Source organism: Paramisgurnus dabryanus, chromosome 22 (genome assembly GCF_030506205.2).
Source record: "Paramisgurnus dabryanus chromosome 22, PD_genome_1.1, whole genome shotgun sequence".
NCBI classification, from domain to species: Eukaryota; Metazoa; Chordata; class Actinopteri; order Cypriniformes; family Cobitidae; genus Paramisgurnus; species Paramisgurnus dabryanus.
The window spans coordinates 27,013,121-27,157,299 of NC_133358.1; the positions used below are offsets into that span (position 1 = coordinate 27,013,121).

General features: G+C 38.1%; 4 protein-coding genes across 13 annotated transcripts; 2 read left to right on the forward strand and 2 right to left on the reverse strand.

Moving 5' to 3' along the window:
• The first annotated feature begins 1,082 nt into the window (after nt 1-1,082).
• On the forward strand, nt 1,083-86,023 carry pde1ca (phosphodiesterase 1C, calmodulin-dependent a). 4 transcript variants are annotated; one of them, XM_065258547.2, is made up of 18 exons: nt 1,083-1,388; nt 7,173-7,223; nt 7,594-7,759; nt 56,388-56,501; nt 56,851-57,033; nt 58,933-58,999; nt 63,447-63,563; nt 64,498-64,638; nt 66,051-66,151; nt 66,236-66,364; nt 66,654-66,755; nt 66,921-67,041; nt 68,103-68,184; nt 68,259-68,379; nt 68,801-68,973; nt 72,116-72,493; nt 80,075-80,128; nt 82,038-84,549. In XM_065258547.2, exons 1-18 carry the CDS (start codon nt 1,304-1,306, stop codon nt 82,130-82,132), a joined length of 2,280 nt encoding a protein of 759 aa, XP_065114619.1. In that variant the 5' UTR covers nt 1,083-1,303; the 3' UTR covers nt 82,133-84,549. The 4 variants fall into 4 exon arrangements, with proteins under 4 accessions (XP_065114619.1, XP_065114618.1, XP_065114620.1 ...); XM_065258546.2 differs by lacking the exons at nt 80,075-80,128; nt 82,038-84,549 and adding an exon at nt 84,986-86,023; XM_065258548.2 differs by lacking the exon at nt 80,075-80,128.
• Nucleotides 86,024-87,692: 1,669 nt separating this feature from the next.
• On the reverse strand, nt 87,693-89,256 carry ppp1r17 (protein phosphatase 1 regulatory subunit 17). 4 transcript variants are annotated; one of them, XM_065259049.1, is made up of 4 exons: nt 89,210-89,256; nt 88,361-88,433; nt 87,936-88,058; nt 87,693-87,853 (listed from the first exon to the last, which is right to left on the reverse strand). In XM_065259049.1, the coding sequence occupies exons 2-4, from the start codon at nt 88,428-88,430 to the stop codon at nt 87,783-87,785; spliced, it is 264 nt and encodes an 87-aa protein (XP_065115121.1). In that variant the 5' UTR covers nt 88,431-88,433; nt 89,210-89,256; the 3' UTR covers nt 87,693-87,782. The 4 variants fall into 4 exon arrangements, with proteins under 4 accessions (XP_065115121.1, XP_065115119.1, XP_065115120.1 ...); XM_065259047.1 differs by having other exon boundaries at nt 87,936-88,091; nt 89,210-89,250; XM_065259048.1 differs by having other exon boundaries at nt 88,361-88,467; nt 89,210-89,250.
• A 2,103-nt stretch (nt 89,257-91,359) lies between these two features.
• itprid1 (ITPR interacting domain containing 1) lies at nt 91,360-111,595 on the reverse strand. The gene is made up of 17 exons (XM_065258572.1): nt 111,385-111,595; nt 110,028-110,200; nt 109,639-109,687; nt 109,486-109,523; nt 108,403-108,447; nt 105,811-105,859; nt 105,127-105,201; nt 103,105-103,307; nt 102,522-102,970; nt 102,393-102,444; nt 99,465-99,579; nt 98,393-99,371; nt 95,900-96,027; nt 95,690-95,801; nt 95,334-95,612; nt 95,198-95,249; nt 91,360-91,866 (listed from the first exon to the last, which is right to left on the reverse strand). Exons 2-16 carry the CDS (start codon nt 110,122-110,124, stop codon nt 95,199-95,201), a joined length of 2,721 nt encoding a protein of 906 aa, XP_065114644.1. The 5' UTR covers nt 110,125-110,200; nt 111,385-111,595; the 3' UTR covers nt 91,360-91,866; nt 95,198.
• Nucleotides 111,596-124,650: 13,055 nt separating this feature from the next.
• Nucleotides 124,651-127,534, forward strand: neurod6a (neuronal differentiation 6a). Of its 4 annotated transcripts, none has more exons than XM_065258551.1 (2): nt 124,651-124,805; nt 125,188-127,534. In XM_065258551.1, exon 2 carries the CDS (start codon nt 125,227-125,229, stop codon nt 126,220-126,222), a length of 996 nt encoding a protein of 331 aa, XP_065114623.1. In that variant the 5' UTR covers nt 124,651-124,805; nt 125,188-125,226; the 3' UTR covers nt 126,223-127,534. The 4 variants fall into 4 exon arrangements, with proteins under 4 accessions (XP_065114623.1, XP_065114626.1, XP_065114625.1 ...); XM_065258554.2 differs by having other exon boundaries at nt 124,653-124,828; nt 125,222-127,534; XM_065258553.2 differs by having other exon boundaries at nt 124,654-124,805; nt 125,191-127,534.
• Nucleotides 127,535-144,179: the final 16,645 nt, after the last annotated feature.

The window sequence follows — 144,179 nt, forward strand, 5'->3', positions numbered from 1 at the left end:
AGTACACATGTAGTTATGTCCAGTTCTCTTATTTCAGATGACATCAGTAATATTCAAACAGGAGTTTAAAATGCCTCAACAGCGATATGAGAGCTGTATCACCAAAAACAACTTGGCTATTGCTGGATCTCCAGATATCAGAGATGTATAATTGAGAATATAATCCAAAACAACTATAGTAACTATATTGGACTATAGTAGTATTGGACTGACAGCATAGCTCTGTAAAAGATCGAAACGGCAGATGCATCAGTTTGCGTACGTGTGGCTTTCAAGGTGCTTTTCAGCAAGCAAATTGAAGTGCCACAGGGTTGTAACATAATACCAGTGAATGGTCCACCATTACAGCGAATACTGTGTTTGAGAAAGACCTGCCGTACATGAGGCATAAATCATAAACACCTGCAAGATGCTTCACCACAATTCTAGTGTGTTGGATGGATGCACTTTTTGGGGCTTGAAAGTCGTGCACCCTTTTTTCTACCGTAACTTGGAAGAGCAAGAACATTTACTAAAATAACTCAATTTGTGTTAGTAGGCTTGAGGGTGAGTAAATCATGGGGTAATTTTCATTTATTTCATCATCTCTTTAAGGTTATAAAAAGGTTGGAAAAATGGTTCTTTGGGGAACTCGAAATAGTTCTTCTGTGGCAATAATGAACGAAGCATGTTTCATATGAAGTACAAACGGAAACAATAAACAAATAAAATGTAACCTTCTTCAAGCTTTTGTCCATGCAATATTTTTGTTTGAGCATTTATTTGGTGCCGTGGTATCACATGCCAACATCACGATTCCCTATGGTGCTTGTAAACACACACCCACATGTACAGTAACCACACACAAATCTAAAGAGCCAGAAACTAATAAACATCACCGTTTCACTGACTCCGATCAGTTAATACATACATGTTTGCTCACTCCTTAAATAAATGAGTGAATGAGAGCGAGAGTGTAATCAAACACAATGTAGCAGTGGGAAGGGTCACAGTGTGAATGGGAGGGGTAGAGCGAGGCAGAGAGAGAACAAGAGAGAGAGACATCTCCCATCTGTGTTTATTCTCCATACAGTTTATGACAGGCAACCAAGATAGAAAGAGCTAAAATAAAGTGCCTGTGTAAAGACCCCACGAGAGATTTTTACACATGGGATGTGGTCCCCACCGGAGATGCCAAGCCTTTCACTTTTATCGCTAATGATCCCCTCTGATCTTTGACGTGTTGACTCAGAAGACCTGAGTAGTCTGCTTTTAAAGTCCGTCCCTTCACGAACAGAAGAGTTGTCCTTCAAGAAGCTTCGAGATGTCAGAGCTGAGCTCGAAAAAACAAGGATTTAAAAAATGCCGGAGTGCCACATTCAGCATCGACGGTTACAGCTTCACCATTGGTAAGAACAGCTGGTCAGGTGTGCGTGGGTGCGTTTCTGTGGCCAGCACTGGTTTAGTTTTTTGTGAGATTGTGCTGTTGCTGTGCATGGTTTTGTATGGATATTGTTTGAAACTTTATTTTAAACAGATGTTTAGCTTGTTAGATTTCTTAGTTTGTGCATGTGTGAAGGTTTGTGAACTTCACAAGCCATAAATGTTTTGGTAAATTGGTTCAAGAGCACCATTCTCGCATATAAACGCTCTCTCTCTCTCTCTCTGGGTGTGTCATAGTAACATGAAAGCAACAATTAGACTCAGTTTTAGTCAAGTCTCTCCGGGTTTCTTTCAGCCAGTCGCCTGAGTACAATTAGATTGCGTAAGAAACAACTTTTTTTGGTGAAGTGACTCACGGTGCTCTGTGTTCTCCAAAAGCCACAATTCTTTTATTGCACTGTCAGATAGCGAGGGATACGACATCTGCCCGTGAAAAAGTCTGGCAGGCTTTGGGGTTGGCGGGGTAGACTCGAGTAGATGCAAAACAATACCAGTGACGTGACATGACAGTTGTCGTGGATGTGAATTGTCGACAATTATTTCTGAAAGGTCAAGGCTTATATAACAGACACAATCAGTGCTAAATGGTGACGTGCTTTGCAAAAGGTCCCTTTTGAAAATTAAGCATGGTTTTAGTGTGGTAAAAGTGTAGTAACCATGTTTTTTTTTCAATGGGTTGATTACTATCAGCAAAACCATGGTTATTTTGTGGTTACCTTTTTTTTCAACTGTAGTAAAACCATGGTGTGTCCGTTGTCGCACGAATCCTTTTGTGACTACCAACCTGTCCGTTTAATTCCTCCTGATGAGATCAATTCTCACAGGAACCGGTGTTTATCGTAAAAGCGTGTACATACTGTAACGCAAGCCCACACAAACAGTCACGCAGGGGCCGAAAGGGTTTTCTCCCGTGCATCTCCCATGCTGCCTGCGCGATTACCGTCTCCATGGTCACCGGCAGAGGCAGGATGTGATGTCACGACCTAGTAGTGAATAAACCGAACAAACAAACCCCAACCCATATCTTCCCTATAGTGCCTCTGTGTATATGTATATATGTGTGGGTAGGACGCCCAGAGGGATCTCATTAAAGCACCTGTTGACACGTCACCAAAGCTCCTGGGTCAGGTGCACAGTGTATGTGGATGGAAACTGAGGGGGTCTTTTCTAGTTACCTGGCAGAGGAGGCGTGGGTGACAGTGTGTTTCCCCCCGCTGAGGCAGATTCTGTCATCAGCACATTAGAGGAGTCGTGTGAGCTGCCCAGCGGGAGTCATTATCGCTAATGAAGAGTCTTTTCTCCTCTCCTGAGCACTGACACTCGTTGGACATTCGGCCGCCTGATGAACTCGCTGTGCTAAAGGTTCTCTAAATTTCCCTCTCATTACCTCAGCAACACCCGCAGACAACCTCACTTAACCCTTCAAACGGCCTCCACTTAACCATCTCACATCTTCCTCCCGCTCTCTCGCTCGCTACTTTATGTTGTTGTTCTTTTTTGCTTTTTAACCCTTTTTATTCAGCATTGTCCGGATTAAGGCCGTAACCACACCTTGAATATTGGGGGGTTGGGACCAAAACATTTAATGAAAAAATTTAATTATTTGAGTTGGGCAATTTGGCCATTACGGTACGTTCACACGGCGCGTAAGCGTTAACGCTTCCCATTCACTTTTAATGGGTGACGTTAAGCATTGCCGAACGGAATTGTGGATCCGTGGGTGCCGCGTCACTGCCGTTGCTTGCGGCAGAAGTTGAACATCAACTTTTTAAGCAGCAACGCCTGCGTCAGCCAATCAGATCGCCTTATGCAAATAACCTAGGCAAAGCCAGCCAATTACATTTATAGAAGATAAGAACCTGTGAAGCAGCCATTGTGATTGGCTGTTGGCCACGCTTCAGACAAGCCTTCTGTCAAGCGTTAACAGTACATTCACATGGGGCGAAAGCGTTTACGCTTGACGGAAGGCTTGTCTGAAGCGTGGCCAACAGCCAATCACAGTGGCCGCAACACATGCTCCGGTCTTCCATAAACGTAATTGACTGGCTCTGCCTAGATCTGATTGGCTGATGCACGCGTTGCCGCTTGAAAAGTTGAGAAATGTTCAACTTTTGCTGTGACACAGTGCAGACGGATCCACAATTCAGTTTGGCAATGCATGACGTCACCCATTGAAAGTGATATGAAGCGTCAATGCTTACGTCCCGTGTGAATGCACCGTTATTGTCTAGCTATTGTGGTTATGGCCCTGGTTCTTATTAAACAAATGATTTCAGTTTTCTTGTTTTTTCAAATTAAAATTTTTCGTACTTTTCAGATGCCCTTTTTGCATTTATTTTGCATATTTTATACATTTATATTATATTTATATTATATTTTATACACTATTTTATCGCTTTGAATTATTGAGACTACCTGAGCTAAATGAATTTCATAATGCCTGTCTTATGTTTCAAGTTGTAAGCCCCCAGCATACATACCAAACGAGAATCAAACCACTTATATTTGGAAAATATCACCGTCATGTGCGTGCTAGTATGAGTGTTGTTTGTAGGGGGCCGCAGATCTTGAACGGGACTGATGATAGCCTTAAGGTGTTGTCTTCTATCTCCAACTTCAAAAAACAACTAAAAAATAACTATATATCAACCTATGTTTAGTGTGAAATTTGTTTTTCGTGGATTGATGGGATGTATGTGCATGACTGTATGTGTATATATTTTTTATAATTTTTTATGTATGTCCTGATATGCCTCTGTGTACTTTTACCCACCATCTGGTTGCAGGTGGTACAGGATTTGTGTATATTGTCTGTATCACTACCTTTATATAAACCATGGGTCCCAATTTATAAGCTTCTTTAGCTTTTCTGGGAGACCCTTTTTACTATACCGAAACTGTATTGTACCTTTAACTGTATTATTGTTAGGTATTGAAGTGGTATGTTGTGTGTGAATATTTTGTGTGCATGCAGTGTTACAATTTTTTTGATGTGTTTTATTTAGACAACACTTTTCTATAGTCTGCATGTTCCGTAAAGTGATATGTTATCTGAAAGCAATGTTTTTTTTTTAAAGTTTTATTCTAGCTGTTTCAGATAGCACAGCTTATCACTGTAGATTACATTTGTTAGGGATTATGTAATCAGATGGATGGTATTGCAAAACCTATAAGTGCAATATTTATTAGGGAAATCAGGAAGATGGTCGGTACAAATTAACCTTTTTTTGTCTGTTTTTTTGTTTGGTTTTGTAAATTCGTCTATTGTAGAATAAGAATTAAACTGTGAGTGTTAGATTATGAGATTAGTTAGACAATTAATAAAATAATACAATAAAACAAAAAAAAATGTCATCAGCAAGCATCTCTATTTTTCGCTTTGACCAATAGGTCAAATTACGATTACAATTATTACAATAACGATGCTGAATCCTTCTGAAGAAAAAGAGTTATTAGTTTTAGTCCTGCTTCTAACACACGTGTTTGTAATTTTTATGTATTTTATTGACATTGGTTAAGTTCAGGTGTGTTTGATTAGGATCACACCCAAACTCTGCATTACCAGAGTCCTCTAGAAACCGTGTGTGACACCCCTAAGCTGCTGTTTATCAACCAGAATCCCAGACAGGGATTCTTTTTTGTTGACAGGGCCAATTTACATTAATGTACAGTAAATGCACCAGAATTAGACAGGCTATTTTTCATCCGTTGTCCCTGGACAGATCTTAAAATAGTCTACCTAAAACACAATATAAAGATTACAACTAGATTAGACTAGTCCTAGAGTAAAATAAATGTAAGAGCTGTTCAAACTAAAAACAATCTGTTGTTGGTGAGTTGTGTACTTTCGTCAGGTGGCCGACAGGGGGCGCTGTTTATTCAGTTATTTATAGCATAGCAATGCACTTTCTCGATATTAGCCTACTTTCAGCAGTTTTCTGTAGAAATTAGTAAGAAAAAATTAAAAGTAGAAAGAGAATCGCTTCTAAAGCTCAGCTTTATACTTTTTGATTTGTAGACAGGAAAAATACAAGGTTACAGACCCAGAGATTAAGAGTATGACAAAGAAAATACCTGCCGATTCAGTAAATGCAACTTTTGACCCAGTGTTGCCAGATCTTAAGAAAAAATAAAAACCAGCCCCAAACGAACAGAAATAAGTTAAAATCCTGTGTTTTGTGTATAAGACTATAAGTATAATGCTTACTATAACCTCCACCTTCCTACTTTTTAACTTAAAGTGTCTTATTAGGTGGTTAAAATCAAGCTTGATGTTTACAATGCCTTCCGTTTATAAACCAGACCTGGCAACACTCCTAGATTTTGTCAGGTTCTGAGGAAACATCGGATTTGCCCTTTTCTGCTTTCTGTGGTAAAAGTTTCTGTTGACAAATGCGTCTTATTAAAAACCTTTCGTAGCTTTTATGATCCTTAGCCATAAAACAGCCTGGAGATAAACTCGGCTAGCGTTTAAAAGACAAACCGCGCTGGTGTGTAGGCGGGGGACCGGGGCTAGTTGTCACAAATTGTTTTGCATGTCCATAAGTAATTGCTTTGCTGTTTACATTTAATACCTTTACTATAACAGGTATATGTTCTGTATGTGATTTATGTTTGGTGGAGGATGAATTTCATTTTATGTTTTAAGAATTTAAGAATTGATTTGTATACTATGATGCAACAGAAAAACCCGGATTTGTTTTGGATGCCTGAAGGTGAAATTATGTCTTGGTTATTAGGGCCCGAGCACACCGGGGTGTGAGGACCCTATTGTTCTTCAAGGAGTTATTATTTTTTTTTCTTTTTCTTCTCCGACTTCAGCGGGACTTTAGAGTGCCTAAACATACTCGAAAACTCATGAAATTTTGCACAGATGTCAAGAGTGGTGAAAATTTAAGTGTGGTGTGGGCTTTGGAATTAGGCGTGGGAAAATGGTTCTATAGCGCCACTTACAAATTTTAACTACCTCGCTGTAATTTGTAATTGGCAACAGGAAATGTGGCACATTATACTACACTTTTAATTAGTTCACCTATGTTTACATGCTTAAATGCCTATTTACTACTGTTCCCTTTAATTCTTATGCCACGGCGTGGCGGTGTCATGTGTGCGAGGGCCCTTGAATCACTGCTTGCAGTTTTAATTTGAAAATGAAATTTTTTTGTGTGGCAACCTTTGTTGAGAAGGCATGGACAATGAGACAAAAAACTTTGTATCCTGGGATAAGGTGATTTAGTTGTGAGTATGTCAGGATGGTGTGGTGTGTTATATTGTCTGTTTTTCTTGTTTGATGGTCATCTTTCCTAATAACTGGATAGTGTCTTATAAGCCCATGTGGGCTGGGCACCTATGAGTGCATGACACTTAAATAAAATAAAATCTAATCTAATCTATAACCAATTTTCCAAAATATGCAATGATATTCTGATGAGACACATGCACAAAATGGTGCAACTGTTATCCTTAATCTTCCTATTAGCCTAGTGTATCTTTAACATATTTGTATGTTACATGTAAATAACATCACTTAGAGTGAGTTTTGATATATTTATTGAAGGCTTTTGAATGCATCTTCGTACAAACAACATTTCAGATGAAATGGAAATTACATTTACAGATTTTTGTGTTTGTGACTAAACTTGACATTTGGTGGAAAGAAATCATTTAGTGAGTCATCACTGTTGTTTCAGAAAGGCCCTCATCCTTATGTGTCCTCACATCTGTGTATTTCTTGTAACTTTTTTCTGCAGTGGCGAATGAAGCTGGAGAGAGCAGTTCGAGACCTCTGGCACGCTTTGCACGTGAGTATTTAAATAACAGACACGTGTGCTGAGCTGTTGACTTTATAAAATATGTTTTTTTACTGATGAAACAAGTTTGGGTCTGATACAATGAAATTTACAGTTGTCATTGATCAGACATACTGACCTGTTATACTTAAGCTTGTGGCAGGTGTTAAAATTCCAGGAGGAGAGAGAGATAGTTGCACTGTTTTTATATATTTATACAATACTGTAGCAACCCCCTAAATTATTGAATGAGAGGCGTTCCAGATATTTAAAACAGCACCAGGATGCTTTTCTGTAAGGTTAAATGTTGCATGTCTGTCTTCTTGCCTTGACCTGACATTCTGGTGTCCTCTGAGCTTTTGATCTCTGATTGTTGCATCAGGTTCCAAGTCCCAGAATGCTTTGTGGAATGCCATCACAGCAGGCATCGGGATCAAGGATAAGGATAAGCGCGGGATCGTGATTGACCCGAGAAGTCCCGAGGAGATTCTGGCAGATGACCTGCCCGCTATCGACACTCCTGATGCCATGGAGAAGACCGCCATCAGGTTTGGCATTACATATCTCACCTTCAACGTACTGTGAACATGCCAAATAAAGGATTGATTGGCCAAGATCGAATTAGTGATGGTGTTGGTAGCCAATCACTATTGTGTCAGACCAGAGCAGGTGTTTGAATGTTAAAAGTCTACAATTTTAAGCGTTTTGAACCATGATGCAATAGCAGATCCTGTTTTAGGAAGTCCGGTTTAAACTTCTTTGGAAATCCTCCTCTGTGCTGTGCTTTAAATATAACCATGAGACTGATCTGACCAACATAGGTTGCTAACACTTTTTTTTTTTTTTTAAGAAACAACTCTTAAATGTATCTCAAGAATCTCATATAGCAAGAAAAAAAATGTTTTGTGATAGAACTTTTGGATGAACTTTCATTTTTAAGAAAGAATATTGACTCTATCCGTCACCAAAATGTCTTGCTGAACTTAAGCTGTTTACAGGTCACCACAAAACCTGTAGTATTATACATAAATAATAAATCACAATAATAACATCCCAATCGTGTTTAGGATTGATGGTTATGGCACCCTCCACAGGTGCCGTGTTGTAGTATATTTCTCTTTATGGTTGTGTGCAGTGACAAAGGGACTAATCCATCTGTTTTTGGTCAGATTTTAAAATTGGGTGTAATCAGGAGTGTGTGTTTTTGTAATACACTACCAGATACTTAAAAAGACAGCTCAGACTATATTGGTTTCTTATGTCAATGAAACTCGATTGGTAAAGCATGGCACTAACAACACCAAGATCAATGGTTTGAAAGAATGTATGACCGCAAATGTTTTTAGGGTTGTAAAACGATTAATCGCAAATACATTATAAATATATAAAAATACACAAATACATGTATAAATTTAAGAAGAAATTGTAATATATACATTTACATGTTTAAACTTATAACATAATATTACATATACACATGTTTCTTAAATATATACACATGAATGTTTGTGTATTTATATTTAAATAATTACACACAGTACACACACATGTATTATTCATATAATATTAAAACCGCAATCTCAGTATAACCCAGTCAAATTTGACAAGGATGACAGTGACCCTTGTGTCCATCCACCCAGTTGTTCCAGTCATCTGAAAGAAAACGACATGAAAATAGATGATGAAACAGTCATATTTTGGACTCGGCTGTCTGCTGGTGTGACTGGCTCTGTTAAACAGGGAGACTCCAGCGGTCTTGTGTTTTGTGTAGCGAGCAGCTCCTCATTAATCACCCCATGTGAGGATGGGAGGGTGGGGGACCGTATGACGTCAGCACCAGGCACCTTCTGCTATAAATATCCATCGTAAACTGTGCTCCAGTGAATCCCTAATGTTCTATTAGTGTGCTATTGTGCACTTGGGGGTGACTCGATACGGCACATTTGGTGATGGGTTGCAGGTGAGAGAGTTTCGCCAAATAAATCTGTGTGTAGCGTGTTGATGTTGTGTGCTAAAGCCTTGCCCCGGTCTCTTTCGAGAGAAGGAATATAACCAGTCGCTAGATATAAAGAAGAAGTGTTAGAATGGTAGAAAACCTTCAAATTAGAAATGCACCGATATATCGGCCAATAATCGGTATCGGTTGATAAAAGCAATTTTTAGCAAAGCAATCGGCCGCTCTGGTCTGATTTAGGACAAACATATATGATTTATACATTATTTAAAATGTTAAATTGTCTAGATATTTTAAGTCCACTCCAAATAAAAACAAAATGATGTGCTTTTCGCAAAATGAAGAAAATTAACATGATGTACGTTCTGTTCTCTGTCCCTCAGCTGATAGTCTATGGAGCGATATATGCGTCTTTATTACATGCGATGAATTAAATGATCTGAGAGAAATAAAACTATTTGAAAGAAAAAGTTATCACACTGACAGCAAAGAAGCATTTCATGAGAAAAAAAAAGAATATTTCAGAGAAAAAGTTTTTATACCAATAGCAAAAAATAATAATATTTGAGACTAAAAAAAAGTTTTGAGAGAAAGTATTTTCTCATGATAGAACATAAAAAATATAAATTTGAAATTTTTAAAATTATTTCTGAGAAAAAAAATCTCTCAAGTATATGTTTTTTGCTATTAGTGTGAAAACATTTTCTCTAAAAAAAAGTGTTTCTAGCAAAACGCTTTTCTTTGCTCTCGATGCAATTTCTTGCTCTCGTGTCAGGATTTTGCTTTCTCTGTGAAAATTGTGTCATGGGCGGGGCCACGTTGACGTTCCTATTGGCCAGTCGGGTAAGCATCGTCGTGTCTTGGGAATCGAACTGAATCATTATTCATGAATGAATGTGTATTATATTATTAGCTTGCTATAGGTAAACTTGCAAATGCCAAATGAATGTTTTGATTCACTCCTTATTTAGTGAGTAGTGATCTAGTTTCTACCTTTGCACTTGCTAGCGTCAAAGCACCTGAAGAGAAAAAGTAAGTTTTCATGAAAGTTAGTTTCATGAAATGACCATTTAAAACTACACACACATAATTATTATAAACCGTACACACAAATATATGGTGTAAACACAAACTTTTATGCTGCAAACGATAAGTCGTAATTAATCATTTTGCAGCCCTACTACACACACCGCAATTTCATACCTTCACTACGGCTATCGTAGCTTCACTATGCTTCTTTGAGCTATGGACTAAGCCGTTTGTTGCAAATCATGTCTCACCGCTAGATGCCACGAAAAGTCTCACACTGTACCTTTAAAGCCCCTCAAACTCTTCAATTCACAAGATTTTGAGGTATTGTTTGCGATGCACAACAAAGTTTTTTCAGAAAGAAGAATAGCACTAGTAACCAGTAATGAGACAATGAAAATGTTTTGGAAGTTTAAAGCGTAACTAAACCCCTGGTCAAAGCCTGACTCCACCCACTGGCAATATTTGAAAAATGCAAGAAAAGTGGGCAGATCCCAACAGAGATAGAGGGGACGAACTAAGCTCGTACCAAGTGTGTGGTGAGATCGTAACAAGGGCGTGGTGATCTTGAACCTGCTTACGTCACGAGTCATTTTTTGGTCCCAACATCCAATAGGAAAATTCAACTGCAGTAGCCACCGTTCAACCTGAAGAGGGCAGCACTCACTCGTTTTTACACCATATATTGTAGTTTTGAAACACTTTATATCCAAATGTTAAAAAACCTACTAAAATCAATGAACAGCACTAATAAACCATCATTCTTACAGATCATTAACTAAAAAAAGTTGGATTAGGGTTTAGTTACTCTTTAAGTGAGTTTTCTCTGTGTGTGCGTGAGTGAGGAGATACAAAAGGATGATGGCAAGGTGTGTTTATGTGTGTGTGTGTGTGTGTGTGCGAGAGAGAGAGAGAGAGAGCTTAATTAAAATGGTAAAGAAGTGTGTGTGTCTACCACTGAGGCCTGGTTAAGTGAGTGATTGAAGAGGAGCTGCCTCATCTTCTGTCTAGTTTTGGTCTATGTTGTTTTTCTAGGTAGGACATTAAGATTGACAGGTCTGCTCTTCCATTAGTCTTATCTGAAGATTGCGTGACTAAAGAGTTAAACTGATCCAGCGTGACCCTCATAGATTGGAATGTCGGATGCACTTATTATCTCAATTTACCAAGAGGTGACTTACTCAGATTCGGATTCTTACTATGAAAGTGAATTGGGCTCATGATTGGTTTGGTTACAAACATTCCTCAAAATATCTTCCTTAGTGTTCATGAGAAAAAGGAAGTTTGTAACAACATCAGAGTAAGAAAATGATGAAAGAATTGTAATTTTTGGGTGAACTATCCCTTTAAGGCATAAGTATGATCAATATGCTTTCGCCTTTTTAAAATGTGATCAGTTACTCTTATCAAAATAGTTGGTTGTAACTCTTCCTTGTTAATCTTTGAATGCTCTCCAGGTTAGTAAGACGTTATGCAGTCATGCCCACATGCATCTTAATTTCCTCCTTACGAAAGATGATTGTTGAATGAGACTTATTTCTCACTTCATTTCTCTCTTTTTCACCACCTCTCTCTCTCTCTCTGAGGTAAATTGTGTAACGCTGCGGGCTCAGGTTCATCTCCTCTGAATGAACTCATTATGTCTGAGGTGAGAGACACAGCGGGATTGTTTCAGAAGAGCGAATGTCTCTCTTCACATCAGCTGTCCCCGATGCTTCTCCTGACTTATGAATGATTTGACCTTTGCGCGCATCCCGATCTTTAGCTGGGGAGCGTGGGAGCACGCACAGGCGGGCGCCCCATTCTCATCTCGTCCAAACAACCCGGCACCTTGGGTTTCCTTTTGATTATTGCTTCTCTTTTAGCCGAACTCTTTTCCGGCTATCCGATAGGTCTAAAGCAAGCAGAGCTCATTTTAGTGGAAAAACCTAATTTTCCAGGTGAGCGCAGCCCTACCTTGTTGAATGGAGAGAGTGAATGAAAGCGAGATTGAGGGGATCGTGAAGGCTACCGGTGAAAACGCAGTGCTGATAAACACCATTCAGATTCAGTACAAATGTTTGCCGAGCAACGCTGCGCCTGGCTGTGTTTGGAAAAGAGTCTTAAAGCTTTAGACGTACATTATTTTTAAAATATCATTTATTTGTATATTTAGTAGTGCTTTATGTTTTTTTTATGTAAAGGATAAAAGTAAAGGATTGTTCATAAAAAAGAGAATTGTAAAAAATTACAAATTGATGTAGTCTATGATTAAATCATCAAGTAGAAATGATGCTAGAGAATAACATTCATTCAGGGTTCCCACGGGTCCTTGAAATCTTTAAAAGTTTGTGAATCTGGTGGAAATAATTCAAGGCCCTGGGAAGTTTTTGAAAATATACATACATAGATACAGGTCATTGAAAGTGCTTGAATCTATTTTATGCAAGAAGTTTTCCGGGAAAAAAATTCATATTATTCCCTGTGTAGTGTAGGATAATATCATAAAATTTCTAGCCTTTTAAGCACACATGCTAAACTGTTTGCTTTAAATGCTTATATCTTCTGTATGTGAATGTTGATTCATACCAAAATGTTTTTTTGCATAGTTGTGTTTGACGCATGAAAACGTCTCGGGTTACGTATGTAACTGTTGTTCCCAGAGAAGGGAACGAGACGCTGCGTCTCCCTTGCCATATTTCCTGCGTCCCTGTAATGCCATCTTTGGCAATATTTCAGATAGCGATATACTTCCTGGCTCCTGCGTCACTCTGTCTTTGTTGTTAAGCCTCACCATTGGTTGAATTTGATATACACATTTAGACCCCTGGAGGCGTCCCCAAAGTGTCACTGCAGTGACGCAGCGCGAGTTCCCTTGAAAGGGAACTGTAACAATGTATCTTAAAAGGTAACACGATGTAACCTTGCTCTCACTTGAAATGTGTCCCCACATTTAATCCTTAAATTTGAAGGTATTGGACGTGGAAAGTCCTTGAAATGTCCTTGAATTTGACGTTAACTAAGGGGTGGGAACCCTGTTCATTGCATTTCAAGCTTTTTTAATCCTTTCATTCTTGCACAAAGGAAGCCCAGAAGAGAAGGGATTTGTTTTCTATGACCTATTCGGACCTATATAAGTCTAAAGGACCAGTAGCTGCCATGTTTAAGGGGCGTGTTACTCAATATGACTTTCTCTTCCATCGTTAGTCACCTGACCTGCCCGGTGCGGACCCGACTGTGAGCGGGCGGGATTAAAAACTCAATAATTCATGTTGCCGGTTGGATGTTAATTAGCGTGTCCAGTCCGGCTTTGTATTTGTGCCGTGAGAATAACTCCTGTGACTAGTCATTAATGTTGTGTTTATGTGTAAGGGATGTGAGCGTATTACCACCCAAACTTTATTTCTTTTAGCTTAATTAATATCATTTTGTTTTGAACATTGTTTATGATGCATGACTTGCAGTAAACTAATTTTGGCATGTTAATTTTGGTTAGCCAGAGGAGAACCCAAAAACGTTATGGCTTTTGAGATATTGCCTTTGACAACTAGCACCTTTCTCCCCTGAATACTGAGACTGGTGAATATATTTCACCCTTCCTCCCCACTCGACAGATTTATATGGATGCTCACTATAAAATTCGATACTTGGTTTTAGTTATTGAACAATCTGAATAATTTTTTAATGAACGGGGAATATTCCGGTAGGTCATCAGTATACGCAGGCAGACCAATGACTAGATGATTAGATATGCCAGCAATGTTAATTAATAATGCAAATGTACATTTCTTTGCCTCAATTTCTTTCTCTGTCTGTCTCTCTTTTTCTCATCCTTATTTTACCTTGTATATTCTTAAAAGAAAGTCTAAATCGAATGACGAAATTGATTAAATTTCTAGGACAGAATTCCTAATTTCAAGCAATATATATTTTTTATTTCTTGGTTAATGGTTAATTTCCTGGACTGATGGCTCTAGTTATGTACAGACTAATTTTTTTCTCTCTTTATGGTTATGGACAGACTGGTTTCTCTCTGGTTATAGACAGCCTGATCATTCTTTCTGGTTATGGACGGCTGATTTCTCTCTTATGGGCAGACTGACCTCTCTTTATGGTTATGGACAGACTTATGTCTTTCTTAGCGTATAGGCAGACTGATGTCTTTCTGGTAATGAACAAACTAATCTATCTCTTTGGTTATGGACAGGCTGATCTGTCTCTCTTTGGTTGTGGACAAACTGATCTCTCTTTGGTAACGGACAGACTGATGTCTTTCTCTGGTTATGCGGAGACTGAGCTCTCTTTATGGTTATGGACAGACTGATTAATCCTTCTGGTAATGGACTGACGGATGTTTCCTCCTGGTTATGGACAGACTGATCTCTCTCTCTGGTTATGGACAGGCTGATGTCTCTGTCTGGTTATGGGCAAACTCTTGGGTAGCCAGCCGCGTAACCTTCAATACTAAAGGTCTGGTGTTTTTCGCTGCTTTTCTGGACAAAGCCCCGCCCACAAGCTGTTTGACTGACATGTCAAACAACCAATCACAGTTTGTTTCATCTAACGTCACGTTTCGGACTCCCCATAATAACGAGTCGGCTGGTATTATTGAAATAACCAGCCAACCGAATAGCATATAAATAAACAACATTACTCACAATAGAACAACGTTGTGCACTTCATCAACAGCCACACCAATGAGACGCTCCCATCTTTTTAACACCTACAAGCAATTCAGAAGAACCAAACTTTTTGACTCCACTAACTGCCTCAAGCAAAACTCTTGGACGTCTTTTAGAGAGTCTAGGCCGCGAACTTTGCATATTTTTGAGTATCCAATGTTTAGCTGATTATGATAACTGGTCATTATTATCCACGTGAACACGACTGATTCTCTTCAATGGATCGTCAGAGCTTTGTTTTCCAGGGACTGAAACTAATCGTGACTAATCCTGGAAATCCAGTTTATTTCAACTAACTGAAGACAACTTCAACATTCTCATAGGGTTTCCAGAAAAGTGTACAAAAAACATCAGACTGTAGGTGTTGGTTATTTTTCTGTAAAATTCCCACAAGCCTATCAAATATCTTAAATAACCATCAGAGCAATGTTTGTGGGAACCGTGGTATAGGTGAAATAATCGACTGGTGAATTAGTATAAAATAAAATATGTAAAAAAATATTTTTGAATAATTCAAAGGCCCATCATCAATTATTCCATGCAAAACACATTGCATCTCCCTTCAGAGGTTTTCATTTTTGTTATCTTAAATATTCATGTGCTTTTTGCTTTTACCTGTTTGTTTAGGGAAGGTCAAATTTGAATAATTCCATGATTTTTTTTGGGGTGTTTTGCCAATTTAGAAACCTAAGCTCTTGCAGAATTTTTTGTCTACACATTGGTGAGTCATTTTTAGGAGAGCTTCTGCCGAAATAAACTTCCCAAGTTGAGTTTTAGTGATGAACCGTTTTAATATAGTTTTACCATTCAGGTTCATTGCTCCGTCTAGAACATTGTGCGTAAATTTTTCACAGGGACATTTGCAATTATCTGGTTCTTTTCCTCATTTTTATGGTCTGAGGAAAGGCAGTATTTTCTGTTGGTTTATGATTATGAACTGGTTCTTGTTTTGCAGTGAAATAATTCTGCTATAATTGGATTCGGACTATAACTAAACCAAACTAAGCATAGTTTAAAATGATTATTTCATTTTTCATACAATTATTTTATTATTTTTTGTAAATTATTATTTAACTAGGGCCCTATAAAATCTTTGTATCTTTGCGCTCACCGTGAACAGAGTGTTGACAAAACTTACAAAATAACAGTTCTCCGGTCACATAAAAGTCATGTGAGACCTGCTCGGAACTAAGTGCTTAGCGTCGAATTTCTTTATTTTTTCGCTGACGAAAGCAGAGTCGTGGAGAGCCGCTTCGCCATGGTTTCAGTGTTTTGGAGGGGGTCTGAAAACACGGGAGGGGGCGTGTCGCCCAGATTTACTTCCCCTGGTCTGCATTTCCCACAGACATACGTTCGTCTCCCACACAAAAACATAATTTTATTCAAAATATGTAAAATTCCGCGAAATTCCGCGTTAATACTAGATTCCGTGTTAATTAGCCAATTCCGCGATTCCGTCCGCGATTCCGTGATCGCGGAAATTATAGGGCCCTATTTAACTATTATTTCAAATGAATAAAGAAATTTAATGTATTTATGTTGCGCCTGTTTACAATGTAACATTGTCTCAAAGTAACTTTACATATTAACTCTTTCCCCGCCAGCATTTTTTTAAAAAGTTGCCAGCCAGCGCCAACATTTTTCATGATTTTCACAAAAGTTTAATGCCTTCCAGAAAATGTTCTTCTTTAAATATATAAACAAACAATATATCATATGAAAGAACAAACCCTCTGCTTTCAAACAAAAAAAAACGTTTCATCCTACCTTCATTAGTTCTCTTGTAATCACCTCTCAAACATGGGTAGGTTTCTTCAAAAACACCCAATTTTGAGCAAAAAGCTGAGATAATTCAATTTTTGCGAATGACTTTTGATAGAGATCAGATGCAGAGCGATCTTTAAAACATACATGGAGTTCTTTCTCTTTCATGTGAGGCGCTACTTCCGGGTTGTATAAGTTGCGGAAGTGCGCCACCTGGTGGATAATAGCGGTATTGCGGAAAGACGTTTTCTCTTAATTGACGAGATATCTCGTCAATGGCGGAGAAAGAGTTAAGATGTATTAGGGCTGGGCAATAATTTCGATTTTTCGATTAATCAGGGGGGTTTTACGTGGTCGATTAAAAATCGATTCTCAAAGGCCACGGATCAATTTTTTTTTTAAATAACCTGATCCTATTTAATCAAGGAATGTGACTGTTTTGACTTTTTTTCAGCATGCATTTGAAAATTAGAGATGGGTTCTGTTTTAATGTACCCAAGTGTACCTAAAATAAAAAAGTGTAATATACAGGTTGGTGGCTTTTAATTTCTTTTTATTAATTACCCACTTGTAAACTTATGTTCACTGTTTTTTTTAAAATAAAGTATTCGTTTTAAATCTATATTCATAGAGTTTAATTGAGAATCGAGTATAAAAATCGCCTGAGAATCGGAATCGAACCGAGAATCGAAACCGAATCGATCCGATAGCTTATAAATCAAAATCGGATCAATCCGGAACATCTGAATCGACACCCAGCCCTAATATGTATATAGCAGTGAATTTTTCTTATCACATTAAACCTGTAATAAAGTTTATGACATTCCTCACAAATAGCAGGTTGATGATCTTAGCACATTGGTTAGATAGTTACAGTAATTCTGAGTCTTACTGTAGGAAACTTCGTTAATCTAAATGTAAACCAGTTGTGTTTTAGTCAGGCATTAAAGTAGGTGTGCATGGGGCAAAAACTAAAGCGGTGTTAGTTGTAACGTGGACTGTTTAGATTGTTGCACAGGGTTGAGCGATTTGTTTTGTCTATATTGTTTTCACGCTGCCAAAAGACGGCCTCCAGGTAATTTATGGAAATATATAATGTTTTGCCATGGAGTTATTGATAAAAGAGTGTTTTGTTGGCATGTAAGTAAATTTTTTCATCATATGTTTTTTCGGTTTTTGAGTTGGGTGTGTAAGGATACCAAATGCAATGCTATGTCATATTAATCAGTGTCTTGTTGACTAAAACATAGCATCATTTTGAAATATGTCTGCAGCTCTTAGCAACTTTTTGGTAGACTTGAAAATATTTTCACCAAGCGGGGTTAATTGTAACGCTGTTACAACTAACCCCTCAGCACTAATGATAGGAAAACAGCTAACGGTAGCGTAATTCTTGTCGTTGTATAGGCTACACACAAATGATTGCTGGCTGCCAACAAAAAATGTTGCTCTCTTATCAAAATAAATTTTTGTAGGGATATACCGATACTGGTATCGGGTATCGGCCTCGATACCACATTTTCTAAAGTACTCATACTCGTTAAAAGTCCCCCGATACCTGGAATCGATACCAAGGACTGAGAAATGTCTATGTTTGAGCGGCGTGTAAGGGGTTAATGCCTCTTGTGTTGTCCAAAGAGGCAGAGTTTACAACAAACTGGAAAACTAGTCCTTTGTTTTTTTGTTAAATTATATGACTAAAGCTGTTACCTGTCAATTTAAATCATGTTTTTTTTATTAAGTACTCAGTATCGGTATCGGCAAGTACTGAAATGCAAGTACTCGTAATCGTACCCGTATTCCAAAAAAGTGGTATCGGTGCATCCCTAAATTTTTGTTTATTTCTTTAATATTGATTGAATAAGGTCATGTCAAATATTAAAATTATAATGAAATTAATGGCTAAAATCAGACTTTGATGCTCATTATCTCAGAATTAAATTTTGAGACTTTAGTATGGTTTTTACAGACTCTTTGCAAATGTATTCGATTGTGGTAGATCTAATCCTGTTAGACACAAACAAATAATTACAAACTGTGCGCTTTGTGTTTTGGATCAAATATTTACTGTTTGTTTGCAGTTCCTGTTTGGTTTGTTAGATGTATTGTGTAGTAGAATTGATTTATTATGATTTGACAGCTTTGGGATTAAATCTTTCTCCAGTTAATATTTTTTTCTTGCAATCATGAAATGCCACATTAATATAGATTTTTTGAGTTTTATGCATTTGGCAAATGCTTTTCTTCAAATCAACTTGCGTTGCATTTAAGCTATACGTTTTATCAGTATGTACTCCCTCTGGATAAAACCAATGACCTTTCCGTTGCTAGCACAGTTCTCTTCCAATTGAGCTCTTTCTCTTTTTATCCCTTCACCCACACGTTATCTTCTTGGTCACACTTTTCAACAGCTCTTCCCCCAGCACCTTTCCTCTCTCACCACCCGTTATTTCTCATCCAGTGAATTTTTGCAGACAAGAAACTTGTTCAGTCTTATCCGCACGGATTCATTCCAGCCAGTGTCACATTCTGCAAAAGCACCAAAAAAATAAATCCAGAACCTTGAATGAAATGATTCAACTTAATTATTCATTATCCACATCAACCTCAAAGAGACCCTTAACAGCGAAGGTTTGCTGTCGACTTGTGGATGCTAACAGAGTCCGGTCAGTTATTTATCAGCAGCCTTCATCCAAACGACTCAATCTAATTTCGCTTAATTGTAAATCGCTGTCGGATATCGGTGTTGCCTTGATTTAACTACGTAGGTTTTTTTGTGATTGTTTTGTTGTTCATTCAAGCTTTTCTTCAGTCAGAGATATGATCTCTGTGCCTACCACCACCTGCTGTTTTGCTGCGTGTTTTAAATGCAATGACGATTACAGTCCGGTCCTCTTTGTGCTTATGTTTAATGTAGTGGATTTTTTTGTATTTTCTAAATGTCACTTCACTGAATAAGATTGAGCGATACTGTCAAAACAGAACATGCTGTGGTTTCATTGTCCTCTGTGTATGACAGGTGGTTGAAAGGTTGAAAAATAACAGAGCTTGGTGATGTCGGCTGAAAAGTAATTTTAGAGGTGGAGCAAGTACATTTTGACAAAACTTACAAAAGCTTTTTCCTTTAGAATAATTTGCAATGATTATTCATTTACAATTAAAGGAAAACACCACTGTTTTTCAATATTTTACTATGTTTTTACCTCAGCTTAGACGAATTAATACATACCTATCTTTATTCAATGCGTGCACTTAATCTTTGTACAGCGTGTTGTGAATGTGTTAGCATTTAGCCTAGCCACATTCATTCCTTAGGATCCAAACAGGGATGAATTAAGAGGCCACCAAACACTTCCATGTTTTCCCTATTTAAAGATGAGTAGTTACACGAGTAAGTTTGGTGGCACAAAATAAAACATGGTGATTTTTTTTAAGCAGATAAAAAATAAGAACTATATTGTATGGCGGAAGAGCACTTAGTTTGCAGCACTTTGACCTCGGTGCGCAGTAATATGCATTATTTTCTTTACAGATAATATAACCTTGAACTATTAGTTTTATGCAGTTCAAGTTAAAATATACATTTTATTACATGCTTTTAAATAAATGTGTGACATTGGCATTAATAGTGGAATATTGTGTAATTAAAAAAAATACCTTTAAAAAAACTTAGCTTCTCTCTCCCTCTCTCCCCCCTCTTTCATTCACTCACTCACTCTCCTTCTCCAAATCCTTTTGTTTTTCCATCTGGTGTTAATCTCTCTCACCGTTCCTTGCTCTTGCACTGGTGTTATACTTTACGTCTGTGCATGACAGCAGAGACTCGAATACAGAGATCAGCAGCAGTGGTTTAATCCCCTCCTCTCCTCAGCCCACCTCCCGCCCCCCTCCATATATTCATGAGGGGAGCGTGAGAGACCCCATGCAGTCCTGCCATACGCGCTTCTCTCTCTACACCTGACCAGAGCTGCTGACACAAACCCACTACCACAGACAGACACACAGGGAGAGAGAGAGAGAGGTTCAGAATGAGGGACGAGCTACAGCTGTCTCTGTGACAGATTAAACGTCCGCAGCTATCGCAGAGCGTCCTAATCCGATATCGTCCGTGTCCCCGCACTGGCCGGAGAAAAACCTGTTCATGTCGTTTTGTCTGGTCGACTTTTTTGACATGGATTCACCAACCAAAGAGATTGAGGATTTCGAGAACAACTCACTGAAGTATCTGCAACCGGAGCAGATAGAGAAGATCTGGATCAGACTGAGAGGACTGTGAGTAAAGTTTTACACTTTCTGTATTTGTGCATGGATTTTTATATTCGTTTATCTTAAAAGAAAGTTCAAATATGAAAAAATGTAAGTATAAAAAGTAAATGTATTAATGATGTTTATAAAGATAATAATGAATAATAATAAAAGTTACAATAACATTGTGGATGTTATGAGTCATAATAAAAATGGTTATAAAAATAAAATATTATTTTTATAAATAATATAAAATAAGTATTACATAAAAAAGGTGGTAACACTTTACAATAAAGTTGTATTTGTTAACATCATAAATGCATTAACTAACAATAAGCAATATAGTGTTTCATCATATTAATCTTATAATGTCTTAATCTTATACAGTTATTCATTTTAGTTTATCGTGCATTTTAACAATAACAAAATTTAAATGTATTATTTGAGTCTGAATTTCAGTAGTTGGTTTTGTAATCTGACGCAAGCATATTTCTGACAGTGAGATTCAGGTCAGGGTCAACAGGTCACTTTCAGTACAAACATCCTCTTCATGTGTGGCTCAGTTCCCAGACACGAACGACGCCTCATCTTCTATTAAATGTGTTTATTGTTTATCACTGCTTGAAGTGTATTTGTTTAAAAATTGGCTCACAAAAGGAAGCAAAGTGGAAGTATTTGTGGAGGAATTAAGAAGCAGAAAATGAATGTTTATACAGATCGTGTAAATTAATGTCTTGTAAAAAACGCAGAAAGAAAATGTGTCGCTGCATCCCAATTTTTCGTTCACTTGGGAATTATTTGTTTGTTTTTAATTTTTTTATCGTAACACAAGTACAGACCAGAAACGCTATAATGAAACCACAATAGTATACCAAGATAATGAGATGTGATATGTATAAAAAAAACTTTACATCGTTGGAACAAGATTAAATGTCCTCGCAAAATGTCATTATTTTTATACAAATTTAAATTAAAATTTAAAACGTTTTCTCCCAATTAAAAAGTGCCATTGAATCCATGCACGAACTAGTATATTCAGTTATTTGGAAAGTCATGAGCTTGTATGTTATCACATGCTGGATTTTATAGTGTGTTACTGAAGGGATTGATCTAATCCCTCGCTATGTCATTCCACATTAAGCCCCTGTATACTAATCCCAGTTATAAACCCAAATATCCTTCAGGTCTCATGTTAGATTTATGACTGCATTCGTCCCGGCAGTGCAGTACTGTAGCTGTCAGCCTAGAGACCGTGGACCCAGGTGTGGAAACATTTCGCCTGCTGCTTGTCCTGAAACCATTTTTAAGGCTCATCAACGTTGTCATATCGGCAGTGGTCGAGTAAGGAACTGACCTGAAGGAAATTGAAGTTGTATCGTTTCAGCTCTATTTCCCTTTTAAGCCAGTTTTATTGAGCTTATTAGGAATTTAATTGTGCCCCCGGTACCTTTAGAGGAAATGAGAACGGTGTTGACAATGCTGGACGTAGTGAAAAACACATCTATAAAATTATACTTTCGTTATGCAAGATGTTGCTCGCAGTAAGAGCTAGTAGATGGGTAGAGAGAAAGAGAAAAATGTATATAACATTTAGGTTTATGATTTTGAAGTGATGATAAGAATATATGAAGAGTTCAGATGCAAAAGCCGCTAAACGCCATCTTTGTCAAAAATGAGATTATGATTGTAACCGAATACTCTCGACACGTACTACAGTATACGTTCATCAAATACTTTCCCATCAAATTCACTTAATCCCCCCTTACTGTGGGTTCACACCAAACGCGAGTTCAAGGATTTGCATGCGTAGATTACATACAAAGTCAATGCAAAAATGCAATCAGACACGTCCTCGCGTGGAGCGATGCAAATGACGCGATATGGGCGGCGCGTTTGCCACAAAAACACGCGCTATTCGCCTCAAACGCGTTGAAAATATTCAACTTGAGCGAAAAATTCGCATGATACGAAGTTAAATCCCGCAAGTAATCTAGAACGATTAACGCGATGCCCCGCATTTGGTGTGTTAAAACTATTTTTTAGGCAGAATCCATTTAGAGTCTATGCTAATTAAGTCTATGCTAAATGCTAATTAATGCCAGACAGACTTAGCGATTTTTGCATCTGAACTCTTTATATGATCTTGAAACATTGAAAGGTTAGAGCAGAGGTTACTTAATACACATACCGGTCACTGATGTACATGATTTTTGATAAACATTCATTTTCAAGCAAAATATAATTTCGTTAAATTTAATTTGTGGCTTTATAAAAAGATCATCCAATCTTTAAATGTATATTACAGTTATCTTTATCTTGATGTAAACTTGCAAACAAATAACAGTCCCTCCCGAAACTGCGATTATGCGATCGCAAGAGTAATGCATCAGCCAAAGTTCGCATATTTATGCGGGGGTCGCATTTTTTAAATACGCCACACTTTCGCTGCATAAATTGCAGGTTTCTGCTTGCAAAATATGCAGGGCTTTCATAATTTCATAATCTTCGCATTGCACATTTTCATAGCAAAGAGTCATATATATCTTAGCAGAAAGTTGAAAAATTTTACATTTACTTCACTCATGCAAGGCCATGTCCCCTGTTTTTATGGGAATGTTAGGAAGTGACGTAATTACGCGACGTGAATTTTTTTGCATAAAATTGCATAAATATCCCGCAAATTTCATCACATTTTTTATGAAAACATGCCGCAAGATCAAGGATTTTTGCCTCCAATAATCACGAAAAAATCTTTTTTTCTGAAAGGACTGAAATTATGGCTAGGCAATTTTGACTGCAATTCATATCTCCATAATTTTGGTATGAGGCAACATTTATACATAAATATCTCGACATTTTCTACGAAGTGGAAGTCAAAGCCTGATGTGAGATGTCACAGTCACCTATATTAAAACATAGCATGATGAAAATCAGATTTAAAGACAAGGTTTTCCTCCCTGTTGGAAAAAATATAGCTGCACAACATACAATCTGTGTGGAAAGCTTACGTCTGACCTCAGTGTACATTTCTATCAGAGCATCTGTTGCAAAGAAGGAGGGTCATATATTAGACCATACCGATATAGTCGATATTTTCTCGTTCCATACCCTGCAGTTAAAAATATCGATATATTACTAAAACTAGCTATATCGCCCATCCCTAAAACAAATGCTAGCATTAAACATTTTAGTTTGTACCTTACTGAACATAGAAAGGCAGAGCTATCAAATATCCATATGATTTTTAAGTGAAATGCAAAATAATGTTTTATAATAAAAAAAGGAAAAGAGCAATGCTAAATTATCCGGTCTGTCTGGTCTTAATTAAGACTGAGATGCCCTAATCAAAATAGTGTCCATTTTAAATCAGATAGTTTTTACCCCTCCCATCACATAAATAGCACGATCACATGCAGTTAACATATTTTGCTAATAGCCGTTTCAAAGGAAATGGCGCTTCCTCTTTATGTGCTAGATGAGCATTCATGGAGTAACTGGATTTAGATGAGCAAATGTCCAGATGTCCATCATGAGAAGGTCATTGTTTTCCTTATGTGTAGAATTTTTTTATCATAGGCACCTTAATGCAATGAATGAAACATTCCTTTTTTATATTTTAGCCACCATCTTGGATTTTTGTAATGAGATTGCTCATCAAGCTTGATTCAGTACATGCAATGTTTGCTAATGGGCAGCTTATGCCCCGTTCAGACTGCCAGCAACTAGCAGTAGCGACTTGATCTCATTCATTTCAATGGATGCTTGGCGACTTCCAGCAAGTCGAGTGACAGTGACCATCGGCAACAAGATGTAGGCATGTCCAGTGTGATGCGACACTGTTATGAAAAGTTTACCTTTAGCGACTTTTTGGAGCCACAACCAATGAGAGCGAAGCAGTTGAGTTCACGTCATCCCTATCTCGTCGGTTAGTGCTTTGGGTGGTACTCGTTTGTTTATGACAACCTGAATTAGAAATGCCTCTGTATGACCTCATTGAAAGAGATGGGCAACTGGTGGTCTGAATGGGGCATTAACATTAACATGATCGTAAATGCTAAGTTTATTATCTACTGTATATAGGGAGATTGATAGATTTTATTTAGCATATATTGAAAAATCTAATTAATAATTGACCTGTAAACAAACTAAAACATCTGTATTTTGCATTTTGCAGACGGAAATATAAGAAGACTTCACAGAGGTAAGATATTCACCCTGATGTGATTACAACAAATCTTGTCATCTAAATAGAAATTGGAAAATTGAATTCCAGCGAATAAAAGTTTTGCAAAAGAATTGTGCACACAGAGTTGTTTTCTCTTAGGATGTCTCTGAAATCACAAACCAGATGAATGTAGTTCAGAAAATTTACATCTGTTTTATGCAGGTCGGCTTGCTCGAGTTTTGCCATCAGTGTTTAATTGCTGATTGAAAGAAAAAAAAAAACAGCTTTCGTAGCCACGAGTGAAGTGATTCGCAGTTGTGTATTAGCATATGAGAACCATTAGAAGAAGGACTCTGGTGGTAACGTGTTACTGTGATGGGATCAGGTGTTTATGCCATGGTACATTTAAAATGTACAATGTATACCATATTCCAGCTTCAAAAAATATTTTGGTAGTACATTTTCAAGAACATGGTGGTGACTATTACATTACTGTGTACATTGGTAAGAAAAAAATGCTCAAAATATGTGCCCCAGCAGTTACTGGGGCTGTACAGCTGGGGTACATATTTGAGCATTTTAGTGTACTACATACTAATGGCACTTTTCCATTGCATAGATCTACCATGGCCTGGAAAGGCAATAATAAATTACAATGGTAAATTACTTATTTACAAGATTAAAAACTAATTTACAAGTTTTTTTTTTTTTTTTACAAATTTACACATTTTTAAACAAATTTAAAATGAGTGAATAAATGTACAAGTTTTTTTTAACAATTTACAAGTGTTTAAACAAATTTACAACGAGTGAACAATTTTATAAGTTTTGTAACAAATTTACAAGTGTTTAAACAAATTTACAATGAGCGAACAAAATTACAAGTTTTAAAACAAATTTACGTTTTTTACGGAAATGGTAGGTACCATACGCTGACGTCACGCATCTGAGCCTCCGGTGGGAAAAAAACCCGAAAGTATCGCCGTGGATCACATGAGAAATGTGAATGCGATGTTGTGTATTTTTTACTCAGGACTGCATTGTTCGTTCCCTCCTGGGGTTACATAAACTGAAACGGGGAAGCGTGACGAGTTGGTTTACATGGTGCTGTAAACTCCAACCCAGGAGGACTTGTAAATGTAAATGAGGATTTAAAAACTTGTAAATGTGTTCATTCATTGTAAATTAGTTAAAAAACTTGTCAATTTGTTCACTCATTGTAAATTTGTAAAAAAAAAAAAAATAGTAAATTTGTTAAAAAAAAAAAAAACTTGTACATTTGTTCACTTATTGTACATTTGTTAAAAAAACTAGTAAATTTGTTAAAAAACTTGTACATTTGTTTTTTTTCTTGTAAATAAGTAATTTACCATTGTAATTTATTTTCGCACCTTGAGGCCACTGTATAGATCCCTAAGGGTCAGGTCGTGTCAGCTCACCTTAATTTGGCTTGGTTGGCTTTTTCACTGAGTTTAGTACCACTTAAAGTGTGAGGGATTATAGGTGTGTCGTTATATTTGCGCTGCCAACTGCTGTGACATCATACAAGTGAGAGCGTCGTTGGAATGCAGTGTTTCTCATACATTCTTTTATTTGTCAGTCCACCACAAAATCAAAATTGACCACCACAAATAGATGTTTGCACATCGCGTTTATTGTTACCTCTGTCTCACAGGACAGTTTCTGTACAAACACCCGTTGCGGCAGTCGATACGCGATGCTAAGTTGCAAAAATGGTGTGCATACTGTACGATGTGCGTTGCGGGTGTGCCGCCACAAATTGCAAGAAAACACTGGGATTGTGTTCCTAGAAACCAATGCATAAAATTACATCCTAACACAAACCCCCAATCTAACCCTAACCCTAAGTGACAATGATTTAAAAATAGGAAAGAACGATGAGAAAAAATATATAAAATGACACGATAAAGAAAGTCGTGCCACAGAAGAAAAATACATTTGTCTCTAGAGACACGAGAACCACTGGACATTCGTGTCAAACAACACAAATAAATTAATCAAAATTTTCATTACTATAACACGACTTGCCGTGAGACTGGGTTGGTTAAAAACAACCAAGCATTTCTGTAAATACCATGGTACATGAATATGCTTATTGTTACGATAGTAACATTATATATACAGTACTAAGATTTAACTGTCTGAACCAAAACCAAAAGGAGCAATAACCGGTCAATATCGATGGTGGTGGTCCCACCCAAATTTAAGCCCACAGTGGTCGTTCCTGGTTTTCCCATTGTGTGTGTTTGTATATCAAGCATGTTAATTTGATGGTGACAAAATAATGTAAATGACTGCATCCAGGGTTTGTGTCTGTGTATAAATAGGGCTTGGGGAGTTTTTTTTATGGGTGCATTAAGGTTAAAGGTCATGAGTCATTCAGACACTAGCCAGCGTACATCACTGTAAATCTCAGCATGAGACGTTTGTATGATATTTTTTCTCGGTAAAGCCCGATCGTGACATTTTTATGTTTTGTGCCTAGAGGATTTAAAAAAGTTGTGCAAGATTCGATGTGAACCAGTCTTTATTCTGTTTTGCCTCATATGTTTTGTATTTCTTTCTGTAAATATATCTTTCTTTTCATACACAAGGGTCTGTCATGGAGAAACTAAGATTATCAGGAGAAACAGATTGTGTGAAGAAATTGAGCTTTAGTGATAATTACAGCAAATTAAACAACCGCAGCCCAGACAGTGCCCTGTTTTGCCCGAGAAAACGTCATTCTTACGTCATTATCCCCTTAGAAAATGTCACATGATGCCTGTACATATACTATACATACTGTTTTATGCTTCAAGTTGTCCTTGCCAGACTTCTTTCAGTGTGATCGTTCTGTACCATAACCGGGTGCTGTTTGGTTAATAATGACATAAAACGAGAGCAAAAGAGTGCGATTTACGGTCACAGGACTCCCACATAAGCCCTCAAACTGACCGCAAGGTTACGGGCCCCATACACAATGGTTTTTAAGTGACAATCATGTGTCTTACCCATCTGGTATATATCAAGCAACGCTTATTGTTTTGTCCTCCTCTGGGTTTGATTGCAGTCTCGCGGCTCTTCCCATTGATGTTTTGTCCATCGCTTGCATCTCGACTCAAACTAATATCCCAGGCATTGAGCAAGAGCTTAAAGAGGGTGTAACAGCCATCATTGTGGCCTATTCTGACGATCTTATTAGGGCTGGCGGCTCAGGCAGAGGCAGAACACGGCCATTACGGTCTGTAGCGGCCCGGTGGCACTTCAATCTGTTTCTCACACATCGTGTAATAAACACTGGGGCATTCAAAACGACCTAAGCACCGTGCAGATGGGTTTTGTTTACACATTCTTGTGGTCTCACTTCTTCATACTTTGTGGTGTAGAAACTTGAATACTTGAAATAGTTTGATCTCAGAGGTCTGTCTGTGTTCGTATCTCCTTTGGTCCCGGTTCAGTTCAGGTGTTGTTTTAGAGCACTTCAGATAAGCTATGATTGGAATGAAACCACTGACAGATGAAATAAAAATTGCTTTTTGCATTGTACCGTGTAGTCTTTGACATACCCTTAAAGGGATAGTTCAGCCAAAAATGATATTAAACCCATGATTTACTCACCCCCAAGCTGTCCGAGTTGCATATGTCCATCGTTTTTGTCAGACAAACACATTTTCGGATATTTTAGAAAATGTTTTAGATCTTTCAGTTGATTCAATGTAATGTTACGGGGTCCACCCATAGTCCACGACCTTCAAGTCCAAAAAAGAGCGTCCATCCTTCACAAATTAAATCCAAACGGCTCCATGATGATAAACAAAGGTCTTCTGAGGGTAATCAGCGCGTGTTGTTGTAGAAATATCCATATTTAAAACTTTATTAACGAAAATAAATACCTTCCGGTAGCGCCGCCATCTTAGACTCCTCTGTATTCAGGAGAGAATATAAGCGTAGTGTACGCACTTTTCTTAGTGACATATGACAAATTCGGAGGGCGGGGGCACAGAGCAGCAGCAGAGTAGCCTCCGTAGGCTGCGTAAGCTCTCATCCTGAATGCGGACGCGACTAAAGCTGGGCGTACACGGTGCGAATTCTGACGGTCGGAACGTCGTGAGCTCTCGCACACGACACGAGTGAGTTTATACGAAAATAATTCGGACGCAGTCACACACGACAAGATTTTACTGTACGACTTGACGAATTCTGACGTAAGCATTTTCACACCTGTGAGGATGAAGTAGGCTACCTTTCGTTGTGGCAGAATGTACAAAACATAAAACAAAAAGAATAGGGTAAAGATATTGGCTTAGTATATAAAACAGCCTGGAATTTCTGTTCTTTTGTATTTCTATTTATGCATTCCGAAATTGGAATATAGGTCTAGTTCTGTGGGGGTGAAGGAATTTCTCTGGCAGTGATTGTTCGTGCTAGCGCATATGCGGTTTTACCGTCTTAATATATCATGTTTGTAGTGCCAAGTAAATATCTATATTGCTATTATTAATGTTACATATATTGTTGCTTTTTTATAAATATGACCGTTCAAAAAACACATTCAGTGGGCCTATTTATTTATTTGTAAATGCAGAATGAGGAGCAATGAGGTAAAACGCAAGCTAACGTTACACGCCTTTTCCTTTATAATTAAATTATTAAGACAACACATCTATAGCCAAATATTTATTTGTAAAACGAAAATAATTTAATTTAATATAAAGCACATTGTCTAGGCTTGTTATGTGCAAATGTTCGGTCAATGCGGTGTCTTGAAGTAAAAGTGAGACCGCAGCATTTATGCTCCTGTAACTGCACACAATAAATGCCATACAGAAGGCATTGCTTATTAATATAGTGCATTTTCACAGTAGGCCTATATGTAAATTAATACATAGCAATACAAATATAGTATGAAAACAAATTAATCATTATTTAAATAAAGTTTCAGAGATAGCCTACATTTTTAGTCATTTAAATGTTCTCATCATTTCAAAAAAAGGTACGGCTACCATATAACTTACACTGGGCTATATCTTTTGTTCCTTTGGTCGAAAATATGTAAAAGAATATATATGTGGGTAAAAATACCGAACAAGCTCAGTTGTTGAAGCAGAAGCTCCATAATAAGATGGGAAACATCGTCTCCGCATATTATCATCATGTTTATGTACTCTCTCTCAATAAATGCATATCTTAGCCTATTAAACATGGACATTCCGTTGCTTTTTTCTGTCGCGACAGCCCTTTTAATATCCAATCATTTATGAAACTACAGCAACTTTGGCACAGCTTGGATTACACAAAAATTGCGACATTCTTTGTACATCCTGTACTATTTAAACCAGTGGTCTCTGCACGGAGTCTAATAATTTTTAAATGTATTTATTACATAATTTAGTTGGCTTATTTTATGTTTACATTGTAAATAATGATAAAACATATTAACAAGTAAAGAAAAATCAACAAGTAAAACAAAAAAGTTTTAATATCAGCCTCGTTTAATGCATTGTAGCACTTATCAGAACAGCGGTATAGCCTAAAACAACAACTACACTCTCTCCTGTTTCCACACACATCCAAAGCTGTGACCCGACATCACAAAAACACGTATGACAGGTTTTTTTCAAGCAAATAAGCTGATCAAGAGGTCGTCACTGAAAGGACCTGTACATATTTGTCATGATGTCCGGTCACCGGAGTGTGTATGTGCGCGAAACATAGCCAGCTATAGAGTAGTCATCAATATTTGAGGTAGCAGTGCTACATTTGTCTTTCTTCTTCTGCGTATTGTACATTCTGATTGGTCAACTTCAAGTGCTTTGCCAGATCGTCTCGTACACCCGCACCAACACTACGAATTTATACCGACAGCTCCCGAACTTTTTTGACATGTTTAAAAATTATCGGGAGGTCGTAAGGTGCTCGTAACCTGCTCGGCTCGGCTCGTAATTCCTCTCACACGGTGCGAGCCGCGACCATACGAGCATGAACGATTTGCTCCCGAGGAAAAAAAATCGCATGCGAGCCCCTACGACAGCAAAAATCGCACCGTGTACGCCCGCCTTAAGATGGCGGCGCTACCGGAAGGTAGTTATTTTAGTTAATAAAGTTTTAAATATGGATATTTCTACAACAACACCGCGCTGATTACCCTCAGAAGACCTTTGTTTATCATCCTGGAGTCATTTTGGATTTAATTTGTGAAGGATGGATGCACTTTTTTTGGACTTGAAGGTCGTGGACTATGGGTGGACCCCGTAACATTACATTAAATCAACTGAAAGATCTAAAACATTTTCTAAAATATCCGAAAATGTGTTTGTCTGAAAAACAATGGACATATGCAACTCGGACAGCTTGGGGGTGAGTAAATCATGGGTTTAATATCACTTTTGGCCGAACTATCTCTTTAAAGGGATAGTTCACTAAAAAATAAAAATTACCCCATGATTTACTCAACCTCAAGCCATCCTCGATGTATATAATTATCTTTTCAGAGGAAGACTATCGGAATTATATTAGAAAATGTCCTGGCTGTTCCAAGCTTTATAATGGTAGTAAATGGTGCTTCTGATTTGAAGCTCAAAAAGTCCATTCATCCTTTACAGAAGTAATCCACAAGGCACCAGGGGGTTAAAAAAGGCTCTCTGAGGGCAATCGATGCGATTTTGTAAGAAAAAAAGAGGAATATATTTAGAAACCACTAGGGCTGTTCCGAATACCATTTTTTGAGCTTCGAAGCTCTAGTAGAAATAAAATCGAATATTCGAAGCTTCGGAAGGAGGGGCTGAACATATTTTTCTCTTTAATAAAGGCAGGAATGTGTGTGTGTGTGTGTGTGTGTGTCTGTTTATCTACAGTTTTATTATGTGGCGGATGTGTTGCTGCGGACTCAAGGGAGTGTAGTGCCTTTTTTTCGTGCAATATGGACATGTGACACGTTTAGAATAAACTTTAAGAAATATACTTTAAAAATACTACAGAACAGCGCAAGCTGGAAGCGGCGTGCCTGTCACGCGTCCTGCGAGAACAGCATTTGTGAAACAAAACACAAGAGCAATACTTTTAATAAGGTAGCCTAACATTTTTCTAACAAATAAACATTCCCGTATCAGAAATTAGCAGCACAGTAATTACTGACAACGTAGGGTAGGCTATTTAAATAAAACAACGAAAATAAATGAACGAAGTTCAGCAAACTGTAATAAAACGGTAGCATACTTTCAAAATCAAGTTTATTTATAACACTTACACCATCAATATGTTTTTTTCATCAGCAGAACAATAAAGAAGATATTTTGCAGAAACCCCAGTGCTCCGTCATGCAAGTCAACCGATCCGCACACTTTAAGAGTTAAAGCATATATATCCAATACAAAAGTAATCCCCCATAACTCTGTGTGACATATTGACGTCTTGTGAAGCAAATCAATCAGTTTTTGCAAGAAACTGAACGTTATTTACAACACTATTAGCGTGAATGCCAAAGCAGGAAGCGCGCTTTCCGTTCGAGGCGATCTCTTCCACTGGTGCTGTTTGATGGCTGTTGACTATGGATGTTGGTCTCTCTGCGCCACCTATAGAGCGGGAGCGTGAAGCGCACTTACTGCTTGGCAAAAGCTCTGCATTAACGCTGAAAAATATTTATATATATATATTCGAATCTCAAAACTGAAAATCGAATGTCAACCCACGGAACGAATATTCGAATTTTCTGGTCCAGCCCTAGAAACCACTGACAGATGAAATAAGAATTGCTTTTTGCATTGTGCTGTGTGGTCTTTGACAAACTTTTATAAGAATGGTTCATCTAAAAATGAAAGTTACCCCATGATTTACTCATCCTCAAGCCATCCTTGATGTATATGATTATCTTTTTCAGACGAACACTATCGGAGTTATATTAGAAAATGTCTTGGCTGTTCCAAGCTTTATAATGGTAGTAAATGGTGCTTCTGATTTGAAGCCCAAAAACTCCATTCATCCTTTACAGAAGTAATCCACAAGGCACCAGGGAGTTAAAAAAGGCTCTCTGAGGGCAATCGATTTTGTTAAAAAAATATTAATATTTAAAACTTAAAACTAAAATAACTAGCTCCCGGTAACAACTAAAATGCTTTCACAAGAGAGTACGCTTCAAGCGTATGATGAAGGATATAGCGTACGAGACGTAGTGGGGTAGTGACGAATGTGGTAGGGCAGAGAGGAAAACACCAGTCAGGAAAACTGTGAAAAATTTGTTTTTTCCTACATCATATACACTGAAAATGCACTCTTAAAAATGCTTAAAAAGGGCTCTGACTATTAAATGGTTAGAAAGAAATGGTTATTAAAAAAAACCTTTGACTAAAGGTTCTTTGGGAACCAAAAATGGTTGCTTAACACTCTTAAAAATAAATGTGCCAAAAAGGGTTCTTCACAGCAATGCCATAGAAAAAGCATTTTTGGTTCCCCAAGAACCATTCAGTCCATTTTCTGACCTTTTAATAGTCTAAAGAACCTTTATTCACTACAAAGAACCTTTTGTAAAACAAAAGGGTTTGTGGAAGTTAAAAGTTCTTGGAAAAATGGTTCTTCTATGGTATCATTTATCACCTTTATTTTTTTAAGGGATGTATAAACATCTCAAAAGATTAATTTAGTCAGTGATCCAGCACTGTTTTGGCAGTCCCACTGTGGCTTTCATGTGCTAACTGGATGGTTTTGTCTTTGCATGCCTGCGCTCGATGATTTCGCCTTGTTAATTGATCGCTTCACAGCCATCGAACCCCAGCCCTTGCACCTGATAATAAACAAGATAATTACTCCAGTTAAAAACTGACATATTTACCAAGCGATTTCACCTTACAACACCAATCCTCCTCCCCTGGGAGCTTCTGTCACTGATGTGTTTTGTCATTTGAATACCAAATAGGGAGACAAAATGAACACCATTGTCATTTGGCGCCATCAGTTCAGTTTGTTTTTGCGTGGCCGCCTCATGTCTTTATAGACCTTGAGTGGGCTCTCGTCATCAGTCTATTCCATATTCCAGAAGAGGCTCATGCCCACGGGGGTTCAGAAGGATTAAATGTGCCATTCTGTTGAAGAAAGTGGTGCTGATTGTGGGTACGCTCCTCTCTGATCTGTCCTTCGGTTCGCCGGCAGTTAGTCGGAGAGCTGAAATGAGTCTGGGTTTATCTCACAGACCAGGGAGCAGCCCTGTGGCCCTCGACGACCCCTTATTCTTCAATTCTTCCACTCAAAAACAGGATGCTGACTAGCATTAATTTGTGACGACTTTCATGCACATCACAACGTATCACCTGGACAGATACAATAACCGTTTGGGCATTTCAACTACTAGAATTTTAACTCTATTTCAGTAGACTGACAGAAAAATGGTTCATTTTTCTCCCTACCTGTCACTGGGGTGATATCCTTTCAAAACGTACAGTACACCTTTGCATCCTAGGGCGCACTAACACTGTCCAACACCAAACCAATGATTGTCCCCTCTCCCTACTCCCCCAGAAGCACGTACTCACACTGTACTTTTATCAGTCCAAGCCCGGGCCCGCTTTCGTTATTGGAATTGTTTTAACAAAGCAGGAAGTAAAGCGCTCTCTTAATGCAGGGTTCACAGCAGACGCTGTAGAGGCGGCAAGCGCGAACGATTTACATGTTAAGTCAATGCAAAGACGCGATTAGGCATCATGCGGCGCAAATAAGTGTTGCCGCGAGAAACGCGCAAGTTGAAAAATCTGAACTTCCAATCAGGACCTTGCTGTAGTAGTGACGTGATTACAGAAAGCGAGAGTCCCATGACGTGAATTTCCGCGTGAATGTCTCGAATGACTAAAATTTCACGTGCGAATGAAGTGAGTAAACGAATATAGCGCTTTTTTACCGCCTCTACCGTGGCTGGTGTGAATGCACCATAACACTGGAGTGTGGTGCGCAATGACTTAAGGGGTGGGCGATATGACCAAAATTTTACTTCACAATAGGATTTATTTTATATCATGATAACAATATGTATCACTGTTAAATATTTTATCTTTTAATAAGGTTTTTATGTTATTAAAATATTTAATGCCACAGAATTTTCATAATTCTCACAAAAACTTATACGAGCATAAAAAAGAAGATAAAAAACAAACAAAATTCAAGCTCACTGAAGATAAAAAGTCTGTGATGAAAGAATGAAAATAAATAATAATGTATATTATATAACTTATTAAAGGTAGAAAAGTTATTTAGTCAGGAGCAGTGAGAGATTTTCACAAAAACAGTGACAGACAGGAGCAAAATTAGGGAACTTCTCCTTTAAGACCAAAGTCCGGATCCAACCTACTGTTACAAATGTGTCTTTTCTTTCAGCTGTTTACTTTCTCTTTAGCCCTAAATGGTCGTGTTTATGATGATACTTGTAAAGGGAATTTTGACATATATGTGTATTTAAGGCAAATAAAGCGACAAAAATGCTCACGAGCTTAATGAGCAGCACGTGCGCAACTTGCGCGCTCCTCTCACACAAAAACAGCACGCACATATAGCACTGTTGTTTGTGTTTCAATGGCTTAAAATCACTTGTTTTAAAACTGCGGTGCTTTAATACAGTACAAACGTTAAGTTTTCGTGACCACGCACACAGCAACATGATGTAAATTCGATAGAGATCTCTATCGGTTGACAAATTTCCACCCCTAGGGATGACACACAGCCCTCTCACATGCCTATTTTTGCTTAGTTGGTTTGTCGCGTGTGCAGCTCAGACATTCACGTAACCCTGCTGCACGCATCAGAAGGTTTTTACGAAAGCAGATGAAGGTGAGTGGTCGCGCAATTGACGTCTCTCCTTTTGAATCGCGCGATTTGTGATCACATTGCGCATTCCGTGCCGGAGCCCAAGTGAACTGCGCTTGAGCCCACTTCTGCAAGCTGGCCAGGGCGCGATTAACCAAACCGATTTGGATAGTGTGAGTGTGCCCTGAAGAGTTCATATTGGTACCTCAGAGGTACATATTGGTACCAAAGAGTTCATATTATTTATTTATTTATTTATAGTGAGACCATGCACAATTTTTTACATACAATTATTTCCATTTCATGAATTGCACTTGATTTTGCCAAGGGCTAAGTTTCGTCCGTAGTCCCCCAGGCAGGTCAACGCTAACATAACATTACCTATGTACACATACAATACATACATACATACACACATACTGTCAGGGCCTTAAAAAGTACCTCAAAACTGTATACTTGCACCAAAGGTATACATATCTGTACCCTATACTTTCCTCTTTTTTTACGCGTTTTAGGTTTTGCTGGTTTAGATGACTTGCAGAAAAATTATTTGTGTGGATAGGGACCATAGAACCGTGATGGAACGTTGTGACCTTGGGACAGCTGTGTATTTATCACACAGATTTATAGAAGTGTTGGAAATAATGATGCACAGAAAATCAGCAGTTTGGACTTTTCTGGAATTTCATTTTACACAGCAGTACGGAGTGATCATGAAACCCTCCAACGGCAAATACATTGTTGGGGATAAATGCTCTTTTCTCCTGAAAGAGGCCGATTTGGCCATGGCTCAAGCTCACACAGTATCTCAGCATAAAAATCAGCACAGCTGTTGGCTGCAGAAGAGCTGTCGTGCACCATGGGGTCCTCAAGGACCTAGGTCGTGGGAGCAGAACGCGGCTGAAGTAAAAATTATATTTATAATTTACAACACCGCACTGACAGCTGTGGAAACTGTGGACAATCTTTTGTTACCAAGCACATAGCAAACAGTTTGCAGACTGTGTGTGATACTGTACATGTACGTATGATTTATATAATAATTGTGAGGCTGTTTACAGGTTTACAGAGTCAGTTCTCAGACCCATCAAAGCTTATTCAGGGTGAATTGAACTGAATCGTTGTGCCCCTTTTATCAAGGCTATAAGAGTATCTGTCTATCTGTCACAGAGGGGAACGGCATCTTTATTATCGCTCTCTTTTTGGCAGAGACCTTTAGTTGGAAATGTCACTCAGTCATAAGGAGATCCGAGGCGTTTAGCTGTAATGTTGAAGGAGCTTTACTCTAAAGCTGATCTTCTATGTTCTGGTTGATGAGGCACAAGCAGGGAGGATTTGATGGGCTTTACAGCTGTGAATTGTGAATACTGTGGTATAAAGTATATACTCAATCCTTTCCATCCCATATGTAATCCCACATGTTTTACAAATACTGTGGCAGGCATCACTATTACTGTGGCTTATACTTAGGGTTAGACATGTGAACAGATTGTTTTTTATTGGTATAATAATACTTTGTGAAATGTTACAACTTATTCTGATTATAGACTGTAAAAAAGGGACGACGCATCTTCATTGACTTCCAATGGAATTGGGAGTCAATGCCGATGATGTCATTCGCAGCCAGAGTCTGCGCAGTACTGCTCGTGAGGTGGAGCCACGTTATCAAAGCCCCACCCATCTTCCAGTTTAACTCAAGCACAAACAAATGCATTAAGTTATCACACCCTTTTTAACTCTTTCCCTGCCAGCGGTTTTTTTTTTAAGTTGTCAGCCAGCGCCAGCATTTTTCAGGATCTTCACAAAAGTTTAATGCCTTCCAGAAATTGTCCTTTAAATATATAAACATACAACATGAAAAAACAGACTCTGCTTTAAAAAAAAAAAAACGTTTCATCCTACCTTCATTTGATTTCTTTTTATCACCTCTAAAATATGGGTAGGTTTCTTTAAAAAAAAAAACAATTTGGAGCACAAAGCTAAGATAATAAAATTTTTGTGAAGGACTTTTGATATAGATCAGATGCAAAGCGATCCTCAAAACTTACACGGACATACGGTTGTTTGCCCTATAGGCGATACTTCCGGGTTTTACCGACCTGGTGGATAACACTTAAAGGTACAACAACATGATAAGAAATAACTAAAATAAGAGAAACCATTGTTGGAAAAAATGTAAGGTGTATTTAAATGGTGTGTTTATTTAAATTTTAACCACATCCTATGTGTTTACATGGAAAGGGCAGCCAGCCACCAGGGAAAGATCATTTCTTTTAGCTTCCCTTTTCAGGACTTGTGTGGCATCCCTGACCATAGGCTGTATAAAACATGGACGTGGTGTCCATAGACATTATATACGTAGACGCCTCATGACGTGCTGGAACGTAATCCAGTGTCGCCACCATATTGGTTGGGTCTCCCCACTCTATGCTAGAGTCAATCGGAGTCAAGCACAAGTTATTTTACCATTTATAATATGTCATTGTAACTAACGTTACTTACTTGTAACCAAACCATGTGAAAATCCGGTAAAAATTCAGGGAGTAATGATTATTGTAGTTGGGGATACACCTTTCTCAGTAAAAATAAATGCAGGGAAGGCGCATTGGGGACCCATCCAAGATGGCGGTCGCGCTGATACGTCAGCTCCAATAGGCAGTGTCTGAACTCTGGAACAAATACCTATAGAACAAATAACAAATGTTTTGGTTTCCTAAAAACAAGGGGAGACTGCGACCATGGATAACCACTACGTGAAGGGAGGTTTGGCATAAAATACATTTTATACAGCAACGTTAGCTCTGTGTCGTTTTTTATTTCATAGCTTTTGCTTTAACTAAGGTAATCTACTTGTTGTTTATTTTGCTTGTTATCAGAAATAAACTTCTCCAACTCTCTACTCTACTTTCTTTCCTTACAGAAAAATGCTGAGTTTTTTTGTGATTGTTTTGGGGAAAAATCCTTGATCTTGCAGCACGTTTTCTAAAACAATGTGATGGAATATGCGGGATATTTATGCAGTTTTATGCGATGAAATTGTGGGAACTTAAAAAAACTGTTTGCAGCTTTTCAAAGATGTTCACGACGCGTATTTACGTAACATGGCTGCGCTTGTGTGAAGTGAAACATTTTGCAACTTTCTGCTAAGATATATGTGACTTATTGCTATGAAAATAAAATGGGGGATTATGAAATCATGCAAATCCAACATATTTTGCAAGCGGAAATCTGCAATTTATGCGGCAAAAATGCGGAGTATTGGAAAATAATGCGGCCTCCACATAAATATGCAGACTTTGCTGATTATGCATTGAATCATGCGATTGCATTATCATGTTCTTCTGGAGGGACTGTAAAGAGCATTTCTGAAACCCACGGTGGGCGGAGCCAGTCAGCGACATCTTGGTAGCTGTCACTCCGGGATAACCAGAAATGGGCAACTGTGGACTGTGGGTGGAGCTGATTTCTGGTCTTAGCTTAACGTAGTAACAGCAGTAGCAATCCATCTGTCAATCAAGTGGCCACGCTATTAATTATGGAGAACTTTAAGGCTAATTGTAATTCAAAAGGATGAGTTACAAAAAAATTTGTAGTTGTCATAAAGTGCAAGATTAGCTATATAGATCAAAACCACTTTTTGTATTGACTCCCTATTGGAGCATGTCTCTATAGCGGCCAGTCAGTGATTCGAAATTTAAGTCATTCATGATTTTCTGACACCCAAGCAATATGTTGGAGATGATGGAGAAATGGACAGCCATCTATTCTGTTATTATGCTACTATTGGTCAATCTGTATTCGTTTTTGAGACCTGTTTAATATTCATAGTTCCGCAGTGGAGATCTGATGCCCTCGGTGTGAAATAAAGTAAGATGTCTCAATACATGCAAATCGCTGGCTACATGACATACTGTGAAAACTGACTCTACAGCGTGGAAAATGGCCAATCAATGGCGTAATGAACTATCAAAATCATAATCGCAAAAAGCTCTTGACCTCAAACCCAGACGTTTAGCCTTTTTTATGACGTAGGAGGAGTCGGGTCTGCATTTTATTCGCATTATGTATTATATCATATCCTGCAAGATATGCAGTGAGATTATAAGTTGGGTCAAACAGGGAATTGGTTCTGTCCCCTGTGAACATTTCTGGAGGTCTGGACCTTCGTGAAAGACTCCAGATGGGCCTGTGTCAACACAATGGCCCTCAACCTCTCGCTGCCAGCGCAACAGAGCTCTGGCAACCGAGACCTGTGACCTAGAAAGGGCGAGAGTGACCACAACGGAGTCGACTATATGAGCCCCTCCAGCTGCTCGGCAGACGACAGAGGTTGTATTCAGAGTTTCTTCACCCTGGCCAATTCCACACCATCCTCTCTGGTCCTAATTAGATATGACGGGCAGTAAATGGTGTGTTGTTATGCCCATTAAACTTTTCATCCATTGTTAGAGTCATTTGCTCTGCTCTCTATGTGCCACCTTGCTTCTGTCTTTACAGTTACAGATGAACAAATCTTTTCTTTCCTGGACAGATTCACTGGTTGGACCTAATGGTAGTCTAGCAATAAAAAATACAAGTTTAGTATTAGGAGTTTGGTGCTCCTGAAGCTCAGTAGGCATTGCATTAGCAGTGCAAAGGTCATGGATTTGAATCCCAGTGAACACACATACTAATAAAATAATGACACTGTAAGTGTTTTTGGATGAAAATGCATCCACAGTATCTGTCTGTTTGTCCCATCTATCCATCCGTCCATCGATCTATCCATGGAACTATCTATGGTCTGTCTGTCTATCCATCTTTATATGCATCTATCTGTCTATCTATCTGTCCGTCTATCCATCTGTTTGTCCGTCCGTTTATCTATCTATCTGTCCGTCAGCCTATTCAGCTATCTATCTGTTTGTCCGTCCATATGTATCCATCTATCTATCTGTCCTTCCGTCCATCTATCTATTCATCCATCTCTGTGTTTGTCCATCTATTTATTATCTATCTACAGTATCTGTTCATTTATCTATCCATCTATCTATCACTCCATCTATCCATCTATCTATACTTCTGTCTGTCTTTCTATCCATCTCTCTGTCCGTCTATCCATCTATCTATTTGTTCTTCCATCCATCTATCTATCCATCTATCTATACGTCCGTCCGTTTATCTATCTGTCTTTCGTTCATCTATCCATCTATCTCTCGTCCGTCTGCATTTCTATCCATCTCTCTGTCCGTCTGCGTCTATCCATCTATCTGTTTGTCCTTCCCTCCATCTATCTATCTATCTATCTATCTATCTATCTATCTATTTATACGTCCATCCGTTTATCTATCTGTCCATCTGTCCATCTTTCTATTCTTCTGTCTATTTATCAATCTGTCCATCTGTCCATTTATCTATCTATCTGTCTATCATCGATTTAACAATCTTATCTGTCCGCCCATCTATCGTTCATCTATCCATCTGTCTGTCTTTCTATCCATATATCTATTTATTCTTTCATCCATTTATCTATACATCTGTCCTTTTATCTATCTGTCCATCTGTCTGCATTTTTATCCATCTCTGTGTCCGTCTATCCATCTATCTGTTTGTCCTTCCATCTATCTATCTATCTATCTATCTATCTATCTATCTATCTATCTATCTATCTATCTATCTATCTATCTATCTATCTATCTATCTATCTATCTATCTATCTATCTATATTTCCATCCGTTTATCTATCTATCCATATGTCCGTCTATCTATACTTCCGTCTGTTTATAAATATGTCAGTCTGTCCATCTATCTATCTGTCTGTCGTTTATTTAACAATCTATCTGTCCACCCATCTATCTTTCATATATCCGTCCGTCCGACTGCATTTCTATCCATCTCTCTGTCCGTCTATCCATCTATCTGTTTTCCTTGCGTCAATCTATCTGTCTGTCTGTCTGTCTGTCTGTCTGTCTGTCTATCTATCTATCTTTCCGTCCGTCCGTCCGTCCGTCCGTCCTTCTATCTCTTCATCTTTCTCTCTGTCCACCCATCTATCTTTCATCTATCCGTCCGTCCGACTGCATTTCTATCCATCTCTCTGTCCGTCTATCCATCTATCTGTTTTCCTTGCGTCAATCTATCTGTCTGTCTGTCTGTCTGTCTGTCTGTCTGTCTGTCTATCTATCTATCTATCTTTCCGTCCGTCCGTCCGTCCTTCTATCTCTTCATCTTTCTCTCTGTCCACCCATCTATCTTTCATCTATCCGTCCGTCCGACTGCATTTCTATCCATCTCTCTGTCCGTCTATCCATCTATCTGTTTTCCTTGCGTCAATCTATCTGTCTGTCTGTCTGTCTATCTATCTTTCCGTCCGTCCGTCCGTCCGTCCGTCCTTCTATCTCTTCATCTTTCTCTCTGTCCACCCATCTATCTTTCATCTATCCGTCCGTCCGACTGCATTTCTATCCATCTCTCTGTCCGTCTATCCATCTATCTGTTTTCCTTGCGTCAATCTATCTGTCTGTCTGTCTGTCTGTCTGTCTGTCTATCTATCTATCTATCTTTCCGTCCGTCCGTCCGTCCTTCTATCTCTTCATCTTTCTCTCTGTCCACCCATCTATCTTTCATCTATCCGTCCGTCCGACTGCATTTCTATCCATCTCTCTGTCCGTCTATCCATCTATCTGTTTTCCTTGCGTCAATCTATCTGTCTGTCTGTCTGTCTATCTATCTTTCCGTCCGTCCGTCCGTCTGTCCTTCTATCTCTTCATCTTTCTCTCTGTCCATCGTCTATCTAACCATCTATCTGTCCGCTTATCTATCTTTCATCTATCCGTCCATCCATATGTTTTTCTATCCATCTCTCTGTCCATCTATTTTTCAGCTATCTATCCGTCTAGCCATCTTCCTGTCCGTCTGTCTATCCATTTATCTATATGTGAGTATATTAATCTATCTATTTGTCCTTCCGTCCATCTATCTATCCATCTATTTATCTTTCTGTCATCTATCTAACAATTATCTGTTCGCCCATCTATCTTTCATCTATCCGTCCGTCCGTCTTTCTGTCCATCTCATCTTTCTGTCCGTCTGTCTATTCATCCATCTATCTATATGTCCGTCCATCTATCTATCCATCTATCTGTCCATCCATGTACCAATTATCTATCTGTTTGTTTATTTATCCATCTATCTATTTGTCCTTCCGTCCAACTATCTATCCATCTATCTATCTAAACGTTCATACTTTTATCTATTTATCTATCCATCCATTTATCTATCCATCTATCTAACATCTATCTGTCCCCCAATCTAACTTTCATCTATCCATCGTGTTTGTCTGTCCTTCTATCCATCTATCCATATGTCTGTCCATCTATCTATATATCCGTCTGTTTTGTATTCGTCTATCTTATCTGTCCGTCTGTCCATCCATCCATCTATCTATATGTCTGTCTATCTATCTATCTATCTGTTTGTCTTTTCATCCATCTCTCTGTTGTCCATCTATCTATCCATCTAACTAATGCATTTGAAAGAAGACACATAAAACAAATTTTTATAAAATACACAAGCGCCTTAAACCTTGAATGTTACGTTTAATATTCAGACGCAAGCGTTTGCTGTGCTCACCATCAACAGAGTTGGACTGGATTTTAGGGTGGTCAAGGTTATGGATCGATATTCATATGGAATCCTGTTCGTTCTGTCCCACACGTCACTTGGCTATATATAACACAAAGTACAGTCAAGCCATGAATGCCCAGGTCATATTTCAAAGGTTGTGTTAGTAGAGCTGAATAGTTGTCGAGTTAGTTGCATGTGGAATGTTGAATTGATGACGTCAGTTTTATGCATGATTGTGCAACAAAATTCCCAGATACCCTCAAGTGTATCCCTATAATGTCATTCAGAGGACTTGTGGAGCGTGCATGTGTACTCACAAACATAAGTGATTGCATACTTGTATACCAGTTGACCTTCATGTCGTCACTTGAGAGCAGGGGCGGGGGGGTTAAGGATAAATGGGATTGTTCGGCTTGAGTGACAGTACAATGTCTGTTAAATCCTTATCAATTATCAATGCAACGGCTGCACGGCTCCACTCAAGTGTTACCAAATAAAATAGAAGGTTGAATATTTAATGAATGCCTCTCTCTCTCTCTCTCTTTGTTTATCTATATCTCTTTATATCTCTCCCTCTGCCCTTCCTAGCTGTTGAGTATCGAAACAAAATTAAAATCGTCATGTCACCTGTAACCCAAAGCTTTTTGTGACCTTCACATTACTATTACATTTGTGAGATATCGTTTCCCAGATTGATGCTTAGTAATTGCTCGGTAAACAGGGTGCACCAGAGCTCCCAGCATTGCATTGTGCCACCCGGGCAGCATAGATAAATGCTTTTCCTGAAGAGACTTGAAGTCGCAAACATGATTTTCATTATGGCACAGATGGTCACTTCAAGTTGTGGCTCTTTTTAAATGCCAGCTAAAAAATCCCTCGGTGTTGTGCTATTGCCAACACAGCTGCCCGCAAATTCCATCACTGTTTTAAATTCACACATAGTCCCCAAATAAATTTGATAGGATGTGCTGTAAGCTATAGGCTATTAAAAAAAGAGAAACAAGCTGTCAATAATGTTTCTTCCATAATACATTTTATTTGATTCTGACGGGTCACACAGTTTTAATGGTGTGTAATGGTGCTGTATGACACTGGATCGTGTCTGATGCTTTCAGATGGTATAAGATACATAATCTCTATAACATTCATCTCATTAATGCTTTGTGAATTTACTGAAGCAAAAGCTACTTTATTTTAATAACATGAGTCACTCAAATTTCTTTTTTGCCATCAAAACTGTATATTGGCTATTTCGTTCTCCCTTTTTCATCTTTTTATGCAAATTTTTTCTTATGTTTATCATTTTCCGACATAACCATAATTCAAACCTCAGTATTTGGTTTATCTTTCTTAGCATTTTGTTCATCTTGTCTCTGTAAAAATGTAGTCTATAAACAATATTTGATATGTGAAGCTGTCATTCCACCCCACTGTTTTCAAACAGATGAACAGATTGCAGATAAAGCATTCAAGAATCTTTATGGCCTTTGTAGTTTTATGCATTCGGAACATCTACCCATGATTGAATGAATCTGTTTTACCGCTTCAGAGGAACAGACAGTGTGTGAATATATATTACATTTGAAAATTATTTCTGACAGATGGTATGAACCGCTCTGAATTAAATAAGCTAAATTCTGTCATATTTCGCAACCCGTTGTCGATCATTCCCGGATTGTCTGTTTCGTGAGAGGACGATTTGTTTGTTGTTTTTAAAACCATTGAGATTTACCTGTCTCTTAATTAGGGATGCTCCGAAATGAAAATTCTTGGGAGAAACAGAAAAAGAGGAAACCAAGGCCGAAACACTGAAAGAAATTATGCCAATTATTGGTACCATTGCATTTATGGCTATGACTGTGTACTAACTTTACTAGGGGTGTGACGGATCACAAAACTCAAGGTTCAGATCACATTACATTTTTCGAGGAACGGATCGGATTATTTTTCATTTAAATTACTTAAATTACAAACATTTATAAAAAGAACAAAGTTGCGCATTAAGTAAGGTCTGAAATTATTATTAGGTACAGAAATCGAATTAAATTAATCATAATACTGTCTTTATTGTATAAATTAAATATAATTATTATTTTTTAAGAGTTACAGAAGTGATTTTATCTTTGTCTTGGGTTGTTTGACTAACATTAATGACACAGACTTAAGTGGGTTAATTGAGGTTACTGTCTCTTTAAGACTAAAATAGGCACAGACTGGTTTCTGACTCTAATCTATATATACACACGTAGGACATAAACAGATGGTTTTTTTTAGACAAAGAATACTGTGGAGATCGTTTTGTTTTGTAGAAAGATTTTATGTTTGCTTGCTTTTTGAAACGCGTCTCTCCGTGTATGCACTACTGAGTGCACTTAAACTCGCACGCACACACAGACGGAGGGCGATTTCCAAACGGCGCAGCATAAACAAACAGTCATTCCACATAAAAACATTGCGTTGTTTTTCATTGCTCTATTCGCCAAATGTATTTTAATGTACTACAGTTTGAGACACAGTGGCGCAACTATTGCTATAGTTTACACATCAAGAGTTCTGATCTTTGAAGGGCATAGGATTGATCCGGTCTGACTGGAGCTGGACCGGACACATTCAACCGCATGTGCGTCTGTGCGTACAGAAAATTGCTCACTTTAGCACCTTTTTGCGGTTAAATTGTTTAAAATCAATTGAATTTTAACATTTGCAAGCCTTTGAAACACGTGCAACTGATAAACTTTCCCTACTTAATTTTGCGTATTAATCCGTGAATCGCATGCAAGCCGATCTGTGATCCGTACTGATTCACGACCTCGGAAGCTAGGAAACACCGCAGACATGTTGCTTCAGACATTTCGGCCGTATTGTTTCGATGATAAAAGTCTTTCGGCCGAAAACCGAAAAATGCTCTTTTGGGCCATTTTCAAACAAACATTTTCGGGGGCCGAATATTTGTTGCGACCCTCTTTCTGATCTTTCTTGTCTGTTCTCCTTTGTCTTCATTGATTTGTTTCTGATTCGTTTTAATGATGGAGGATAGTCTTACCCTACTGCTTTTGGTTAAAAGATCGCCAACCTACTGACTTTATCAGTTCAACACTCTTTGTACCTTAGCCTGAGGCAGTATCCTACAATTCTTTTATAATAAATAACTGATGTTTGTTGTAGTTAGTAGACAACTAAATGAAATATTCAGCCTTTGACATTTCCCACTGTATATGGCTCAGCATGATATTGTGAGGTTGTATTGGATGTGACCGGAATATATCCTAATCCAAAACCATCAGTACCTTCATGTTTTGGTCACTGGTTTACAAATCTGTCTGTTAGCAGTGGATGAAGGAGCCACAGACATCATTTCCATTCAGTGCACGAGTAATTTTGCCAGAATCCAATTAGAGAGTCGTTAAAGGAGATTACGCTGCACTTAGCCCTGTTCTCTCCAACCTGATTAAAGGGTTTATAGAGATTTTACTGTGTTGTGCTTCACAGACAGGTTTAAACCCTGTGAGCTTGAGAAGATCGGTCCAGCAGTGGTTTATATGCTTCATCCCATGCTATGCTTTGGTTCTGGAATGGCTTAACACACTTGTTGACAGGTTTTGAATCATCTCTGGTCTGGTGGATTATCTATTAAAGAGGTGAGATTAAAGAGGTGTGTGAAGCTTTTAAGTGCTGTTGCGGGGCAGGTAAATCTTCAAAAACGATATTTATACCAAATGGCTGATGAATGCTTTATTGTGACTGGTTGAGAAATGTTCCACAGGTATGCATTATTTTTTTTATATATGCACACACCTGATCTGTCAAATGTCTTAAAGCAGTCTTAGCAATCTTAGCTTCTTAGCAATGTCTGTACTGTAGTAACCGTAGTAAAAGCGGAAAAATTGACTCAGGTTCTTGGAATTATGTGGTGTAACTCCGCTTTGCGTCGTGCCACATTACCACTTTGGGTGTGCATTATTTTCGATTAATTCAATGGCCCGTCATAAATAATTCCTTAGGGTATTCATTAACATATTAGGTATCATGTTCCGTGAAGATATTTTGTAAATTTCTTACTTTAAATGTATACAAAAAATTATTTATCATTTATAATATGTGTTGTTAAAGTGCACCTATTTCATTGCTAAAAAAGTTATTTTGTGTATTTGATATAATACAATGTATTTGTGTGGTTTATGGTTAAAAACATATTTTTTCCACAAACCGTATATACAAAGCTCATCAAGCGCTGTGTCCCTGATTGGCCAGCTAATCTGTTCGTTGTGATTGGCCTGAATATATATATATAATAATTCTGACGTCAGCCAGAAATGTGGCGCTTCTTACCATGTTTGAAAGATTTGGTCACAATGCAATGCTGACAGGAGTTAACTTATAGTCCAAGCGGAAAAAATTATGACAATGTCTGTCATGTCCACGTCAACAGGCCCAGGAAGTAAACTGTTGCCTACAATCCATGTGTTTGTTGTAGTTTAAGAAAAGAGATATACGTTGGAAATGATAACTTGCGTCATTGTTTACTTTGGGGTTTGTACCTTTTGCATATTGTATTTACATTGGGGTTTGTACCTTTTGCACATCTTACACACCCAAGGAAACATACAATCATGGATCGGACCATTGGTGCTCTTTAAAGTCTTAATTTTTTCAATATTGATTTTTTTTGCACCCTCAGATTCCAGATTTTCAAATAGTTGTATCTTGGCCAAATATTGTCTTATACTAACAAACCATACACCAAAGGAAAGCATATTTATTCAACTTGATTTAAAAAAATTACCCTTATGACTATTTTTGTGGTCCAGGGTCTTAATACTGTATAATTTACTGACAGATCCTAAAAGATTGTACATTTTTTATTTATTTTCTGTGAACTTAAAATTATAGATAATATTTATTAGGGCTGTAACGGTTTAAATTATTCACGGTTCGGTGCGTGTCACGGTTTTATGGTCATGGTTTCAGTACGTTTTGGTACACTTTGGTCACAACAGGCTGCTATACAAAAATAAAAACCTAAGCCATTTTTAAACCTCTCCCAAAATCAACATTTTCACTTAAGAGCACTTGTATTATTATATTACATGTACCAACTTTACTGTGCACATAAAAAACAACATAAAATATCTAGTGCACTGGGTTACTTTTTATATTCTATGCCACTATATTCAATTTTTTCACAAGAAGATCAGTTTGTTAACATTTAAACACAGAAGGCAATGTGTGCTGTTTCTGTCTGACCTGTGATCGCGTGCTATCAACAACACCCTGGTGATGACGGCGCAAGCGACTCGTCATATTGCCTTAAAGGAATAGTCTACTCATTTTCAATATTAAAATATGTTATTACCTTAACTAAGAACTGTTGAATCATCCCTCTATCATCTGTGTGTGTGCACGTAAGCGCTGGAGCGCGCTGCGACGCTACGATAGCATTTAGCTTAGCCCCATTCATTCAATGGTACCATTTAGAGATAAAGTTAGAAGTGACCAAACACATCAACGTTTTTCCTATTTAAGACGAGTAGTTATACGAGCAAGTTTGGTGGTACAAAATAAAACATAGCGCTTTTCTAAGCGGATTTAAAAGAGTAACTATATTTTATGGCGTAATAGCACTTTTGGGAGTACTTCGACTTGGCGCAGTAACACCCTCCCTCTCCCATTATGAGAGTGAGAAGGGGAGCGGACTTTTCAGGCGAGTCGAAGTACTCCCAAAAGTGCTATTACGCCATAAAATATAGTTCCTCTTTTAAATCCGCTTAGAAAAGCGCTACGTTTTATTTTGTACCACCAAACTTGCTTGTATAACTACTCGTCTTAAATAGGAAAAACGTTGATGTGTTTGGTCACTTCTAACTTTATCTCTAAATGGCAGCATTGAATGAATGGGGCTAAGCTAAATGCTATCGTAGCGTCGCAGCGCGCTCCAGCGCTTACGTGCACACACACAGATGATAGAGGGATGATTCAACAGTTCTCAGTTAAGGTAATAACATATTTTAATATTGAAAATGAGTAGACTATTCCTTTAAGCATACGGCCCCCGCAAATTTTACAGTGTTGTCCACGTTTTCTTAAGCATCGCTGCTGCAGTAGACTTAGATGAAGCTGGCTGTGCCTCGTGTAGCGTCTTTTCTCTTTCGCTTGCCACGCTAAATGGTCCGACTCCGCACCACACACGCACACACACACACACATTTGCATACTTTGAGTTGATTAGACAGGTACTCTTACCTAAACACACGCAGAGCTTATTCAGAACCATACATTAGCGGTTTTATGCGTTGTTTTTTCACCAAACTATATTAGAAATGCATGGTCGAATCAAACACGGTGCACTGTGGTGCACGTGCGTCCCGAACCGTGGAAGGATAACGGGACGATTCGATTCTTTACCAAGAACCATTACACCTCTAATATTTATGTAATTTGGGGTACAAAATTGTCTACATTTTAATGAAAAGGATGCAAATTTGCAAAAAAAAAAAACTTTAATTGCTAAATAGGCTTAACATGTTGAATGTTAGTAACATTTCTTTTGATTATATATTTTTTGATAATTTGGATATACGGATGAATATGACCTTACCGTTTCTGTATACGCCATTGTGTTAATTTAATTTAGGGATGTTTAAATCTGGTTTTTAACATTTACTAATCCCATTCCTTACTTCTTCCCATAATTTATTGCTCTTTCTTATTTACACATAAATTTACGTGACCAAATGAACTTTTCATTGTTTATGTCTAATTTGAACTTTGGAGGTTCAAGAAAAGTCGCTGGAGAATATAACGTCACTGTTTTCAATCCAAAATTTTTCATGTTCCTTTGGCCCCGTTAGTGTGCTTCCCCGTGGCCCTACGGTAGTGAGTCAGAAATGGAGAACTAATGAGAAATCAGGGTCCTGACCCGTCTTCCCTTCTAAAACCACATCCGCTGGGAAATTTAAGCCCTGATTGTTTGGGACCTGATTCTCAGCATGTCCTTGTGGTCCAGTCCCCCACTATGCAGCAGGAAGGCATTTGGGGCCCCCCGTGGAAGCCACATATGTTTCAGGCTACATGTGCCAGTCGCCTGACGCATCACACATCACCATGGCAACCTTAGCGGTACAAGAGCTCGGGTGAACAGAATCACAAAGTATAGCTCACCAGCTTTGTCAAGGTCAAATAAATAGTCCACTCAGCACAAACATGTCAAACCTGCTTAGATACTGTATATAATAATGTGGTTGATGCTAAATATAATTGCATATTTTGAATAATATGTATTAATGCACAGCTGCCATTTCAATTTGGATGCTACCTGCATAGGGACGTGGAAGTCCTACCCAGAATCTCGGGACGTCTTGTGCTCGTAGACATCCTACAGCTTTTATGCATTTTCACGGTCAGAAAGTGTGATAAAGCCTCAGATTTTCAATGACTGACCTTAAAACAGACAGTCCTTCTGATGGAGATCGCTCAGTTTGGGGGAGGGTTGAAAGAAGAGGGCTTGTAGCTGGATAAGCATTTATCAAAAGCTGATTCACTTGTGTGTGCATGTTTGCGTGTGTAATACGTTGAAAAAAAGGTAAAAGGTAAGAGAGGAGATTAAAGGAAGGATTAAAAGTGACCTTGCACAAAGCTAAAAGACAACAGAATTGAAGTCCAGATATCCTGTCTCTCCCGGGAACTCTGCTTTAATAGCATTTCTCTGTACCTGCGTTGAGGGAACCGTTTCTAGATGACCTTTAGGAGACCAAGATGTGGACCTCAGCATTAATAGTATGTGTAATTTTACAGCATTCTTCTCCAAATCTGTAAAAATATACTGGTTGTGACCTTAGGCTCCAGTTGGTCTGCTTTGTAAACACAGAACAGGCATGATGAATCATCAGCTTCTTGTTTTTAGGAGCTCAAGACTAGCTGAAGGATATATCGGACAACATCACAAAATTTAAGCTAAACTGCATAGTCTTTATTGCATTTTGGTGCTTTGTTCGTGGGTTGATGCTGTTGAGGTCTGACTTGTTGTAGTAACAGGTAGTGTTGTAGTCAAAACCACCTAAACTGAGACCAAGTCATGACCAAGACAGGCCAAGACTTTAAAGGGTCGAGACCAAGTCAAGACCAAGACATGCCGAGACCAAGACAAGACCAAGTTTTTGTCTTTGTCTATATGCAAATAAAAGTGAACAAACACTAAAAAGCTGAAATCAACTTAACCATTTATTCTGAACTGTCTTTCCATGGCTTGCCATCCACTTAACACAATGCAGGTGTTTTTAGTAATAAAATTAGAAAAATTGTCATTGGGAGAAATGTAAAAAATGCCAACATCATATGCCAAACCTGAATAAACTGCATAAAATGAATAATAAAAAAATAAATTTGTGATGTGCCATCAGTTGTGGTCTCAAGCGGTCTTGAAATAAAATTCAGAGTCCTATTTGTCTGAGACCGAGACAAGACAGAGTAAAAAAGCAGTCGATTCCAAGACGAGACCAAGACCTTTAAAAAGTGGTCTTGAGACCGGTCTCGAGAACTACAACATTAGTAACAGGTCTGTCATTAAAAAGTAATGTTTTTGTATACTGACCTCACTTTATGTCCAGTTGTTCATAATATTGGCTTTGGGTTTGAAAAAAAAATGGCCTCCAACTCCATGAGAAAAGACCTCCAGTTCTCTGGAGACATCAGCGGTTCCTAAAACACATCAACCACAGATTGATTTAAGCACTGACAGATTAATCTTTTGGGCATTTTCACAATTCAAATTCATAATTTATGATGTTTTCTGTTTTTTTATGTAAAAAAGAAAAAATTCATGTCATTACAGTCGAAGTTACCCATCACTGTTAGAAAAGAAATTGTCCTATGTGGATATGTACCATTTAGGTACAGACATGTATACATTTCATACCAATATGTACTTCACAGGTACGTTTATGAACTATTTGCATGCAAAGGTGTACTTTTTAACTGGTGACCATTTTATAGGAACCATTTTGCGTGACATTTAAAAATTTTGTATGATGTGGTATGATTTTGTGCTGTACATTTTCAACACAAGCGTGCCCAAAGCATGATGACATTTTAATCTATAAATTCAGTTCCCCATTGACATACGTCTTTCACATATTCTTCTCCCAGTAGAGATTACATCAAGGAAACCAAAACATCAATAGCTACGTTTCCATCCAAAGTTGGGAATTAAACGTATGCACATAATTGGAATATCGCATTAAACATTTACTATAAACATGCGTTTCCATCCAGTGATCTGGGGAGAGCAAAATTGTCACTTCCTGATAAACTAGCGCTGAATATCAGTAAGAAAGCCATGTATTTAACCATTTTCATGGCACGCAGCCGGAGACGATAAACTATAGACTACATGGGTAACATGCTTTCGGATGTGGATTCCTGCTGTTTGAGTTGGCAGTCAAGAAAGACAGTCCTGTAAAGCAATATTAACGAACCAATAAGATCAAAATCTTTACCTGTTAATTTCAGAACTTTCAAAACCGCATTTTAGATGCTGGGCAATGAGTTCTGTAAGATGGTTAGTCCAGTTATGCCATCCAATGCGCAAAGTTACACTTTTGATGCGCATCTAGGGATTTATTCGGTTAAAGGGCCCCTATTTCATAAATAAAAAAACTTTATTTTGTGTATTTTGTATAATAAAATGTGTTTGCGTGGTTTATGGTTCAAAAACACATTATTTTCCACATACTGTACATTTTTGTAGCTCCAGATTTCACTGTCTTTCTGAAACGCATGGATTGGAAAGCTCTGTGTCCCTGATTGGCCAGCTAATCTGTACGTTGTGATTTGCCTGAATTCCTCTGACGTCAGCCTGAAATGTGACGCTCCTTACCATGTTTGAAAGATTCGGTCACAATGCAATGCTAACAGGAGTTAACTTACAAGCTGTGAGTCTGAAGCGGGAGGAATTATGATAATGACGGTCTTGTCTACATCACCAATCACAGGAAGTAAACTGTTGCCTACTATTCGTGTGTTTGTTGTAGTTCAAGAAAAGAGATTTACGTTGGAGACGATAACTCGCGTCATTGTTTACTTTGGGTTTGTACCTTTTGCATTTCATTAACATGTACTAATACACACTTACACACCAAAGGAAAAGTAAAAATGTGAATTGGACCATAGGTGCCGTTAAAAGTGTTTCCATTGCAGTTCATGCGCATGTTTTAGGAATTTATCGGACTCAATTATGCTCATACATTTTTATGCAAATTTTGGCGTTTTCATCCAGCATTTTTATGCACATCACCAAAATGTGCTTAAAAATAGGTGGATGGAAACAGTCTGCAGCTACTGTATGTAGACGCATTTCATCCTTTATCGTTTCCTGTTCGTTGACGTCACCTCAGCAATTAAAATTAAAGCATGTTTATGTTCCTTACGTTTTAACTCACGATCCCGCTCGCAACCCTTCATGTGTAACATGCTTATGATGAACCAGGCTTTAAGACGGAAGGCGTGGTCTAACGGTCTAATCGGATTGTGCATCTAATTGTGCTTTTTCTCTGTATTAGAAAGGTCACGCATTGTGTAGCGGTGGTCGAGTGGCATGTCTAAAGAATTTTTGCTCTTATCATTTCTGCTCCGGACAGATTCTAGGAAGTACTAATCCTCTAATGGGATGGCATTGACTTGCGGCATCGATTTTGCATGTTTGTCTGAAGGAAGGGATTCCTCGGGGACACCAATGTGGAATGTGTTTCTGTTCTGCTTCACTGGTTTTGATAACATTGTTCAAACAGCGTGTCCTCGACCCCGTTTTCAACGTCACGCTTTTCAGTCGAACGAGAGCACTTCATTCAAATTACACAGATGTCGACTACTAGAGTAGTCACGAGAGGTTGCAATTTTGGGTAGAAATTGATTAAAATAAACTACTAAACGACAGACTACTGCTGTCAAATGGATCAACTCAATTATTCATTGTGTACTAATTTTGTTTATTTTTATGTGAACATATGTGAGTTTGAAATTAACAAATTTTGTCCAGATTGGTCACGACTCATTTTTTAATTGGTCACATGGATGAAGAAAGGATGGTGCATACTGTCTACATATGAAGAGTTTGGTTCCAAATCCATTTTGACTAATTTGGGTAAAAACGTGTTTTCTATAGCAAGAAAGTGACAAGATGAAAACCACTATTTTCTGTTACAAACTTAGCATCTTTAGGTTATAATAACATTAAACATTCAAATCCATAATTTGATTTTCAAAGATTTATTATAAAAACTGATTATTTTTTAAAATGCTATAAATCTTTTGAACTGATATATAAATGTGCATTCAACTTTGCCATGTTATATTCATTTAGTTGACTAGTGGTATACACTGATTAAAAAAAATAAACATTAATGGCATTAATCAAAACACTCACTTTGTCATATTAAGAACACTGTCATTGATGCTGTCATCCTTGGGATGTTGTCGCTGAACTTTTTTGACAGCGATCAGCTGTAAAATGTTTTGGTCCTGCTCGATTTTTGTTGACTTCAAGTAAAATAATGTAAAGTTTTTCATAAAATTGGGGTCAACGTGTTAGCATGACAGAAGCTTGATGCTGTTATGTGAGAACAAGCAACAGACGCCATTTTTCTTTGCCCGAGTGTATCTGGCGTGAATTCTTTGATTTTGATGGCTTACGTTTTTTTTCCGCCACAGAAAACCATCACAGGTTTATCAATGCCATTTAAAAGTATTATTTTGTTTTTGTTTGTTGATCACAAAGTAAAAAGTAAATGAGGAAAACTAGGATTCTGTGTGTATCAACGCGCCGCCCTTATTGTTTTCAATGCATGGAATGGTGCGCTGTGATTGGTTGAGCGGATTTATTCCATTCTGTAGAGAAGCAGGAGTGCCGTTTATCTCGTTTTGGGAAAAAAGGGAGAAAAGATGACAATACACAATACACGGTGGATATCGGATTTTGCATAAAATGAAGAATTTACTTTTTAATACTGACCAGATACATACTGATTTGGGTGGTAACAAACACCTTTTTTTTTATTAATCACGTTTTGGAACCAAACTCTTCATACATTATTTATAAGAAAAACATGTTTTTCATGTAAATATGTGTATAATTAAATTTTTTACATTAGAAACTGTGATTGAAAATAATTGTAATGCAATGTACGTTAAAATCTCATCATGTTGTTTTAGCAGCTGAACACAGTGAACAGTTAAATTGAGTTGTCGGCATTGAAAAGGATCCTTGAAAAAATTCACTTTATTATCTTTAGTAATAAATGTGATGAATAAATATTTTCTCGTTAAAAGCTTTAGGCAACCACAAACCACAGCTGACTGTCACCTCACAGCTTCAGCTCAACTTTTTACTCAAAGTTTTTAACAATACTAATATATCAGATGTAAAGATTTGGTTTAAATACCCATGCAAAGTCTCTATTAACGTTTTAAAGCATTTTTTGTTTTATGTTTCATAGATACGTAAGTGCAAATTATAGAAACATTAAAAAATAAAATAAAAAATATTAGCCTTACTTCTCCATTTATTGGATATTATTCCTTCTGGTTTCTGCATTTGAATTCACAGAATTCCTGAAAAAATATGTTGTCTCCAAAAACTTGTCCTTTTTTGTCACGTCCATAACGCATGCATGTTTCCATCACCTAAACTAGAAAACATGAGTTTAGACTGATCTTTTTCTGGTGTCTTTATCATCAGGAGTTTATTCAAATATAAACAGATAATTACATTTAATTATATATTGAAAATAAATGAATTTTCTGAGAAATTATATTACAAGTTTTGACTGCAAATGTCACATCAACAATGCTGAAGTTGTCCCCATATATTAAAGCAAATTTACCTTCAGATGATATAAATAATATTTCATAAATGCATCAAAATTGCTACATTTCCAATGTAATAATCAGATTTTATGTTTTTTATTGTCTGATCGCAGGTTGAGATGTTTGGTAAAACAGCTGGAAAGAGGCGAGGCTTCTGTCGTCGACCTGAAGAAAAATTTAGAATATGCCGCTTCTGTTTTAGAGTCTGTCTACATAGAAGAGACGAGGTAATGAAGACACACACACAATTAACACAAATTAAACCTATCCTAAATAAACCAACACATTTGAAGTCAGGGTTAAATTATTGGAGAAGAAATGAATGAGGGATTGACTCAAAAACTTAAGACAGCATCTAAGAGAGACATTGTGGCGTCCATCAAATTGAATATAGTTTAGATTATAACAGACCTCTGTAAAATCATATTTAGGTGATTACATTGTTTGTATGCACTTCATCTTTCATGTTTCCTCTTGTGATTTGTTGCTTAGAGGCTTTTCATCTGACGTGATCAGGAGTGACACAAGTTACCCATTTACGTTCCTCAGATGGCATTTGTGTGTGTGTTTCTGCAGGCGGTTGGTGGACACAGAAGATGAGCTGAGTGACATTCAGTCTGACTCCGTTCCCTCAGAGGTACGCGACTGGCTGGCGTCGACTTTCACGCGTCAGATGGGGCTGATGCTGAGACGGTCAGAGGAGAAACCTAGATTTCGAAGCATCGTGCACGCGGTGCAGGCTGGGATATTTGTGGAAAGGTGGGTTTGGGGGGTTTCTCCAAGGTCATTGAAATTAACTCTTTCCCTGCCAAAGACAAGGTTTTACGCCAATCCATATAGCTTATAAAACACCACATCATACACAGATTCAAAAGCGGTAAATACTTGTTTTGATATTCGTTCTGAATCAGGACTTTAACAAAAGTCCTTTACAAAAATGCCATTATTTTAGCCTTTTTTCAAAACTTTTTGAACAGGTAGGGGTGTGGGGTTAGTTGTAACACGGACTGTTAACATTGTTGCACAGGGTTGAGCCTGATCTCCCGCAAATTATTGGAAATGTATAATGTCTTTCCAGAGAGTTATTGATGAAAGAATGTTTTGGTGGCATGTAAGTAAATTTTTTCATCATGTTTTTTTTTCAGTTTCTATGTTGGGTGTGTAAGATACCAAATCCAATGCTATGTCTTATTAATCAGTGTCTTGTTGACTAAAACATAGCATCGTTTTGAAATATGTCTGCAGCTCTTAGGAACTTTTTTGGTGGGCTTGAAAATATTTTGACCCAGCGGGGTTAATTGTAACGCTGTGTTACAACTAACCCATCAGCACTTACGATATGAAAACCGCTAACGTTAGCGTAATTCTTGTCGTTGTTTTAAATAGGCTACACAGGAATGATTGCTGGCTGCCATCAAAATAAATGTGCCTGTCTTATCAAAAATTGTGTGTTAAATTAATTTTCGTTCATATCTTTAATATTGAATGAATAAGGTCATGTCAAAGATTGAAATCATAATGAAATGAATGGCTAAAATCTGATTTTGATGCTCATTATCTCAGAATTTGATTTTTGAAACTGTAGTATGGGTATTACAGACTGGATCACATATTTAGATATTTGTATCCAATTATAATTGAACTATTGTTAGAAAAGGGCTGGATGAATGAATACAGTGTGGAAACCTGTCTATTATAGACAGATATATAAACAATATCCACTTCAAGTATATAGACAAAATAGTATTGAAATATTTGCCTGCAAACTTAATTTTTAGCAAGTGTTACAACTAACCCCACCTATGGGGTAAGTTGTAACGTTTGCACTTCTGTCACGTTTGGTGTAATTGTCCAAGAATGTTAATAAGTACTAGAAACAAACTTCAACTCCTCATTTTTAGCAGAGATGTGTGTGTTGCTTGTGTAAAAATATAATTCATCAAACTCAAATATTTTTTGAATGATTCAGCCAAAACCAAAAAGTGTTACAGTAGGTTGTGCCTACTGAAATAATTTTTTTTCAAAGGCTTTAAACTTTTGTAAAAAATCATAAAAAATGGCTGGAAACTTTTAAAAAAAAGAAATGCTGGTGGGGAAAGAGTTAAGCAATTTTAAAATCATCTTGTAAATCTGTTAAAGTGTGATTCATGCATTGCAGACAAGAAGTTTCTGAAGGATAAGGATAAAACAACAACCCCGCAGCAAACACATTGGTCATTTTGCATGCAAATGAGGGCATTTCTTAAAGACTCAGTAGACAAAAGTTCCTCTTAGTCATTGTTAAGGCCTGCAAGAAGGGGTGAAAAATGGTCAAAGTTTTTGCTGCAAAAAACTGACTAACTTTATAAATCAATCTCAAGAAAAAAATATAAAACAATAAAGCATGACCCCTTTAAACTCTCAGTATCCCACTGACAGTAGATAATAACCTTCAAAGTATTGATTTTGGGCTGATACTGTACATCTCAACCATGGACACTGATGGATTGCACACTGCAATGATAAATTGATCAGGATTGACCTGATGTCCCCTGCTGCATTCCTATCATGTGCCATCTCAGTGCTGCATGGCCTTTAAACGTTAATCTGGACCAATAGCAAGGGATTCCTCACCTGTTTTTCTCTTGCATAACGGTTGTTGTTATCTGTTTCCGACAGGATGTACAGACGGACCTCCAACATGGTGGGTTTGAGCTATCCGCCCAGCGTGATCACAGCCTTGAAGGTAAAAATACTTGTTGGCACGTATGCATAAAGACACATACTGTAACCTGGTGACATCATTATGGTCGTCGCAATGAGCATTGACGTATTTTGAATGCATACACACAAAGTTACAAAAGCTTGGGGAGTACCCTTTCAGAAAGTACACCTTTGTACCAATCTGTACCTACATGGTATTAAGACTTTTTTAAAGGTGACCATCCCAACTTTAGTACCTTTTATCTGACAGTGTAGTAGCTTGTTTGAAGAACAACACAAGGATGTTGGCAAATCAAACCGGATCTGAGGCGAACAAATGGCTCTGTTTAATCAACCAATGTGCAAAATTGATCTTTCCCTTAGCCAGCTGGGTTACCTGGCAGACACGTACATGCAAACACATAGGCGAACATGTGATTGACTGAACGTAGGGAGAGTTTAGCTTGTGGTTAGGTAAGTCTCCGTTTTTGCATGAAATTATAGTTCAAATTATCACTCCAGCAATCCGCTGTGATTTGACAGAGAGTGGCCATTCATAGCTGATATCAGCTGTGTTGCTCACCATCTCCCATCAGCCTCTCATTCATTTTTGATTTTAGCAATTTGTGGCGGCACGACTTTGAGTTTTATATCTTTCACTTTTCTCACCACTTCGTTTTCTCATAAGTCAGACATCCCGCTGTGATTCTAAAACTGCCGACTACACAAAAGGTGACTGTACGATGTTTCTGTGTCTAAAGTTGTAGTCAGTATACGTCTATAATGCACATGATTTATGAGACAGTAAGCTGTAAGTTTTTTTTTCGACTGAACTTTATGGCAAAAAAGCTATTTTATGGACCATTTAAAGAGTCACAAATGTATTCAATAAATGCACTGTAAGTTGCTTTGGATAATGGAATATATATATATATATATATATATATATATATATATATATATATATATATATATATATATATATATATATATATATATATATATATATATATATATATATATATATATATATTAGTGTTTGAAAAACATTGAAACCCATTAAATTGCAGGGAATTTCTCAGTTTTTTTTTTATTTTCTGTCATAGTGGTTTAAACATCTAGGCTGCTATCAGAAAAGGCAGAGATTTAAACTTCTGAGGAGAGACCAAACAGAGTAGAGATCTCCTGCAGGCCTTAGTGACTCCTATATGTCCTAAAGAAAAGCAATTTTCCTCTCATTGCTTTATCTACAATTGAATAAAGCTTTGGATAAAAGTGTCTGCCAAATGCATAAAACATAAATAAACTTCCAATGTAACATATAAATATATAATGCGTTAAGAATACATGAATATATCAAGCGACAAGAATAACAACAGCATACTAATACTTTTTTGTCCAATTCAAACACCAGTTATTTGCTTAATCGGAAATAATCTTAATTGAATCTTCCAGTTTTAATAATGAGAATTTGTTCTGTTAGTTTTCTTTGTTAGCTTTATCCACAATTATTTAAGACCTTTTAATAGTGCAGATGCACCTAGAGGGTTTTGCATCTGAGCTCTTCATGTGTTATTCACTTGACATACGGGACAATTTACACATGCACATCTGCCTCACATTTAGGAATAAATCAATTCAATTTAGATAAAACCCGATCAGATTGTGTGTGTGTTTTAGAAACAAGGCCCCAGGTTTCCGCCATATGCCCAGTTACTGTCTGTCTGGCCTTGCAACAGGATTTTGGCCTTCTCTCACTGATCTCAGAACAGTCAATGATCTGAATATTTTTCTCAGAGCATGGAGCTATATAAAGCTCTCAGCACTGACTGTGATTGAGCACCGGGCAAACCTTCCAATCTGAGGATCTGAATATTTAATGTAGCATTTTCCAAATCTTCATTGCAACCAACTAATCAAACCCACATAGATATTTGTTTTTAAACAACAAGAAAATAAAAACTAAGAATGAGTGAGATAACAATGAAAATAGAAAAATGGAGAATGCAGTTTTTTTAATCTTCTAGTTAAAGTCTTTTCCTTTAAAGATCTGGAAAGGGTTATACATGCTATCGCTTTATCCTGCCTGGACTAATTCTCAATGCTGGAATATCTCGGTTTTCTTTTACAAAAAAGGTAGTTAGTTAGTCTCAGATCCTGTAGTTTGGTCTCAGAAGAATGTTTTAGATATTTATAAGAGACACAGTTGAGATTAGGGACCTACCGTTATCATACAATTATACCAGAAGTGACAGGAGTGCAAACGTTACAACTTAACCCATACATTTTTTAACAGAAATAATTCAATACAATTCTGTCTATATACTAATGGATATTGTTTATATATCTGCCTATAATAGATAGATATTCACAGATTCATCCATCCATGATCCTTCATCTAACCATTCTTGTACACAAAAAAATTATTCATTCAATTTACTCAATTTTTTAAGGTAAGGGTTGCAATCAATTTATTTATACTACATTTAAACAAAAGTTTTTATTTTATTTTCCTAATTTTTTTTAATGTAGCTTAAATAATGATTGCAACCACTTACCTAAAAAAATTGAGTCAATTAAATGAATAATTTTTTTCAGCGTATACATTAATGCATATAAATAGATTTGGAAAGGGCTGCACAATTAAGGCAAAAAAAAAAAAATCATAATTGTGAGTTATTTCCCCTGATATTGTATTAACAGTTATCATTTTGATGAATAGTATTTGCATTGTTTACATTTCATTATCATTGTATACCTGAGGCTTAATTGTAACACTGTGTGACAACTAACCCCGCTGTTTAAAAATGTTTTAGCTATCAGTACTAGGAGTTGCTGACATGTTTCAAAATAGTGTTATGTTTGAGGTAACAATACAGTGATTAAAATAATATAAGGTTGGATTTGGTGACACACCACACAAAAACATAAGATGTAGAAGTTTCCTTTTTATGCCTCCAAAACATTTTCTGTTCAATATCTTAATCAAAACACATCAAAACTTGGAAATTCACAGGAGATCATCGAAGTAGCGAAGTAGTTGTGTTACAATTGACCCCGCGTTCATTTGTGCCCCGCTCACATCTATACTTAAAATAACACAGTATTAAAATAAAGCAATAAACCCCAAGAAGCAGTGGGTTACCAGTGCATTTTATAACAGCTAAGGGGCGTTGTTAGGCACGACGCAAAGTGGAAAAACCCCCTTAGCTGTTATAAAATGCACTGTAACCACACTGATTTGCGGGGCTTATTGCTTTTATAAAACGGTTACTTGATATGCATAGCAGGATTTCATAAAATTAAACACAAATAAGTTGTAATTATATTAGTACAAATATTACTCTTCCGCCAAACGTAGTTCCTCAGAATCAAGTGTGGCTGAAACAGAGCACTGTTCCCAACCAACACAGACACAGCAAAGACACAATGAAAATATGATTTAAGACTGTGGTGTTTATTGTAATAAATCAACATTCATCTAAAATATACATTAACATTTATATTGTGCAACTGTTGAAGTGATGATCAAATATGCTTGGAAGCATGCATAACTCTTTCCCCATCAGCGTTTTTTTTTTTAAGTTGCCACCCAGTTTTAGATTAATGCCTTACAGAAAAATGATCTTCTTTAAATAAACATAAAATATAAAATGAAAGAACAGACGCTCTGCTATCTCTGCGGAGATAATTCCATTTTTGTGAATAACTTTTGTAAGAGATCAGATTCAGAGCCACGACCAAAACTTACAAAACTTGTTTTTAGTGTTGAGTGAATGCGTCAGTGTTTATGTTGGGTAAGATCGCCACCCAGTGGATAGCGGAAATATGAATTTGAGGTATAAACTCCTCAGGGACCGTTTTCTCTTTATTGACGAGATGACTCAACAATATTTATTGACATTTATCTGGATATTGCCATTAATTGTGCAATTGTAGACAAATAAAAAATATGATTAAAGACTGTGGTGTTTATTTTCATAAATCAGTACGCAGCAACAGTGGCGCAGTGATAATTACTGTATGTAATGCGGTCTGAACCGTTGGGTTACCGGGGTATTTTATCACAGCTTAGAACGCGTTTCAACCAATCAGAATGAAGAACAAGAACTGCCTGTTTTATAACATAGAATAACACATCATAATTGTATTAAAAATCAGTAATATTTGTAAAATAAAAAAAGTTCAATTAAAAGCCAAGGAAATGAGAAAATTTTAAAGCCGTTTTTAAATTCAGATAAAGTGGGGGCTATTTTAATGACAGGAGGTAATTTATTCCAGAAGGTAGGGCCAGCCACTGCAAAGGGTCATTTTCCTCTTGTCTTTAATCGAGTTTGGGGGATCTGGATCTATCCATTTAGTCTTGTTGTATCATAGAAGCAATGAAGACTTCAGAGATTTAAAGAGAACTGAGCTGATATTTACTGTATATCAGATGAGTGTATATATGCAAAAATGCTAATAACTGATGTTTGTTGCTGTTGTTCCAGCATGTAGATACATGGTCATTTGATGTCTTCACACTGAATGATGCCAGCGGAGAACATGCACTGAAATTTATTTTTTACGAACTTCTCACCAGATACGACTTAATCAATCGCTTTAAGGTACATTTCTCTATTTCTTTTCTTCTTAGGATTTTAAGTCTTAAATGCTTTTAGCTCTTTCTCTGATGAAAAGAGCAGATTTAGGTAAACTAATGTAATTGTATGTTTACATAAAAAAAATGAAATCTAAGGTATCGTGTTTAGACTCAACCAGCCATCGTGTATATGTTGATCAAGCAAGGATACTAATCAAACCACAAATGTGACCCTGGACCACAAAACCAGTCATAAATAGCACTGGTATATTTGTAGCAATAGCCAAGAAAAAAATTGTATGGGTCAGAATTATCGATTTTTCTTTTATGCCAAAAATAAGTAAAGATCATGTTCCATGAAGATATTTTGTAAATTTCTTAGTGTAAATATATCAATACTTTATTTTAAAGAGTAAATGCAGTTGCTAAGGACTTCATTTGGACAAAGGTGATCTTCTTAATATTTTGCACACTAATGGTGCGTTCACACCAGACACAGAAGAGGCGGCAAGTGCGAGTGATTCACATGTTAAGTCAATGCAAAGATTCAAATAGGCAATTTGAGCTATATAAGCCGTTCCCATGACGCGAATTTACACTTGAATGTCTCGAATGAAGCGAGTAAACTCAAAATGTTCAAGCGTCCAACTACGCGCAAATAGCGCATTTTTGCCGCCTCTTCCGCGTCTGGTGTGAACGCACAGCTAGATTCCAATTAGATTTAAATAGTTGTATTTTGGTCAAATATTGTCATATCCTAACAAACCATACATCGATGGAAAGGGTATTCATTTAGCTTTCAGATTATGTATACTGTACATGTATACATGATGTATACAATTTCATAAAATTGACCCTTATGACTGGTTTTGTAGTCTAGGGTTACAAAGATTATAAAGTGCTATCACAATATTCAATGTTAATCTCATATCATATATCTGTACTCTCTGTTCCATCAGATACCCGTTTCTGCTCTGGTGTCTTTTGTGGAGGCTTTGGAGGTGGGATACACCAAATTTAAGAACCCTTACCACAACCTTATCCACGCCGCAGATGTCACCCAGACGGTTCATTATCTTCTGCTCAAGACTGGCATGGTGGTAAGTCCAGATCGGTGCAATTGATGGATGGATTGGTTCACAATGCATTCATGTGGAATAATGCCAAGAAACTTTTTCCTGCAAAAAGTATTTTGATATTGTTAAAGAGTATATAAAACATATCTAAGATACATTAAATAGTTTTTGCTTCCTGTCTAAACAAAATTATTAGTTATAATTTGCACAGTTTGGAAGGAAGTCATGAAGAAAGCAATTTTGTCCCAAGCCTCGTGAATTTAAGTGATGGCTCTGCTCCCAGAGATCTCTGTATGTTTATATGTGCTTAGAAATAAACAATCTTGCACGTCTAGTCCGCTGGGTTGTTTATTATTATTATTACTACTGAAGCGGGATGCTGAAGCATGTTTTATTAAGCCTGAGATCACGCTCGTGGTATTTATGGAGGTTCGGGGTCCTCCGAATGCGAGTATGTGCAGCGGCCTGTCTCATGCCAATCAATAGAAAGTTAATCTCCCTCGACGTCTCCAAACACGCTTGTGTCACTCCCGCCGTGGGCTCATTAACCTCTCACTGATGTGTAGACATCACACTGCACTTCTGACAAATTATTTGCCCCCCAGCATTTACACCACTGATTATTTATTTTTGTCATACTGGCGCTACAGTGATTTAGTGCTAATATAAAAAAACGTCACAAGCATTAATTCAGAAAATGATGAACGAATAGAATTTCATTTCCTTCACGCTTATCTTCAGTTCAGCAGTACAGCAATATTATTGATTGAAGCATGCGTAATGAATCTGCATTGTTTATGTTTTACGTGGTGCTTACACATGCAAAACCTTTCTGACCATGTATGCGCTACATAGGCTGTTTCTCAATATGCGTTCTTCAGCTAACTTGCATCCTTGTGTTCTCGCTCTATGTCATCATTAACCTTCGAAGTTCAACTCCAATTCTCATGAACGCAAGTACAGAGGATGCCTGAAAATACTTGGATGTGTTCTTGATATCAAGGATGCATCGAGTGCAGACTTGCGCGCTGAAATCGCTTTACGCCCCAGAAGTCAATGCGGCAACACAATGGCAGAGTTCGTTCTTTCGAGGTCGCCTAGCAGGACCGATCTCCACGAGAACGCAAGTCCGTTCTTTCCGTTCTTGGAATTGAGAAACAGCCATAGGTTTGGGACAATAAATCTTGTGTGCTTCTTCTGTGGTGCATATTGAGTTTCTGCATGAGAGCGCCCTCTGGCTTTTGGATGTAGAGGCATTTCCCCGTAATTCATTGAGAACCATAGCAAGAATAATCACACAAATAATCGTCCCAACTCTAACACGTCACTTTTCAATGGGAGTCGAAACCATAATCTTTGCGCTACTAACACAATGCAGTACCTACTGAGTTACAAGAATACTAATGCTGAGCTTCTGTTTTGATCTGTTGTTTCAGCACTGGTTGACCGAATTAGAAATCTTCGCCATGCTGTTTGCCGCAGCTGTGCACGATTATGAACACACCGGTACCACCAACAACTTCCACATTCAGACCAGGTGCGTCCATTAGAACGAAACAGTGAATTTTTTGTCATGCAGACATTATTCTTATTCGTCTCTAACATATGGCACGCTTCACAGGTCAGACTCCGCCATACTGTACAACGACCGTGCCGTTCAGGAGAATCACCATGTGAGTGCCGCATATCGCCTCCTGCAGGACGATGACGAAATGAACATCCTCTACAACTTGTCCAAAGACGACTGGAGGTTAGAAACATGCAGGCAAACTCAATATTGTCTGATGTGAATGTACACTAAATCAGCACTACCATCTTTCACAAATAGATTTATGTATTTGGCAGACACTTTTATCCAAAGGGATTTACAGTGTTTTCAAGCTATACATTTTATTAAGATGTGCCTTACCTGATAACGAGCCTACAACCTTTTAAAAGGTTTAATAAAAAAATGTAATAAAATTACAGTACCCTTATATAAAAACGTTTAATGAGATGACGATTCATATTGAATGCAAATATAAAACTTTGTTTCCCAGGGATTTTCGTACCTTGGTGGTTGAAATGGTCCTGGCCACGGACATGTCCTGCCACTTCCAACAGATCAAAGCCATGAAAAACTTCCTCCAGCAGCCAGAAGCGTAAGTTGTGCACATCAGGGTACCGAGAAGGAGGGGCTTTAGCTAAACAAACAATGTTCATGCAAGTACATTTCTGCATCTACAGAACTTCATATCCACATAATGAGAGGTTGGACAGAGTGTTTGTAACAGCTCTGAGGGGCTGAACATCTCTGTCCTCTACAGGATCGATAAACCTAAGGCCTTATCTCTGTTACTGCACACGGCTGACATAAGCCACCCGGCCAAAAACTGGAACATGCATCACCGCTGGACCACGTCGCTGCTGGAGGAGTTCTTCAGACAGGTCAGTTTACTGTTAGTCACTTAACGGCAAATATTTTACAGTATTATTTTTATCATTTGTTTTGATCTCTCTCTCTCTCTCTCTCTCTCTCTCTCTCTCTCTCTCTCTCTCTCTCTCTCTCTCTCTCTCTCTCTCTCTCTCTCGCGCGCTTATTCCGTCTCTCTCAATTCTTTTGCTGTATTCCCATTATATGGTCATTGCCACTCTGATCTAATCTCAAATTGAGTCTTAATCTTATTTAGCATTCCAAGCCTGTAACGTCCACTTTAAAAATCATTCATCTCCTCTATACACTCATTTCCATGATCCTACCCTCAACATTTGAATCTTGGCTGGCTGACGCGGTGCTAACAGCATTCGCATCTTTTAGTCATATACTGTATAGTCATTCAAAATATCTATCAACCAAGATTCCCTTCTCGTATGATTGAACAAATCATCCAGTACAAATCAATTTCTTTTCTTAATAAAAATGGTTTTATATCTCATACTAACACAGTGAGCTTTTAAAAGACGCCTATATGATGTCAAACCAATTAATAGCTCATAATAGTCAAGTATGGTATCACATTGGTCCCTTCTTGGAGTTTCAAAAAGAGTGAAATTGAAAATGTGATTTATTGATGTATTAAAATAATATCCCATCAGTTCATTACCAGGTAAAGTGTCTTCAGATATTACATTTGTAACATCAGGTCATGATTGCATGCATGGGGGCGATCAGTAACAAGATTGAAGTCATTGGTTTCTTTAGAGGTCATAGCGTTATTACTCGTCCGAAAGACAATCATGAAAAGATAATTGCAGCGATTGTTGTTTCTTAGGATTAACTGTGATATTTGGATAAAGTGTTATATAATGAGTGATCACGATATGCATGGACGAATTTCAGATAATATAAATGGGCGAGCAATCAAATCTTTTTGATGTCAACCTGGCAAACCAATTACCACACAACACCCCAAACATAATAAATTACTCCTAAAATATTTAAAGGTGCACAATTGTGGCAAGCTGATTGGCTATTAATAGTGTGAGGGGTCATTTGCTGTGTCTTACAGGGCGATAAAGAAGCAGAACTCGGACTTTCCTTCTCCCCCCTGTGTGACCGCAAGTCCACCATGGTTGCTCAGTCTCAGATCGGTAAGCCATCATGCATGTGTTTGGTAGGTAGCAGAAATCAGTGTTGTGACACTTTGTTCATGTCATCCACACAGGCTTCATTGATTTTATCGTCGAGCCGACGTTCACCGTTCTCACAGACATGATAGAGAAAATCGTAGCCCCGCTGGTTGAGGAATCTTCACACACCGGTCTCGCTGGATTCAGACGCTCCAGGTCAGAATGACCAAATGGGTGGCAACAGCGCCAGCCTATTAAATTATTACTGGTCAAAGTGCCAAAAAGCTTATGAGCAAAGAATTTTAAAGGGACTTTTGGGAGCTCTTTTGCTTGAGATATGATCTTCATTATGTTTTATCACGTTCTGTGGTTTGAACAGAAAGAGTATTGGCGTTGTATGTGTATAATATTAAAGTGAATACTGGTGTGCTCTTTCTATGGTAATGTCACCATGAACGTTGATTCACAAATTTTAGCACAGATACAGTTCCCTTGTTCCTATCGTGTGTCTCTTACAGATCCCCCATCGACTTGAAAATAAAATCCATTACTGTTAAAAGTTATATACAACCACATTAACTGCAGTCAAACTTGATCTGAAAGCTAAATAACTCTCTCTTTCTCTCTCTCTCTGTAGTCTGAATAACATCCCATCAGACAGCAAACGGTCTGGTATTAGATGCACGGGTTCGGAGGGCGGCACTTCCCCCAACTGTTCGGTAAACACTTTCGACTTCAAGTCATTCAGGAGCACTTGGAATGAGGAGGTGCACAAAAACCGAGAAACATGGAAAGCACAAGCTGCTAAAGGTACACTTTACTACGTGTCATTTGCTTGGCAATATTACTATTGATTTACCCTTAATGCTAAGGATTAAACTTTGGTACATCATTTGTCTTGCACTGTTTGTGCTACAGACATGAATGATGCCTTAAGTCGTGTGGCCGCTTAAGGAGAGGAGTGTTTAAATAAACAGAAACATCCCGTACTTAAGAGAGAGACTAGGGACAGATGTTACAAACTAGATTAAACGCTTGTTAGATGATATACTTTTTTAACTGGGCCACTTAGCAACACCCTAGAAAAGATGTAAAAAAATAATGTAACAACACGGCAACCCACAACATTTTAGCATTGTGGTGGCAACTTGTGCAAAGGACAACAGTCAATAAAGCCCTTTCAACATCCTTGCATCACCATAGCAACAGCTGGGCCAACAGTAAACAAAGCCCTAGCAACACCTTAGCAACGACAAAGATTACATTGTTAGATCTCAGATAGCAGTGCCATTGCAACCCCCCACAACACGCTAGTATTAAACAAAGTCCTAGCAACACCTTAGCAACAACTAAGAATGCATTGATAACACCACATAGCAGTGCCATGGCAACCACCCACAACACCTTAGTATTAAACAAAGCCCTAGCAACACTTTAGCAATAACTAGGAATTAATTGATAAAACCACATAGTAGTGCCATGGCAATCACCCACAACACCTTAGTATTGTGGTGGCAACTTATGCAAAGGACAACAGTCAATAAAGCCATTTCAACACCCTAGCTTTACCATAGCAACAGCTGAGCCAATAGTAAACAAAGCCCTAGCAACACCTTAGCAACGACTAAGATTGCATTGTTAGAACTCGCATAGCAGTGCTATGGCAACCACCCACAACACCTTAGTATTAAACAAAGCCCTAGCAACACCTTAGTAACAACTAGGAATGCATTAATAGAACCACATAGCAGTGCCAGGGCGACCACCCACAACACCTTAGTATTGTGGTGGCAGCTTATGCAAAGGCAAACGGTAAACAAAGCCCTAGCAATGGCTAGGAATGCCCTGGTAATTACAATGTAGTGCCATGGGAACCACCCATAACACATTAGCATTATGGTGGCAACTTATGCAATGAAAAACAAAGCCCTAGCAACACCCTACTAACAACTAGGAATGCCTTGGTAAAACCACATAGAAGTGCTATGGCAACCACCCACAAAATTTTGCATTGTGGCAACTTATGCAAAGGACAGCAGTCAATAAAGCCCTTTCAACATCCTAGCGTCACCATAGCAACAACTTGGCCAACAGTAAACAAAGCTCTAGCAACACCCTAGCAACGACAAAGATTGCATTGTTAGAACTCGCATAGCAGTGCCATGGCAACCACCCACAACACCTTGGTATTAAACAAAGCCCTAGCAACACCTTAGCAACAACTAGGAATGCATTGATAGAACTACATAGCAGTGACATGCAACCACCCACATTCCTTAGTATTGTGGTGGCAACTTATGCAAAGGCAAATAGTAAACAAAGCCCTAGCAATGGGTAGGAATGCATTGGTAGAATTACATTGTAGTGCCATGGCAACCACCCATAACATGTTAGCATTATGTTGGCAACTTGTGCAAGGGAAAGCAAAGCCCTAGCAACACCCTACAAACAATCAGGAATGCCTTGGTAAAACCACATAGAAGTGCTATGGCAACCACCCACAACAATTTATGCAAAGGACATCAATCAATAAAGCCCTTTTGATATCCTAGCGTTACCAAAGCAACAGCTGGGTCAACAGTAAACAAAGCCCTAGCAACACCTTAGCAACGACTAAGATTGAATTGTTAGAACTTGCAAAGCAGTGCCATGGCAACCACCTACAACACCTTTGCATGAAACAAAACCCTAGCAACACCTTAGCAACAACTAGGAATGCATAACTAAAACCACATAGCAGTGTCATGGCAACCACCCACAACATTTTAGCATTGTGCTGGCAACTTATGCAAAGGAAAAGAGTCAATAAAGCCCTTTCAAAATCCTAGCGTTACCATAGCAACAGCTGTGCCAACAGTAAACAAAGCCCTAGCAACACCTTAGCAACGACTGAGATTGCATTGTTAGAACGTGCATTGCAATGCCATGGCAACAATTCACAACACCTTAGTATTAAACAAAGCCCTAGCAACAACTAGGAATGCACTGATAGTACCAAATAGCAGTGCCATGGCAACCACCCACAATGTCTTAGTATTGTGGTGGCAACTTGTGCAAAGGCAAACAGTAAACAAAGCCCTATCAATGACTTGCAATGCCTTGGTAGAATAACATTGTAGTGTCATGGCAACCACTCATAACACATAAGTAATATTATGACAACTTTTGCGAGGGAAAACAGAGCCCTAGCAACACCCTACTAACAACAAGGACTGCTTTGGTAAAACCCACATAGAAGTGCTATGGCAACCAACCACAACATTTTAGCATTTTGGTGACAACTTATGCAAAGGACAACAGTCAATAAAGCCTTTTCAAAATCCTAGTGTCACCATAGCAACAGCTGGGCAACAGTAAACAAAGCCCTAGCAACACCTTAGCAATGACTAAGATTGCATTGTTAGAACACGCATAGCAGTGCCATGGCAACCATCCACAGCACCTTAGTATTAAACAAAGCCCTAGCAACACCTTAGCAACGACTAAGATTGCATTGTTAGAACTCGCATAGCAGTGCCATGGCAACCACCCACAACACCTTTGCATAAAACAAAGCCCTAGCAACACCTTAGCAACGACTAAGATTGCATTGTTAGAACTCACATAGCAGTGCCATGGCAACCATCCACAACACCTTAGTATTAAACAAAGCCCTAGCAACACCTTAGCAACAACTAGGAATGCCTTGAGAAAACCACATAGAAGTGCCATTCTAATTGTGGTTTGCAGTAAAAAAAAATGGTTTGTAAATGAATGCAAATAATATAAATAAAAGCATAAATAAACATGCATAAAGACTTGAACTCATCATCATTAGGCACAGATTTCATGTTGTAATTGTGGTAAAAATATTTATCTATGCAAATGTGCAGTGGTTTGACGGCAAATGTCTTTATTATAAATACTGTAGCATCTTGCATTGTTACTTCTGAACTGTCATTTTGTTCGGTAGATCTAGAAGAGAAGGCCAAACAGGATGAAATCGAGGAGAAACAGAAGAAAAACAATCCGGCAGAGAGCAGTGACACTTCCGAAAAAGGCAATAATACCAAAACACAAGACAAAAACAACACAGACCCATCTGAGAAATTACAGGACAAGAGCAAGAAAGACACAAGGCAAGACAAAGTCACCAATGAAAATGATTCAAAGACTCGAGATGAGTCAGGCAAAGCTACCGTAGATGACACAAAACCCACAGAGCTGCAGCCCAGAGACCAAGAGGGCAATAAAGATCCAGGAGGGGGAACAGAGGCCCAAACATCAGGATCTGATGCCAAAGAGCCCGGGACCAGCAGCGACACAGACATCAGCCAGCGAGCACAGATCGGTGAGTGTCAGATTGTAGTATAACTTTTGCTTCTCTATGGCCATCTCTGTTTGAAACATAAAATTGCAGGTTACTTCACGTACTTGCGTATCTTTGGTCCGACTGGAAAATTTGACCTTAAGTCCTCAAATTACAAATCAATATTAAGTGTACAAAGTGTTTGACTTATGGTAAGGTAAGAAAACAGTTTTGTACATTGGTTATGTACTTAATAACTTTTTTACTTATTTTTAACAACAACAACAACAAAAATAATGGTAGCTTTTTGTAATTTGGTTTTTAAATTGGCCTTCTATAATTTCAATAACTTAATGTAGTTGTGTGCATATTTAACCACAACCAGTTTGTTAATGTATATTTTGTAACAATCAAGATTTATTTGATTTATAATGTATAAATAATGTTGATGTGGTTAGTTGATAGTTTTTGCTCGAAAACAACGAAATTTACCCAAGACACTTATCCACATGATAAAAGTGGTCTTGAATTTCCAAAAAATATCAATATCTAATTTTACTGCCTTTAACCAAGTTACGACCATTTGCCTTTGTAGGGCAGTATACTATATTTTGTTTTCTTTGCCTACTTATGTATTTTTGTAACACAAAATGTTAATGTCAACTTGACTTTGTTCTTCATAGTTGGTAGTAGACGTATCCGTTTGGTGTGTTCCGTAATTTGTAGTGTGGTCTGTGTAGTGGGCTACATAGTGAATACTATGCTGTGCAATCACAATGTGTTTTATGGTTAATAGAGAGCATTGTAGTATGTAGTGTACAATGTCTAAAAACGTCTCGGTTACGTATGTAACCCTCGTTCCCTGAAGGAAGGGAACGGAGACGTCACGTCGTGACCGACGAATTGGGAACCGCTTCGCGGGTGACCTATCTACTTCGAGAACTATAAGAAACGCCAATGAACTTGGCATGCAGGTATTTGCATAATGCCGGCGCCGCCCCGCCAGGTGCGTATATAAGGCGCAGGTGCACAATACCAAATTAGCTATATTATTGCTGAGAAGCCGAGCAGCAGTGCCCGGCCTGAAAACAGCAATGGAACAGCAAACTGTGGCGACGGGACGTGACGTCTCCGTTCCCTTCCTTCAGGGAACGAGGGTTACATACGTAACCGAGACGTTCCCTTTCAGTCGGTCACTACGACGTCACGTCGTGACCGACGAATTGGGAATCCCTACCAAAACGCCACTGCAGCTGAACCCTTCCAGTGTCTGTAAAAGCCCTCCGCCCTCCACATAGGGGGCGGAACCTAAGGCGAAATGCAGAAGGCCGGTCACTACCTGTTCCTTAACCCACGATAGTGAAGCAGCGAACTGGGGAAGCGTCTAAACTGAGCGGAGCTAGAACACTGCGGAAGCCATCCCCTAAGAAGGTTGAAAGGATGACATAAAATATGAAACAACCGATAGGTTGCTCATAAAAAGTCTCTGAACAAAACATAGTATGCAGAGAGATGCAGAGCAGGCTCTGCTAAGGAAAACGTGGAGGATTAGTACCCCACGGAGTATACACACAAATGAACCCCACGTAGGGGACAAATGTGGACGCCTAGCCTACACAGGTTTACAGAGAATACATCAGTGATAGGTTGACAGCGGATGGAGGAGAGGCAAAAACAGTTTTTTAGACGTTTTTTCCCCGATGGCCTTCCATATTGGTGCAGATGTGCAGCACCAAAATAGAGGCTCCAAGCCGACACACGAGCCGACCCTCGGCATTCTTAACTAGTTAGTAGAAAGAACCCGAGTGGAAACCGGTTCGACACGAACACTATAGAATCTTGTGAACGTATTAGGTGTCGCCCAGCCTGCAGCTCTACAAATATCTGTTAGCGAGGAACCGCGAGCCAGTGCCCAAGATGATGCCACACTGCGTGTAGAGTGGGCACGTAAATTAAACGGACAAGGCACATTCTGCTTTTGATATGCAAGGGCTATAGTATCCACAATCCAATGGGACATCCTCTGCTTGGTGACAGCTTTCCCTTTCTGCTGACCACCGTAACAAACAAAGAGCTGATCTGAGGTCCTAAAGCTTTGCGTCCTGTCTATATACACACGTAGTGCACGAACAGGGCATAACAAAGCCGTGGCTGGGTCTGCCTCCTCCAAAGGCAGCGCTTGGAGGTTCACCACTTGATCTCTGAAAGGAGTGGTGGGAACTTTGGGCACAAAGCTGGGCCGGGGTCTCAGTGTTACGCTGGATGCAGCCGGCCCGAACTGAAGGCACGATTCGTCGACCGAAAATGCATGAATATCCCCTATCCTCTTAACAGAAGCCAAAGCAAGGAGAGTTAATGTTTTCATAGTAAGAAATTTAACACTCACACTATGCAGAGGCTCAAATGGGGCTTCCTGGAGTGATTTCAGCAACCTGATCTCACGAATTTCCGTGGCATAGTCACGGAATTTTGTGCTCATTTTTCCGTGGCATTCTCACGGATCTCCGCATTTTTCCGTGGCCCTGCTACGGACTGTCTTTTTCCGTGACATTCTCACGGATTGGTTACTCAACTGTTTTGTCCTATTTTCTTACCATTTTCGCTTCGGTTTAGGGTTAGATTTACATGAAATGACATCCCTACCCAAACCCAACTCTAACCCCAACGCCAGGCGACAATTGTTTAAAGTTTAGAAAATATAAAAGAATAAATCAGAAAAAATTATATAAACCAATAGTTAAAGTGACATACTAATGCAAACACCAAATCTAACCCTAAACCGAAGCGAAAATGGTTTGAAAATAGGAAAAAGCAGTTGAGTAACCAATCCGTGAGAATGCCACGGAAAAAGACAGTCCGTAGCAGGGCCACGGAAAAATGCGGAGATCCGTGAGAATGCCACGGAAAAATGAGCACAAAATTCCGTGACTATCCCATGGAACTTTGTGAGATCATGTTGGATTTCAGCACCAAGGACAGGTCCCAAGGAGGAATAGAGGGAGGACGCGAAGGATTCAGTCTTCGAGCGCCTCTGAGAAATCTAATGACCAGGTCGTGCTGACCCACTGTTCTACCGTTTACGGGTGAATGGTGAGCTGATATCGCAGCGATATCGACTTTAATAGTGGATGGTGACAGCCTATTCTCCAAACGACGCTGGAGATATAAAAGCACAACACTAATCGGGCATTCTCGGGGGTTTTCACTTTGGGAAGAACACCAGTCGACAAACAGGTTCCATTTAAGCGCGTAAGCCTGTCTCGTAGACGGCGCTCGCGCTGCAGCAATAGTGTTAGATACCTCTTGCGGTAAATCACTCAAATCCTCCGTGCCCCGTCCAGAGACCACACATGGAGGTTCCACAGGTCGGGGCGCGGGTGCCATAATGTGCCCTCTTGTTGAGAAAGAAGGTCCTTCCTCAGGGGAATCTTCCACGGAGGGGCTGTCGCGAGGAGAGAGAGTTCTGGAAACCAACTCCTGGTTGTCCAATACGGTGCCACCAACTGCACGCTCTCCTCGTCCTCCCGGATTTTGCATAGGGTTTGCGCAATGAGGCTCACCGGAGGGAACGCGTATTTGCGCATGTTTCGCGGCCAGCTGTGTGCCAATGCATCCACGCCGAGCGAGTCGTCGGCTAGTGAATAGAACAGGCGACAATGGGTCGTCTCTGGGGAAGCAAACAGATCTATCTGCGCTTTGCCGAAACGTCTCCAAATCTGCTGAACCGCAATGGGGTGGAGTCGCCATTCGCCGGGACGCGCAGCCCGAGAGAGCGCATCCGCCTCTACATTGAGCGTGCCCGGGATGTAAATGGCACGAAGAGACCTCAAATTCTTCTGACTCCAAGTGAGGAGATGACGGGCGAGATGCGACAGGTGACGCGAGCGTAAACCGCCTTGACGATTGATGTACGCCACGGTCGCAGTGTTGTCTGTGCGAACTAATACATCTTTGCCCTGTAACTCGTTGCTGAAACGGACGAGCGCAAGATATACAGCCCACATTTCTCGGCAATTTATGTGCCAATGCAGCTGGGGTGCCGTCCAGACCCCCGAAGCCGCAAGCCCATCGTACGTGGCCCCCCACCCCGTGTCCGAGGCATCTGTGCATACTATTGCATGCCTGGAGACCTGTCTCAGAGGCACACCGGCTCGGAGAAACGCACGGTCTGACCACGGAGTGAAAGTGCGACGACACGCAGGTGTAATGATAACACGGTGAATGCCGCGCAGCCACGCTCTCCTCGGGACTCGATCGTGAAGCCAATGCTGAAGCGGTCGCATATGGAGCAGTCCGAGCGGAGTTACAGCTGCGGCTGCTGCCATATGCCCCAAAAGCTTCTGAAATTGTTTCAGTGGGACGCAAGTTGGTGAGCGCGGAGGGGTTATGAGCCCGTGCGCCGCTCTCGTTCTCCTCTGATGAGTCGGAGAACGAGGGGGGGTTATGAGCCCGCTCGTCTCTCCGGCGCTCATCTGAAGACCTAGAGATGGAAGTGGAATTCGCTCTTTTTGTGAATTTGTGGGTGCCGACTGAAAAGTCGGCGGAACAGAAAAATGAAACAAAAGATTCCCCAACCGGCCCTCCTCCGGTGGGGGGAGTGGTGCCTTCACCATCTCCCGAAGAGCGATCCCCTCCATCTCTAGGTCGCCCGTCTCAGGGCCGCTTAGATCTTCTTTTACCACCCTTTGAAGCGGGCTGAGCGGGCGGGGCGGGCTGCTGACGACCGGTTCCTCGCTTCTTAGAAGAGCCCCGGGGAGGAACGGAGGCGGCCGCCGCAGGACGCCCTCGGCGAGGAGCAGGCTGAGGCGCCGACGTGGATGGGGCAGGCGCAGGACGCTTCCGACGTGGCATGATCTGAGCGATGGCCTCAGTCTGCTTCTTGGCCGCGGAGAATTGCTGCGCAAACTCCTCGACCGTCTCGCCGAACAGGCCGGTCTGGGAAACCGGAGCATTCAGGAGCCGGGTTTTATCGGCGTCCTTCATGTCCGCCAGACACAGCCAGAGATGGCGTTCCTGGACTACCAGGGTAGACATCGCACGCCCGACGGCGCGTGCGGTGACCTTGGTCGCACGAAGCGCCAGATCCGTAGCCGCACGTAGTTCAGAGAACTCCGCCGAGTCGTGACCTCCCGCGTGCAGGTCCCTCAGAGCCTTAGCCTGGTGGACCTGCAGCAATGCCATGGCATGCAGGGCAGAGGCTGCCTCCCCACAAGCCTTGTAAGCAGCACCGGACAGCGCCGAAGACTGCCTACAGGCCCGTGAGGGGAGAGTAGGCTGGTCCCGCCAGGAGGAAGCGACACCGGCCGGACACAACTGCATCGCGACCGGCCGCTCCACTGACGGGATACCAGTGTACCCCTTGGCATCTCCACCCTCGAGAGAGGTGAGGGGTGAAGGCTGAAACGGTCGGTTCCGGGCGGAAAACGGGGTTTTCCACGACCGCGTCAGCTCTTCATGCACCTCGGGGAAGAAAGGCACCGGGGGCGAGGACTGAGAAGCCCTGGCACCGCCGAAGAACCAGTCATCGAGGCGGGACGGTTCAGGTGGGGGAGGTTTAGTCCACTCCAAGCCGACCGCCTCCGCCACCCGAGCGAGCATGGCTGCCATCTCGGGGTCGAACACAGAAGCCGCAACCTGGCCCGAAGGTGGGAGCGGATCCGGATCGACGTCCGAGGCTGACAACCCCCCTTCCGATGTTACGGTGGACATCGCGTCGGGTGGAGGCTCGACAGAGCGCGAGGACACCGTAGAACACGGGCCGCTCGTCTCCATCGGGACCTCCGCTGGCAACGGATCAGGGCGCTGGGAGCTGCTGGACGAACCAGCAGACCGACCCAGCACCGTTATACGGAGGTCATCCTTCGCAAGTCTGGTAGCTGCGCTCTTAGCAGCACCAGACTTGGAAGGCGGGCGCCGTTCCCGGAGAAACGACACCCGTCTCCGCAAATCCGCCATAGTCATGCCCTCACAGATGGAGCATGAACTATCACGCAACGCTGCCTCTGCGTGCTGGAGCCCCAGACACGAAAGACAACGCTGGTGGCCATCCCGGGGGGCGATGAACACACCGCATCCAGAAACCGAACACGGACGGAAATCCATCTTTAAAAAGACGACCCCGACCGTGACACGAATGAGTGGCTGTCTTTAAAAAGACACAAAGCTCAGACGTGCTGCTCTTTTAGGGAAATCACTCTTTTGTGCAAGCTGGTGAAACACACAGGGAGAGGCAACGCACTCACTCGAACTCAAGTCCTAAATTAAGAGACAGAGAGAGAGAGAAAGGGTGGAGAGAAAAACACTGCGAGCCTCCGCTGAGGTGTCTTCGCCCAACCAACTTTGGCAAGCTGAGATCTTTTTTCTTCCCACAGAACAGGATCTACGAAGATCAGTTTTTCAGAATAGCTTCTCGTGAGCAGATGTCTGCCGGCTTCGAAGCAATAAAGCTAATTTGGTATTGTGCACCTGCGCCTTATATACGCACCTGGCGGGGCCGCGCCGGCATTATGCAAATACCTGCATGCCAAGTTCATTGGCGTTTCTTATAGTTCTCGAAGTAGATAGGTCACCCGCGAAGCGGTTCCCAATTCGTCGGTCACACCGTGACATCGTAGTGACCGACTGAAAGGGAACTAGTGTACTACCTACTGTATACTACTTACTAGTACTGTACTCTGTAATGTGGTTATGAAGTGTAATTTAATATGCTAATCCCTGTGGTGTGCATACATACATTTTCTCGTCAGACAAATCCGTGTAAAGTCCGATATTATTAAATGTGTTCACCACAGAAAAAAATGTTAATAACGGCCCACCCAAATTTGAGTGATGGAAAAATCAGCAAATAAAATAAGTCATCCGTGTTATACTCACAGAAAATTTGATCACTTTATCCATGTCACGGAATTCAGCTTTTATTCCGTGACCGGAGCATGGATGTCTTTTTCGTGTCACTCCCACGGATTTCTTGTCATTTTATGTATTGTTTTCTCATTGTTTTTTCCTATTTTTAAATCATTGTCGCTTAGGGTTAGATTTGGGGTTTGCCTTATGATGTACTTTTATGTTAGGATGTACTTTTATGTATTGGTTTCTACATGTTTTTTTTCCGCTTTTAAAACTATTCTCACCTGGAGTTGGGGTTTGGGTTAGGATGTCAAAAAATTTAACAAAAAAGTGATTCTAATCCCAACCCCAAGCGACAATGGTAAGAAAATAGGAAAAAACAACAAGTAAATAAAAATAAAAAAAACAAGAGAAATCCGTAGGAGTGACACGGAAAAAACATCCGTGCTCCTGTTACAGAAAAAAGCTGAATTCCGTGACATGGACACGGGTAAAGTGATAAAATTTTCTGTGACTATAATATGCAATTTCATGAAATCAGGTTGTTTACAGTCTTTGTAACATTTATGTACTTTCTGAATTGACACAACCTTTAAGTCTTAGAGACGTACTGTATATTGTATTGTGTTCATAATGACTATTGCAGTGTGCTAACAGTTTGAGTACTAAAAAAAACTGCGTAAAATGGGAACATAGTAGTTTTCGGAAAAGGGTTTGTCATTTGTTTTTGTGCACTGTTTCTTTAAGTTAGTGATCCGTGTCTTATTTGAATGTCAGGGAACGAAGACCTGAACTCACCTGACAGTGACGACAGTGAAAGCAAGAAATCGGGTAAAATCATCATCTGCTTTTTAGCATCATTTAAAAGAATAGTTCACCCTAAAATGAAAATTAGCTGTTTTACTCGCATTCTAGGTGCATTTTTCACCTCAACTCTCCAACATGCGTATTGCCATTGCCGTAAGCCAGTGATTATAGTTTATAAAGTTTGAAATGTAAATATGTGACCCGTGCTGGCAAATGAGTCAAAATTGAGCAAATACAGTGTTATGCCCTACAGATGACTTGACAAAAATAAATAAATTGACTATAGACGGTGTCATCAGACGCACGTGCGGTGACACAAAAGCGTCTGGTCCGAACTTTACTTCCGGTTTCAGTTTTTTAATGGTCTGACTTTTTGCTAAACTGAAAATAACAAATGTTTTGGTTTCCTAGGCAATCTATGTGTTGTTTATTTTGCTTGTTATATAAATAGACTACGTTTAACTCTTTCACTGCCAGCATTTTTCATGATTTTCACAAAAGATTAATGCCTTCCAGAAAATGCTCCTTTTTAAATATATAAACATATTATATATGAAATAAAAGAACAGACCCTCTGTTTTCAAACAGAAAAATCCGTTTCATCCTACCTTCATGTGTTCTGTTTTTATCACCTCTCAAATATGTGTAGGTTTCATCAAAAACACAAAATTTTGAGCAAAAAGCTGAGATAATTCCATTTTTGTGAAGGACTTTTGATAGACATCAGATGCAGAGTGATCTTTAAAACATACACGGACATACAGCTGTTTGCCCTAGGGCAATACTTCCGTTTTTTATAAGTTGCGGAAGAGCGCATATAAGAGCGGATAATAGCGGTATTGCAGATTGACGAGATATCTCGTCAATGGCGGGGAAAGAGTTAAAGTACTTCGTTGTTATTTATTCTTAGCAGAGTTTACTGGAAGTTACGTGTTTACCACGAAAGCAGCTTGTTTGTGTTGTTACGGCTGAAACCGTCTATATACTATTGACTTAGTTTATTAACTTAAACCAAGCCAGTCTTTTATAAAAAAAATATGTATTTTCTTCTATAAATATATAAACATACAAATATGTCAAATGAAAGAAATGACCATCTGCTTTCAAACAAACAAAACGGGAAAAAACTTTCCATCCTATCTTCATTTGTTCTCTTTTTACAACCTCTTAAATATGTGTAGGTTTCTTCAGAAATACAAAAGTTTGAGCAAGAATCTTAAATAATTGCATTTTTGTAAAGGAATTTTGTTAGAGATTAGATTCAGAACGAAATTCAAAACATACACAGAGTTTAAAATGTTGTTGGATTTGTTTTTGCTTCAGTTTTTTTTATAAATTGCGTAAGAGCGGAATTACAGATTACACTAAAAACTGGTCAGGAAAGCATAATTGGCAGGGAAAGAGTTAAAAATTAGGAGGACGTATTGTGAGGAGAATATATTAAAGTTGTTGTAAGTTGATAGTGAAACTTAGTTTTAAGACTTAGATTTAGTGTTACTGTCTGTGATATCCAGATTAAAGTCTCATAATCTAATTTTGAGATTAGGAACATCAAAGTTTAATTTCAATCATTGATTTCAGTTTCACATTGATTCTATAGACATGAATCCTGATCTCAAATGTGCGAATTGGGACTCGTGACTCGTGATTTCAAATTAAATTCCTCTCATCAGAGCACATAGAGCAGAAATCCACAAATTTATTCATTTGTCACTTTTTGGTTTATTTGTCACCTTCATTTGCAACTTCAACGTTTGTTTTGTAGAGTTTTTTCATTTCAATGCAAAGAATCTACGCATGCACGTCACTTTATCTAAAATAAGTGTTCTCATCTAGCATTTTTTCCATTATTCTCCGACACGTCCCATCATTCCCCTGTCAGAGCCGTTAAACAAGAGCTCTAAATGTGGCCAATCTTTGCTTTCGTCTGCAGACTCAGAAGAGGAGCGCAGTAACAGCAGGAACTCACCAGCTACACTGGCAAACATTGCAGCCGCAGCGTCTGCGTCTGCGCCCGATGCAGACTAGCAACTCCAAACCCTGATCTGTGCTGTCCCCTGGTGGCTACTTTGGTTTATTACTCATCTGTTTTATTTTTCCTCTTGTGTCTTTCTCCAACGGTCCTGTTTTTCTTACATTCATTTGCGTATGGACATATGACTTGGATCAGTCACTTTAGCTTTCACGCAAATGGACATCATGCACTCTATGACAATGTATGTGGCCACGTGGAGATGAAATCTTCTCCCCAAGGACAGCACAACATCTGCCGACCGCTTAAGTTCCAAACCTCCCCAAATGGCAGACGGAGATACAAAAGAAACTCAGTTCCTTTAGAATACAATGGGCTGTCAATACAGCATCCAAAGAATGTTGGTTTGTTTACCTCTTATTTTTATCATTTATATTCTTGTTTATTTACAGTTTAACACTATTGGTTTCATTGTTTTTGTCACATGTATGATACTGTACAGGTTTCATTGTGTGTCTGTGTGCATTCTGTACATACGCCAATACGGAGCTTCTCAAAAAGCGAACGAGGGTTCGAATTATAGTCCATCATTTTTTGCCAATATACTTTGCCAATGTCACTTTGACCACTGATAACTCAACCAATTCACATAGTTTTTGCAGTCCAGAAATGATTCATTAGTTTCGGTAAGTGATTTGCACAACATATTTTAGCTGACTATTGTACTATTATAAGGATCGAAGAAAAATGCATATACATCGGGGAAACTAAGTTTTTGACACATCAGTAAGGGGATTTGTGTGGAAAAATGGGCCAGAATCACTACTGAGCAATGCAGACGACCAGTCTCTCCATACAAGAGGTGTCTAGAAGCTGTAATCACCAACAAAGACTTTTCTTCAAAGTATTAAATAAAGTGTGTTTAATACTTGTTCCCTGTGTCATTTCACTTATTATGACTCAACTTGTATACTTAAATGTTCTGATTTCTTTGTATGAATTCAATATTTGGCTTGATGGCTGGAAATTTTATGTCAATAGCCCACTTAGAAATATCCTTACTGATAAAAATGCTGATGTGTCAAATACTTATTTTCCCCGCTGTATATAAATATTTGAAATGTCATAGTTATGAGCCAAACTTGATAGGCCAACTCGGCTTTGTCTCAAGCCTGACATTGTTGGCATGTTAAAATGTAGTACATGTACTTATTTTGACACTAGGTCGTATGTTGAATTTTCTTCTATTTTTGTATTTAATGTATATAAAAGATTACATTATTTATGAAGTGTCGTTTATAAAGATTGTGATTTTTTTTAATATTTGGTATGAACAATGAACAATATAGGCTACTTTTAGGGAGACGTATTATGATACAGGTTGATTTTTTGCTTTTCAATTTGGTGAATTACAAAAAAGGCCAGTTTTAGCATAGACAATTTTTTTCTGTGATTTGTTTTTGTTAATTGTGTAAAGTAAGATTTACTCTTAGGGACCCATGTCCTACCGAGGTATTAGTGTCTCAAACTGCTTGACTGAATATGAGATTGTATCTGCCTTAATGAGCTTTAGACTCTGTGGCGTTTATGTGTGTACACATTTGTTATTATAGGAGACACTAAGTTTGATACAGGAATTGTAAATTGTAGTAAACAAAAATGTCAAAGGCCTCCTCCTTGTAAATAGGCTGTTAGAAATAACCAACACGGTCCTTGTGTAAATGTGTCTGTTGCCTCAACCAAAGATGATTATAATGTTTGTTCATCATTTTAGTGGAGGTCACAAATGTTGTTTTTATGATAAGAAGAAAGAATGAAAAAATGCATTGTTGCCTTAAAACTATTATTCATTTATGATCATTGTGAATTAGTCACCTATAGAATATTATTGATTTGTTTTATTGTCCTTTCCTTACTGTAATGGGTCAAACATTTAGCTAATAATTTTTTTATTTTAAGTCAAAAGTTTTCTCCAAATGTTCAAATCTCAATTTGTTTTACTGGAAATGCTCAAGTTTCTACTTGTGTGTCTCTGCAGGTGGTTTTGCTCATTTGTGCATGTGATTTTTTTTTTATAAATTGATAATTTTCCACCAGCAGAAGAGAAAGTTGGCGACTGTGAATTTCCTCTGTACATTCAAAGTATACTGTGGTATTATTATTATTTTGGTTGTGTGTGTGTGTGTGTGTTTTTAAGATTGCCTCCGATACCTTTGACGGTTTAGCTAGTCCTCTTTCAAAGGCATGTTTGGACCCAGAATGTGAGATCCTGTAGATGTAATGCTGTACATTTATAGAGAATCGAAGCTGAGAAGCGTAAATATGGCACAGTGGGATACTGCCTTAATGTGTCTGTTTATAGTCCTGCTTTGTAGTAACTTGTTATGTGTTCAACTCAGTCCAGTACATGTACGTGTTTGTCAGACAACCTTCATGTTTTTGTCAAAAAAAAAAAAAATGTGTTTGTTTAAAATCAAATGTCATATCTCTGGCACAAAAACAAGCAAAAGGCTCCATAACAAAGTGTTAGGACATAAGTAACATATATTCTTGATGCCGTGCTGCCATCTGTTGTATGTTTGATGTATTGCGTAACTGCAATCAAACATGAGAAACATTTGAAGTTGCCAGATTTTTTTAATACTTTAATTTTTATTTCCCAATGCCTTTGCAACGATATTATTTTAGTTTTTTGTTTTAAATTTTTTAAAGGAAAATTCATATCATAAAGCAGGTGTGGTCATGTGATCATGCTTGTTTGCTCCGTAATTGCACTTTTGTGACAATAAATCTTTACTCAAAGGGCTCAGACGACGAGTTTGAGTGTTTATTTGGGAGCTCTATTGTTCTTGCGTTTAAAAAAATCAAAGCCAAGCAATGAAAATTTTCTTGTGCTGTTTTTATTGCAGGCCTCAATCGACGCAAATACCACTTGGTCCGGTACAGTAAGAAACCCAGTTACTGTGCAAACTCCTACTTACCTCCCCGTACGCAGAAAATGGACAACAGACCCACAGATCCCCGGAGTAGAGCCAGACATCTGCAGAGCATCTCTCTTAGACGAGGAAGGTGAACTTACTACACAAATACATGACCAGTTCAATATCAGGACACACACATTACTCGCAGTAAATTCAGATATTTATAAATGATATATTTGTAACACTTAACTGGATTAGCTAGTATGAACAAAAATGTGCAACATATTTATACAGCATTTGTATTATTGTTATATCCATCATAATATTGTTACTGTTAACTAATGTAAATCAAAACAATGTTGATTTTTTAAATATATGAGTGATAATGCAGGCACTTTAGTGTCCAAAGTCATACATACAAAGCCTGTTTAGTCAGTATCAATTCTGCTTCATCTAAACCCTGTCCGGGAAACCAGCCTGATCTCGTAAGAAGCCATACATATTTTACGAATTGGCTAATAAATACGAATTCATACGAAGTAAATAGTGCAAAAACGTATGATTCTCATGAAAAAAACAACCCAACCCCTAACCCCGCACCTACCCCCAACGTCATAGGGGTCACAGCATATACAAAAATCTAAGAATGTGGTCGTATGAATTAATACAAATTAGCCAACTCGTAAAATATGTACAAATTCTTGTGAGCTAGCGTTGGGGAAACTGGCCCTCTTTTGATCTATGACAATGAGTATTAAATTCTTACAATAATTTTTAATATGACAATTTGAAAAGGGCAGAAAAAATAATGACTTTGGACATCAAATGTACCTGCAATTATATAATATAATCCCCCATATTTATTGATAAATGTTCAAATGGACATGAACTAAAATCATATATGCTGTTGAAGTGTTGTTTTTTAGTTCATGTCAACAAGTGAAACCTTATTGTAAAGACTTACTGACTTATTTATTCATATATTCCAGTTTATTGTATTGCAGTATTGTTTACTTTAATAGTTATTACTTTTTAATAAAGATTTTACGTTAGAGTGGTGATACAGTAAAGTGATTTTTATTTGTGATTTGTAATTTGTTGCTCTATTTACATACAGCGGGGAAAATAATTATTTGACAAATCAGCATTTTTATCAGTAAGAGGATTTCTAAGTGGGCTATTGACACAAAATTTCCACCAGATGTAGCCATCAAGCCAAATATTGAATTGATACAAAGAAATCAGAAGGCTTTTCTACAAAGTATTAAATAAAGTGTGTTCAATACTTATTCCCTGTGTCATTACACTTTATTTATTATGACTCAACTTGTATACTTAAATGTTCTGATTTCTTTGTATGAATTTAAAATTGAACAAAAATGCTGATGTGTCAAATACTTATTTTCCCTGCTATATATATATATATATATATATATAGATATAGATATAGATATAGATATAGATATAGATATAGATATAGATAGATACTGTAGATAGATAGATAGATAGATAGATAGATAGATAGATAGATAGATAGATAGATAGATAGATAGATAGATATAGATATAGATAGATATAGTTGCAGTATTGAGAATTTTTGCATTACAGTTATGGGAATTATCTATTTATAATATGCTTAATATAAAAAAATATACAGTTAAAAGTACTTAAATAGGCATAGCTGTACAAAACATATTCATGTTTTGGGGTGAATCAAGACCTGGACATGATCTGTGAAATGCACCCAGTTAATTTAACAGCTGTAAATTTTATTGCTGTACTGATACACCTGCATAGCATCTTCAACATACAAAAACACAGCTTCCAGAATTCTTCTTAAAGGATTACTCCAATATCATTAAAAAATCCTGATAATTTCCAAGAAGAAATTAAGTTTTTTTTAAGGAAAACATTTGGATTTTTCTCCATATAGTGGACTTTAGTGGACCTCAACAGTTTACAGTTTACTTTGCAGCTTCAAAGCTCTCTAAGCGATTCCAACCGAGGCATACAGGTCTTATCTAGTGAACGATCGTCATATTCACCAAATAAAAATATATGAATATGCACAACTTCTCATGCACTAGCCGTGATGCGCCAACGTGACCTTATATATTACGTAATTACTTTGAAAGGTCATGATGTATGCGAAACTACCGCTCCAGTGTTTACAAGTGTGGAGAAAGTTTTTTGTTGAATGATATTAATTAATGTCTTTGTGTCAGTTTATTGTTCAAAATGGTCGGCAAGTGTACAGTTTACATATGTAACGCCTGACTTTCAAAGTGAAGAGAAGTTATGGTTTAAAAGCACATATTATTTATTAATTTTTAGGAATTTATTAATCGTTTCTCTAGATAAGACCCTTATGCCTTGGTTGAGAGCCCTTTAAAGCTGCATTGAAACTGCAATTTAAACTGCAAACCCACTAGTGAGGTCCACTATAGAAGTCCATATGGAGAAAAATCCTGGAATGTTTTCCTTAAAAAAACTTATTTTTTTTCGACTGAACAAAGAAAGGCCTAAACATCTTGGATGACATGGGGGTGATAGTTTCACCAGTTGATACCCTAACCTTGACCTAATTTGCAAATTAATTTTGCATTCCCATGTTAATGTTAAAATTAAAAGGAAGTTGCTGCTACTGTATGTTTTTACATTGTTGCACTTAAATGATGACAAAAGTACAATAATACACCTGCAACACATTTAATGAAGGCTCAAGCAACACACATTACTACAAAAAGGAAAAAACAAATCCGGAGCGTTTAGGACCTAAACGTATCTACTTCTTCATCTCCTTCTCTTCCTCCTCCTGATGAATCATCCGAGCTTCTGTTTTCATCAATCTCACACCTGTGAAAGACAAATGCAAAGAGCTGAGACACCTGAGATATGGGCTGAGATATAGAAATAGTATGAGAAATCAAAATCTTGCCTGGTATGAGTGGTGGACAGTTGAGGACAGGCGTGTCTTTCCTACGAGGTTTCTTTTGTGTCAGTTTATCCTGCGGATCCTCCTCTGAGCTGAGCTTCGGGTTTTCCATGTCTGCATTCCCATCTGCGGAAGAACCCCAGGCGGACTTAGTAGAGCCTTGCGTTAGCGACAAAAAGATCACGGGTTCGATTCTCAAAGAACACACATACTCACATAAGTCACATAAGTAAAAATGCAATGTACAGTAAAATGAAACGGGTTCATGAATACGTGGATCGGTCAAACCGTCGCCTTTGTTACTCCCAGTGGACAGAGATTTTCTATAATCTGACCCTTTCATTGTCATTTCTCATTATTTGTTTCCTCAAAAAAGTCTTGCACATGCACACAAACAGAGATTTAGTAGAAAACACTTCAGTACTTACAAAGATGATCGTGCATGGTGATCGTGTGTTCGGCTTTGTTTGAGAGTGACCTCACACAGCCTGTGGACATGCTCTGTTCAGATATCAGATAACAGCTTGTGTTCAGTCTACACACACACACACACACACACACACACACACACACACACACACACACACACACACACATGACAAAGGCTCATGTCACATTTACGGGAAAGCATATTGACTGAACCTGACACTAAAAATAAACAAATTCCTACTTACAAGGATTTTGTGCTAAACTAATTACTAAATATTAATATCACATTTACAAATTTAAATAAAAATCCTGGGTTTTTACAACCTATAATTGGAAAAAATATAACCGCTGGTTTGCATTAAACAAATAAATGTCCATGTTTGACCAAACATTTTGGGTTGAAATAAACCAGCAGTATGCTTATGAATGAATGGGTTCACTTTAAAATACTTAAAAGTAAATATTTATTGTGGTGCTGAAAATAAACCTTCAAGAGATATTTATTTATTTATTATATCTAAATAATATTTGAATCAGTAAATCATTTATAACAATACAACTATTTACAGTATACACAATGTCCCCTATTTATAATGTGCATAATAAATACAAATATGTTTAACATGTTTATATAATAATAAAAAATTAAGTAATAATTTGAATAACCAGGCAAATTTATTTTGTTTGTGTTTCTTAAACGATGCCTAATAAATAAATACACCGTAAAGGCAATTAACTAAAAGTTTGGTATTAACTTAATGTCTATAATGAAGCAAACGTTTGCTAAAGTACTCTAATGTTGAAGTTGTTGTAAATGTGAATTAAAAGCTTAAGAGAAAAGGTCTTACCTCAGTGCATCAGAAAGCAAGAAATAGGGAGAAAGAGAGAGAGAGAGGTTATGTAGTGCAGGAGGAGGAGGAGTCTCCAATAGAGCCGGTTGTCACGGTGATAGAAGCTCTTGTGATGTGTCAATCATTCCAGCTTTCACAAACACACGTCATAGAGGTTATCAAACAATATTCAACTATTTTAGGGTTCGGTGTTTGCATAGAAATGAGGTGGAGGTGTTTAGAAGATCATCTTAAAGCATTAAATTCATTCTGATTGCCTTACATACCACATTATGTGAAGAATAATTGACAACGGGCCATTGAATTATAAAAAAATAATGCAGACCTGTTACACGGCGGGTGTGCATTTTTTTTTTTCAAATAATTCAAAGGAATGGAGTCAATTATTCTGCTTATACCACGGTTACCAAAAACATTGCTCTGGTGCCTATTTTTAAAACATTTGACAGGTTAGGCGTGAGGTTTACAGAAAAATAATCAATACCCATGGAACATTCTCAGCCAATCAGAATAAAGGATTCAACAGGCCCGTGGTATAAAAAATTATATTTGATGTCTGTGATTTACAACACGTATACAAAACTCATTAAGCGCACATTTTAATAAATGAACACATTGTTGGCTGAGGTGCTTTGATGTCTTTCTATTCGCCTCTGATGTGAATTTTGTTTCCTCCACCCATGTGAAGTGCGTATGGAGTGCGGTTGAAGTGTTTTTCTGACCGTGTTTTAACAGGATTTAAACTGCATATACATACCCAATGATTGATACATAAGTGTGTGCCAAACATAACATCCTGGTTTGACATGATGGTGATGATCTGCACTTGCCCCCTAAACACCGACTGAGGGATTCAATGCATGTACATGGCTGATTCTCAGAAAATGGTTCAGTTTACTTCCTCATGACGTACTGTAGGCTTTATACTGATATAATCATCAGATCAGATAGTAAATTTAGTCACACTTTTAATGAAAGTTTTTGTACACACGGTTCCCATGGGTCCATGAAATCCTTGAAAGTTTGTAAATCTGGGGAGAAAGTTCAAGGCCCTGGGAAGTTTTAGAAAATATACATACATAGATACAGGTCATTGAAAGTGCTTGAATCTATTTTATGCAAGAAAAAAATCCATATTATTCCCTGTGTAGTGTAGGATAATAGCATAAAAATTCTAGACTTTTTAAGCACATATGCTAAACTGTTCGCTTTAAATGCTTATATCTTCTGTTTGTGAATGTTGATTCATACCAAAATGCTTTTTTGCGGGTTACGTATGTTACTGTTGTTTCCTGAGAAGGGAACGAGACGCTGCGTCTCCCTTGCCATACTTCCTGCGTCCCTGTAATGCCATCTTTGGCAATATTTCAAATAGCGATATACTTCCTGGCTCCCGCCTCACCCTGTCTTTGCCACTAAGCCTCACCATTGGTTGAATTTGATATACACATTCAGACGCACTTACCCCTGGAGGCGTCCCCAAAGTGTCACCGCAGTGACGCAGCTAAGTTCCCTCAAAAGGAAACTGTAACAATGTATCTTAAAAGGTAACACGATGTAACCTTGCTCTAACTTGAAATGTGTCCCCACATTTAGTCCTTGAATTTGAGGGTATTGGATCTGGAAAGTCCTTGAAAGGTCCTAGAATTTGAAGTTAGCTACATTTTCTGACAGCATATTTGGGAAAAGGGGCTGTCTTGGCACAAAGTACAGCATGCTGATCAATAATGATGCAATGATGCAATGATATTTAATAGTTAAAGACTATTATTAGCAATTTGTTCTGTTTCCAAAAGGGCTGAATGAACATCTGTTTATAACAAGACAAACCAAAATAGGGATATAACTGTTTACAGTTACAACTTTGATTGAAATGTATTAATGAACGCTAAAATTAACATGAACTATTAAGATTAATAAATGCTGTAGATGTGTTATTTAGTTTTAGTTCATGTAAGCTAATGCATAAAATAATGTTAACAAATGCAACCTTATTGTTAGGTCTTACCATCAGAACTTACTTTAATGTGGTTTAAACAACATAACACGTTAGGGTTAAACTAAATAGCAATATAACTATTGGCTGTAACAACATACTGTATTTACTCTAGGAGTAGTGTAACAATCAACCAATGAAAAACTCACACTGTAAATTACTAATTCATTTATTGCAAATGGTGCCTTTTACTATGGTGGTTCCACAACAGTAAAAATGTTTGACATATTGATTGAGCCACACATGAACCACAAGGTGAAACGTCTCAGAAACACTGGAAGGGCCATCAGACCAAAGTCCGACATAAAGCAGCAGGAATGGGTCTGACTGTCATGACGTATAAGGGAGGGAAACATTCTGGTCTGGTCTGTCGAGAAGCTGTGTCCTTATACGGTCAACATAACAGCGTGACGGTGAAATGGTTCATTAGAGACAAAGAGAAACAAAGATAAAGAGGAAGAGATTGAGGCTACTGGGTGGGCAGAAGGGGATGGATCTGAATATACGTCTCCAGATATACAGTAAACTCATCTGGATGTGTTGAGATTACAGTTTAAACGTCTTTATACATTCTTTATTAGTCCTGAACTTGGGAGTCAGCACTTAGTAACACTTCAAAGATCAACAGGAATCAGCAGGTCTTCACACTGCATGGCTGCTGAAATGATAAACAGAGACAATAATGATTTATTATATTTGTTTGCAATTATGCTAAAGTATCCCAATGAAATAACAATGTAAGTTTTTGTCTATTAAAGTGCACCCATTTCATTGCTAAAAAAACCCGTTATTTTGTGTATTTGGTATAACCCTGTTGAAAAAAACTGCATAGACCAGCATAATTCCCATGCTAGTCCATGCTGGTTTGTTGCTGGTTTAGCTGGTGGTCACCACCATACCAGCACCAAAACACAACATATGCTGGTCTTGCTGGTATGACCAGCATGGGATGCTGGTGCTGGTTCGGTGCTGGTTTAGCTGGTGCGAGTGCTGGTTTAGCTGGTGGCCAGCAAATCTGTATGTTGTGATTTGCCTCAATACCTCTGACATCAGCCGAAAATGTGACACTCGCGTCATCGTTTACTTTGGGATTTGTAGCTTTTGCATATCGTTAACATGTACTAGTACACACTTACATACCAAAGGAAATGTAAAATCGTGAATCAGACCATAGGTGCCCTTAAACTCTATGCTGTAGTTGACAGAGACTAGATGGATAGACAGACGCATAGACAGATGGATGGATAGACAGACATACAGACAGATAGATGGATAGACAAATAGATGCATGGATAGACAGACAGACAGATAGATAAAAGGATGGAAGTATAGACGGACTGATGGACAGATAGATGGATAGACAGACAGACAGACAGACAGACAGACAGAGATACTGTGGATGGATGGACGGATGGACAGACAGACACTATAGATGGATGGATGGACAGCAAGATAAATAGACAGACAGACAGAGAAATGTGGATGGGCAGATGGATGAACAGGCAAACACAAGACAGACAGACAGACAGATGGATGGATGGATCGACAGATAGATAGATAGACAGACAGACAGAGATATTGTGGATGTACGGATGGATGGACAGACAGACAGACACTATAGATGGATGGATGGATGGATGGATGGATGGATGGATGAACAGAGAGACAAAGACAGACAGATAGAAAGAGATACTGTGGATGGACGGACAGACAGATGGACACTATAGACAGGTGGACGGACAGACAGAGATACGGTGGGCTTAGAGAAGGATGGACAGAGAGACACTATAAATAGATGGATGGATGGATGGATGGATGGATGGATGGACGGATGGATGGACAGATAGACAAAGACAGACAGATAGAAAGAGATACTGTGGATGGACGGACAGTCACATAGACACTATAGACAGGTGGACGGACAGACAGAGATACGGTGGGCGTAGAGAAGGATGGACAGAGAGACACTATAAATAGATAGATGGATGGATGGATGGACGAATGGAAAGATAAGTAGACAGACAGACAGAGAAACTGTAGTTGGGCAGACGGATGGACAGGCAGACACAATAGATAGACAGACAGAAGGAGATACTGTGGATGGATGGACAGACAGATAGGGAACTATAGACAGACAGATAGATGGATGGATGGATAGACGGACAGACAGACAGAGATACTGTGTACTGACGGATGGACAGACAGACACTATAGATAGATGGATGGATGGATCGATGGACGGATGGACGCACAGACGGTCAGACAGAGATACTGTGGATGTACGGACGGATGGACAGACAGACACTATAGATGGATAGATGGATGGACAGACAGACAGACAGACAGACGGACAGACAGATTGTGTGACTGGACAGACGGATGGACAGGCAGACACAATAGATAGATAGATAGATCGATAGACAGACAGAGATACTGTGGATGTACGGACGGATGGACAGACAGACACTATAGATAGTTCAATGGATGGATGGATGGATGGATCGATGGACGGATGGATGGACAGACGGTCAGACAGAGATACTGTGGATGTACGGACGGATGGACAGGCAGACACTATAGATGGATGGATGGATAGATGGACAGACAGACAGACAGACGGACAGACAGATTGTGTGACTGGACAGACGGATGGACAGGCAGACACAGTAGATAGATAGATAGATCGATAGACAGACAGAGATACTGTGGATGTACGGACGGATGGACAGACAGACACTATAGATAGTTCAATGGATGGATGGATGGACGGACAGACAGACAGACAGAGATACTGTGGATGTACGGACGGATGGACAGACAGACACTATGGATGGATGGATGGATGGATGGATGGACGGACAGACGGACGGACAGACAGACAGAGATACTGTGGATGTACGGACGGACGGATGACAGACAGACACTAAAGATGGATGGATGGATAGATGGACAGACAGACAGACAGACAGATATTGTGACTGGACAGACGGATGGACAGGCAGACACAATAGATAGATAGATCAATAGACAGACAGAGATATTGTGGATGGATGGACAGACAGATGGGCACTATAGACAGACAGACAGACAGACAGACAAACAGATGGATGGATAGACGGACAGACAGACAGAGATACTGTGGATGTACGGACGGATGGACAGACAGACACTATAGATAGTTCAATGGATGGATGGATGGACGGACAGACAGACAGACAGAGATACTGTGGATGTACGGACGGATGGACAGACAGACACTATGGATGGATGGATGGATGGACAGACGGACGGACAGACAGACAGAGATACTGTGGATGTACGGACGGACGGATGGACAGACAGACACTATAGATGGATGGATGGATAGCTGGACAGACAGACAGACAGACAGACAGACAGACAGATATTGTGACTGGACAGACGGATGGACAGGCAGACACAATAGATAGATAGATCAATAGACAGACAGAGATATTGTGGATGGATGGACAGACAGATGGGCACTATAGACAGACAGACAGACAAACAGATGGATGGATAGACGGACAGACAGACAGAGATACTGTGGATGTACGGACGGATGGACAGACAGACACTATAGATAGATCGATGGCTGGATGGATGTATGGACGGACGGACGGACAGAGATATTGTGACTGGACAGACGGATGGACAGGCAGACACAATAGATAGATAGATGGATAGACAGACAGAGAGACAGAAAGAGATACTGTGGACGGACAGACAGACAGTTGGACACTATAGGCAGACACAGACAGGCAGACAGAGATACTGTGGATGGACAGACAGACAGACAGACAGACAGACAGACAGACAGACAAAGAGAGAGACACTGTAGATGGATGAATGGATGGAAAGAAGGACAGACAGACACTGTAGATAGATATACAGATGGAAGGTTAAATGGCTGGACAGATGTACAGATACTGTGGAGAGATGGACAGACAGACAGATAAAATACCACACACCTCACTGTTCCAACGAGGTACTTTTCAGAGAAAGTTGTAATGAATTTTTTAGCTGAAAGAAAAAAGGGACACTTTTAGAAATGTAAGTCATCATCAGAACAAATGATTGTCAATGAGGGCACAAGATGTTTCTTACACTTTTCATAAACGCTATAAAGTCCAGCCGATCCGGCTTGTAGTAAGAATCCCACTGGGTTTGATAGGGTGACCTGTAAGGGTCTTGGCATGTTTTGTGATATGTGTTACAGGTGCAGTGATGATGGCAACATCTCTGTGAGCCGGACGTCACAGGAAGAAGACAGCACTGGACGGCGACGCTCCTAGTCACCTTGGGTTCTGTACAGGACGTATCGGCGGGGACGATCCGTAACTGAGAGCACAGCTGAGACTGTTCATCCAAGAGTCGATTAAGCTTCTGAGACACAAAAGCAAGAGGATGAAACAAATTCAATTTTCAATATACTGTATGGTGTACAAAAGTATATTCATTACCATTTTTATACTATCATCATAGTTGTCAACTATATCAGAAAGCTGCTGTTCAAGCACGCCGGCCTCCTGTTTGACAGCCGCCCGTAGCCTCAAAACATCTTCCAGCTCCTCCCTAAAAAACAAACTCATATTCAAAAACTCTGGTTTCAGTAGACCAGCATACCAAAATCCATGATGTGTTGTGCAGTTTATGAGATATCCAACATTTACCTGTGGGATTCTGTAAGAGATCCAAGCACAGGCGCCTGCTCTTCCTCCACTCTCACTTCGATTTCTGTCAGAACATTTCGGAACTTTCTCATGGACCTCATCGTGTTTTCCAGCTCATCCAGAGAGTACTGAAAAGATGAGTAAATATATATAAATAATATTGCATCTTAACCAAAACCTTCAATGACCAACACAGTCTACTCTGATCTGATTATTGATTTAAGCCCTAACCCTAATCTTGAACCTACAATACACCATCTGAAGCCGGTTTTCCATCAGCATTATATAACTCCGGGATCTTTAGTTAAGTGTTATTGGGGAAGGATTTGAGCTGCAGGGTTTTAGTTGTGCGTGTCTGGTTGTGAAGATACTGAAGTGGTCAACGCTAGTATTTTTCCATTGCACATGCAAATAAAGTATTCAAATTCAAATAAGCCTCATTGAGGATACTGTAGGTGTGCTTTTAATCTCAGAGGCTGAAGAGGACGAGGCACAAGAGTTTCTCCCAGAATAGAAAATGTTTAATCTTAGGTTGTTCTTATCAGTAAAAAGATAGATGTAAACAGGCAGCTGCGTTTCCATTAAAGATTTGAGCAAAAAGGATAGCGTTATTTTCTAAATGTCGATCAAAAATTTATTGCGAAATGATGGCGTTTCCATTAACCCAGTGGTTCTTAAACTGGGGGGCACAATATGGTGCCAGGGGGTCCTTAGTTTAATAAAAATGTGAGTAATTAAACCTCAGAAAAATAAGGGGGTGTGCACACCGAAGTGCACGCCAGTGGCAGGCGTACGTTTTCATTGTTTCCAATGTAAGCGCTTTGTTTTTCATACTGAAAGCCGACTCTTTTTCCGCGCTCGGCACCGAGAGTAGAAAAATATTCAACTTTGGGTGAAAAGTCGTACAACGCAGATAAACAAAGCAGAAGTATCACAGCAACCAAAGCGCTCAGCTGGCAGTCAGTGTCTGCCTGGCATTTTCAGCCTCGTTTAAAAGCTTTGGTGTGTGCACTCCCTAAGGCAGGAGTGGGGAACCCTGGGTCCTGGAGGGCAACTGTCCTGCACAGTTTACTTCCAATCCTAATTAAACACACCTGAATTTCATTTCCAAGTAATCTTGAAGACTTTAATTTGATTTTTCAGGTGTGTTTAATTAAGGTTGGAACTAAACTCTGCGGGACAATGGCACTCCAGGACCAGGGTTCCCCACCCCTGCCCTAAGGCTGCTAACGAACAGCGATGTATTATGTAATGTTTTGTTTAATTCAAAATTTGAGATTGTTTAATGTCATTAATTTTCTTGGGGGGGCACTAAGGGATGCACACAAGGGGACCTCAAAAAACTTGAGAACCACCGCATTAACCGATATAAAACGTAATTTTGTTGTCTTGCATTTATAAAACCATGCACTGTAAAAAATACTTTGCTGCCTTAAATTTTTTGTTAAATCAACTCAGATTTACAAGTCATGTCAACAGAGATGAGTTGTCACAACTTATAAAATATAGTTATATCAACTCACCTGTAGTTATACTGTAACAACTCATCTCTAGTCAAGATAAATAATAGTAAGTTGAAATGACTTGTAAATCCTAGTTGATTCAACAAAAAATTGTAAGGCAGCAAAGTATTTTTTACAGTGTGGTGACAGGGGTGTTCGACTTCTTTCGGTCCTGGTGCGAATGAAGTCAACATGCAGATGACGAAAAATAGACAAAAATTAAACCCGAGTCCGACCAGATCAAGTGGCGCTTTTTTTACCCGACTGGACCCGAAAGTAAATGAGACTGCCGTGCATGCAGTCACCAGTAAGACAGAAAGAAACCCCAGTGGCCCTGCAACCAATTTTGTCCCGCTGCTCCATTTATTTTCATTTGTTATCTGACGACGACACCAAAGGTAACTGCTAAAATGTGCATTCAAAATTGATTTACAGGTCTGGCTCCACGAATTAACATGCCAGCCACATGATGATGCAAGCCTTCTTGTCGAGCAGGAGGGGGGATATGATGGTTGGAAAAGAACTCGATGGACACACGCAGGACAGTTCAGGCAAATATTATATGCAACCCGTGACCAAGGCACACGCAAAACTTTTAGACGGGAGCTTGCTTGGGTCTCGAGTCAGACCTCAGATTTTCGGATCTTAGTGGACTCGTGAAGACCACTACTTGCAACACAAAGGTCATGGTCTTGATTCCAGACCTCATACACAAGATATACTTGGTTATGCAATGTGTACTTTGGGTAAAAGCATACCGAAAGCGTAAATTTAAATATTTAAGCATACATGGTACAAAACATACTGTGTACTATACATACAAACAATATAAAAATATCTTAAAGTGCTCCTGTGAAAAAAAATCATATTTTGTTTATATGTCTTTTAATACGTTTAAAGAAAAACTATGTGCAAATTCATTATTCAATACCATTGCTGCAGGATTTTTTTTTCTATAATAGCAGTTTACGAAAGATAGTAAATTACTTACAGGCAAATCAGAAGACAGCCCACGTTGAATTTTCGCCCATCTGTTGTCATTAATAAGAGACCCACAGTAAAAGCATCGCTGCGCTCCGGCCAACAGTGCACACTCCCACCTCTGGTCTTCTTCCTCATGAGACAATCCTGTGTCCAGAGACATCGACCGCGTACGGAAATATCCGAGATCTCTAGAACGTTCCATAGAGTTCCACATGTGTGGTGACGAAGTCTCCACAGACGTAAAAGGTGAATGCATTCCAGAGTCATTGTTCATGCCACCGTCAGACCGGGATCTCCTGGAAAAAGATTCCCTTCTGAGTTTGAGCGAGGTTGGAGAACTGCGCTCAACAGCAGTGGTGACATTTTGGTCCTCGGTGGCGGTCTGAGATTCCTCTATCTGGTCACAGACTGAGGTTTCTGTGTACTGAATTTGTTCACCGTCCTCATGAGGAAATGTAGTGGTGGACACCTTTTTTTCTAATTCACCTGTTTCAGGTTCGGTTGGAGAGAAGCATGAGATCGTCTCAGCAGATTGGAGCTCCTCAAAGAGGGAGATACTATGCTTATAAACACGTTCGGTGCTTTGAAATCTATCACGGAGTTCAGTCGGAAAAACCACGGGATCCATTTGAACGTAGTATGCTAGCGTAACACCATTGCTTATTTTTCTATCATCTGGTAGTGATGACTCTGAATTTCCATTTTTAGTCAGCATTTTTTGCAACTGATCCGAATAATGCGAATTATCCCTTTCAGTCTGTGTTTTCCCCATCTGGGCTGAGTCGGAGTCTGCTGTTCCCAGAACAGTATGAGACTGTATTGTGTTGTTAATAGGTCCAGAGTCTGCTGTTCCCAGAACACTGCTTATAGAGGAGTCTGTGTGTTTAAAATCCCGTGGTTCTCTGGCGACGTTCTCTTTTTGTTTTCTGGGCCTACGTCGGCTTGTTGTATTTTCTTGTGAAATTCCATTAAGCATCTGCAATAGAAATAGAACAAGAATTTTTGAATTACATTTTTATAAACACAATCAAAAGGGATAATTCCCTCAAAAATGAAAATTCTGTCATTGTTTACTCCCCCTTATATTCCTGAGCTCAGATTCAGTGCTGTTCAGGACTGGCGGATCCTCCAAAAAGCCGCTGCTGTCAGATTGAAAGTTGTTCGTTCTTATCACATTAGAGTCCAGACGTCCACCTACACAAAACCAAAATATATTAGCATGCGCTCACACATCTTCGACCCTTAGATAAAACACTAATGCTGGTTTCATGTGTTCCCACTTGTGAAGTTGTGATGACAAGCTTGTGGTTGGAAAGAATGGAGGACACCAGGTTCATACTTGCATTGTCTTACTTGGGAAAATGTTACTTAAATAAAATATGCAGTGGTGGCTCGTGACTGCTCATCCGAGGGGCGCAAATTCAAAATATGTGTTCGGAGTGTTATGCGTGTTGCTTGTGTTTTCAAAATATGTGTTTGTTGCGTCATGTGAACCATGTGCATCACGTGTTTTGTCAAAAAAGTGCCTGCTGCACACGCGTCAAAACCGTTTATGATAAAAGAGACGCTCACGTTCACAAAATACACTCAAGACACTCCCTTAACAGTAAACTCTGATTAAGCATGAGATTATGCGAGTATCTGGCAAACACGAGCGTCTCTTTTATCATAAACCCTTTAGACACGTCTGCAGCAGGCACTTACTTTGACAAGACACGTGAAGCACACAGGTTTTTTCGTACTGTCAGAAGATGATGTACTGTGAATTTTTTTAATGTTTTGATGTGTTTTGGTTAAGATATTAAACAAAGAGTGTTTTGGAGGCATGGAAGAAAATTTTTTCATCTTATGTTTTTTTATTTCTGTGTTATTTCTCACCAAATCCAACCTAATATTTTTTTAATCACTGTCTTAAACATAACACCATTTTGAAACATGTCAGCCACTTCTAGTAACTAATAGCTGGAATTGAAAATGTTTTTTAATTTGAAATGTTGTACCTATTGGGGTACAATATTATACCATAAAGACATAGTGTGTACCTTTAAGGACCAAATTTGTACCCGTTTAATTTTAGGGGTACAACCACTGATCTATATAAATGACTGGATTGCGCATGACGTCACACTTGTGAAGCCACCGCGCCGCCATGTTGGTATACCCAAACGTTCTAATAAATCAATGAACGTTATCAGATTTTAATGATAAAACATCACTTTACTCGTCTTCGTTTTTATATGTGAAGTTACCCTGTCCATTATTACAACACAAACGTCCAAAGCATGTAAATAGTTATTTACTGAAAGTTGTACATTTTGTGTTTTAATCAGTTATTATACATTCATCTTTATTACAGTATCAGATCAGCAGACAGACCGCAGCATATTTAGTATTAATGACAATAAACGTGCTCATTCTGAAATCTAAATAAATATTCATGCTTTGTTCCATATGTGCATGCAATAATTTGCTAGTTTTGTAATTATGTTATCTAAAATTACAAGTTATCTAAACTTATTTAGAGAAATAACGCTGACGGTCACAGTGTAGCTGAATGACAAACAAAGCTTTATTTATACCCGTGTCATTAACAAATGCAACAGACACACTCACCTTAACGTTTTTTTTATAAATCCATTATCCTGCCCGATTAAAACATAAACATTGCAAATAACACCAGAATTAACAAATAATTAGTACACATATCCTAAAAATTAACATTGTGTAACTGATACGCTGTAAAGGGGGTACATTTTTATCATGATTTTGAATGAAAGTCAATGACGCTCTCTGCCGGTTCGGTATACCAAGATGGCGTCTCGAACTCTGCGCTGGCTTCACCTCACGCAGTTACGTCAAGCGTTCTATGCGCAATCCAGTCATTTATATAGATCAGTGGGTACAACACATTTAACTGTACCCTTAAAGGTACACAATAGATCATTAAAGGGACACTCCACTTTTTTGAAAAATTTTCCAGCTCCCCTAGAGTTAAACATTTGATTTTTACCTTTTTGAAATCCATTTAGCTGATCTCTGGGTCTGGCGCTAGCACTTTTAGCTTTGCTAAGCACAATCCATTGAATCTTATTAGACCATTAGCATCACGCTAAAAAAATAACCAAAGAGTTTCAATATTTTTCCTATTTAAAACTTGACTCTTCTGTAGTTACATCGTGTACTAAAACAAAAATTACGGAAACTTAAAAGTTGCGATTTTCTAGGCAGATATGGCTAAAAACTATACTCTCATTATGACGTGACTTTGTTGACTGTTATTTTTTTAGCATGATGCTAATGGTCTAATCAGATTCAATGGATTGTGCTAAGCTATGCTAAAAGTGGTAGTGCCAGACCTGTAGATCAGCTGAATGGATTCCAACAAGGTAAAAATCTAATGTTTAACTTCAAAGAATGGAGTGTCCCTTTAAGGTGCAGTAATGTACCCAAAAGGGTACAGCATTGTGTTTGTTAACCTGTAAAGATACAAAACAGGGTATCTTAGGGTACCATCCCAGTGTCAAAAGTTCCTAAAAAACTTTAAACTACAAAGAATCTTATGTGCAACAGAAAGGTTCTGTGAATGTTTTTGAAGGCTCTTTATACAACCTCACAGACCTTACAGGATTTTAGCAACCTTTACTTTTAAGAGTATAGCTAGGTGATATTCATGGTAGTACTGTAGTAACACAGACTCTGAAATGTTTGAACAATCTCATGGATCATTTGCATATATCTAAGATGGAAATTGTTCTATGTAAATTATTGGGATCCACACAGTGGCTTTAAATCGAAACCATTTGTTTTCCATCTCTTGAAGGATTATGATTAAATATAAATAAATTAAAGATACGTTTTGATATTATTTTAGACAAAAGAAGGCATCTCCAAACTCACGTCATGTGTTCGGTCAGTTTAAGCTGCTCTGTATATAGCAATGTTTTAAATTTCCACAGTAACTGACTTTGAGCTTCAAAATACAACATTCAAGTTAAAACCGCACAGACCTCCGGGATCCACAGGGCCGTTGGAATTCCCAGGAACACCTAAGCTTCGGATCTGAGAAGACAAATCGACATTAGAAACAGACTTTATACTTTATGTAAACATTTCACAACAGATCCACAACACTTCACCTTCTCCAGCTCGAAAGATCCCATGGGATCTTGCGTTCCCTTTCCCATGGATGATGGGACAGCGTTGAATTTCAAAGGATCTGTTGTTACTCTCAGCGTGGAGCCGCTTACAACAGGCATAGCTGCATCTGAATTTTTGCTCTGATCGTCTAGAAAGGGACTGCTGTCGTCCGACACTTTGCTGCGTTTTGAAGGGATTCTTTTATCTATTGATGATTCTGGTTCGGACTGGGCCGACGATGCCGTAGGGGGCTTGTCCTGCATTTTTTGAGCTTGTCTTGTGGTTTTTTTGGCGGCTCTACGCAGAATCGTTGCCACACGCTTTCTCCTCTCTCGTGCATCCATGGACGCCTGGATGGGAGATGTGTCTAAAACCGGGGAAGAAGCACCAACCAGATTGGTGAAGGTTGCGGTGACCTGCTGGAGAACCTCGATCTCTCTGAACCGACCTGGGAGAGAGATAAAGAATACGTGAGTAATGTAAAACAATTTGCTTATCGAAACATTTAACATCTTTTATAAAGATGATCAGTAGCTGTTAAACAATATCTCCTGTAATACTATAAAGAAACAAGGTTCATACTTCTGACATCGGGGTTTTCGACGTCTATTCGGCTTTGCTGAGCCTCCAGAAAAAGCTGGAAACTGATGCCGCGGGCATTGGACTGATAACAGAGGAATCTGGCCGGAATTCTGCCAGTGATATCCGGCTCATCGATGCCAAATCCCAAATCCAGCAGCAATTCTTCAGGGTCATCCTGCAACATGTCCAACACGTCCATAACGCTGCGGGAAGAAAGATGTTAGCATTAATGTTTATTTGTGAAAAGTTCACTAATTGGCAAGTGAACTTTAAACCCCGCCCCTTTTTTGGTGCACACACTGCATGGTTGCAGTTCTTCAACTCTTTGGTCTATGGAAATAGCCAATGCCATAAAAGTCATAGAAACTTTTTTATACAGAAAACAATAGGATGCTTTAAACATATGAAAAACGAGAAATCGTACATATTTTACGAGTTGGCTAATTCGTATCGATTCATACAAAGGTGCAAAATCGTACGATTTTCATAAAAAAACAACAACGAAACCGAGCCACTGACCCCGCACTCAACGTCAGGAGTCAAGGCAAATGGTACCAAAACGTACGAATGTGGTCATACGAATACAAATTAGCCAACTCTTAAAATATGTACAAATTCTCGTGAGATAGCGTTGGAAAAATCATTACATAATATTATGATTTAAAAAATGTAGGCTATATGGCCGAAATGAAACATTATTGCTGTAGCTTTGGTGTTGTTAAATACATATTTTTAAAAGAATCTTGAATTCTTCAGCTTTAAAAATATAAATTGTTGTCAAAATTTATTTTTATTTCAAAGTTAAAAACAGGTAATGCATAAAAACATACATGCTGTATATTTTTAGCCAACTCGTAAAATATGTACAAATTCTCGTGAGATAGCGTTGGAAAAATCATTACATAATATTATGATTTAAAAAATATAATAGGCTATATAGCCAAAATAAAACATTATTGCTGTAGCGTTGGAGTTGTTAAATATATTTTTTTAAAGAATCTTGAATTCTTCAGCTTTGAAATCATAAATTGTTGTCAAAATGTATTTTAATTTCAAAGTTAAAAACAGGTAATGCATTAAAATATGCATGCTGTATATTTTTTGCCAACTCGTAAAATATGTACGAATTCTCGTGAGATAGCGTTGGAAAATCATTACATAATATTATGATTTAAAAAATATAATAGGCTATATAGCCAAAATAAAACATTATTGCTGTAGCGTTGGAGTTGTTAAATATATTTTTTTTAAGAATCTTGAATTCTTCAGCTTTAAAAATATAAATTGTTGTCAAAATTTATTTTAATTTCAAAGTTAAAAACAGGTAATGCATAAAAATATGCATGCTGTATATTTTTAGCCAACTCGTAAAATATGTACAAATTCTCGTGAGATGGCGTTGGAAAAATCATTACATAATATTATGATTTAAAAACTACAATAGGCTATATGGCCGAAATGAAACATTATTGCTGTAGCTTTGGAGTTGTTCATTTTTTTTTTTTAAATCTTGAATTCTTCAGCTTTGAAATCATACATTGTTGTGAAGTTTTGATTGTCAATAGTTGACATAGTTTTAAAACTAAACTAAATTTTTTGAATTAAAGTAGCATAAAAATATGTTGATTTGACAAAAATGCTGCATTTTTAATGTATATTTAAAGTCCTCTTGCAGCTGATAATTTCTTAATCTTCGATTATAAAAATGACATTTTTCAATATTTTTCTTGTGCAAATTATTTCTATTTACCTTAAAATAGTTTAAATAACTCTACAACCTTGCTGCATTTAGTATTTGTGGATGCATGAATATTCAAATTAGTCTCCGCCTCCACTCAATCACACCAACTCAGACATGATGACATAATTGGTTACAACATGCTTTTGACGTAGAAATCAAGGGTGGTTCAAACTACATTTTGAGACTATCTTTGGTAAAGTGGTGATCATGAATAAGCACACAGACATATAAACAGCATTAAACAGGATTAAAAAAATTTGACAGATGGACGGAATTCTGACCTGACTTTAGACTGAGTCGAGAGATCTGATTCGAAGCTGTTCCACCTGGACAGGGAGGGAAGATCTTCAGATGCCCTGTATGAGGATGACATCACACAGCGTCAAGTAGAGAAACCCGAGATATTGACTAAACCATGCCGACGTGCCCATAGTATCCACCCAAACCCTTTACGTTCCTATAGGATCTTTCTCTCAGTTTCGGACGGAGCTTGAAATCGCTTCTCTCCACATCACTGACATTCCATCTCATGCAAACCAGACCAGCAATGCATCTGGGAGCAGGTGAACGCAACCAGATGAACATTTGCATGGGAAATATGACTCGGGTTTCTGGCAGGTTTCCGAATAAGAGTGTGACACCTCATGAACATACCATTGCTTTGGCTGATATATATACAGTACACATAAAATACACATGTTGTCATTTAACAAATGTGAAAAATCAGGTGATTTCCCAAATTTTTCAGATATTCAACATTACCACTGTTCACTATAATTTAAATGAACTTTCAATTACAACAATTGAAATCATTTAAATGATTGTGTTAAGCAATGTGTACATAAACATCCAGCTGGTAGACACAAGATACACAGATGTATTTGTTTCCAGCATAAATGCATAAATCACACAATATCAATTTCTTAAAAGAGAAACCAAAGCAAGTAAAGCAGTCATGTTCTTACCTCAGAAAGCTCTGTACCGTCCTAATAGAGCGTTTGCCATATAAAGATGCTGTGTCAGACACAAAAACAAAGAGGAGGTCATTTAAAAATGGAAAATAGCTCTGGTTTTAATGAAACACGTCCAGACAACTGTACGGTAGCTATATTAGGTAAATATTCTTCGTTGTTGCGTTGATGTTGTCATAAACATCTCTACAGAAGACTTTGGCATGATATCAGGAACACGTTGGCTCTAAATGTCATCTTATAAGTACAAGCTGATCCACCGAGTGCAGCCAATACTGCCAAACATCTTTTATAATCATAGCAAAGAGTACCAATCTATCCCGTTCTTAAACTTCCATTGCCACTGTCTAAAGAAAACCAAAGCACAACATTCGTGACAAGGGGCGTGTCTGACCGACGGAATTGATTGACAGGAGTAAAATCAGAGATTTGGAGGAGGTAAGAAACAATTCCCAAAGAGACTTGATAATAAAGTGAGGATATTCACATTCTTACAGCACATTAGAAATAATGACAGAAAGTGGTACAACCAGGAGATGTTTAGCACACCAACCATACACTCTTTAAAGTAAAGGTCCTTAAAGGGTTCTTTGTAGGGTTCCTATTGGTCCCCCAAAGAAGCTATTTTCCTCCACAAATTAGAAAGGTTGTGTAGATGTTCTGATAATTAACCTTTAACAAACTTTATTTTTTTTAAGTGTATAGACAGCACACCAGTCAGATAGACAGCACTAAGAGAACAATTATAAGCGGGTACAAGTGACCACAATAATTCACACATTTTAAAGGATATCTAAAAAGTCCAGGGAGCAGTCGGATGCCGTGTATTTAGGTGAAAAGGGCCTGGTCTATGTGACAGGTCAGCACGACCTCAACAAATTTCCATACAGCCTCGGTGTGTGCGCTTAAAGGAACAGTTCACAAAAGAAAAACTAAAATTTGGTCATCGCTTTCTCTCCCCATGCTCTTTCAAATCGAATGCTTTAGTGTGGCATTGAAATAAAGTCATGTGTGATTGGAGTTAGATTAGGATGAGTAAAACATATTTATCACAACTGATATTAAATGTGTTTTCAGTTTGTGACATCACAAAACCCAGCCAGATTTGAATGATAAAAATGTCAAATACATAAAATTAATTATCAAAATCTAGGAAAAGGGGGCGTGTCCACTGTAGGCACTGAAACCACACCCACTCATGGGAAAGTTGTTGTTCCTTTCAACTTTTAAATACCGATACAACCTGAATGGATGCTCGCAATTGTGTTAGGGGCGGGGGTAAAACAGTGGCTCGATGACGCACTGGAGCCACCAACCATGGCCCCGCCCCTAACACATTCGCGGGCATCCATTCGGGTTGTATTGGTATCTTGAACACAGAAATGTGGACAAGCTTTTTAAAAGTGTACCTTCACAATTCAGTACTACATAGTTTACAGTCTCAACAATACTTTTCTAACATTTATAATGCGTTTACAAAAATTCCCCAAAAGTGACTTTACACATCCACAACATTTTCTGTTACATTAAAGGTTCTTTGAAGGTAACTATTAGTTTTAAAAACATGAAAAGCAGGGGCTACATTCATTCCTGGTCCTGGTATTACATTTTAATTAAACAATCTGTGCTGTAAACCTAAACCCAACCCAAACTACTTTACAACCATATACCACAAAAATGCAGAAAATTAAGTACACTGTCGCAAATAAAGGTTCAGTGGGACGGTCATGGTACCATTTAAAAAGGTCCTATGTACCATTGTACAGTATCTCTGAGGTACCAATATGTACTTTTGAGGTACTAATAATATGGAAAGGTACCTCCTATGGCTTCATTTCTATGGCTCCAAACTAATGTTTTATTTTGTGCCACCATACTTACTCGTGTAACTACTCATATAACGGTCTTTAACTAGGGAAAACATGGAAGTGTTTGGTAGCTTCTTAATTCATCCCTGTTTGGAGCCATAGGAATGAATGGAGCTAGGCTAAATGCTAACACATTCACGACGCGCTGTACAAAGATTAACTGCAAGCATTGAAAAAAGATAGGTATGTATTAATTCATCTAAGTTGAGGTAAGAACATAGTAAAATATTGAAAAATTGTGGTGTTTTCCTTTAAGATACAAAGGTGTACTTTTAAAAAGGGTACCTTTTGTACCCTGTTTCCTCAAAGTGTATCTATAAAATTTTTCAATCCCCAACACTAAAATCTAAAAGCCTGATAGGAAAGTTGTCTTAGGTCCAACAATTTCCTGGCTTTATCTATTCCTTATCTATTTGATTGGCTTGATTAGAAACCACACAGAAGCAAAAGAAACTTTCTACAAATGATTTGTGGCACAATTTGGACTGTTGTCCTGTGGGAGACAGCAGGGACTGGATTGTTTCACACTCTGCTGGTGTTTGTGTTAGAAGGTATGAAGAGGTTTGCCATGTTTAAAATCCAGGATTAGCACAGACTATACTTAGACTCAGATTGAACGGTAGATAACCGCATGCTTGTGAATGTACCACAACTCCCTTATTACTTAAAAGAATATCAATTCAACCAAAATGAACATTATAAAATTGAGAAAGTTTACCTTCTACTCCCAATGCTAGGTTATCATCTTTGGAATCGCTGAGTACTGCAAAAAAGAAAATGACAGCAGAGCAATATAGTTTATAATAGTGAATTTCAACAAAAACGTGAAGCCAATTCATGCTTTCAGGCCACAAGGCAGCATTCAAAAGTGATGAAACTAAAAACTAAACCAGACTGTTTGTCAAACAGATACAATATAGCGTGCTAATAATATAATAGCACAGCATTTACATGCTCGAGGATAAAACAGGGATGGACAGAATTGGTTTGCATACATTATAATGAATAAATACATTTATCAAACTTTAGATAACTTTAGATGACCCTAGACAAAAAAAAACAATCATAAGCTGCATGAATATATTTGTACAAATAGCCAACAATACATTGTATGGTCGATATTACAGATTTTTAATACCCAAAACCATTAGGATAATAAGTAAAGATCATATTCAATGAAGATATTTAGCAAATTTCCTTCTGTAAATATATCAAAAATGTATTTATAATTACTAATATGTGTTGCTAAAGACTTCATTTTGAAAACTTTAAAAAATGATTTTCCAATATTTAGATTTTTTGCACCCTCAGATTTCAGTTTTCATAAATCAATGGAAATCTTATTTATTCAAAACATTAACCATTATGGTTTTGTGGTCCAGGGTCACACATATGTACCTACACTGTCACAGAAATGGTCAAAATATGTACCCCAGCTGTCATGATTCGGGACTGTACCCTTTCAAAAAGCTGTGCACCTTAAGGGTTCACATTATTATTTAAGGTACATATTGTTACCAAACATATACATATCTGTACCTAATTGTACATATTAGGACATTTTAAAGGATAGTGCCCCAGTGACAATTTGGGCACATATTTTAACCTTTTTTTAACAGTGTACAGTATAAACAAAAGTTATTCACACAATTTTAATAAATGAAGCTACTTTATAGAAAAACAACACCTCTTTTATTCTATAGTTTTTAAAGCAAATGACTATACAGTAAACGCATTTTCATACACAAGGTTATCTCAAAGCTTGTAGTTTTTGCAAATTTGCAGTGATGCATAACCTTACCTGTCGTCTCCAGGACAACGTCTGGTTTTGTTTCTTCCCTAAACAAAGCATTCAAATTCTATTAGTAGCCACATCAGTATAGAAAGAAAACCTTTAAAGATCACAATGACCTAAGCAAAAATAAACTATAATAAAACAGTGGTCGGCTCTTACTTAATGACTGACGTAAGCCAGTGCTCTATGGCATCTTCGTTACATTTTCCTGTAAAAAAAAAAACCCAGACCAAATGTTAAATTCCTGAAATATGAAAGAGGCTTAAATCTATCTGTTTTATAGAGAATATGAATTGAATAGATAGATAGAAAGATCTACATCTCCGAGACAACCCACGGTATTATACAACTCCCAGCTCAAATGGGCGTTCTCTGAATTGCTTTGCATATTCTCTAAAATAGACCAGACATCTGGGATCTGGTTGACCCATAGGATTACAATTTTACCAAGATTGACTGTCTGTACTAATTACATTTGACTGATCCAAAACTGAAGACTAGAATTAAACTTGAAATGAAAACTTTTATGTTCGAAGGGAATATCTCACCGATCTCAGATGCATCAGTTCTGCTCCATTTGCTCCTTGAAGCAGACAAGTTTGCTCTTCTGTTAAACAATAAATCTTCAGCCATCGCCGTGGTCATGAGGTCCGACCCATCTGAACATCATTCTCAGTGCTCACAAACTCTTCAGTATGAGATCATCTCCTCTGACCAAACACTTTAAAAAAGAAAAATGCAAATATTTCTCACCAAAGCTGACGACAGGCAGGAAAAAGACACTTTCTTTCTCTCATTAAAGGTGTTTGGTTACTTAGCCTTGAGATATAACAGGTCTGTATGTACAAAGAGTTATTTGTTTGCTATATTTTATAATTCTTTACATTAAAACAGAATGTATGTGCTTTCATATTTCAAAACATTTTTAATTGTAAAACCTTTAAAGAACAAATTATATTTACTGGTAATATTACAGTTTTTCTGTGTGTGTGTGTGTGTGTTAAACCCACAGGTAAATTTAACACCTTAAAATTCCAGTGTACACTGCATTATTTGACAAAAAACTTTATCAACTTTATCTCAAAAACAAAAAGCCAAAAATGTCACATATCGTTGGAAAGCTGAGATTCTTGTGATTTGAATGATGTAAATTGTATACAATCAATCATGTATACAATACAAATAACACAGTCCTTTTTAGGCATTGTTTAGCCTTTATGCTAAGGGGACAAACAACATATAAAATTTTAAAAATTACACTGTAAAAAGTGAAATGTTGGATCAACTTTAAAAAAAGTACTTCAATTGGAAACACCTAAAATAATATTTTTTTAAACTTTTTTGTAAAATATTATATGTGAAAAAAACACATTTTACAGTCTACAATACACTCTTGAAAATAATGGCTGGGTTATTTTTCAGCCATAATATATTGGACAGAACACATGCTGGGTTAAAATTGACCCAAGGTTGGGTTGCTGTTATGCAACCATGGATTATAATAACCCAGTTTGGTTAAATCAACCCAGTACTGGGTCAGTTTTAACCCAGCGGTGTGTTCTGTCAAATATATTTACCCATTATACGCCAAAAATAACCCAGCCATACGTATGTAGTGTATACGTTATAATTTTAGGATTATATATGCTGTGTATCATTATATTGTGTAATACTGTAACAGTAAATCCCTGAAGCCCTTGCAAGAGATGAACACATCAGCCCAAACAACAAGTCAACACTACAACCAACTGTTGTACAAGATGATAGTACAATGCTTTTATAAAACAATAGATACATTTACAAACAACAATAATGAAATATATAATGTGTTGTTGTTGAAAATCAAATAAACAGCAAAGACATTTCCACATTGTTTATTTTTACTTGTGAAAATGAAACACTTACCTGCTCGTCTGTAGGTCAGAAGTGAGCACCTGTCACACGACTGCAGTGTTTATAATGTTGCTTATCGCTTCATCAAAGGCTTGAAAAGGAAAAGCCTTTCAAGTTTGGTCCACATTCAGGTGGGATAATAAACAAATAGCTTATGCAAATTCTTCAGAAGAACAAAAAACAAGCTACTGTCGTCTGAATCCGTAGCTCTCCTGTAATCCAGTTGAACAAATTCCTGGATGTAAGACAGAGGATTTTCCTGCCTGCAGAAACATGATATCTGTTGCTTAACCTGTTGATAGGAAATGTGGGTAAATTTTACAATTTGCCTTGTACCTGTAAACAAGGTTTTGCTTACGAAATTAAATCATCCAAAAACAAGAGTAGCTACTGCATTTCTTTTATAAAATACATCTAGGAAGTAATAGAGAGAATTGGGCATTATTAAACGAATAAAAAAACGCAAATTGCAGGTTACAAAATCTTACTAAACCCAATGTGCAAAGTGAGAGTGTAAATGCGATAGTCAAAATGTTTTTAACATTATACCAGCCTAATCCTTAAAGTTACAATTTACATAGATTTAGATTTTGCTTCGTCACTGTTTGCAAAGAAGCAAACTGGCGCGCGACACCGCATGCACTTCATTATGCACAATTATTCAAACCCACATTATGCAAACCCATCTAACAAGGATACTAGCTCAGGAAATGTTGGTTGTTTAAAAAGAATAAATAAAAAACATAATATAGGCTATAAAATAATAAATAATGAAGGTCTCCGTTATGTTTCATGTAAATATCAACCGTTTTACAGTCAGACAATAAAAGATGATGTCATACAAAAGATCAGATAATTCGTTTTTGAGGTAATTTGATGAGAAATTTTTCAATTTAATCACCGAGTTTTTGTAGACATTTGCGAGATTTAGTTTATGATTTTATGGGTAGCCAAATATTGTGAATTATTTGTTTAATTTATATGTATTGCCACCAGGGGCGGCGTTTGCGTATGGCAGGGTATGGCAGTTGCCATACCCTAGCATTCAGACAAAACACCAGAAATCAACAGGCTATAATGAAGCTTATTAAAAATAATGTTAAATATTTTCAGTAGAACATATCTGAACATTGGTACATCACTAATATGGATAATTTACGCGTGTGCGCGACTTCATGCTATAATATAGGAACCGACATGTGGATGACGTCAACGTGCCACGAGAGCGGTTTGAAAGCAAACTCTTCCGATGATTTCTCGCCTCACCCTCGCGGTACTTTGATGTCATCAACCTGTCGTTCTTGCAGCGCAGCTTGAATTGTGCAGGAGGTCTCATAATGACCGCTGTTGTTATAATCTTTATTTTCGCAAGTAAAGTCCTTTTTTTGTTTTAACATTCAAACAGACTCACGGTTCTCCCCCACACTCGCGCAATACATATTGCATACATTATTCCAGAAGTAAAATGATTTGTTCTCTGTGGATAAATAAACATGTTCTCTTACTCTGGGAAATTGTAGCGCAGTCGAAGTGAATTGTATTAATTATTTGCGCGCGTTTTTGAATATGGCGACTTGTGGAATAAAAACTGCACGACGACAAAAGGTAAGACTTGTTTTTGCATTTAGCCCCGTTTTACTAAGTTTTAGTGTTTTAGTCTTAGTTGGTTGACTGGGTTAACTACGTGTGCTCTATATCACATCATTAAAAGTCTTTATTGTGTTTTTATAAGTGTTTATTGGCGGCTGTAATGACAAGATTTCTGAAGGGATGTTACAGGATGTTTTGATATTATCTTGTTTTAGTTTATCTGTTGCTGGAGTTGCACTTAGTTAAGAATGACAACATTTGAAAATAATTTTAAACAACCATGATTTCTATTTTTGTTTTTCATTTGTATTGCTTCCGTATTGTTGTCAGTAAGTGTACATCCGTGCAATAATAGTATGATTTTATACAGGTTGGAGGAGTATGTACACATATGGATATAATGTGGTTTCATAGATTCGTTATTTGAATGGCCTTCTTGTATGAAGAATTTTTGCCATACCCTAGGTTTTCGTGAAACGCCGCCACTGATTGCCACATGTTAACCGTACGTTTCCAAAAGATGTCGCTCTGACGCAGAAATGACAAAAAACTGCAGTTCTACTATTGAACCACTAGATGTCACCAAAAGCCTAATCGCAGTTCTCTTGCAATCCAAACCAGTTTTCAAAAATATACATGTCAGTGCCTTGCATGTATATGTATATAAGTTTTGTGGCTTTTCTTTTCATTCACTATCAAATATAAAGATACAAACCTGTCACTGGAATGGTCCCCTTTCAAAAAGTACACATTTGTACCTAAAGAGGGCGTATTTGTACCTCAAAGGTACATATTGGTACCACACAGGTATAAATTTGTACCTACATGGCACATATAGGACCTATTTAAAGGGTACTGTCCCAGTGAGAGCTTTTCTAACAGTGTTCCAATGTATTATTAGTTTATTTATCATTATGAAAGATAATATGGCTTACTATTACTGATTAAATACTGCTTTATTTATTTGCTTACTTTGGTGTGTTTTTTTCTTGAAGCCTATTTGCACATGTCAGGAGTGAATTTCCTTGCCTAGTTTGCACATTCTGACTGGGATTTGACACATGTCGACAGGGGCAGGCACAGAGCGCATCTGGAGCAGATGGGTGTGATGTACCTTCCTCCAGGGCACGTGCCTTTTCCCTGCACGGGATGCTTCCCATGAAATCACTATATAAGAGTCTTAAACTTTCATGAACCCTGGAGCTGATTTAAATGTTGTTCTCACATATAATGTGTGAAATGGGTGTATTAACCCTTTAAAGCATCTAATTCAACATCACAAAGGTCCTCATAAGCAGAAGAAATCATCTTCACTTAAATGTCTTGGAAAGATTTGTGCCTTATGTGATGCAAACAACAGCATAGATAGAATAATCAAGTCTTCGATGGGGTTTGTTGGTAATGGTACACGTTCTCAACGCGACATGAATATTTGAGCAGGCCGCAACTGCTAATTTAATCATTCAACATCTGTTACAATTACTCCGGCATCCACACAAAAATCTGTCGGCAAAAAATGAATGCAGCGTGTTATTGTTAGCGTTAAGCTTTAGAACAAAGAATATCGAAGAGATGTGTTTCAAAAGATGATGTTACATTGATAAAATGATTCAATTAAACTGTGATATAAATATTTGATGCACCTGTGAAAAGCATATGTATCTTTATTTATTAGGTCAGCTTTCTTAAGATGGAGATGTCTGCTAAAGTCATTTCTAGTAATTTACTGTTTTCTATACATAATGTAAAGAAGATTCAGTGAAAATTTAACCTTGATAGCTTTAATATTGACTGAGTAAGGTAATCAAATTGAAATTATGAGACTTCAGCCTAGATTTCACAGAGAGGGTCACATATTTTACCCATTTAACAATAGTGCTTTTCTTTCATTATCTGCGTGAACTTCATCCAAATTTGCGTAGTCATTTGGAGTTGCTCATGTGTGGGTTTAAATCCCCCTGTTTTAGATCTAAGGAAATTGGTGATGAACTGTGACTGTGTTCTTGCGTTCATTTTGGATGAAGCTCATTACAGGCTGTCTGTGGGTGGGTTGAGCAGACCCTCGTGAGGCTGCCGGTTGGTCATTGGGTCCAGACCATGACTAATCCAGATCCCACCAGACTGACCAGATGGGACCTTCAGATGACAGAGAACAAGAAGAGGCCAAAATTTCAGAGGAGGCAACAACAAATGCAGAGCAACAATGGTGTAGTTACATAATTTTGGTCAAGTTTTATATGTTTATGAAATATGCATGATGTCACAACAAAATAAATCAAACATAATAATGTAATAAGAAAGCCACAGAGATTAAGAATAAGTCATTAAAACATCTTTTACATTTACGCATTTGACGCTTTTATCAAACGCAACTTATAGTGCATTACACTCTAAAAATGGCTGGGTTATTTTTGACCCATAATGGGTAAATATTGGACATAACACGTGCTGGGTTAAAAATTACCCTGTGCTGGGTTAAAAATTACCCAATGTTGGGTTGTTGATATGCAGCATGGGGAATAATAACCAGATGGGTTAAAATAACCCCAGCATTGGGTCAATTTTTAACCCAGCACGTGTTCTGTCCAATATTTACCCATTTTGGGTCAAAAATAACCCAGCCATTTTTAGAGTGTACAAAGGTAACATTTTTTATCAGTGTGTGTTTTCTGGATACAAACCCAGGATCTTTTATGCTGCTAGCGCAATCCCCTACCACTGAGCTATACATTAATTCACCAAAAAGTCAAAGCAACCCATTACTAGTCAACATTGATTGTAAACTGAAATGACTATCTAAATATCAGCATTGTGTTAGCAATGCAAAATGTCATGGGTTCAAACCTAGAGAACAAAATGTATAACTTGTAATGCAAATATGTTATAATATATATGCACAATAAATATATAAGCTAAATACTACCAGCTATCTTCATAATAACATCAACCCTTGAGTATTCCTTCAGAGAGCTAACACAGTTTAACTGAGAGTGAGAACAAGTGTGTGCGCATGTGTCTGAGCGTCCGCGTTGCCAAATTCTTGTATTCCAGAAAATTTACAGGAGCCTCAGAGGGTTCGGGAGTGAAGATTAAATTAAGGCCTTAAGTGGGGACAGCTGCCTGCTGAAACCAAGGACATTTCTGCTTGCTCCTTGGGGTGAAGCGTCCAGCAGGCTGTCCAAAACCGCTCCAGAACAAGAATCCTTGCACCGGTACCAACTGAGGTTAAATTGGGTACATCAAAATAAAAACGACTACTGCCAGATGGGTTCTGGCACTGGAGGAACAACATACGAGCCCTGCTAAATAGAACAAAACTGTATAAAAATGCGTGCCCGTGTGTTGCGTGTAATCACACCTTTAAGCGTTTGTGCATTTGCAGATACACGTGCATGTTTTAATGAGACTTTTAGGTTGATAAAGAATATTAGTCGAATATCGAACAGATCTTTTTGTCTTAAGTAACATTAGGAATTGGTCTTGCCGCTCATCCAAATTACATTTATGCATTTGCCAGACTCTTTTATCCAACTTATAGTGCATTATACATTTATTTCTTATCTTATTATTTCATGTTTTTCTTTGAAACCCATGATATTTTGTGTTGATAACACAGTGCTTTACCAGAAGCTATACAGGATAAAACTCTTTACTGCTAGCTGGTAGAGACAAAAATAATGTATATTAATAAAAACTGTGCATAAAGGTAAAAGAAAAAATCAAATATAAATGTAAACTTTCCTTCTGAGCATAAAAGTGAAGGATAAGGAAAAATAGGCAGATTTCCAAAACAATATTGGTTGTGGTGGCACTCATTGCATCGGGCTAGATGATTAGACAAGCTTGGAAAAGCCACTGATGGCAAATGATGAAATGACATGCAAAAAAGCAGCTGGGGCATTGCTAATGCATAACATTTCCATAACATTCCTGCAATGTTCAGGTAACAATCGATGGCAGACAGCAATAAAGTACTAGCTTTGTGCATGTTGCATGTGATGCGAATAGTGTCCAGTTAGCATCTTGAAAATATATAATTTTGCATTTCTAGAATAACTGCACTAAAGTTTCTTAATCCTTGGAACTCTTATTAAAGGAAAACACCACTGTTTTTCAATAATTTACTATGTCCTTACCTCAACTTAGATGAATTAATACATAACTATTTTTTTTCAATGCGTGCACGTTTAATCTTTGTACAGCGCTTCCTGAATGTGTTGGCATTTAGCCTAGCCCCATTCATTCCTATGGCTCCAAACAAAAGTTTTATTTTGTTCCACCATACTTACTTGTGTAACTAGTCATAAATAGGGAAAACATTGAAGTGTTTGATGGCTTCTAAATTCATCCCTGTTTGGATCCTAAGGAATGAATGGGGCTAGGCTAAATGCTAACACATTCACGACGCGCTGTACAAAGATTAAGTGCACGCATTGAATAAAGATAGGTATGTATTAATTTGTCTAGATGAGGTAAGAACATAGTAAAATATTTAAAAACTGTGGTGTTTTCCTTTAAAAAATACATTAATCCATTTTTTTTTGACATGTGATAAACAGGTGTAACTGCATTGTAAGACCAAGTATTCAGCACAGTGTGCTTTATTCCTATAATGCACATTTAGGCAAAATCACATCAGCCAGATCCTCAATGCATAAGGAAGTTTTGAACACAGTACAGTCACGAAAAATTGTCAAATATTTTATACAGCAGTACCCTTAAAAAGTTAATAATATGTACCAATATGATATACTAATATGAACTCCTCAGGTTAGGGGAAGACAATTTTTCTGACTGTGTGTATACTGTAGAAATAGTAAGAATTAGCGTAATGCGGAAAAAATTATATATTCTGATGGGATGATTTACATATTTTGAAGATGTTCATTAAAGTTTTCTTGCATTTGACTATGGACAGAAAACACATTCTGGTCTTGTGAAAAGCCAGATATGGCCCTTACATCCCTGCATTCAGGGTTTCTTCACAAATGCCAGACAGATTAGGAATAAACCCAGCATGAATTGTGCCCGAAGAACCTAATCTGGACTGGGCAACGATCGTAAGGGACTGCAGGAGACTGTAAATGACAGTACCGGTCCAACGTGTTCCTCTACAGGGGCCAAAAGAGAGGGTATGACCCATTTAACCCATGCCAAAGATTTCACCTGTGCCAAATTGATACCATCTACCCTCCCATCAATGGCATTTGATGAGATTTAAGCAATCAAGAGATAGACGGATAGTGATAAGACTGAGTTGCATGTAGAACGTTCACCCTGATGGACATACTTGGCACAACTCTGACATAAATCACAGTCACATCAACATTTTTGGCACAGTGAATCTACACTACAGACACACACATGGTTCCCCCACCCCGCACCCACTGGTCCCTGGACTATAGCATTGGCTAGGCACACAAGCGAAATTAAAATCACTTAACAGTGTGGCACAGAGCGGATCATTTCTTCATTCGAATCGCATGGGGAAGGCAAGTCTTTGTCTCAAGCATGGCACAAGTTTATAATTTACATCAAAGGCATATTTTGAAAGTGGTTTCATAAAGGAAAATCATCGGAAAAGAAATTAGAACTTTTGAATTTTAATAAAAGTCTTTTTTATGAAATCATGAAATTGTTACATTTATAATGATATTATACAACATTATACTATATTATATTTTTATTGCAGGGTTCGAAATAAAATACACTAAATGGAAATGTAAAGTGGTATACAAAATTTGTATATTCAAATATTACAATAATGAGAGAAAATGTGAAGGGTACATAAGGACTTTTAACAAAAACAGTTAAGGATGGAGCAAAGGTTGAATGACTAAATAGCTTCGGTATTTTTGAAAGATGAAAGAGCTTTGATGTATAGTTGGATTTCCTTTTCAAAAATAATAAATGGGCGTTTTGATATTAGATTATATACATTTTACTTACTGCGTAGTGACGACATCACGTAATGCTCGCAACACCAGTGGCAGTGGACCCTCTGGATCTTTGTGACTCAAAATCTTCCTAGTAAAGCTCTCTCGTACTTTATTTAATAAGTTATTTATTATGTTTGCTACGTTATACATATTCAAGACAAACCCGTTTAATCTAAACAACGCCATTTTAGGAAAATATAAGCGCTATTCTTCCGCTAGATAATATAGTTCCTGATGCGTGAACTGCGTGAAAGCTGCGCAGTGATACACACAGTAGTAAACTAGTAGTAAACAGGTGTTTCCGGTCTCGGTTCTTTGGTCTTGTCCCTGATGAAACATTTGTTTAATCCATTAAAATAGTGAGCAATGGTGTGTTGTACCCACTTACTTATAACGTGAAAACAGAGGATTAAAAAAAGTAAGTATTCAGACGGGACCTTGAAGTTTGTTTTATGTCAAAAACAGTTTCTTGTTCTTTGACGGTATTCGCGACCCACCCACGATCACGTGATCCCATCGTATATTTCGTCAACAGCATACGTAAAAGTGATTAAATTCTGTGTTTATTACTGTATTATACAATAAGTAGTAAATATTAGTTAATTTTTTTATTTTTGTAGCTTTTTGCATATTTCAAAACCTCTTTTCAGCTGTCATAAAAAACAGGTGAGTTTTGTTTAAGTCATAGAGTTTAAATCATTCATACTATGGTGGTACACACCCTGCTTGATTATATTTAGTACTCACAATAATCATATTAGTTTAACACTTTATAACATACACTTATAGAAAAGAGTGTATAGTACCATTATGTTACCATTGTACTGTATTACATCGTTTATTTGTCTTTCAGAAGAAATTATATGTTATCAAGTAAATCAATAATATGATGAGTAATATTTTGGTAATCTTTTTCATAAAGTCTAATTTGCTATTAGATGGCCTAAAACCATATAAGGTGTCTCAATAATTTCTAGAGGTCGTGAATCAGTAAACTCTAGGATACGCATTTTTAACTTATTTACTGCTGACTACTTCTGCATGCTGTGATGCATACTTCTGCATGCATACAGTGTTGCCAGATTGGAGTAAAGATCTCCAGCCCAACTACAGCTTAAAACCCGCCTCTTTAAAAAAAACACCAGCCCAAAATGCATACCCAGAACAACCAGACTAACAAATCTGCAGGATGAGAAAAGCGGAAGCTTTTTAAATAATAATAAAAACTATGTCTATAGCCAAAAATAAAACCCTGGCAGTTGCATCAAAAGCAGTCCAAATTTTAAAGACCCACCCAATGCATTTTTTCAGTCGGATGTCGCCAAAAGGAGCCGGAAACCTGCCCAATCTGGCAACACTGGCAGTAAAACTTTATCACTTACAGTATCAACAATAGACAGAATCAACATATCTGACTCTGCATTGCATTTTGTGAATTTTTAGGGAACTGGAAGGATTTTGCAGACAGGAAGACAAAAGCCGACTCCTGATCAGTGGCCTGACAACTGAACAAGGTAGCTCACTGAGATGCACCCTTATACAGTATATTCATATGAACAATGACTCTGCATCTGCAACCATAGTTATACACATGGATGAATATCAAATGTTACAAGTTGTGTAGACCCAGACATGATAATTGCTAAACTAGCAACTAGTAACACAACATTAGTTACCATAGTTTAAAAAACTGGTAATATTACAGGAATAGATTCAAATTCAAACCGTCACATTCTCACCTGGGAAAGGTTATCCCATTTAGGATTTGTCTTCAGGACAATCAGCCGCTGAAATGTTGACTGTTTTAAGATGGCAGATCGTTGAATGCATCTGCATATACATATCTATGCCTACAACTCTCAAAAGGCCATCTTTAGCAAAGTGACTGATCTTCGTGCTTGTGTGTGTGCATGTGTATGCATGCCACTCGACGTGTGAACATCCATGCCTACATTTGCTATCTCCGCCTGGCATCACACAGACCTTAAAAGCTGATAATGTGTTTGAAATCACTGGCAGACAGCTCTTGTCAGGCAAATGTTCCACATGAGAAGACGCCAGTCCTTCACTGCGAGTCTGCAGGGTATAAAGAAGGTCTGTCAGGGGAGCAAGTGTCTGGCCCAGCCATTGCTTTTGCGTTTTTGTTTTCTCTTTGCTCTTTTTCAACGTTTCAGGTCTTTTTGCCCCGTCCCTCTCCTCTCATGGTAAATTTTTAATGCAGGACGGGCCTGCCCTCTTTTCTTTCTGCAGCACAATGATTTATTGCCCAAAAAGACCAGAGAACTAATTAACAGAGTAATTAATTAATATGAATTTGCATATTTGCATTTGCAATTAGTGCAGTCAAGTGATTAGTCTGAAATGAGGAAGTTTGACTCATCAGATGTTGGTGTGTGTGTGTTGAACCAGGAAGCCCGTCACCAGCTGAGGCATTTTGGGAGGGGCACGTGTGTTCCCATATACAAACATCCAAGGGTAGATGCCAATCATGCGTGACCGAGCCGTCGCTGTCAGCAAACCGCTTCTGTATGCGTTGTGTTCATTGTGCTGATAAGTGCACATCAACCTGACTATCCCAACAAAACTACAGCAGGCTCTATTTCACCAACCCTTCACTTGATCACTCGTAACTAATGCACGGTACCGAAATTGTGTCTGATATCTGCCTCGCCTCTAACGGGACCAGTAAAATCTGTCAGCATCAGGTTAAAGTGTTTAAAGTGCCAATTAATCTTGTTCAGGAACGGGAAGGTGTTGCGTGTCATTTATATAGCGTTAGGCTTTTTGTGGCCGTCCTTCTGAGAGGGATAAATGCACTTGGGGGACATTTAAAGAGCTTTTGATTTGAATTATAAATGTGTGCATGTGTGTGTGTCTGTGTGAGACAGAGAGAGAGCGAGAATTGGCTCGGCACAGGTTCAATAGCAGCAGGAGCTTTAAATGATAATGGAATATATGGGTGTCGGGTCTCAACATGGGTGGAGCCAAAGCTCTGGACAATTACCGCTACAAGAAACGGGCAGATGCAAGAGACGATCAGGTCAGTGGATGATAATCTGTGTGTGTTTGTGTTCATACATAGCTATAGTTTGGGTGCAGAATTGTCCTTTAAAGGGGCTAAATCTGACCAAACCTCCCTGTGAAGACAGCCGATGTTCCTTTTGCATAATACTTTGTTTTTGGGCTAATTTTTTAAAGAAATTCTTCACCGAATTTAAATATGAATGTATTTAATGGGGTCACCTATGTAGTAGAAATGTGAAGCTTTTTAGAAATTGTGCCTTCTAAGCTGAGAAAAGCCAGAAAATGTTGGCTCATGTCTATGAAAAACACGAAATCCCAGAATGCAGTGCTTCGCTGTTCTACGAGGCCACGCCTACCGGTTCGAGAGGGCAGGAAGGAGGGACATTCAACTAGGCTAGCTACTAGCAAGTTGACTCGAAAACTAATATGACACCGGTTAACGTGAGTCTCTATGACAAGTTAGTTAATAGATTATTTTAAACACTAGCTTTTTTTCATCAAAATTCTGATAAGTTGCTTTGTACCAGTATGTACAGTCGAAACCAGGAAAGGACAAGTAGTAAGTTTCCATTATTTGCCGGTTTTGACGGTTTATAGATGTAAATATAACAACCATAGCTCAGCTGACGGACGTGAAAAACCAAAAAAATAGTCACTTCATACTCTGGCCTCCGTTTCTCCCTTTTTTGTATATCATTATATCAGTATCAGTATTTTCTCTCTACCATGCACAAATAAAAATGTCACTGAACTTTTGCGGTGTAATTGTAACAACGAGCACTCAAACACACCAAACCAACAATTACTAAAAGCACACACAAAAACAGATTATCCACGGGATTATGAAACCGCCTCAGTCGCAAGCAAAAAACAGTTTGCGTTACTGAAATGTCCATGCTAAGCGATCTTCAAAATCCCCTTCTGCCATATCGTCTTCAAAACTAAGATAGCTGACACTGTTTATTGCCGGTTGTTATAAATGTTTATTGCTGAAAAGAGAAAGCTTTAGCAAAGATTCAAGATGGCTGACTCTCGTTTTAATTCGTACTTTTCCGAATGGAGTCGGCAGTCCAACCCCTATGGGCGGGTTGAAAACATGCGGGAATAGCTCCTACTAATGGCTGTAGTCTTTGCCTCTGGTCAAAAAGTCCTCTGGTGACGCAAAATTGTAATCAGAGGACTTCTTTCCAGAACCAAAATACAGATATCTCTTCTCTCAGGGGGACATGAGGGTGGGAAACACGGTCATTCATAAATACTGCCGGGTTTCTACTTATAAAAAGCTGAATGCTTAATCGGTGTAGTATCCCTTTAATTTTTTATTACATTTTGTCCTAAAACCATATTGGGTTAAATGGTTCTGTAAAGCAGTGGTTCTCAAACTTTTTCCGCGTGCGGCCCCCCTTGTGTACGGTGCATTCCTTCGTGCCCCCCCCAAGAAAATTTATGACAAAAAAAATGTTCTAAAATGTAACATTTTAATTAAACAAAACACATTAAGTTATACAAAGTAGTGCTGTTGGTTAGTAGCCTTATTTTTTTAATTAAATTCATGATAAATGAATGTATTTTATAAAATGTCATAAAACTGGGCCCCCCGGCACCATCTCGCGGCCCCCCTGGGGACCCCGGACCCCAGTTTGAGAACCACTGCTGTAAAGAACCTTTCACATCCACAGAACCTTTCTGTTTCAAAAAAGGTACTTTTTGGTGTAAAAGGTTCTTCAGATTTTTTTTTTTTTAAATAGTATTTTTCGGCCCATTTTGCCTTTATTTGATAGACAGTAATTAGAGACATGACAGGAAAGTACAGGGTGGAGAAAGGGGTATGGGATCGGCAAAGGACCTCGAGCCGGGATTCGAACTCGGGTCGCCGGAAGTGCATGTGCACCATATGTCGGAGCACTGTCCACTACACAATAGGATCCGACAGTTCTTCAGATTTGTAAGGTAAGAATGAAATTGTTCTTGTCTGCGCCGATTGTCCTGTGGTTAGTGCGCTGACAAATAGCCCCATTGAGCTCACGGCAACCCAAGTTTGATTCTAAAAAAACTATCCAAATAAAGGCATTAAAGCCCCTAAATTTAAAAAAAGAATGAAATGGTTCTTCTGAAACCTTGAGAAACCCAAAATGGTTCTTCTATGGCATCACTGTGAAGAACCTTTTAAGCACCTTAATTTTTAAGAGTGCAGGTAAAAGGCCGAACTAAAATTGGCCTCAGCGATGATAGACAGTTCAGTCTCAGTCATTTGGCAAACGCCCTTGAAGAGATTGACCAGCCAGCCAAACACGAGCCATCAATCATTCAGTACTTGCTGTCATTCTCCAACACTAACCGGTTTTTCATTTTTCTAGAAGAGTTTGTGCAAATTTGTGTGCAAAACCGTTTTGCAGCTTGTTAGTTGCTCAGACCATTATCATTGTGTCTGCATAAAGAATGATTTTGAATGAACAGCAAAGACTAGGAGCCAGTCTTGTAGGAAATTGAGATTAAGAATAGCCATATCATGCGCATATACTTTGATTGTTTATTTAGCATCAGATTGTAGTGCTGGATGGTGATACTTGGTCCTTTATTGAGCCTGCTTTGTGGTTTTGCAGTGGTACGCAGCTCCAGGCACACGCCAGATGATCAGGGGAGGAATACAGGTCCCCCGGGACCGAGTCATGTGACCAGCCCATGCCACGTGACGTCAGCAGCAGATGGCATGGGTACCAGCTCTGGCAGTTGGCATCAGTGTCATTTCTCTTAGCGCGAGACAAGGAGAGCAGTGGGGAGGTGAGAAAAACGCACGAGCTGTTCACCTGCTAAAAAACGAACGGAAAAAGTTCAAAATAGGAAATATGAAAACAATCATCTGACGCCATCAAAATTCAGGTAAGATTGAAGAAGTTTTAAGGGTAAGAAGAGACATTTATTGACTGTGCATGTTGTGCAATTTTTCGATTTTTAAAGCCTTGTATTTTATAAATGCATAAATGCGTTGCAGTAGCACACATAATGATTTATAGGTTTCAGTTTTGTTGTTTGCAGAACGGTAGGGATGCAGGATGTGTTATATATGCTATAGATTTATGTGTCCATTGCTTTGATTAAATAATCAACTTTGCTGTCATCTGGTACCCACATATGGAAATCTGTCAAATTTGTCACATAATTATCATGTTAAGACCTAACTGTATTGTAGGGTTAAAGGTATTGTGGATTTTTTTAAATAATGATGTTGATTGTTTTCTTAAATCTCTGCTGAATGATTCAGAAGATCTGCTATCTTCTCGTCATCTCCAATAAAGGCGCAATGCTGACTCTGCCGTTTGAGGATCCTGTCATGATGGACAGTCAATTCGGGGCGAACTTTTCACGGGAATGCACGGGTGAAATGAAGGTCACTAAGCAAGAACCGTTTAAAAAGGAGGATACGCTCTCTCACATGATGGAGGACGACGATTCGGAGAAGGATGACGATGAAAGGGAGGACGGACCAGATGAGAACGGTCTGCCACGCCGCAGAGGGCCCCGGAAAAAGAAAATGACCAAAGCTCGCATCGACAGGGTGAAGATGAGACGCATGGAAGCCAACACAAGGGAGAGGAACCGAATGCACGGTCTGAACAATGCATTAGACAGCCTGCGCAAGGTGGTTCCTTGCTACTCCAAAACCCAAAAACTGTCAAAAATCGAAACGCTTCGGCTGGCCAAGAACTACATTTGGGCGCTTTCGGAGATTCTGAGCACAGGGAAGAGGCCTGACCTACTTACCTTTGTTCAGACCCTTTGCAAGGGGCTCTCCCAGCCAACCACCAATTTAGTGGCCGGATGTCTCCAGTTGAACGCGAGGAACTTCATCTCGGATCAGATCAATGGCGAGGCGTCCTTCTCTGGTAGATCACCATATGACTCCATGTACACGACCTACCACAGTCCTGGTGTGGTGACTCCCTCTGTACACGGTAATAGCGCTATAGATGCCGTTAAACCCTTCAGGCCATTCAACTACTGCAGCTCCTACGAGTCTTTCTACGAAAGCGTCTCTCCAGAATGTGCCAGCCCACAGTTCGACGGTCCTTTAAGTCCTCCTATTAACTTTAACGGGATATTTTCCGTTAAGCACGAAGACCAGATCGAGTATGGCAAGAGCTGCCACTATGGCACGCGTTATTGCGCGGTGCCGGCGCGCACCTCCATCAGCCAGAGCGCGAGAGGCTCCTCGGATCTCCATTTCCCATATGACGTTCACCTCCGCGGCCAGTTCTACCCGGTGCAAGATGAATTAAACACGACTTTTCATAATTAATGAGAGAAAGTCAAATGTGACTATGGCCCTTTTGTGGGTAATGACTGAAATGCAGGACTTTCACTCGCACATGTATTATTTATATAGACCCTCTCTGCGTTGGATAGGGTCTTGGATTTGCGCCATCTGATGTTTTATTATTTATTCGTTTTAATTAGATGGAAAATGTGCTTACAGAAAACATAGTGCTCCTAACTGAATTGATTTTTTTATTGATATTATATCCGATAAAATGTGTATTTGTTTTAAAAATGACACCAACTTAACATGTTTTCAGCTGCGTATAAGTTTAATCTTTGTTTTTAACATTTAACAGTTTATGCAAGCCCGTACGAGCATTTACAGGCCCAGCAGATTTGTCAGTATTGAAGTTTGAAAATAAATTTATTTATGCTTTTATTTATTTATTTATTTATTATGTCAGTGTTTGCGCTGGGAATTCAGTAAAAGCGGTCAGCACGGTGCTATGAGTATGCAATCCACATAATGCTCGCTTAAATGTCAAAATATTAGTGATTTAAAAAGACCTGAAAACCAATAATTGTAGTATTTTTTTTCTTTATTCGTTTATAAAAAGAAAATGTACATTGCGAATTTTATTTGTCATTTAAATCGATTTTTCATTCATAATTGTGAAAGTTTCGTTATGTTCATACAGGGGTCTATCAAGGCTGTATATTAGTAAATAAATGAACCAAGCTTTCGCCTTACTATAATAATTTCAGTTAAAAATGATAACAATATTAACACCAATAGGCTAATACAAAAACGAAACCATCATAAAAAAAGGCATTGAGTGAAACAAATTATTTGTGGATTTTAATTCTTTAAATGTTGACAATCGGGTTTTTGGGTTTGGGTCCTCTCAACTTACCACATTTATCTGTGCTGATAGTTTTAAAAGATGATATAAGATTTTCACAGCACAATAATTTATTTACTGTATATGCAACAGATTGCTGAACAGTTTTTTACCCAAATGTAAAGTCGTCGATTGATATTAGAGGCATTGTATACAATTTCGAATGAAGCGCGTCTGTAAAGCAAATGCATTAAAAGCATGTAATATTTTAAATTGAAAAGTCTATGTCCTACAGTGAACTCATGTCACAGGTGTACCTGCCTTAATATATTTATTACGGATACTTTATGCAACGTGATGGACGTCTTTTGTGGTGGACATTTTCATTTTTATCACCAAGGTTGATGAGGTTTTTTGTGCAGAATGGACTGAATGCACCGAAACTGGTCTTGTGCCGATTTGTACACTGTCAAGCTGTTTTCTACAATAAAATAAAGTTTGTTGAATACAGTTCTCTTCTGAAATCACTGTTTAAACAAAAGCAAATTAATACTTGGGAATCTCCTAAATAAAAGTAAAAAAAAAATACAAATATTGATTTGTGGCGCAAGATACAAAACGAAAACAAAAATATATTTCGTTCCTATGTAAACATAAACTTATAATGATCAAATAATGAACGCTTTAAATAATAGTAACAAAAATGTTGGTTTAAAAACTCTAAATAAACATAGACCTGCCTGCTACAGTACACAGAAGGCAAATAATGTTTGTGATGCCACAATACGCGTAAAGATGCTTTTGTCAAGAGGACAAAGAAATCAATTCAAAATTAATTAAATACAATCGCAAAATAGGTTGTCGTGATTTCTTTTAAATGCACATGTGATATTACAAAAATGTTATGTATCTTACAGTAGATGTTATTTAGGATGGGTTTGTCAGTGTCTTTAAGTTCACCACCGAGCTGGACGCGGGCCAGACAGCGACAGACTGCGGATCAGGAGTCTGGATCCCTGGATCAGATATATTCCCCCGGAGAATGTGCATTGTCATTCCCAGAAAAATCTAGCCAGACAATGAAGGTTACATGAAGTTGGTCAAATAATAAAAGAACTGTGTCCTAAAATTATGTGTTCATCACTGACAGAACAGAATACATTCGATAGATAAATTCTATATAGATAGATACGTTCTTAAAATAATTTCTTAGAACAACCAGAACAAAACATTTTGATCCCGGGACCCAGGACTTTATTTGTGATTGTAAAAGTATTATAATTGTCGTTTAATTAAGTACAGAACCATTGTAAAGTTAATTATGTCACCGTGTTTTTTCTTTCTGGTCGTAATTGATCCTTTCTCCTCGCTTTTTATTAAAAGCAGGCCTATAATCTATGATTATATCTAATTAATTAATGAAACAAACCCACACATAATGCCTTTGACAGGTGCAAACATTGTACCTGCACATTTACCGATGCGCCGCAGTGAGATTCTTGATTTGCTGTGCGGGGATGTTGAGGTGTCAGAAAAAGCCCACAGTGGCGATATTTCACACGATTCGGAGAGAGAGGCAGAACATATGCTACCCTAGAGACAAAGCTGTCATGAAGGAACAGTTGAAAAATGAGCAGCAACACTTCACTTTGCGCGTAGATTTGTGGCCGATGAAAAGTTCCCATCGCAAAGCTTTCGTGCATTTATCACGGCATTACTTTTATTTAAAAATCTAATGTGTGATGACTAACTGTATAGAGATGCATAAATGCTTTCTCAGCTTACCCTTTCTGTAATTTAAATTGTATTATTCAAGACCAAATAAATTCAAACTGTACACTTGCTACTTTTAAAAATTCAGATGCATTAAAGTAATAGTTCACCCCAAAATGAAAATTCTGATATTATTTTCCCATATTCATGTTGTTTTAAACCTGTATGCATTTCATTTTTTCTGATGAATACAAAAGAAGATATTTTGATAAAAGATGCTAAGCATACAGTTAATTATGACCACTGAGTTCCATAGTAGAAAAAAAAACTAATATGATGGAATTCAATGGGTACCATCAACTGTGTGCTTACCATCATTTATCAAAATATCTTCTTAATCATTTATCACAATACTTCCATATTTATTTTTCTACCATGGAAGTCAATGGTGACAATCAGCTGTGTGCTTACCATCATTTATCAGAATATCTGCTTGTGTGTTCTTTAAAATAAATAAAAAATCAAACAGGTTTTGAAAAATATGAGGATGAGTAAATCATGACAGAATTGTCATTTTTGGGGGTGAACTATCCCTTTAACTATCCCTTGGGTATGTCAAACTTTTATAAAGTCAGCATTGTGGGGCATGTTGTCACAAAACATACTGTTTACTAAGACTCATTAGAGAAGATTTTTTTTATCAAATACTTTTTATTATATTATTCTATTATTTATTTATTTAAAATAAATTGTGGCACACAGTATTGTGATTAAGAAACGCATAATTCAGTATACAACATGAAGAAAACACAGAAATATCAAACTATTGTTTTAAATAATGGCAATTTTAAATTGTATTGTATAAATCAAAGCATATGATTTAATTATTCCTCCATATCAGTATGATCACTAGTATATTTTTTAAGAACAGTTCAAACTTTCAGATGAAATTATTCGATCCCTGCCCACACTCTTAAAAATAAAGGTGCTCTGTGATGCCAAAACTATTTTTGGCTGAATGGTTTCATGAACCTTTAACATCCAAAGAACCTTTTTGTTTCAAAAAAAGTTTTTCTAGTAAAAATGGGTTATTTAGATTATTTTAAAAGGTTTGAAAGAAATTGTTAATCTAATGATTCTTTGAGAAACCAAAAATTGGTTCTTCTATGGCATTGCAGAAGAACCTTTTAAGCAGCTTTAAGAATCCAATTGCATGCCAGTATGATTTTATTATGCTCACTTTTTTACCCGAAAAGTATGATAAAAAATTATGATCTTAGATTTTGTAGATTAGATTAAAGGTGCAGTGTGTAAATTCTAGCGGCATCTAGGGGTGAGGTTGCAAATTGCAAACAATGGCTCAGCCAACTGCTCACCCCTCGCTTTATAAACTCATAGAGAAGCTTCAGTAGCCGCCACTGGAAAAACATGTATCGTCGGAGACAAAAATGTTTGTCCGTTAAGGGCTTCTGTAGAAACGTGGTGGCACAAAATGGCGACTTCCACGTAAAGGGACCCTCATTCTAAGGTAATAAGAACATAACGATTTATTATTTAAAAGGTCTTTATACACCCATGATAATGTAGTTTTGTATATTATATTGCATTCTGTCAAAAGATCCTTCTAAAAATTACACACTGCAGCCTTAAGAAGATAAAAAAAACCTGCCATTATATTTTATAAGTCAAGGACATAAACCATCATAAGCATTAATGCAGTTGCACCGTTAATTATAGCCCAGTTGACAACTTCCCCATGTGACAACTTGCCCCGGTCTCCAAATGCTTGATTCAAACAGTATTTGCATTGCGCTCTCACTTAAGTTATTCTTAAACATATTTCTTTATTCATATTTGTTACATATTCCTAAAATGACTAATACTCTAATTTGACTTATTTTGAATAGTGAAGTTGTTATATTTTTATGATATTAATTGTGTGGATGCGGGACATATATGAATATTTGTAGGCGTATGTTTGTGTGTGTATGTGTATGGTTGGAGGTGAATGACTATAATGTAATGTTTGTGACCACTCATAGCTCTTGTACACATGTGATGCTGCAGTCTGTGTAGTGATGTCACCCCTTCTGTTCCAAATCCTACTAAAGGATGATTCATAACAAATGCAATCACCAGATATAGACTTTTAAACATGGTGTTGTGTAATCATGACATGTTTATAAATATATATATATAACAGAGTTGCTACACTTCAAAAAAAGTGGGGTTGGGTCAGATCTGGGCACACCCAATAATTGAGTTTATGTTGAGTCAATTATGGGCATTTCTAAACCAGCATTTGTCCAAATTTAACCCTACCCAAACATATCAGCATTTTTTAGAGCGTAGGCAGATATGGAATGCATGAAGACTCCCTGCAGCGTGCTTCAAAAGGGAGTTTTTTGACCCTAGTTGTTAATGAAGGTTCACTCGGTAGCATTCGGTAACTCACACCTGAGAGCCTCCGAGACCATTTCTGGAATAAATAGCTTGTTAATAATATCGGTAATTAGGAATGAACAATGTAGTGCGGGTGTGATGTTGATGTATCTGCGCGAGGCACCTCTAACGGGTGTAGAGAGGGTGTTGTCACATGTTAGTCCCATTCCTGCTCACTCTCTCCATCTCGTTCCCAAAAATCTCCACGAGTCCCGGGTCGCAGATGGTGTGGGACACAGAATTTTCCTAATAATCTTTCTTCTTTCCTTTTTTTTATCGCGAGTGCTGGTGGCTTAGGGATTTCTCATTTTAATTAGAAGGTTTAAGGAGATAAACCCCTTTGAAAACCGTGTCCTGTGAGAGGAGGTGCAGGTGATCCTCCCAACAGAAGTCTCAACCACGTTGTCAGCCAGCTTCTCATTTGCATATTAGATTGGTGTCAGGTTGGCACCCATCCTGGCTGAGATGAACGCCCCTATTTCTAGACTTGGCACGATCTGTGCGTATCCTGGCACGGGATGCAGATGTGTTTTCTGTTTGAGGGGTCTAGGGCACTTGATCTCTCTGTTATTATACGGCCCTTACTTTTGACCCATGAGCCTGGTAGGTTTGTTTTAGGCCTGGTTGCGTTACCTTCGTGCAAATATGGTGTGATCGATCTCAAAACAGATTTTGTACGTTCAATCAGACCCTCGATGGGTGTAAAGTCATTTGGATTTCATGTAAAGCTGATTTTTGGAGAGTTGGCAGAGAGCGTGACGTTAAGAGGCCCTTGAGCTCATCAATCTATAGGTCGTTAATGTGAATTTCAAAGCCTGATATTAAAAATGTATGAACTATTCTCATTTGGACAAATTACGTGAAGTTTGTCTGAAGTAGATGTTGGCTAATTGCAGGCACATTTAGCAACTATTAAAACCGAACGTTGGACAGTAAAGTCATTTGTATTCTGTGTTAAATCTAGACTAAAGGGCGAAAGTTAATAACTTTCTCTGATAAATGTCCTTGAGCACATTTCTCCATAGTGATCAATTCATCACTTTTTTATGGATTGAATACGTTTGACTTAAAAGTCATAGGTTTAATCTCTCTGCAGTCAATTCAACTATTGTCTATTTTAGTGTTTAACCCTTGAATGACTGGCAAATCAAACTGCAGTTTTCTACCCATAATCCAGTGTTTTTTTATAGCAGATGCTTTTAAACAGACACCTCGAATTTGTTTGCATCACATAACATGTACCAATGTTTAGCAAACACTACTGTGCTATTCAAACTTTGATTTTCCTAACCAAAAAAACCCCATAATTTTGAAGTAATTTAATGATAAAAATATTGTTTATTTCTGCAAAAACAATACCGCAATATGTGCTGTTTTGAACATGTTTTGTATAATTGTTTAAAAGACTGCACAATGCTTTTGAATACAAAGAATGTCAGCATGTACGTGCTTGTATCTGTGTCTGTGAATGTGTGTGCCTTTGTAAAATGGCACGGGCACAAGGCACGAGGACCAAATGGTCTCTTGGCATGAGATTTAGTGCCATAAATTATCACTGCGGTTAATGGTGAAGAAGATCTCAGATGAAAATCTCTCCCTTTCTGTTCCCACAGAGCCAGCAGTGCAGCCCCAAGACACTAACAGATATTCACCAAAGTAAACCCTAATAATACACACAGGGTTTTAAGATAGCACAGGATTTTGTAAATAATTGATTCATGATTCAACAAAAAGTCTAAATATTGTCATCATACTTACTCTCATGTTGTTACAAACCTAAATGTTATAAATGTCTTTGTTCTGATAAAAACAAAGGAATATATTTCGAGAAATGTTTGTAACCAAACCGATCAGTGGCCCCATTGACTTCCAAAGTATTCTTTTTTCCTACTATGGAAGTCAATGGGGGCTCTGATTGGTTCCATAAAATATCTTTCTATTCATCAGACAACAAAATTTATGCAGGTTTGAGAGTACAGTAAATGATGACAGAATTGTAATATTTGGGTGAACTATCCCTTTAAAGGACTATTTAATCTTAATGACTCTTTGAGCTGTTAAAGGGATAGTTCACCCAAAAATTAAAAATTGTGTTATATTCATGTCTTGTTTCAAACATGTATGGGTTTCTGTCTCTGGTGAACACAAATTAAAGGAGACATATCATGCTAAATCCACTTTCTTGGCTCTTAAATGCATTTTGTTGTATATTTGTAGTGTTTATAAGTACATAAAAGTTGAAATTAGTCTCTTCAGGTGCTTTGTTGATATCTTTATATTCTGTTTTGGTCATATTTTCCAACCGGTTCTGATTTTTCTATTATCTATTACGTTTTTTGAACAATTACGTCACAGTATTTGCAGCGGAACTGCTAAATAAGGACATCGACTGCCAGCCCAACACTACGAGCAATCCGCCATTTTATATTTCTCGCTGCGATATTGTAGTCCAAGCTCAAGGATGCAGAAGTTACGAGAGCGTAAGAAATGTACTCACATCTGTGGGTAAAGTCATTTTTGTGTGCCCGAGGCACTTTAAGGATAACTACTTCACCAATCTCCGCCAGTATAAAGAAGGATTTGCCGATAGACTTCGTCTGATTGAGGGGTCAATTACTTCTTTCTTTGGAGACGACGAGCAGAGCACTTCGGTAAGCAGTCATGGTTTAGCAGTGCTGTTTCTCACTCCGAAGGCTGCAGCCTGCGGAGATCGCTTTTGGGCATCAAGCCTGGTTTAAGTTAACTGAGCATCACATTTGCAAGTCATGAGCATATTACAACAATTTACGATTAACTAAGAATAATAGTAAACTTTATAATTGTTAATATTCTGAAATAAGACCGTCTTGATGACGTATGCAGCCTGGATATGCGACCTCCGGAGGCTGCAGCCTCACACCATTGCGATACCTCCATATGAAGACGTTGTTCTGCAGGTTCGTCGTCTTCATTTTCCTCTCAGTCCGTTTCCGACTCTGGCGCGAACATATAAGGCTGGATGGACAAGTCTTCCGTTGTTGACATTTTGTGAATAACGAGTAAATAAAAAGTTTCTGTGCAGCTAGATAATCGTATCTCTGCTATAAAACTACAAAAATGGCCGAACGGGGTGGAGTTTAACCGAGTGTCACCTCTGCAACCTGGAGAGGGGGCAGGGTATGACGTGCATTTAAAAAGACAGTACCAAAACGAGTTGCTCTCAGATGCACATCAGAAAAGGGGTAGAAAGGGGGCCTGTGGGGCTATAATAATGAGGAATTCAGACCCAAGCATTGCAGTTTCGCTTTACATAGACCACAAATAGATGATTTATATGTAAAAAGGACAGATTTAAAAGCATGATATGTCTGCTTTAAGATATTTTGATAAATGATGGTAAGCACACAGTTGACGGTATCCATTGACTTCCATAGTATTAGTTTTTCCTACTATAGTAGTCAATGGGTATTCAGTGGTGTGCTTCTCATTTATCAAAATATCTTCATTTGTATCCAATAGAATAAAACAACTCATGCAGGTTTTAAACAACATGAGGGTGAGTAAATGATGACAGAATTTTGGGTGTTTTTTTTTTGTGAACTATCCCGTTCACAAAATACAATATTTATTCAAATATTGTATTTAAACAATCTTGGTAGGTTTTATTGGTGCGTGACAGGTTAAATAGTTGGTACACAATGTTAAATAGTTACATAAACAGTTAAATAGTTACTGGTATATCCTGATGAAGGCGTAAGCCGAAACGCGTAGATCTACCTTTTTAAATTTTGTATGTAGCCAAGTGAATTAAAGGCTTTTTAATATTTTTCTCACTTGAGTGCCTTGGATTTTTGCGTATTTAGTATAGTTACATAAACCAATTTGGATTAAAGTAAGCCAAGTGTGTAAAAGAGCATAAAGGTCAAAAAATATTGCCAAATAAAATAAATGCATTCAGTTTGGCAGTGATGGACTGCTTCAAAATGAGCTGCTATAGCATGCAAACCCATAATATATGTTTAGGACGGACTCATTTATTGTATTTATTGTCATGTATTTTCTTGGGTGTGGCCTTCAGGAAAGCACCTGATGGAGGTGTGTTTTGCATGTTTCCGTTCAATTTCTTTTATCTAGTTTGTCTGATCACGATAACTTTATATTAGACCTCAAATTTGAGGGTCAAATTTGACTGCAATAATATTTATTATTTATTTAACATTTATTAGAGGATCAACCCCATGAGATGCATGGGGGTACTCAGGATCTAAATAATTTTTTTAGTCTAATTTGCAAAGCAGGGAAATGTGTGTTAAACATCCACCATCTTAGAGGGCAAATAGATCAACAGTGTTTGATAGGGACTAAAAGTAAAATGGTTTGCATTTGACTGAATTTAACTGAAATATATCATGTAAATTGCACGGATATTTAATATTTACGTTGTTGGAACTGTATCTCATTTAACATGACCATTACACGGACCAACAGTCTGAACAAACTAAACAAAATGTTATACTAAAAAATAAGAGATACAGTGAACACATATCCAACACATTTCTCATTGTCTTATTGTGTCATGAAGCACTCAAACAAAAGCAGCTCTGCCTCCGTGTAATAAAGTGCAGCGTAGCTTTAAGCAAAAGAGCTTTCGTTTCTGTTTTAACAAAACATTTTCAGATTCCATCAAACCGACAAAAAAGTGTGAGAGGATTTAAAAAAAAAGATGGTGAGCCATAAACAGGCAGACAGGTGTTGATGATGCAAATGATTCAGATGACAGATGGTTAGCGACTCAATCACTCACTGTGTGGATAATGGATAGAGGTGATCAAATCCCTCTGTGAATTTGGGACTTTCTTCAGAACTTTCTGCATTTATATCACCATCAAACACTTCCTGAGCAATGCGGCTCCACTGGAGGGTGAAATCAGCGTGCTGGAAACTTCTGAAAGACATTTACGTGAGAAATATCTGTTTTCTCCTTGCCTTCAGGTGTCAAACCTTTACAGACACAGTAATGACAGAGTTAACTTTCTGTTTAAAACTCCTGTAAAACACAAAATATAAACAAGCACAAAGGTCTATTTAAAAATTAATCATTTTATTATATGCAAAAGCTAAACAAATAGCTGATGTGGTTTGTTAGAAAACATCATAGGTTATTCAATATTATTGCATGAGACAAAACACTTAAAAAATGAAACTCTTCTTAATATTCTCCCTATACTCCACAAAACATAATAACATGTCACAAACAGCAAAAAGTGACATGCATTAACAGAATAAAGTCTCATCTCCCTCAATTCCAGTCTATTAAACTGATGAATGAATGTGTAGGGAGATGAAACATAGCCCTCGTGAATATGTCGAGCATATGTTACGCTGAGCTGAAACCATTGTAAGATTTGTGATCAGGTTAAGCCTATGGGTGATTTCTCTATTTCAGAATGATTTTAATGGACCTTTCAAAATTGCTGTCACTTCCTAATTGTACCATATGCAAAGAAACAGAGTCTCTTAAATTTCAAATGACAACAAAATAAATAAATAAAAATTCCCCACCTTACGCTTTTTCAAGCTGCTGTTTTACAGTGATGCTGTTATTTATCATATTGATCGACTACATGTTTGGTAGTAAATTAAAAAGTATATACCATTTTAATAGATTACAATACAATAAAGTTTGCATTAACACTACAGTTTATATTCAATCATACATGCTTGTATAATAATTATATAATAAATTCACATTTTTTGTCTTCTTCATCTTTCTTGTACAAATATGTGATTTGATATGACCTGAATTGCTATAAAATTCAGCACAAAATTAATCAAATTCTCAACAAAAAACTACAAATTTACACACAAATAGAGGTTTGACACATTGCTGCTCCTTTAAAACAGTTGCAATTGCAGTTATTGTCCTCTGTAACCTTAAATAAGTGGTTTAGTGGTAAGTGCATTTTTGATGCTCATGAGTGATGTTAGTTTAAATCTGACTCGCTCGCAATACTTTTTGATCCTGTTCTCACCCAATTAAGAATCATTCTGTCCTCTCACCATTATATAGACCCTTTCAGCAGTAACAACATAAACAAGCGGCTGTCGCGGTCCGCACGTAACTTCCGGTAAACTCCGCTAAGAATAAATAACAACAAAGTTCTTTAAACGTAGTTTATTTATATAACAAGCAAAAAAACAACACATAGATTACCTAGGAAACCAAAAAATTTGTTATTTTCGACGAGTCATTTGTACAAAAGATCAGTTTAGCAAATAGTCAGAACATTAAAAAACGAAACCGGAAGTAAGGTTCGGATCCAGACGTGTATCACGTGCGTCCGATGAAACCATCTATATAAGTAATGTGACCCAATCTGTGAAAGTGAAGTCTTTTTTTTGTGATTTATTGCCACTGTAAAAAAATTTTTGCTGCCTTAAATTTTTTGTTGAATCAACTCAGATTTACAAGTCATTTCAACCTACTACTACCTTGAATAGAGAAGAGTTGTTATAACTTATATAATATAGTTGAAAAACCCAAGGTCATTTTATAAGTTGTAGCAACTCATCTTTTGTCAAGATAAATAATAATAATTTGACAAGACTTGTAAATCTACGGAGCCCCTAGGGGGACATGGAGAAAAAATTAAATAAAGTTTAGTTTCGCACGTGCATGTGAAACTATCGTGTGCGCACGTAAAACTATTACATTTAGTTTCGCGCACGCACATGAAACTATCACGTACGCACGTAAAAAACTATCGAAAGCGAAAGTTTCATGTGCGTACGCGAAAGTTTCACGTGCGCACGCAATAGTTACATGTGCGCACGCGAAACTAAACGTAAAAAAAAAATTGTACATGAAGGTTTCGTGTGAGCACACTTTTTTACTCCAAAGTCACCTTAGGGACTCTGTATAAATCTTTGTCTCTAAGTTGATTCAACAAAAAAATTTAAGGCAGCAAAGATTTTTACAGTGTGTTTTCGACATAAGATCATTCTAATGTAAAGAAAATATAACCTTGATATCTTTAATATTGACTAAGAAAGGCCATGTCAAAGATATTAAAGGGACACTCCACTTTTTTTGAAAATATAGTCCTTTTCCAGCCCCCCTGTACCACCACTTTTAGCATAGCTTAGCATAATTCATTGAATCTGATTAGACCATTAGCATCGGGCTAAAAAATAACCAAAGAGTTTCAATATATTTTCTATTTAAGACTTTTCTGTAGTTACATCGTGTAGACCGACAGAACATTAAAAGTTGCGATTTTCTAGGCAGATATGGCTAAGAACTATACTCTCATTCTGGCGTAATAATCAAGGACTTTGATGGCTGCAGCAGGTGTAGGGATATATTACGCACTGCCAGAAAATAGTCCCCTGCCATTGAAAGTTACTAAGGGGACTATTATCGGCTGCTGTGTAATATCATTGCGCCTCCTGCAGCCATGTTACAGCAGGAAAGTCCTTGATTATTACGCCAGAATGAGAGTATAGTTCCTAACCATAACGGCCTAGAAAATCGCAACTTTTAATTTCTTTTGGTCTTAGTACACGATCTAACTACAGAAGAGTCAAGTTTTAAATAGGAAAAATATCGAAACTCTTTGGATATTTTTTTAATGCAATGCTAATGGTCTAATCAGATTCAATGGATTGTGCTAAGCTATCCTAAAAGTGGTAGCGCCAGACCTGGAGATCAGCTGAATGGATTCCAAAACAATAAAAAACAAATGTTTAACACTAGAGGAGCTGGAAAATGACAACATTTTCAAAAAGAAATGCTCCTAATTTCACAATTAGATTAGGAAACTTTAATCTAGAATTCACAGGTAGGTTCACATAAAATACCCCCAAAATACACTTTAAAATAAATATGCTTGCTGCAAAATTATGTGGATGCAATTAAATACTCAGATACATCAACGCCTGTTTAGATGAGCGTCTTTGCATGTGCGTTTCGTGGAGCTGGGTTGCGATGCTATCCTCGGGCCTTGTGTGCCAGTCTGTGCTGTTACACCTTGCTGCCTGTTAAGATTGGCCTGCAGAGACAGCGAGTAGCACTGTCTGCCAGCCCCAGAGAACAGCAAGTCAGGGAAGACTGCCAACACAATACCCAAGAGAGGGTGGAAAGGGCCGAGGGCAGACACACACACACACACAGCCTTCCACTGGAGCTCATTACAGCAATACCTCGACACCATAAAACAAACGTGGATCGTGGTTTTACAAAATCATATACTGTACCGTGGCCTGTTTTCAGGTGATCGTGTGTGTGCATTTCGAAATGTGCCACTTCTTTATTTTTCATTTTCGTCTCTAAATAGCAGTGGATGGTGGAATGTAAATGAGATGGTTATTACAGCAACGTTCATCAAGCCGGGCTGGAGAGACTTCAATAGCTTGATGAATATGCATGCAAATTTGTTAATTAAGTTAATTATTCTGCTGAAAATTCATTTGTCTTGCAAGGACTTTTTTGCAATGATTTTAACATGCTTCTCTCATTAGTCATGCTCGATGCTATTTAAAAGCACTTGGATCCACTTTTTAAAAGTTTGACAGTGTTGGAATGAAAAGGGAGACTAAAATGAGATGATGGAAATGGGGAAAGGGTGGGATTTTTGTAAGACTTTTTGATCCTGTATTGTAGCGGAAAGCAAAGTCGCTTTTGAAACTCAATTCAAGCAGACTGCCAAATATAATGCTCTGTTTCACAATAACTGCATGTGTTTGCTAAAGAAATGTAATAGTTATAATAGCAAGGATTTTGTATGTGTGGCAAATATAGTGAGCATGTGCTACAACAGCATGCATGTTCATTTCATATTCGCTGTAAGATAGTAACATTGCTTACGAAGTGAGATTCATGTTTTGCGATTAAGGTGTGATTAATTTGGATTTTTAATTAAGCGTTTGAAACACTGATAATTAAATGTTGTAATACATGCAGAAGATGAACACATCAACACACAAATGTATTAATGACTTCTGTATAAGTATTTTTTGAGGGTTTTAATAAAATACTGTAGGTGTGTGGAATAAGTAGGACTCATTTTCTTGTTAATAAATGAAGAAGAATATTTATTCAGCCATTTTGGAAACTGTAGCCTAAATTCAACCTTTATAGCAATTATGTCATCATTGGTTAACTTGCATTAGAAAAATCGAATTTCATGACTTTATTTAAGATCTGTAATGAATGCATGCCTTAACTTAAATGTATCTTCAGTGTTCATATAAAGATAAATAAAGTTACAATGCATTTTAATAATACTGTATGTTGAGTAGTTTTATTTAAGACAAAACAAAAAAACAGCACGCACATAAACTTAAAGGGATAGTTCACCCAAAAATTCTGTCATCATTTACTTACCCTCAAGTTGATACAAACCTGTATAAATTTCTGCTGAACACAAAGGAAGATATTTTAAACAATGTCTGTAACCAAACCATTTTTGAGCATCATTGACTTCCATAGTATTATTCTTTCCTACTATGAAAGTAGATGGTGCTCCTGTTTCCTGCTTGATTGAAAAAAAAAATCTTCCTTTGTGTTCAACTAAACAAACAAATTTATACAGGCTTATAACAACTTGAGGGTGAGTAAATAGTGTCATTCTTGGGTGAACTATCCCTTTAAAGTGGGTGCTCGATAAAAGAAGTCACATCGGAAGAATATTAAACAAGATCGAAACACCCAAGCTCCCAAAATATCAAACTAAAATGTTAATCGTGGACTATGTGAACATACCGTGTGATGTTTCGAGCACGCAAGCTCTTCCTCAGACACTAGCTTCCTGGTCCAGGCTCTTCCTCGGGTGTCTGCTCGAAACTCTCACACCCAATTTAAGATGATGTGCATGCTTTTGTTTCGACTTGATCCTTTTTTGACAAGCTATTTTGATATTTTAATATCCTTCCATTATTTGTAGTGAATACACTATTTAATTTTGACATTACATGTGATCCATCGTGCATGTTTTAGCATTACAAAGCTGACACCAATTTTCGGATGTTTATATACTTTGCCATGAAGTGTACTGGTAACTGTGGCATTCCAAAATTAACTTTGGTGCAGAGATAAAATTACATGATAAATAACCAGTTCACAAATAAAACATCATTAAAAATAATTGTGCTTCACGATGCCTTAGAAGAACCATTTTTGTATGAATGGTTCCCTTAAGAACCTTTACCATCCTTTTAAAGGGATACTCACTACTCATTTTCCAGCTCCCCTAGAGTTAAACATTTGATTTTTACCGTTTTGGAATCCATTCAGCTGATCTCCGGGTCTGACGCTAGCACTTTTAGCATAGCTTAGCATAATCCATTGAATCTGATTAAACCATTAGCATCACGCTCAAATACAAACAAAGAGTTTGGATATTTTTTCTATTTAAAACTTGACTCTTCTGTAGTTACATTGTGTACTAAGATTGAAAGAAAATAAAAAGTTGTGGTTCTAGGCAGATATGTCTAGGAACTAAACTCTCATTCTGGTGTAATAATCAAGGAATTTGTAATGATATTACGCAGTGCCCGAAAATACTCCCCTGCTATTGAAAGTTACTAAGGGGACTATATGTTACGGCAGCAAAGTCCTTGATTATTACGCCAGAATGAGAATATAGTTCCTAGCCATAGCCAGTTATTTTTGAGCACGATGCTAATGGTCTAATCAGATTCAATGGATTGTTAAGCTATGCTAAAAGTGGTAGCGCCAGACCCGGAGATCGGCTGAATGGATCCCAAAATGGTTCAAATCAAATATTTAACTCTAGGGGAGCTGGAAAACGAGCATATTTTCAAAAAAGTAGAGTGACCCTTTAATAAAAGGCTATTTGTAGTGAAAAAGGTTATTTAGATCAGAGGTTTTCAAACTTTTTGTGTGTGTGGACCACTATTTGTAATCAAGAATTTTCGCGGACCACCTTATAATACTCATAATAAAATATGTCTACACAAAGTCCTGAATTTATCTGCACTTCTAAATAGGCTTACTAGCACTAAAACTATAACTGGTCATCACATCAGTACAACAGATTCTAAAAACATATTCTTAAAAAATATATTTTTCTTAATAAAATATATTCTTTTATATTTTATTTTGCCTTTACACGGACCACCTGCAGTACCCTCACGGCCACTAGTGGTCCGCGGACCACAGTTTGGGAATGGCCGATTTAGATTATAAATAAGTAAGAAAAGAAAGACTGAATGCTTCCTTAGGGAAGGGAACCAAAAATGGTTCTTCTGCATCGCTGTGAAGCACCTTTATAACTAAACTAAAAGTGCAGTGTGCAAAGTTATCTGTAAAGATAAAGAACACAATTTAACATGTGTCACATTGTCAGTTTTGTTACAGACACAACAAATCCTTTCCTGGCTGTAAACATCGCAAATCAAACTCGCAGTCCAAATAATTCAGACACAAGCTTGCAAACAACCACTGTGTCTTTTATCCAAGATGGTATTTACTTCTGTCTGTTTAGTTCTGTCAGTCTGTACATCGCATTCCTGACTGTGTGTGTGTGTGTGCGTGCGCGTGCGTGTGTGTGTCCGTCAAGTTGTCTGTCTGTGTGCGACAGGAGGTTGTAAATCACTTGGAATCTTCCAGAAACACAGTGAGCAGCTAGGCAGCTCTGTAGGGTGCCGTCATCTTCCCTTTCTCAAAGCACCATCCCATACCGCAACAGACTGGGCACAGCACATTCAGCAGCGGCTGGCCAAAAACACATCGAGACACACGCACAGTACTCATGTATGGAGCATGTGAAAAGGACACAGATTGTGAAAGAACATAAAAGCCTATTTCAACAAAACTTAGTGTGCCCATTGCATAATAGAGAAGCTTGACATGGGCAGATATTTGCAATGTATTCACAATTTTATTGAGAAGGATATTCTGATTTCAATTGAGTTTTTTTTTACAATAGGGATAAATAAAAGATGGTGAGATTTCTTTTTGGGGTGCAGTCCGTGTTTAATAACTTCACCAGCTGATGGTGCTTGCATAGATGATACAGTACAGTCCAACAGCTCGACAAGCACCAAATACATAAACTGGCATGGAAATCCAAGCTTGATTGTTTATTTCAGCAGACAATTTAACTCGGATAAGCATCTTACTAGTTTTAAAGGGGGCATGTCACGATATTTTTTTTAAAATGTCAAATAAATCTTTGGTGTCCCCAAAGTACGTATATGAAGTTTTAGCTCAAAATATCATATAGATAATTTATTATAGCATGTTAAAATTGCCACTTTGTAGGTGTGTGCAAAAATGTGCTGTTTTGGGTGTGTCCTTTAAAATGCAAATGAGCTGATGAAATGCAAACACTGATCACAATGATGGTGGTTTGATGCAATTCAAACTCAATTATGCTGTGAATTATTTTCTCTCTGCACTAAATGGCAGTGCTGTGGTTGGATAGTGCAAATTAAGGGGCGGTTTTATTATAATAAGAGCCCCTTATGACATCACAAGGAGAGCCAAATTTCAATGACCTAATTTTTCACATGCTTGCAGAGAATTGTTTACTATAACTAAGTTACTGGGTTGTTCTTTTTTACATTTTCTTGATCGGTAGAAGCACTGGGGACCCAATCATGGCACTTAAGCATGGAAAAAGTCAGATTTTCATGCTATGAAAATCTAGTCGTAGACCCAGAGCATTTTTTTTTAATCCTCTCTCCAGTCGAACCAGTTTAATATTCTTCATAAAGCTTTACAAACACACAGGGTGTCCGGCCGCAACGACCCACAATCCCCCTGGGGAACCAAACTAAAAAACCCAGTTTGTAGTGGCTCACCATGCAATTAACCCTTGCATATATCTGAAAATCATAAAAAGTGTAAGTGTGAACTTCTGCGTGCATATGGTACACAGGCATTCTGCATTACTCTCTTCTCGTGTCTAAAAATGGATCACTCCGAGAAACATATTGCAGCAGCGCCAGACCGTCCGTTACCCTGGCAGCTGCCGACATTGTGAGCACAAGCCAA

Bases quoted from the DNA above. Each gene is read 5' to 3' on its own strand.
- neurod6a (XM_065258551.1), top strand. From the start codon at position 125,227: ATGCTGACTCTGCCGTTTGAGGATCCTGTCATGATGGACAGTCAATTC.
- pde1ca (XM_065258546.2), top strand. From the start codon at position 1,304: ATGTCAGAGCTGAGCTCGAAAAAACAAGGATTTAAAAAATGCCGGAGT. The intron at 66,756-66,920 runs GTAAGTTGTGCA...TGTCCTCTACAG, and splicing joins TTCCTCCAGCAGCCAGAAGC to GATCGATAAACCTAAGGCCT. The intron at 68,380-68,800 runs GTCAGAATGACC...CTCTCTCTGTAG, and splicing joins GCTGGATTCAGACGCTCCAG to TCTGAATAACATCCCATCAG.
- itprid1 (XM_065258572.1), bottom strand. From the start codon at position 110,124: ATGACCACGGCGATGGCTGAAGATTTATTGTTTAACAGAAGAGCAAAC. The intron at 105,202-105,810 runs GTAAGAACATGA...ATCCTCATACAG, and splicing joins ACGGTACAGAGCTTTCTGAG to GGCATCTGAAGATCTTCCCT. The intron at 99,580-102,392 runs GTCTGTGCGGTT...GGTTTTGTGTAG, and splicing joins CGGCCCTGTGGATCCCGGAG to GTGGACGTCTGGACTCTAAT.
- ppp1r17 (XM_065259047.1), bottom strand. From the start codon at position 88,430: ATGTCCACAGGCTGTGTGAGGTCACTCTCAAACAAAGCCGAACACACG. The intron at 88,092-88,360 runs GTAAGTACTGAA...CGCTAACGCAAG, and splicing joins CACCATGCACGATCATCTTT to GCTCTACTAAGTCCGCCTGG. The intron at 87,854-87,935 runs GCAAGATTTTGA...TGTCTTTCACAG, and splicing joins CTGTCCACCACTCATACCAG to GTGTGAGATTGATGAAAACA.